The 122,167-nt window shown below is 31.4% G+C and overlaps 12 protein-coding genes and 1 non-coding gene across 19 annotated transcripts; 7 read left to right on the top strand and 6 right to left on the bottom strand.

Annotated features, from left to right (window-relative positions):
* Positions 1-5,789: 5,789 nt before the first annotated feature.
* LOC125811170 (transcription factor MYB16-like) lies at positions 5,790-7,995 on the top strand. Its single transcript, XM_049490693.1, has 3 exons — positions 5,790-5,994; positions 6,069-6,198; positions 6,811-7,995. Exons 1-3 carry the CDS (start codon positions 5,862-5,864, stop codon positions 7,799-7,801), a joined length of 1,254 nt encoding a protein of 417 aa, XP_049346650.1. The 5' UTR covers positions 5,790-5,861; the 3' UTR covers positions 7,802-7,995.
* A 17,121-nt stretch (positions 7,996-25,116) lies between these two features.
* Positions 25,117-27,975, bottom strand: LOC125811188 (uncharacterized). Of its 2 annotated transcripts, none has more exons than XM_049490712.1 (8): positions 27,914-27,975; positions 27,522-27,637; positions 27,281-27,395; positions 27,114-27,179; positions 26,647-26,746; positions 26,462-26,529; positions 25,785-25,822; positions 25,117-25,659 (listed from the first exon to the last, which is right to left on the bottom strand). In XM_049490712.1, exons 1-8 carry the CDS (start codon positions 27,926-27,928, stop codon positions 25,425-25,427), a joined length of 753 nt encoding a protein of 250 aa, XP_049346669.1. In that variant the 5' UTR covers positions 27,929-27,975; the 3' UTR covers positions 25,117-25,424. The 2 variants fall into 2 exon arrangements, with proteins under 2 accessions (XP_049346669.1, XP_049346670.1); XM_049490713.1 differs by having other exon boundaries at positions 25,117-25,656.
* Positions 27,976-31,238: 3,263 nt separating this feature from the next.
* LOC125811186 (SPX domain-containing protein 4-like) lies at positions 31,239-38,123 on the top strand. Its single transcript, XM_049490709.1, has 3 exons — positions 31,239-31,590; positions 37,055-37,220; positions 37,409-38,123. Exons 1-3 carry the CDS (start codon positions 31,354-31,356, stop codon positions 37,888-37,890), a joined length of 885 nt encoding a protein of 294 aa, XP_049346666.1. The 5' UTR covers positions 31,239-31,353; the 3' UTR covers positions 37,891-38,123.
* Positions 38,124-38,729: 606 nt separating this feature from the next.
* On the bottom strand, positions 38,730-64,457 carry LOC125811159 (phosphate transporter PHO1 homolog 3-like). 3 transcript variants are annotated; one of them, XM_049490676.1, is made up of 14 exons: positions 64,032-64,450; positions 41,759-41,957; positions 41,376-41,688; positions 41,247-41,295; positions 41,086-41,157; positions 40,879-41,008; positions 40,531-40,651; positions 40,158-40,416; positions 39,952-40,056; positions 39,822-39,866; positions 39,543-39,692; positions 39,161-39,439; positions 38,944-39,083; positions 38,730-38,870 (listed from the first exon to the last, which is right to left on the bottom strand). In XM_049490676.1, exons 1-14 carry the CDS (start codon positions 64,425-64,427, stop codon positions 38,777-38,779), a joined length of 2,352 nt encoding a protein of 783 aa, XP_049346633.1. In that variant the 5' UTR covers positions 64,428-64,450; the 3' UTR covers positions 38,730-38,776. The 3 variants fall into 3 exon arrangements, with proteins under 3 accessions (XP_049346633.1, XP_049346634.1, XP_049346635.1); XM_049490677.1 differs by lacking the exon at positions 64,032-64,450 and having other exon boundaries at positions 41,759-42,378; XM_049490678.1 differs by lacking the exons at positions 38,730-38,870; positions 38,944-39,083; positions 39,161-39,439; ... (8 more) ...; positions 41,376-41,688; positions 41,759-41,957 and adding exons at positions 60,384-60,591; positions 60,785-60,924; positions 61,002-61,280; ... (7 more) ...; positions 63,041-63,089; positions 63,183-63,495 and having other exon boundaries at positions 63,854-64,457.
* On the bottom strand, positions 52,037-55,771 carry LOC125811157 (phosphate transporter PHO1 homolog 3-like). The gene is made up of 13 exons (XM_049490675.1): positions 55,178-55,771; positions 54,605-54,962; positions 54,466-54,514; positions 54,312-54,383; positions 54,086-54,215; positions 53,896-54,016; positions 53,524-53,782; positions 53,306-53,410; positions 53,168-53,212; positions 52,891-53,040; positions 52,512-52,790; positions 52,292-52,431; positions 52,037-52,147 (listed from the first exon to the last, which is right to left on the bottom strand). The coding sequence occupies exons 1-13, from the start codon at positions 55,761-55,763 to the stop codon at positions 52,054-52,056; spliced, it is 2,388 nt and encodes a 795-aa protein (XP_049346632.1). The 5' UTR covers positions 55,764-55,771; the 3' UTR covers positions 52,037-52,053.
* Positions 64,458-70,930: 6,473 nt separating the features above from the next.
* LOC125811181 (uncharacterized protein At5g39570) lies at positions 70,931-77,011 on the bottom strand. Of its 2 annotated transcripts, XM_049490705.1 has the most exons (3): positions 76,509-77,011; positions 75,948-76,466; positions 70,931-71,274 (listed from the first exon to the last, which is right to left on the bottom strand). In XM_049490705.1, the coding sequence occupies exons 1-3, from the start codon at positions 76,875-76,877 to the stop codon at positions 71,197-71,199; spliced, it is 966 nt and encodes a 321-aa protein (XP_049346662.1). In that variant the 5' UTR covers positions 76,878-77,011; the 3' UTR covers positions 70,931-71,196. The 2 variants fall into 2 exon arrangements, with proteins under 2 accessions (XP_049346662.1, XP_049346661.1); XM_049490704.1 differs by having other exon boundaries at positions 75,948-77,011.
* Positions 77,012-78,141: 1,130 nt separating this feature from the next.
* Positions 78,142-79,414, top strand: LOC125811187 (uncharacterized). The gene is made up of 5 exons (XM_049490711.1): positions 78,142-78,438; positions 78,515-78,601; positions 78,666-78,815; positions 78,908-79,111; positions 79,199-79,414. Exons 1-5 carry the CDS (start codon positions 78,211-78,213, stop codon positions 79,295-79,297), a joined length of 768 nt encoding a protein of 255 aa, XP_049346668.1. The 5' UTR covers positions 78,142-78,210; the 3' UTR covers positions 79,298-79,414.
* Positions 79,415-86,146: 6,732 nt separating this feature from the next.
* LOC125810977 (uncharacterized) lies at positions 86,147-88,860 on the top strand. Its single transcript, XM_049490473.1, has 5 exons — positions 86,147-86,425; positions 86,502-86,588; positions 86,651-86,800; positions 86,876-87,070; positions 88,762-88,860. Exons 1-5 carry the CDS (start codon positions 86,198-86,200, stop codon positions 88,858-88,860), a joined length of 759 nt encoding a protein of 252 aa, XP_049346430.1. The 5' UTR covers positions 86,147-86,197.
* Positions 88,861-89,897: 1,037 nt separating this feature from the next.
* Positions 89,898-89,970, bottom strand: TRNAA-UGC (transfer RNA alanine (anticodon UGC)). Its single transcript has one exon. It is a non-coding gene; the product is annotated as a tRNA-Ala (tRNA).
* A 3,903-nt stretch (positions 89,971-93,873) lies between these two features.
* LOC125810927 (uncharacterized) lies at positions 93,874-97,327 on the top strand. Its single transcript, XM_049490429.1, has 6 exons — positions 93,874-94,037; positions 95,833-95,956; positions 96,499-96,664; positions 96,799-96,861; positions 96,957-97,034; positions 97,136-97,327. Exons 2-6 carry the CDS (start codon positions 95,838-95,840, stop codon positions 97,244-97,246), a joined length of 537 nt encoding a protein of 178 aa, XP_049346386.1. The 5' UTR covers positions 93,874-94,037; positions 95,833-95,837; the 3' UTR covers positions 97,247-97,327.
* A 901-nt stretch (positions 97,328-98,228) lies between these two features.
* LOC125810642 (ARF guanine-nucleotide exchange factor GNOM-like) lies at positions 98,229-105,058 on the bottom strand. Of its 2 annotated transcripts, none has more exons than XM_049490108.1 (3): positions 104,926-105,058; positions 102,943-103,741; positions 98,229-102,201 (listed from the first exon to the last, which is right to left on the bottom strand). In XM_049490108.1, the coding sequence occupies exons 2-3, from the start codon at positions 103,651-103,653 to the stop codon at positions 98,647-98,649; spliced, it is 4,266 nt and encodes a 1,421-aa protein (XP_049346065.1). In that variant the 5' UTR covers positions 103,654-103,741; positions 104,926-105,058; the 3' UTR covers positions 98,229-98,646. The 2 variants fall into 2 exon arrangements, with proteins under 2 accessions (XP_049346065.1, XP_049346066.1); XM_049490109.1 differs by lacking the exon at positions 104,926-105,058 and adding an exon at positions 104,255-104,275 and having other exon boundaries at positions 102,943-103,739.
* A 1,320-nt stretch (positions 105,059-106,378) lies between these two features.
* On the top strand, positions 106,379-114,876 carry LOC125810651 (CSC1-like protein HYP1). Of its 2 annotated transcripts, XM_049490117.1 has the most exons (10): positions 106,379-106,760; positions 108,379-108,531; positions 109,442-109,505; positions 109,592-109,801; positions 110,534-110,722; positions 110,964-111,262; positions 111,359-111,635; positions 112,654-112,929; positions 113,384-113,617; positions 114,431-114,876. In XM_049490117.1, the coding sequence occupies exons 1-10, from the start codon at positions 106,480-106,482 to the stop codon at positions 114,596-114,598; spliced, it is 2,151 nt and encodes a 716-aa protein (XP_049346074.1). In that variant the 5' UTR covers positions 106,379-106,479; the 3' UTR covers positions 114,599-114,876. The 2 variants fall into 2 exon arrangements, with proteins under 2 accessions (XP_049346074.1, XP_049346075.1); XM_049490118.1 differs by lacking the exon at positions 109,442-109,505 and having other exon boundaries at positions 106,408-106,760; positions 109,570-109,801.
* A 2,648-nt stretch (positions 114,877-117,524) lies between these two features.
* On the top strand, positions 117,525-118,808 carry LOC125810974 (ethylene-responsive transcription factor ERN2-like). The gene has a single exon (XM_049490471.1). It carries the CDS (start codon positions 117,525-117,527, stop codon positions 118,806-118,808), a length of 1,284 nt encoding a protein of 427 aa, XP_049346428.1.
* Positions 118,809-122,167: the final 3,359 nt, after the last annotated feature.

Below are 122,167 nucleotides of genomic sequence, written 5' to 3'. Positions count from 1 at the left end.
CTCAAAGACATTTTCTTCTTCAATTATATTTCATATTAGTATTATTTTTTCTAACACTATTAAGCAGAGCAAGTCATTTTCGATATTTGCTAAGCTTGTGAAAATGTTCAAAATAATGTCATTTTACAGACGGTGAAAGTGTTACCACCATAGATAGATAGATATATATAAAGGACTCCAACCAAGAAGAATAATTGGAAAGTTTTTCTTTTGGTTACCAAAAAAGTGGAAAAATAAATGTTTGACACTAAATTTTTGAAAGAAAAAAAAACTAGCAGCCATTTAATGATCAAGGTTATATATGGTTTGTTTCTCTGTCTAAAAAAACAAAACAAATCTTATTAATGGTAAAGTATAAGTTATTTTATAAGTATAAAGTTTTGAAACTATCACATTAAATTAAGCTACAATAACAAATAATTTAGTCATAGCAAGCTAAGACGATTATGATGATTCAAAAAATAGAATAATATCTATGACTTATTTGAAGTATCACATTTTTCAAAAGTTTTTTTTCTTCCTACCAAGCCAAACACTTTCACATAAATTAGGACGAAGAAATACTCATTTATGATAATCTTTGAAGACCACGTACGATGGAGTTTTAAGTTTATTGTTAGCTTCCCCTACCCCATGTGGAAGTTAAACGGCATGACAATTAAAGAGAGACACTGTTTATGTCGTAAATATGTAAGAAGGTATATATTTCTATGTACACCAATTAATTATTTACTCCAAGAATTAAATTGCATGTATCCTTATATAAATAATATATTTAGTGCATGGTTTTCACAAGTTGATGCAGACCAGTCGATCAACCAGTACCCCATGACTTCCCTACCGTAAACCTTTTTTTACCCTTCACTAGCATAACATTCGTCATTGGGCAAATAAAAATACTTCTTTTTGGTAGAAAAAAATGTCAACTTATATGTACTTACAATCGATTTACTTATAAATTGGGTTGATCAAAACTTATAATATGCTTATTATACGCGATGAATGTTAATGAAAGAGTAAGGAACATATGAAAGTAATGAAATAAATTAAACATGTCATTCAGTGAGAGATTGTCCAAATTTTTCATCAATAAAGAAAGAAGCAATTATATTTAAGAGCTTGAGAGATGTTGGTATAGAGTAATAGAGGTATAATAGCTTTTCAATTAGTAATAAAAAGTTCGGATGACTACAAAGGTAAGGATATATTTAAAGTTAAACTCTAGATATCGCCTTCAGTGAATTTCGCTCTCATAATTATTTATATTTGCATGGTTTCTCCTGTTACGTGCTAAGTTGAATAATTGATAGAGAGGATTCTAGATTCTTTAAAAATCGAAGCTAGTTAGATATTGTTGACATACTTTGTTTTTTGAGTATTTATTTGATTTCAAAACTATTGTGAACGAAAATATAACAACTCATCGGGACCGAAGGAAAATATATGTATACCGCCACCTCGATTGTGTATACTTTAACCCATTTTCTAAATCTTATTTCCTCGTATTCATATATTTCTCGTTCTTCATTATTAACGTAGTGAAAGTAACAAACATATAAAGAAATTTATACTTTTCTACTATTTTCGTACTTTTATTTTGGGTCAAAAAGAGCCAAAAGGCTATTTTCGTACTACAGTGTTCTCTTTTATCAAAATAAATAAATAATAATAATAGGCAGGTAGAATAAATTAATAATGGATAAAATCTTGAAAGGGACATATTTGCAAATCACTAGATGATTTTGCAGGACATCATTCCTAGGACGAGAATTGCATTCATATTTCTCTTGGTTTTGGAGTTGCAATTTATTTTCACCTCATCAAAATAAAATACTTTTCTAAGAAATAAGTTATAAAAATAAGAAAAGTAAATTACATAAGTGATATATTGCAAGTTCATCATTTCTTCTCAGCTATCCTTCTTGTTGAGATAATATTTTTTACTTACACAACAAAAATTGTAAACTGAATAAAAAATCCATTTATTTTTTAATAAAGTATTTTCCTTTGTAAACATAGACTCTATAAAAAAATAAATAAGGAGTTTCAAAAAAAAATAAAAAATTAATTGGACCACGGTGAAGCAGAAGAAGCTGGGCCGGGCAGCAGTAAAGGAGAATTAAAGGCGTTATGACCCACACCTCACAGTAATAACCTTTGGGTCTGGGCTATTACATCTAGGTCCTCGTGGGCCCACTTTTTGTCTTTTCTTCTATTAATAAGCCCTTTTCATCGTTCTACAAGTGTCCAGGCCCATCACCACCAATAATACTTTGCCACTTCTCTCCCAACATACGATATGAAAATCATGATTTAAGATCAAATAATAATTTTAGTATCGTGTATGTACTTAAGTTTATTTAAAGTATTTCAATAGTGTAACGTCATCAACTTCTTAGGAAAAAAAAAGATATATAATTTGAGATTTCAAATTATGATCTGATAAAATTTAAAACTGAACTATAAATTTTAAAAAAGAATTATTTTTAATTTTGAATAGAAAAAAAACTCATGCTTAACATGAAAGAAACTATTTGACGTCATCCATTTGGATCATCTCTAGAAAGTGCAAATAAAATAACTACACTAAAACCTCTCAAAATTAATGAAGGCGAAACCATAAAATATTATTATTTTATAAAAGTATTATTTAATCGATAAATTAATATTTATTAATTTATAGAGTGTTTCGACACCAAAAAAAATGTTTAGGGATGAAATCTCAAAGAATTTGAACTCACTTGTGAAAATATCATTCATGAACTTGAGGTCATGATTAATGATCTCGGTTACCGCAATAAAATAGAAATTAATAACCTCTATTGGACGAGTGAAAATGATACATGTTCAGAGGTCTAAAGCTTAGAACAAATTGTGGATATCATTGGAGAAACAATGTTGATGAAGATGATACAATATATTTGGAACCAGTTACGCGTAAGGAAACACTTGCATCTAGAACTCTTTACAGTTTTATGGTGCAATTAGAAAAGACAACACCGAAACTCTTGAATGCAATAGGAAAAGTTAGAGATGAGCTTCAACTAGATTTAAATTTTAACAAAAAACTTAACATAATAGAATCATTTTTCAATAAATTTTCTTAGATATATTTGTACTTTTAAAGATTTATTAATTTAGAATATTAATGGAATCATATATTTATATAGGGATCTTTTGAAAATATATTATCTTATTATCTTATTGAAATGACTGATTTTTTCCATTGGCCCAAGTCGGAATCGAAAGAAATTATTATGTTAGAGAAATTATTAGTTAACCAAATATTAATTTAGTAAGGTTTTACTCTAATTATCAAAAGTTAAATAACCAATACTACGAGCTTTGATGGTAATAATAATTAAAGGAAACTTCCTAAAATACAATGTTGAACTTGCTCTATATTTTCTTCCTTTTGGTTACAATAATGATTACATATTAAATGAGAAGCGTTGGCAAAAAAATGAAAAAGTAAAAAAATAAAATGCAGCGATTGGCGGCACGAAGGCCTGCACTGTCAGTCTATTATATATGCTGCTCTTTCTATTATTTTTTCAAGCATATAATTACTCCACTTCAATTTTTTGTAGGTAATAAATACGAGTACTTCACATTATTGAATTTCTTTTATTAAAGCTTCCAAAATAAGTAAACAAGGTATTCTATTGCCTATAATATTTGCCTTTTTAATTTTCCTGTACAAAAGATAGATTTAACACTACTAATGAATCGATCATATAAATGTATCTCTTTTTTAATCGTTTCACTTTATAATTATTATACTAGATGAATATTTACATTTACAACTTTAATAGATTGCTTAGTGGCAAAATAAATAAATTCAGCACTAAAGTGTTTGATCCGTGAGTTATAATTACACACTGGTTCAATGATGAGTGTTTATAATTAGGGAAGGTCTATGATAATATAAATAAATGACTTCTTAAAAAAATAAATTAAAACGTCAAATATTTTAAAACAAATTGAATTTATCAAAACATCAAATATTTTGTTCTAGAGGGTGTATATGTATGTAATAGTTTAAAGTATTTTAATGATATTTTAATTTCTCCTACCTGAATTCTGGTTACATTAAATAGTATTTTATCATATTCACATGAGATTTTAAAGGATTTCTGAAGGAAATTTTAATCTATACTATATATATTATATATTCCAAACTAAATAAAAATATTTGTATTTACAACATGTCGAAATATTTAACAACGATCACCTAGCTCTAGTACCATGTTTTATTTTATAATTGCACAAGCCTTAAGTACTCAATTTTTTTTAATTAATTTAATTTAAATATTGAAGTGATATTTTAACATGTATTTATATGATATGTTGAATAAAATAATTTCAACATAAAATTGAATAGGTAGATGGACTAAGGTTAGCTAATGTTGTTTGTTAGGTTAACATTCGGTAAGACCCTACTTTATAAATGGCTATTAATTATTTAGCACGTTGTTGTTGTTAAGGCTCTTAGTGCCAAGCTTATGTATGTAATTCAAAAAAGATCCTAACAGTTTCTTTAAGTGAGAGACTACATTAAATAGAAGAGGAAAAAAGTGTTAAAAAACGAATTAAATAAAGCTACAATAGAAAATAGAAATCATTGGTAATAAGTTCATAAAATTGCCCAAAAAAAAAGGTAATGTATTATATTAAAATAAAAAAGAGGAAGTTAGCTAAGGGAAACGGCAAAAGGAAATCCTAAAGGGACCACCAAATATTGTGAAAGGATGATAAAGCATCCTTTCATTTTTTATTAATCATATATTCTGAGTTTTGAAGTTTAAAAATAGAGTAAAAAACGTTTTATCCTAAAGTAGGACTTCCTAATCGTAACAATAATATAATTTATGTAATTTTAGAAAAGTGGACGAGTTCAAGCATATTATTTGTTATAATTTAGTCGATTTTTACATATAAATTTATAATTTGCATTGAAAATATTGGTTTCAATCTGAACACTCCATATGTACTGGTCGTGGAGTATCAGGTGGGTAGTGTAGACGACGTAACACATAATCTTACCACTATCTTGTGAAGGTAGAAAAATTGTGTCTGATAAAACTTTGGCTCAAGTAAAACATATCAAAATCAAGTATTCAAAGAAAATGAAAAGAGAATTGCAAAAAAACAAATAATACGATAACAGAAGTAAATAATACGATAATAAAAGTAAATGAAACAACAAATAATAATAAGATTGAAAAATATGATAGTAGAAGGATAATAATAACAATAGTGATAAGGGAAGCAGCCATTGAATATGTACTAGCTTTCTTCCTTAATTCTCGACTTCATATCCTCTTATCTAGGATTTTGTCCTCTGTAGTCATATTGTGCTCTCTAATCGCTTCTTTCCGAAATTTCTTCGACTTATCTTTACCTCTCTCCATATCCACCATATTCAACCCCTCACATCTTCTTAATGCATATTAAATCTCCTCTTTACATGTCTAAATTATCTCAACCTTTACTCATAAATCTGAATTAGGCGAACCCAAAGTAGTTACAAGGTACATGGAGTGTAAAATTTAAAAGGAAAAAAAAGGATCCTATTGGGTACTAGTAGATTTGCACATGATTTCATACTATATGATGTGCTGTGATGAAATTAATATCTTTATCCCGTCCCTGTCGCTGACCTTTCTATCCTTGCTATCTCTCTCCTTATTTACTCCTTCTTCTTCTTTCTCTCATTATTATTATTTCGGTACTATCAACTATTACTACTCTCCAATCTCCTTTAGTTGAAGCACCATCATAATATAAGGTACCACAACTCCTACAAATTAAATTACTTGTTCATTATTTTCTTCTCTAGACTAGTCGTCATTTCTTCGATGGGTCGATCTCCGTGTTGTGATAAAGTTGGCCTGAAAAAAGGACCTTGGACACCTGAAGAAGATCAAAAACTCTTAGCTTATATCGAAGAACATGGTCATGGTAGCTGGCGCGCATTACCTGCCAAAGCTGGTACGCGTTCACTTGATAGTGTAAAAATTCTTTAATACACAAATTTTATCTTATTAATTTCGGTTAATTTACAGGACTTCAAAGATGTGGTAAGAGTTGCAGGCTCAGGTGGACTAATTACCTTAGGCCTGATATCAAGAGAGGAAAATTCACTTTACAAGAAGAACAAACCATCATTCAACTTCATGCTCTCTTAGGGAATAGGTATTTTCAATTTTCTTCTCTCTTAGTCAATTCAACTGAATGAAATGTATACGTATAATAAGATAAAGAATTCATTTCATTTTGAACTCACTGAATCTAGATCTTAAATTTGCCTTTGTGTTAATCGGAATTCTTTTAGTTTAGTAGAGAACTAATGGGAAATTAGACCATGAAATTATAAATAAATGTTTATGCTTATTATTGTACCCTCTTCTTCTAATAATAACTACAAAATATTGGCAGAACCACTTGTTTTAGCATGATTTGTTTTCACTAGCTGACAGTCAGTTACGTCCAATTAAATTTGACATTTTTATAATCAGATCTGCACAAATACCATTGCACGTTGATATACCTGGCCTTGTATTTTTCTTCAGTGAAAGTGAGGGGTAGTTTTGTACTCTTCTCTCTGGGAAAATGATATTGTCCTTTTGTCTCAAATAGCTAAAATCAATTGAACTTTTTTATTTATTTCCAAATTCAAAAAAATAAATCACTAATAATCCATGGATGAAAACAAAGTTTTCCTTTTTTGTTTGGTAGTTGTAAAGTGGCCTTGTCTTTACATACTCTTTTAAAATTTAACATATTCTTTTGTTGTCTTGTTCTTAGGTGGTCGGCCATAGCCACTCATTTACCTAAACGAACAGATAACGAAATCAAGAATTATTGGAATACTCATCTTAAGAAACGGCTAGTGAAAATGGGGATCGACCCGGTAACCCACAAGCCAAAGAACGATGCCTTGTTGTCCAATGACGGTCAGTCTAAGAACGCGGCTAACCTTAGCCACATGGCTCAGTGGGAAAGTGCCCGGCTTGAAGCCGAAGCTAGACTCGCTAGACAATCTAAACTCCGTTCCAATAGTTTCCAAAATTCACTCGCTTCTCAAGAATTTACCGCTCCTTCACCTTCTAGTCCTCTTAGCAAACCCGTTATGGGCCCAGCACGTTGTCTCAACGTGTTGAAAGCCTGGAACGGTGTTTGGACCAAACCAATAAATGAAGGTTCCATCGCGAGTGCTAGTGCTGGTATTTCAGTCACTGGAGCACTCGCGAGGGATTTGGAATCTCCTACGTCTACACTAGGCTATTTTGAAAATGCGCAACATATTTCATCATCAGGAATTGGAGCAAGTTCGAATACAGTTTTATATGAATTTGTTGGAAATTCATCAGGTTCTAGTGAAGGTGGAATTATGAATAATGAGGAAAGTGAAGAAGATTGGAAGGAATTTGGAAACTCATCAACTGGACATTTGCCTCAATACAATAAAGATGTTATTAATGAAAATTCAATTTCATTCACATCAGGACTACAAGATTTAACTCTACCAATGGACACAACATGGACAGCAGAGTCGTTAAGGTCAAATACAGAGCAAATTTCCCCTGCCAATTTTGTGGAGACATTTACAGATCTATTGCTTAGCAATTCCGGCGATGGCGATTTATCGGAAGGCGGTGGCACGGAATCCGATAACGGAGGGGAAGGTAGTGGCAGTGGAAATGCAAGTGAGAACTGTGAAGATAACAAGAATTACTGGAATAGTATTTTTAACTTAGTGAATAATCCTTCTCCGTCTGATTCAGCTATGTTCTAATTAGATTAGTTTTTTTAAATTTTACTAGTGATTTTGAGTTAATAATTTCTTAATTATTGTGTTCATGTGTGTGTGTGTGTGTGTGTGTTACAGCAAATGACTAGTGTGGTGTGAAATTTACAAGTGTGGAGAAAAAAACACCATGTGTAGATTTGACTATTTATCTTCTTTGACCTCATGTTCATTGTCTTCATGTCCATAGTCTATGATCAAATGTGTTGGTTCAATTAATTCAACACCCAACTGTTCCAATTTGTCTTTCCCATTTTCAACTCTATCATTGACTCAGTGAAAATTTACATATTTCTTGTGTAATTTATCTCTTCTTATTTGAACCAAAAAAAATAATCGGAAAAATAGGTAGGGAGACCAAGGAAAAAGGGTAATGAATAAAACATTACTAATAGAAAAACAATGCAGAGCATTCAACAAAGAAACAGTAACATAGCAAAATAGTGGGATCATCAAAACATAATAAATAATAGACGGTAACAAATAATAAAAGCAAAATATTACATTAATAAGAATGACTACAACAAACAGAGTGCTCTAGACACCACATCGTGGAAAAGCAAGGCAACACTCCACTAGCTACTAACCTTCTATCTCAACTAATCTACAATCTTTACACCCTCTTATAGAAAATCACGTCCTCAATAAATTAAAATTATATCATATGTTATCTAATTACCTCTCATCAATACTTGTTTGATTCGTGTCCTTGTACCCATTATATCAAACTTTCAAACCTCCTGCCTAGCCCCTAGGGCAACTGCACATCTTATCTTTTGAATATACTGCATCAATTTATTCATGATTAAATAAATAGAAACGGTCAAAACAAATCAATCAGTACCACCGCACATTTCAATTCCCAATTTTCTTGTTTTATACACACTAAATTAAATCAGGACTTTAGTGCTGTTCGTTTCACGTCACATTCTTGCTAACATATTACATGCAAGAATATCTACAATCTGCTCCTCACGTCAAATTTAATCAATTTAACCTTCATAGGACTAGTGTAAGATTAAAAATCATCTGTTATGATTGTAGCATACAATTCTACTGTTTCTTTTTATTTTTTCCATCTAAAAGTTTCCTTAAAAAAAAATATATACATGTATAATATTGCTATCAGCTTTCTAAAAGTCACATTACAATTTTCGTATTCGTTTTATAGCTACAACTTTGTAGGCCTTATATATGCACCTATAAGGTAGGGATTCCGATGTAGATAAAGACTTGCTTAATTCCTGCAGTCTATTCGTCACCTAAATGTCACTTTAAAATTTTATATCATCTCAAGACTAATGCATATACTATACAAAAACAATATCGTTAGTGAGCAATTAATTAACGGTAATAACTTAATTGCTGTTAAATATATTTTTGTAGAAATAATTACCACACTTTGTAAATGTTTCTAAAACGTATAGCGACAACGAATCTAATGTATAAAAACTATTTTTTTTTAATGTAGTGCTAACTTTATCTTTAACGGAAAGCTAGTTTGTATCAAGTGCTAGCAGTACATTTATATCATCTTTTAAATAGCAACTCAGTATATTAGTCTTTGATAATTAAAGAACACCTAAATATCCGGCTACATATGTTTATGCTTCTTTAATTTGAGTTGAACATTTCAAAGATCAATTAATACGCACTTCATTACTATTTAACGCAGCATGCTTTATATTATACAATTAATATAAACAAATAATGCCAGTAAAGCAATCCGTACCATATTAATTTCAAAATGAACAAGAGTATGTCATGTCACATTTAAAATTGTACTATAGTACATACTGCACTAAAATAAAAACAACATTTAACGACAATAAATATATACATTAATAAAGAGTGATAAAAATTTTATCGGCATTAAATAATTGTCATTGAATCAAGTGTCGCTATAGACTTTAGGGACATTTACAAAGAGTGTTAAATGCCGCTAAAAATATATTTTTATTGGCAATTAAGTTATTGCCGTTAATTAATTGCCGCTAAAGATCATTTTTTATGTAGGTTGTGTTTGGTATGAAGGAAAATGTTTTTCTGGAAAACAAGTAGATTTTTGACTTATTTTCTCATGTTTGGTTGGTGAGTAGAAAATATTTTCCGGAAAAAATTATTTAGTGTTTGATTTATGAATGAAAATTATTTTTGAGAAAATATCCTTTTTTTTACTAGAGAGCAGAAAATAATTTTTGAATTGAAATTGAAAATATTTTTTAAAAATAAACTTAATTTTTTTGGGGGGAGGGGGGTGTAGGGGTGAGGGGGAAAAATAAAAATTAGAAATTAGAAATATTTTTTAAAAACAAACTTTAATTATTTTTTTTTGGGGGTGGGACGGGTAGTGGGGCTGGCCGGGGGGGGGGGGGGGGGTCGGGGGAAAAATAAAAATTTGAAAATGAAAATATTTTTTAAAAACAAACTTTAATTTTTTTTTCGGGGCGGGTGGGGTAGTGGGGCTGGCCGGGGTAGGGGGTGAAAAAATAAAAATTTGAAATTGAAATATTTTTTAAAAATAAACTTTAATTATTTTTTTTGGGGGGGGAGGGTGGGGCATGTAGTGGGGCTGGCTGGGGGGGGGGGGTCAGTGTTGGGATAGGGTGGGGTGAAAAATAAAAAATTGAAATTGAAAGTATTTTTTATAAAACAAACTTTGAATTTATTATTATTTTGGGATGTGGGGGTGGGGGAGGGGGGATCGAGGGTAGGTGTAGGGTGAAAATAAAATTTTGAAATTGAAAATATTTTTTAAAAACAAACATTAAATTATTTTATTTTTTTTGGGGAGGGAGGGTGGCGGGAGGAGGGGTCGGAGTGAGGGTGGGTAAAAAAAATAAAAAAAATTGAAGTTGAAAAATGTTTTTTTTTAAATTAGCTTTAAATTGATTTTTTCAACAAAAAAATTGTAATTTGAAGTTGGAGGGAAGTTTTGGAAAATGTTTTCCTTAAGTTTTGAAGGGAAGTCATTTTACTTGAATTTGAGAAAAATGAGTTAATTTGGAAAACATTTTACCCAACCAAACATGAGAAAATTGGAAAATATTTTCCTTCATACCAAACACACCCGTAGTGTATGATAAACTATACATATATATATAGTTGTTGTTTTTTCTTTTATTTTTCTCCACCAATAATAGAAAATTATTACACTCACTTTCAAAGTTAAATCAGCTGTAAAATCAAGGCAAACAAAAACATGAAGATGGAAAAGTTTTTGTTGTTTTTTCTACCCTCAGTTCCCATCTTTTTTGTTTTTATGGAAAATAATGGAATTCCAGGGAATATTTTCAGTATTAAAAAGGTATGTGATAAATTTGAAAGAGACCCTCGTCATGGGTAGCATCATATAAATTATATTAATTTTTAGGACCATTATATAAAGGTCACTTTAAATTTTGCCATAGCGAGTTGTGACCAATATATATAACACGATGTGAGACAATAACTTTAAATATTTGTCAATCTTGACATGGTATGGTCCCTTTTTTAATTAGTATGTTGACTTGTAGAAAATGTTTTCTCAATAAATAATAGTACTCTCTCCGTATTATAATAGTTGATCATTTTTTTTTTTACATGTATATTAAGAAATAATAATAATAAATAAGAAGATCATTTATTAATTCATTTTTTAAAAAACTTTTTGAAATTAATACTTTTTTTTATTTAATAAGGTACATAATTATAATTATAATTATAATTAGGTAATCAACTAATATGAAACGAATAAGGTATTATAAACTACTATGAATGTATCATAATTAAGATGAAGGACATAGACAATGAAACAAAAAAAGTGACGTGGAAGACAGAATATCTTGCACTTTGTCTGGTTATCGATTGGATTTTGGATTAGCCGATCAGCGACAGAAATCTTGTAAAAGTCATTTTTTCTCCAACTCTAGAAAAATATGCGGTCTCTATTGGGTCTCTTTCGAATTGATTTAATACTACTAATTGAGTTGCTTATCAATGTAATTAATGTCGAAAACCAAATAGCGACATGAAAAGATACTAATCAAAGTATTTAATACAACTTCTTTCTAATCATGAGTAATATTGTTTGAGGTAAACATTGGATGGGCATTTTTACTTCACCTCGAATTATATACCCCTCCATTTCTATTTATATATCATCATTTTAAATTTCACGTCTCTTCAGAAATTAGGTGAGTCCTTGTTGGTGATCTCTTGAAATTAATTTTTTAATTAATGAACATAAATTAATCTATTTTGATTAACTAACTTGACCAATGAACATGCATTAGTCATTTAGTTGTTCTAGGTTGGTCAAAAACTTTCAGGGGTCGTTTGGTACAAAAATAAATAATGCATGGATTAGTAACGCATGGATTAACAATGCATGGATTAGTAGCGCAAGAATTAGTAATGTAGGGTATATTTTTATCAAGTGTTTGGTTCATTACTTCCCACCTTATCTTGTGTTTGGATTAAATCACTACAAGAAGTTTCTTTCCAATTATACTCTTTAATTATAATAAGATTTCTATTTCATGTAATTGGGTCAAGGTAAATAATTGTCGGACAATATTATTTTTTATGACATTCTAACTAGCTAGGAGAAAAAAAAAATTGTTGTCATGTTTTCTATTTGCTCACAGGGTAAATAATTGTCATGTCAATAAATTAGTCACACACAAAACGTCCGTTTTCAATTAAAAAAGACCATCTATTTTTAAAGTCAAAAAGATGATAAACAATAGTAAAAAAAATGAATAAATCATCTACATTTACACATAAAAAATGCAAGTTGTAGTTTTAATATGTATGCAATTTTATAAATCGTTCAAAATACAAATAATTAGAAACTATGTATATATATCAACTAATAATATATTCAACTAAAATCACAAACATCATATATATATATATATATATATAAATAGGAACAGAAGGAGCAGTAAATAGAAATAAGATTCATCAAATTATCACCATTCCTATATTATTATCGTTCCAAACTCTATAAGAAGATTATTTTTTTCAGAAAAGAAAATTAAAAGGAATTATAGAATTAAATCCTGCCTCAAAGATTCTCTTATTATTGAAAAAAAAAAGGATCTCAGCTACATAAAACCTTTAAAATATAGAAAGCAATAAGGTATGAATTAAATAATTGTGACATGGAGTGGTGTCCCATGCCCAACGTTATAACCAAAAATCATGTTTAACGTGCTTTAGTTCTACTTCCTAATTTAGGTAGAAAATTAACAATATCTAAAATATGATCTTATATAAAGCTAGTAGTGCTCATCTTCAACAATTCCATTTCCTCTAGTTTAATTATTTCTCTACATTAAAAGAAAAAATGCAACTATCATAAGTAATGGCAATTTTATTTTTTTTTGCAATGCAACATAATATCAATTTTATTTTATTTTCAAAAATTCATGTAGAAAAAGAACCCACACCTTAATAATGTACGTGTGTTATACAATTTACTTCTTTTAACTAGGTACATGGGTGAATCTAGTGAACGAGATATGAGTCATTCGAACTCAATTATTATGGCTTAATTAGCTGTATGTATATTTTTAAGAAACTTCACTGAAAGTGATAGATTTTAATTAGTAAATTAAACAAGATATTAAAAAAAATTACGAATGCAAATTTATAAAGTTCAAATTTTAAATTTATCTATGATAAGGTATACTATGTTCAATAATGAATATCTTTACTACATATATAATGGAAGAGCAGAAGGCTTTGAATACACTAGAAGGTTGGAAGAGAAACAACAGCGTCAAAATAATCAAATAGATTTTTTTGTTTGTTTTTATATTATTTTTGTTATATTTGTATTAGGATTCAATTAAATCTGAATTCGTGTATCATAATCCATTTATGAAGATAACGTTCTCAATAGAATTTTTTTCATTCCTAGGAGCTTGAATTTATCCCGATACCTCTAATAGAAAATACTGAAAAAATTTCAACCATCACACCATAATCAAAATTCATAAAATTAAATAGATGCAACAACACAGGCACTGCAGCATTGATCTGTGGTAGAATATAACTACACGAATGTAGGAGTTGAAGGACATGATGAGTCCCCATCTTCATCTATTATTATATTAGAAATATGCATGGCCTTCCAAATCACATGCATTTATTATACATCATCAATGTATACTCAATTATTTTTATTTTTATTTGTTATTTTTTAATATATTAAAAACTAGTTATAATTTTGTCCTAAATATTAAATAGTTATTCTCTAAATCTTTTTATAAATCTAAAATTATATTTCAATTAATATAAATATTATGATAAATATGGAAAAAAATATAAAATTCAAAGATGACGAGTAAAAGTAATATTTATATTAATGATTGTTTTTGAAGAAAACTACAAAATTCAAAGTAGACGAGTAAAAATGCACGAAGAGTAATTAATATGCTAGTAGCATTCTTTCCGCACATGCACCTCATTCATAGTATTTTTGTGTGTGTATATATATATAATATCACTATTCATAAAAATGTTTTTCAAAATTATTATTTGTCATCCTTTAAATATATCATCATTGGACTATCGTTCCATTAATTGAAGTTGTAAGAGTGTGAAATATAGTAATAGTATTAATAATGATAAAAAAAATGCTTCAAAATTGTAGAACATCAAATAATTTGAAATAATTTTTTTAAAATCAAAATATATAATTTTGGATCGGATAAAGTAGTTAAGTTACAACAAAATTTAATGACCCGTACACCATACATGAAACACGAAAATTGTATTATTATAAATTCTTCTGATATCCATAACTTCCAACCATAAAAACATACTAGCCAGTAAAATGATTTGATTATATACCATTGAAATATGATAAATTTTTATTTACACTCAATGTTAACGATAAATTATTGAATATAAATAAGTCATGTCTTCATATACATTTTTTAATTACCACTTAACAATGTAAGAAAAAATCACTTTAATGTTTAACCGCTAATTTATAGTTTATACTTTATATATATACAAACATCTAACAAGAATAAATATATTTTGTTTATTGTTTGGTCGTGAGCGAATAAATATTTGTTGAAAACACATAGTATCGCTTAAATTCCTCGACAAAAGAAGATATATCAATGAGAAAAGGATATCAATGAATTAGCCCCAAAAATATTTTGTGTAATACTTTAATTTTTCTATTTATTTTTATTTGTCACATTTATTTTATGAAAGTCAATTTGGTTAATTTTTGAAATTAAATTATAAGAAAATACTATAAATTGCAAGTTTTCTCATATTAAAATGATGAAAATATATATCTTAAAATATTGATCAAAATTCATACAATTAAACTTTCGAGAAGCAAAATATGACTAATAAAAATAAACGAGGCAAATAATTACACGAATTAAAAGAGCCAGGCTGTTAGGAAAGAAGATTGTGGGGGGAGTATTGAACAAGAGTCCAACATTGTATTTATTAACGATGTTACATTTGATTGTACAAATCGCATTTATTTCTTCTATAATTAATTATATCACATGGCCCTCTTTTATTCATCCCTTCCTGGTCCGCCTCCTCTTATATATCCTTTTATAAATTTATATTGAAAGCTGATTAATTTAAATTTGTATTGTGTTGTTTCATTCGGGAAGAAGTGTTTTCTATCAAGTATTTTTTACAAACTTAGGATTCAAATTCGAAACTTCTGATTAAGAAAAGAGCACCCCATATGATGCACTAGGTGGTATAAGCAATATCTTTAGTATTTTATTTATCACACATGCATTTCTCGTTTAATTTCGCAATTTGGTAAACCTAATTAATATCAATGAGTCGATGGAACAAACTTCCCAAACAATCATATTTCGTATAGTTTTACAACACATATTTATACTCAATTGGAATAAAATTTAGGGAACCTAACCTCTCCAAAATGCAACTTGAATTTCATAATATTATTTGACATTTAATTATTACTCCTGTCCGATCCAAAATAATTGATCTTTTACAAGAGCATGATAAGATATTTAATTCTCTTCAGAATTTTCCCTTGTCCCATTTCAATTAAATTTAATGATAATTATATCAACCTAAAAAGAAAAGAAAATATAATAATTTACTTCCTCTGTCCACTTTTAATTGTCATGTTGCATTTTTCGAAAGTCAATTTGATTAATTTTTAAAGTTAAATTAGATTACATTAATTTAATATGTTAAACCAAAATTAATATATTCAAAAACTATACGAAAAGTACTATAAATTGCAATTTTTTGCATATTATTATGATAAAAAAATTTATATCATAAAATGTTAATCAAAATTCTTATAGTTTGAATCTAAAAAAGGAAACCACGACAATTAAAAGTGGACAGAGGAAGTATTATTTTAGGAGTAAGCGAATTCCTAAACTCATATATCCATGCATAAAACATTATGGATTGGGGTGATTGGTATTAAATATGACATGTTTTCACATAACTTAATAATTTATGATTATATTGAGTACACATGAGTATTTTTAGAGCAACTTACAAAAATGACTATATTTATAGGGTTATTGAAGTTCAATAGCTATAAGTATGTTATTTACAATAAATGACTACATTTTATATCATTTTTTTGCTGTATTTTTGTATACATTTTTTATTTTTCTATTTATACACTAATACATCTTTAAGTACAATAAACTAAATAAGGAATTGACTCTAAATATAACCCACTGTCCTTATTTACGTCCATACAATGAGCAACTTTCCACTATTAACATTAGAACTAATAATTACTTATTTAAAGACATACCCGATCATATTCTTATCAGTTTAAATACTCCATTCTCTTGTTGTCTCAAAAGATGTGGTATTGATATGTCGTAATAACGATTGAATAAAACTTAGAAAAAACGTTAATTAAAAATTCAATGAAGGTAAAAACTAAAATACATTTAACTAAAAATACACAGGAATACATACCCATATATTTAGGATATACCCTTTGAGTAAATATACAATTATTGAATAAAAGTGATTTTATTTGCATACAACTATTTTTTATTGGATTTAACTTTAAACATGAACATGTTATAACCAATGTGTGTATTTTAGGAGCCACAATAAATCCTATTATAAATTCATCCCGAACAAAATTATGTTACTGATATTCCTTGATAAAAATGGCTAAAGAAGACGAAATCGTGTGAGCAATTACTATTTAGCAATACTAATATACATAAATATAGTTAAATAAGATACAATGAATATGCATACAAAAATATAGTTAAATAAGATACAACGAATATTCATACAAAAATATAGTTAAATACTAATATACATAAATACAGTTAAATAACATAACACAAATATGCATACAAAAATATAGTTAAATACTAATATACATAAATACAGTTAAATAAGATACAAAGAATATGCATACAAAAATGAAGCCTATCAACGATTCTTAATTGCCCAGAAAGAAATTCACTTATTCATTAATTAAAATACTTTAAGCCAAATTATTTAGACATGAAAGAGAAAAGGTTGATGATGGTAAACATTGGGAAAAGATCAGTAAAACATGCCTGCAATAATTAATTAGGCATTCAATAATAACTTTCCTATTTTGTATTTATTTATATTAATGTATATAAAAACTTATTTATTTGTATATAATTAACTTTGCTATTTATTGTATAGTTATATCCATATATTATGAAAAAAATAATATATAGCTATTTTTCTTGAATATATAGGTATGTTTGCCATATTCTGTAATTTTTCCTATTTTTTAACTCTAGATTGTATTTCAAAGATAGTATATAAAGTTATTGTAACTTTCGGCAAGTGCGTAAAAATAGTAAAAAATAATAAATATATTTCTTCCCCTAGTCCCCTACTCACTTATCTCCTAGAAAAAGAAATGGAAAAATTGTTAGTTTCATAGGCACTTCACAATCAAAATCATGTCATAAACGAGACATTAATTATTGATACTAGAAAATTTGAAATGATGGTACGTAAAAAAGGTATTAATTGAATTGCTTATCCCACCACCCACAGGACTATTATGAAATTACACTATTAAATACTATATTTCACTTGTTGTATCATATTATTTGTCTTAATTTTTATTTACTTATTTGTTCATTGATTTTTACTTGTTTATTTTGAATTTTGCACACCCCTTAAAAAATAATGATTAATATGTATTTTACATAATACCAATATATAGTCTTATACTTTGAGAAATGATTTGAAAAATAAGTAAATATTAGTGATGGTAAAATATAAAATTATTAATTTTGATATGTTAAAAGCGAAAAGGAAAAGAAAAAGAGAACAAAGAAATCAGCTTTTAAGTGATTATGTAATCTAATTGAGGAAAACTCTTTTACATCAGCAATGTATAGAGTCAAAACTCTAAAGAAAGAGTATAATTAATATTTATATTAAAACGCCGTTTTTACGGATGAAATACTTATTAAGATGGTCTAATAGGGGAATTTAAAGAGAAGCTACATATATCCTACCACTATTTATATTATGTAGGCAAATAAATGAGTATCTAATGTGAAATGACACTGAAAACAGTGAACAAAGAATAGACCTTCCTTTTGAATAATATTAATTCTCGTACCTTAAATTAAATGTGTGTATATATAGTGTATCTAAATCACACTTCAATTCTCTTGGACCTAAATGTGTGTATAATATACTTTTATCATGTTATTTCTACAAGAGAATGTTATTCTCTCTGTTTTTGATTTATTTATCAAATTTTTCTCTAACTTGAAATTTAAGTTTTATTTTGAGTAAATTTTAGGTTTAGCAAACATAAAAATCATATTTGTATGTTATAACTATAGTTTGTAAATTGTATAATCTGAGTTTGTATAAAGCGAGAAAGAGAGAAAGACAAAAGAGAACTGGACAGGGAAAGATCTATATTTGTATAATTATAAGTGTATAAGATGAAAATATATGTATTGTATTTGTATATGCATTTTTCTCTCCCTTTATACAAACACAAACACATTTTATACATTTGTGTTTGTATAAAGTGAGAGAGGCGAGGGAGAGACTGGCAAGAGTGGCATGAGAAATCTAAGGAGAGAGGCGAATGACAACTGTTTGCTACGGGTTATAATTAAATCAAATTGTGGTTATATTATTTAATTTGAATTAATAGTTTACTTATTTACACAATTTTCCCTTTTATTTTCCACACGTAACATTTTTGGACTAGTTCGATAAAAGGGCCATTGGGCTTCTAGTTTTGGAGACAAAAGGGCCCAACAAGCCCACAGACCCGTTTCTTGGAAACCTTTTATTTGCCATCTCATCCGATGAGAGGTACTGAGATAGGAATACGGTGAGGCGAGTATGGTATAGTCTGATTTATATTAGAATATTTTGAAAAATTGAAATTTTTGACAACAAGATTTTGGGACTGATTTTCGTTTTTTGTATTGTTTTTTTTTATAAATATGGGTGAATTTTATAAACTCTACAAATGATTTTATAATTTTATTTTTTTAAAAAGAAGAAGAAATTAATGATATTACCGAAATTTGAAATGATATTGTGAAAAATTGAAAATGTTGAAATTTCAGAGTTGTTTACGTTCTTCAGGATGAAAAAGAGAAGCAAAATAAGTATATCTCATCCAACATTTCAATTAAAAAGTGTTAAAAGTTGTGGGGTGTAAAAAAAAATGATTTTGCATATCTAGAGTTTAAAAAAATAGTATGAATGAGCTTTTTTAAAAATAGCAAATGATATAATTGAGCCAAACTTTTAAAAAATGACATGAATGAACCTTTTCTTAAAATTCAATAACATATTTGAGCTTCTTCGCATCAATTTAAAATACCTACTAAATATAAAAAAGAACTTTAAAATACCAAATCTTATGAATTGATTTGAAATGATAATTTTTTAAAATTTAAAACTAAAAATGATCAAATTAAAGTTTCCAATACTGCAACCTAAATTTTGGCACCACATTGAAAGTTGTGTTGTATAGAAGAGACCAAATGCTATCACCATATTCACTTACAAAAAAAGAATACATACATCTAGTCTAGACAGTTGATGCGGTCAATGAAACACCATATATCCATCTTCTTTTTAGTTTAAGATATTTCATTGCTAATCTTTTCATCGATACTGTTCATTAATTTGTTTAGGAGTAGCAATATTTTATATACCAATTTAAATGTATCCTAGTCGTTATAATCTTCCAATCCATCTAACATTTGGCTATTTGGGTAAACTTGGTCAAACCACCCATTTAAACAGATGTCACTTCAACAAATTAAAAACCAAGCAAATCTATACAAGACTGAACAGCAAATTAGGTTTATGAAAATAATTAAAAGAAAAAAAAAATATGATAAGAGAAAGGATCGATGGAATTAATATCTACAGAGGCATTTTGTTCAACAATATTAGGACCAAAAATAAAGAATAAAAATTGATGGAATGTAAGGGCGATACAGGCAGCATAGACCTGAGATAATTCCTAGCTGCAAAGCGGTACCCTATAAAAATCAGTATATGCACTTTTTATACATTAGGAGTCTGGGCATATGCGTGCTTTAGCAGCCACAGATCCTATTTCCTAGTGCAATTCAAATACAAACCAACAATCAAATTTACAAATAATGCAAAAAAAAAAAATCATCCTATGTTGAAACCTGCAAGCTCTCTCGTTAACATGGTGATAGGGAACCCTAACTCCCAAAATGTTGCTATTTATGGAGTACAAAGTTATCTTAGATGGGCCAATTCCATTTACCCAGAAATAAAATGGGCCCAAAAACGGGATTTAGGACCATTGGGCTTCCAGCTCTTGGCCCAATATTGTTGAGAAGCAAAAAAATTTAGGGAAAATTTTCAAAACAACAATATTTTAGCTTTTAATGGGACTCCTTAGCAATAGTTTCACTATTTATTTAAAATGTCAATATTTTAGTTTGTTAAGGATTGAGTTATGTATTTATTTTATTTTGATTGATTTGAAATAATACAAATAATTAATAACTGAATAGAGAAAATCATGGAACAAAAAATTTCAAAAAAGGTATTTTTTTTAAAAAATTTAACATCAGTTACGTTTTTGAAAGAGCATATGTTGCCATTTTTCTTTCTAGCGTTTTTTTCTTTGTTCTTAAGAATCTCATTTTTTTTTTGAAAACAGTAGTTTGTATTTTATATCTTATATGAGTGGAAGTGTTGGAAAATTTCTAATGCCCTCTGTTTTGGATATTTAAATGTTTGAACTTCTTTGAATATGTGTTCATCCGAAATGTATTCGAATACCTAATGATATGCATAACTAATTTAAAATACAAAAAATGTTGGTATTGATTTATTATGAATACAACTCTTTGGCATTCTAGTTCAAGTACAAAAATAAAGGCAGTTGTGTAGTATATACCAAAATATAAATACAAATTAGTTGTAGATCAAAATGATATTGAAAAATACAGTTGCGATGAATACATATATAATACATAGAATAAGTTTATTCAAAATAAATTGTATTTATGTTTCAATATCCAATTTTGTTATATTATTATTTCACTTTAAATTTGCAGAAAGTATTTTCTAGCTTAGTTTTTATTTCAAATATAATGTTATATTTCAATATCATTTTGTATATCAAAAGCAAAATGAATACCAATAATTTTGTATTCCCCTTCTTGTGATGTATTCGTCGCACAGTTTTATATATTATGTATTCATAAAATTATATTGCTTTAGCCAAATAAAATACAAAATATGTCTTACTAAGTTTGTATTTCAGATATCAGGTTGTATTTCAGTATGATTTTGTATTTCAAACGAAAAAATGAATACCAATAAGTTTCCATTTCCCTTCTTATAATGTAGTCGTCACAATTTTATAAATTATGTATTCAATCATGAGATATAGAATTGTGACGAATACATTATATACCTATTTAAATTACTACAAACTAAAAAAGAAATACAATGTTTTAAAATAAAAATACAAATGATGAGTAAAAGAAAAACAATTGACAAACAAAAATTAATAGGAATACAATTGTGGTATGAATACAATTTTGTAACCTTCTTCTTTGACTTTGTCTTTCTTCTTCTTCTTCTTCTTCATCTACTATGTTCTTTTTTCCGATTTTTTTTTCTTCAAAATCGAATCTGAATCCGTATTCACTTGTGCATTAGTAACCCTATAAGCAAAATTCGAAATTATTAAATATGAATGTATAAAAAAATAAAACAATATATGATGTATGTGTGCTAATGTAGTTACTACAATCTACTAAATCTCAAATATGAAGACAAATTTTTTGATAATTTGAATTTCGAAATTATCAAAAATTAGAATGTATTAAATATCAAACAAAATAAACATACATATGAATTTCTAGATTCTCCAAAATCTGAAAAATTAAAAGAAAATCACAAAAAAAAAATTGAAAAAATTGAAAATCATAACTATTTGATGAATAACTAAACAAAATCACATAAAAATTGAAAAATTCGACTGAAAATCCGTAATATATAAAATCGGTGACTTAAACATCAAATCAAAATGGATAATGAAAATTACCTTGCCAATCGATAAATCTGCTTGAATTAATAAATAGATTTCATTTAACAATAAAACAGATTTCTTGATGAACAACAATTTAGCACCTTGAAGAAAGATAAACTTGAAACGTGAAAGGTGGGGAAGAAACGTGAAAAGTGGGGAAGAAATGTGAATGGAGTTGAAAAAAGGTTAATGTATATAATTTGGTCCAATATAGGACTCTTTTCATAAATAAAATTAATTTTAAATACTAAAATCTGAATACATATTATTTTATAAAAATATTGTCATTCTGTCATTTTAAATAAATATTTTAAAGTGTTGTTATTTTGACTAATTATATTAGGTATTATGACTTAATTGCTAATTTTCCCAAAAATTTACACCTTCAGATTTAGAATAGAATTAAGATTTTTTTATGTATAAAATATAAATCTCTCGTAAAAATGACTTAAAATGATCTGTTCTTTTTAATAAAAAGCTAAAAAAACTATTTCTCTTGAAACCTTCAAAAATCAAAAGTAAAGAAAATTTTGCCCAATGGAACAAAAATTATTAAATTTAAGAGTTCCTCCCATGGGACAAGCGGATGAAAAGTTCAAAATTACGTATTCCAAAATGATTCTTGCAAATTGCTTGTCGAGAAAATAGTGAACTATAGATTTAAACAAGTATCTCTTAACATCTTGAAATTTGAATGATGATGCACAAAGTGGTAACTCAACCCGATAATAATACACGATTCAAATTTGTTATAACATACTATTAGAATCGACATAATATTAAGCTAAATTCAATATTAAATTGTTCCATCAAATTTTATAAATCTGAAAGTTCCTTACAACTATTTGGATGGTTGTTACTTGAGTATTATTCTGTGGACGGAATGCTTGAATTTTATTTCTAGATGCAAAATTTGAATAGATAATATCATTTTCAATAACATTTATATTCTTTACTCTCTGTGTATCATATTATAGAATTACTAATAAGTTTACTTTAAAAACCTTAGTTGTTGCAAGTATTAGATATAAAAGTAATTACAAAAATAATTGGAGACATTCATTTTCCTATTCTTTTCACAAATTATGCCTAATAAAATTTTAAGGTATCGTTGCATAAAAGGGAAAAAAGAGATACAGAATGACAAAAAGAAAGAGTAATTTCCTTAGATAGTCATTCATGTTTGAGAAATTACATAATAATATCACTTTTGTTTGTTTTAGGACTACAATATCATCTAAGCATATTTTCTTCAAAATATACTTGACACAAAAAAATATTTTTCTCTCTCTCCTATGTCACATTATTCCTCTTTTACTAATAATTAAAAAGATTAACTTTTTAAATCAACCTATATAATATACTCGGTAAAAATAATAATTACATAACACAAAGTGAACATTTTTAAACAACTCATATTTGTTTTATGTTATTACGATTAACACTAATTATTTATTCTAAATCATTTTTTAAATCATTCATTCTTTAAGTTCTTATAAAATGTACAAGGTGAACATTAAAAACAAGTAAAAGTGAACAAAAGAAAAAGGAAATGTTTGACGTTAGAGAACAATTTTCACGTACTCATAAAAAATCAAGAGTATTATATCAACTAATTCTTTTTACGGATTTTTTTGTAGCAACTATTCCCTCTGTCCATTTTTTATTTATTCATTACGTTATAAATAATTATTCATTTGTTACTTGCTTTCTTTAGAAAATCAAGTGATAATTTATCACTTAATTCCTAATCCACTCTTATTATTAATTATAGTCATTTGCCAATGCATTTTTTAAAATATAAAATTTATTATTTTAAAAGATTGATATAGTAAAATTATCTTTATTATTTTTCAAGAGATATGTCAAATTAATACTAAACAAGTAAAGATGTAAAGATGGACGGAAGAAGTAGAAACTAAATTTTCCAGTTTAAAAAAATCAAAAAATATTATTAATAAAAAGAATAATATGACATGAAATCTCATTAAAAGTGTGCACTTTGCATATTTTTTAAGAAATTAAAGAAGGAATGATTTAAGAAATAATTTAGAAAAATAATTAATGTTAAATGTAATAATAGAAAAAAAATGTCTATCTCTTAATATGCTAAAGTAAAAAACTAAAAATGATAAATAATTAAGACTTTTTTTTAATGAATATAACATATGAGTTATTTTAAAAAGTTAAATTTTTTAAGAAAAAATGAAAAATGTGACATCACTACATCAAAAATGATCTTTAGCGGCAGTTAATTAACGGCAATAGCTCAATTGCCACTAAATATATATTTTTAGCGGCAATTAACACTATTTATATATGTCCCTAAAACCTTTAGCAACATTGAATCTAATAACACTTAACTAATGCCGGTAAAGGTTTTAACACTCTTTATTAATGTGTTTATTTATTGCTGCTAAAAGTTTTTTCGATTGTAGTGCATGGCATCCCAATAGGAGAGAACAATTATTTTTTTGTGTCAAGTATATTTTGAGGAAAATATGTAAAGTTGGGTGATATTGTGGTCCTAAAACAAACATAAGTGATATTACTAGGTAATTTCTCAAACATGGGTGACTATCTAGGGAAATTACTCCAAAAATAAATAGAAACAAAAAGATAGACAAACTAGAAATCCGAGGGGTTGGTGTCCAATACAGTATAGATCGAGTAAGAGTTCAGTAGCAAGACAAGAGTAAAAGAAACAAATAGGACTATGAAATAATTAGTAATGACATGATGGAAAAGAGTAACATATAACAATTGAATCGAACAACATCATACTACTTGTTGCATCAAATGAGTCTTTTAGTTGTTACATAACAAATTTAATCATGCAATACAATATACTTATGTTGTATTTAAGCTAGTACAACAGAATACATGGGTAACAAGTAATAACCATCCGAAAAGCTGTAGATAGCGTCCAAATAAGTACTAACTAATTAAGAAACTGTATATAATGTCATCGACCCATCAAACAATTTATTATAATAGCATATATGAACTACAATTTACACACACCAGAAAATGTGAGAGAATCACTTATTTTGCCGTAGAAAACATTTTCTGAAAAGAGTTTTTCATCATAGGAAACGCACCCTGCTTTTCTTCAGGAAATGGGATGGAAGCACAGCAATGGAAATAACCATTGCCATCGTAGACAAACCTTTGTGAAAGATGAGCTTCACGGATATAACACTCTCCCCACTCTTCTGAGCCATATTGAGCAAAAATTGTTCGTGCATCAAAGGGCTCAGTTTTTCCTGATGTTTTACTGCTACAATTTACAAAATAGTAAGTCAGTGCAACCTTAGCAACAAAGATAGTTATGCAACTGGTAGAAACATAATAGACTTTAAGCCGAGAATAAACTAGACACAATGAAAGAATAAAAAACGTCACCTTTTACTATTTCCCGCATTCATTAGTGTGGCATGCAACTGTATTAGAAGACAAATTTAGGAATTTCCACCAGGAGAGTTTCATGGTAAGAGGAAAAAAAAAAAAACCACCAGAGACGATAAAATATATACTTGAATAAGCTGAGGCATAATGTTCAAGTATTTAATGTTTGATACCAGAACAAAAACAAATGACACCACAAGAAAGTTACAGCATGCAAAATGCAACTGAAGAAATAAGTCCATGCATATAGTTGGAAGGCAGGAGGTGAGAATCGAAAAAGCCAAATTCCAAAGGTATCAAAAATAAAATGGTTGCAGCCATATTGATTCTTGGTAGTGAGTAAATCTACTTCCCTTTTCAAAACAGGCTCGAACCATTTCTGGCTGTAGTTATTTTATAGCCAAGAAATCCCCGAGGGAACTTGGTGGATTACAGGCCCTCCTGTTTACCCCTCTCCACTTAAATAACAGGCTTTTGTACCATAGACCCAAAGCCCGGGGGAGCATTATAGACCCTTGATTGTGACAAATAAGTTGCTTTTACATGGTAAATGAAAAGCAAGGACGCAGCAGCACTAGATTGAATGGTCAAAGAGATAGCCTTAATGGACAAACAATAAAGAAATTGCCAACAAAATTAACCAGAATAAAGAATTAACACATTGAGAGCTATACCAGTAACCCACGGTTTGCATCCTTTTCAAGAACAAGACCAGCTTCAATGAACGCATCTATTATCACCCCTAGAAAAGCTAAGGTATAACAAATACAATTAAACAGGTACTAAATTCCTTTAAAATAGCAGAGAAATTAAAATAGTGGCAAGAGTAAGGGAAGAACATGCCAGATATTGTGGATACGACAAGCACGTTTAAGTCTGTCTATACCACCACCAATTACTTCCAGAGGAGCATGTACAACATAAGCTTTTGGTGGAGTACCTCTATCTGGCATGCATTCCTGCAGAATAAGAACAAATCTGAGTTCCAGCCAAGAAAAGTTATGCCTTTGTCAAATCTCATTATAAGCAACAACCTCGAAACATCTACATGATAGCAGTCTCTCTTCCTAATACACACAGGGAACAACCAATCGAAGAAGCATTCACAAAAAGAGATTGGAGTCACATGAAAAGGCAAATAAAATCACTATTTAGATTCTTTTTGCAGTACTAATTCATTTTGTTCAATTGCATTGCGTAATTCCAAATTTGTCAACATTGCTACTAATGGCATGGTTGAAGACTCTAATACATAATTCCCTTTGTTTGTTTCAGAGTTGAAAATTTACAGAAGCCTATAATTGCATAACTTGGATAAAGACTTACCAATCCCTTCAGTCTTATATATACAGGTCGTCGCTCCAAAGCATCCATTACTTTTGGTGAGACCCTCTGGATGGACAATGAAAAGCAATTTAACTATTACGAAAAGTTAGAGAACGAAAAATATATTACAAAAGGAATAAAATGGCCATCTAAGTATAAACTTTTACCCGCAAAACGTCAGCAGCAGCTTCAATTCGATCAGTATTCCAAAGCTTCAGCATTTGCACAGTCAAGTGTAATGTATTTGGCTTAATAAAAATGGACTTGTCAATTCCCAAACCTGTTGAATCGAAAAACATTTGTCAATTTTGTCAGAAATTATGACATAATGAAGAAAGCAATGAGCCCCTAGGTTAAATTGAACATAAGAAGAAAATGCAGAAATAAGAATTTTCATCTGAATTAACTTTATTAGTTTGAAGAGCTGAATTCTTAAAGTTGTTGAGCTTGGTGACCATTTCATCCGGCAAGGTCAATGGAAGTGATACAAAATGAGTGTACCCAACGTTTTTGCTTTTAATTGCCTACAGGAGAAAGAGGAGCACATAAAACCTTTAGGAATAACTCAATCAGTCAAACAAGTGGAAGTAACTCTACTAACAATAAATTTGTGTTCATGATTTTATCAGTAGTTTTAGAATTTATCACAGAGAACGTAACATCCATAGTAAAGAGTCTAGTGATAGTGATAAAAGCATCCTGAGTTCAAACAGTTATAAATCTTCGATCCATAACACCAAATTTTACACAAAAATAGTATGAAACAACCAGATAACCAAATTCAGCTGAAAAAAACTCACTTGAGAAGTCGACATAGTATGAAAGCTGCAAGTCTCTCGTTGCTATGGAGGAGAAAATTTGTGCTTCTATTTTTCTTCAGTGCTTGCACTTGTTAATTTTGACCCTTCTCTTGGTTGGGATGAATGGGTCAATCCACGTGATGTTTACCAATTTTTTCCAGTCGGACCCACCCAAGTTCCAACTAAATAATAAGAACGAGAATTATCATATACTACTTTAATTCGATAAGTGGGGTCTGGAAGAGTAATGTGTATTCAGGCTTATCATACTATTGTGAAAGTAGAAAGACAATTTTGTATTGATCCTCGCCTCAAGTAAATCATATCAATATCAAGTATTGTAAGGAAATACAACACTGAAGAAATCTATTTAACTTCATGTCTTCAGTATATTGCAAGTATGTCATGTTCTATCTAATCAATTTTTTACTTTTCGCCTATTTCTATACCTCTTCTCATACTATCCATAGTTAACCTCTCACGTCTCCCTAAAGTATTTGTGCATTACCTCTTTATATGTTTGAACTAGCTCAATCCCGTCTTTGTCATTTTGTCCATTGTGAAGGTCATTTTCACTTTATCTCAAATATCTTCGTTCCTAATTCTATCTCTAATAGCATACTCATACATCCATCTCAACATCCTCATTTTCACTATTTTTATATAAAAAAAAATTGAATGTGTGAGCTCTTGAGCAACCAACACTATGCCCTTACAATATAATTGTTCTGACAACCAATTTATAAAACTTAGTTTTATGTCTTGATGACACACTCTCATACATACCAAATAGGGGCCTTTATTTTATTCATCCCACACCATCAATATGATATGTGTCATTATCTTTAGCTAGCGTTTGACTCCTAGTTTTCAAATATTTTTGACAAATTATATTTGGGTGAAGTTTTTGATGAAGTTTCAATATGTGTTTGGCCTCAATTTTTTTCAAAAATATTTGACTATTTCAAAAATATAATTTATACACGTAAGTTCTAAAAATTATTAAATATACCCATAAATTTATATTATCATTTTATAATAAATATATTTCGTTAAAAAAAATAACCTTATAATATATTTGATAACAATCAACAATAACAAAATAACAATATAGGTAAGACAATACGTTAATCGTATACTCAAACTTGTCACTGATTCAATTATAATTATAACTCATTAAATACAAATTGTTCTTTTTTCTCAATTTTATCACTCAAATTAGAACTCAAACTTTTATGGAGAAGGTAGTAACAAATATTAGTTGAAATTAATAAATAATGAGTATTTCTTTTTATAAAATATAAAAGTTTTGGGTAATTTTTAATTTTAATTTTTTTTTCAAATATTAGAACTTGACCCAAATACTAGTTTTTTCTAGTATTTCGGAATAAGTCTATTTAAGGCCATGTCTTTAGTATGTTGGAGATGTGTCATGTTCTATTTAATCACCTTTCTCTAGTACTTTTTTTTCTCCTACTTGTACCTCTTCTCATACTATCCATAATTAACCTCTCACGTCTCTCTAGAGCATTTGTATATTTCCTCTTCATATGATTGAATTAACTTAGTCCCACTTCTATCATCTTATCTAACATGAAGGTCATTCCCATTTTATCTCAAATATCTTCGTTTCTAATTCCATCTCGAATAGTATATCTACACATCTATCTCAACATCTTTTATTTCTTTATTTTCATCAATTTTTAATGTGTGAGTTCTTGATTAACCAACGCTATGCAACATACAATATAGTTGGCCTATCAACCAATTTATAAAACTAAGCTTTATGTCTTGATGACACACTCTCATTACACAATAAATCGAATGTGGGCCTTCATTTCATCCATCGATCTCACATCAATATGATATGTGGCATCATTGTTAATCTCTCAATTTAATCAAATTATTGATCTAAGATACTTGAAACTTCTTTTCTTGTAGATAACTTCTATATCAATCCTTACTTTCATATCCGACACATAGTTATACAAAATTGAATTATTTACCTTGAAGGTATACAAAAATTTGTGAGAATTTTGAAAAATTATTTCTTTAAATGTAATAATTGTCGAAAAGGATATTTTTGTGTATTTATTTTAGTGTTTGGGCTTACCACGTAAATATCCCAACAAACTAAGCTCTAACCTTTGAGTTTGATGCAGTAGCCCAAGAGGAAAAGACATGTTAGATAGTAAAAAAAAATAAAAAATCGTATTGAATATTCACACCAATTTATTTTTTTTTTGGTGGAAACACCAAATTAATTCAAGTTACTATGATTAAATAAATAAATTATTCATGATTAAATGATAATTATATTTATTCAAATGCATATTATATATTCATTGATTTAGTATAAAATATAAAAGATTTTTTAGCTTTTAAATACGAGGCTTAGCAACACTAGATAACCATTAAACTGATTGTTGGAAACTTGCTATTAATTAATTTCTCAAATAAATGAGGGAAAAACCCCACTTGTAATATTAAATTAAAAGATAAATGAAATTGGGAAAAAATATTTTAAGGTAGAGGAGTTTTTTTTTTTCTCCAGGTAGAGGAGTTGACTGTGTGTCACCGTTCAAACTAATTTGATCTGAAAAAAAAACATATAGTAATTAGATAATAACTTATTCATTAATTTAATTCATTCTATTTTATGAAATGATAAAAATATATCATATATTTTTGAATTACTATAAATATTCTAATGTATTAATACATGCATCAAACTAAATATAGAGTAATCTTAGTCCTTTATTTGGAATCTTAATAATTCAGTTGGTTGATTGTCTAAATTAGATTGCTACCTTGAAATCCATCCCTTTGAAAATCTTAGTAATTCAATTGATTGACTATCTAAATTTAATTTCTACCATGAAATTCACTCCCCCATTAAAATTTCAATAAGTAACTATATTGATTGATGGTCTAAATTCAATTTTACACCTGATTCATTTCTCCTGAGTAGCTAAAGTTGGCAAGAGAATGCTTGAATTGAATCTCCATATATATTCCATTGATGCACATAAAAAGCCATTATGAAATGCCCAAGTTGACTTTCCGCTACTGCAAAGCGTTTGCAATTCTGCTTTTTGATACCTTTACAAACTTTTAAAAAAAAAATACCTGTACAAACTTACAAATAAGAGAAACACAATATTATTCTGTAAACAAAAGATTCCCAACTCCATCGCAAGCCTGCAACTTTCCTACTATTTCTCGCATATGCGTAGCATTCATAGTTATCTTCATTGGACTATATATATTCTTAGAAATAAAAAATAAAAAATTATATTATAATCTCTGCGTTTACCATTACTGATATCCCCTGATCTTATAATAAAAAAATATACTTTATTTTGTTCTTTCATCACATGATAACATCCAGAGACCCAAAAGGGAAATTATCAGTGAAATTGATTTGATTAATTCTTGTTATGAAATTCGGGAAAGAGTTTACAACGCATTTAGAAGAAACCCTACCCGAATGGAGGGACAAGTATTTGTGTTACAAACCCCTCAAGAAGCTTCTCAAGAACCTTCCACCTACCGACGGCGGTGACAATCCTCCGCCGCACTTGCAGGACTGGTTCGTCAGAATTCTCAATGAGGAACTTGACAAATTCAACGATTTCTATGTCGATAAAGAGGAGGAATTTATTATTCGATTACAGGTTTCTTTTCTTTCTTCGCTACTCTATACGTAGGTCAATCAATCAATCAAAACTGATTGCGGCCGGCTATACGCCCAATATCTTGGAATTTTATCTGAATTCTTGATTGATGCATATTCCTTTTTATCACATTAATCTTGTATATTCCACAAGTATTATCTGTGATGTGATCTGTACTGCTGATTATTCCAACTTACAATTTAATTTCCACAAATTGTTTATTAATTTAAACTTTTGACGGATCATGAAAGCTGTGAAGCATTTACAAAGTTACCAATTTCAAAAAAGGAAAGTTGTGAAGCAGGGGTTTACTTGTACTGCTTGTTAGACTGATGTTGGAGAGTATGATGAATTGAATGGAGAGACTTTATATTCTTGACAAATGTGGTGGTCCAACTTGTGCCATCACGACTAATTTCACGGTATCTACTATATTCCAACAACATAATTGGTGGATAACTCTATCCACCAAGACTTGGTAGATGGAAGAAATCACTCGATGAAGAGATTTTTAAAGTTTCATCTGGTGCTACACATAAAAGTTTAAATGTAGCATTTGGCTGGAATTTTGTGAAAGTATAAAGCAGGGCAATTGCAATTATGGAAATCAATGACGGTATTTGAAGTACAAAAGGAGGGAAGTATATGTAAATGAGTTTATGAGGAATTTGAGAGGGGTGACACGATCTTAATAGCTGCAGCAAGCTGAGAGGAAACATATAAATGCAAAAACAAATAAATAAGTCGTTAGGGAGAAGGTATCATAGGAGCTACCTGGAGAATATTCTTAGTTAAGCTGAAGCATAAGAGTATATTGATGGTATATTCCACCTTAGTGCCTTCCCAACATATTGAACTATTTTAAGAAATGACCCTACATATCTTAAATTATGATACTTCTGTCATAATCAATACGACCTTCGTTATTTTTAATCTTATAACGGTGGTCCCGAGCCGATTTATGGCCACTTTGATTTTACCGAGTTCCTGCTACCTCCCATCAATATAGGTATAGGTAACTCTTAACTGCCAATGATTTTGCAGATTACAAATGGGAAAAATCACCTAGTTTTTTTTACTGGGATTTAAACTCTAGTCTCCAAGGTGTTCACCCACTTCTTTGATTACTTGGCCAACTCCTAGGTGCTTAATCAACAAAACATCGTACCTTGATTTATGTAGTTAAATAGCGTACAAACAGCCAATCTATCTATCCATCAATCAAACAACTATTTCTTTATCTCAGATCAGGTGTATGAATCCTCTTATACCATTCTACTCTATTCAGGTCCTTTTTATTGTAATACTTAATATAACATGTTTGAACAAACTGTTATGTTGATTTTGGCCAAAGAGTGGTTAAAATATTTTCCTTCCATTTATTTGATAATATGGAAGGATTAGCAGTAAGATGCACGTTAAGTTTGCCTTCAGCATCTACAGATGCAATTCTAATGAAATTCCACCTTATCTGATTTTTAAAAAAAGGGGAGATGCACATTAAGTTTGAAGTATTATAATGTAGTAATAATTTATATTAATTTGAGTTCTGGAGACAACTTTCACTTACAAAAACATAAACCATTATTTTAGTCAAAGGAGAAAAAAATTTTAGGTCACTTCATTGACACAGGTTTAGTATCAATTACCACTAGAACTCTAGAAGTCTGGTATTGGGGCCGGCCATATGACTCTGCTACACCCAATTTCTTGGAATTTTATTTGAATTCTTGATTGATGCATATTTTTTACCACATTAATCTTGTACATTGCACAAGGATTATCTGTGATCTGTACTGCTGATTATTTCAACTTTTAATTTAATTTCCATTAATTGTTTATTAATTTAAACTTTTGGCGGATCATGAAAGTTGTGAAGCAGGGGTTTACTTGTACTGCTTGTTACAATGTTGTTCTAGAGTATGATGAGTAGAATGGAGAGACTTTATATTCTTGACAAATGTGGTGGTCCAACTTGTGCCATCACGACTAATTTCACGGTATTTGCTATAGATTTTTAAGGTTTCATCTGGTGCTACATATAATAGTTTGAATGCAGCATTTGGCTGGAATTTTGTGAAAGTATAAAAGCAGGGCAATTGCAATTATGGAAATTGATGACGGTAGTTGAAGTACAAAAGGAGGGAAGTAAATCTAAATGAGATTATGAGGAATTTGAGAGGGTTGACAAGAACTTAATAGCTGCAGCAAGCTGAGAGGAGACAGATATTTGCAAAAACAAATAAATAAGTGATTAAGGAGAAGGTATCACAGGAGCTACCTGGAGAATATTCTTAGTTAAGCTGAAGCATAAGAGTATATTGATGGTATACTCCACCTTAGTGTCTTTCCAACTTGTTAAACTATTTTAAGAAAATGACCCTACATATCTTAAATTATAATACTCCTGTCATAATGAACATGAACTACGTTATTTTCAATCTTATAATGGTGGTCCCGAGCCGATTTATGACCACCTTGATTCTACCGAGTTCCTACTACCTCCCACCAATATAGGTATAGCTAACTCTAACCATCAATGCTTTTGCAGATCACAAATGGGAAAAATCACCTAGTTTTTTTTAACTGGGATTTAAACTCTAGTCTCTCCAAGGTGTTCATCCACTTCTTTGATTACTTGGCCAACTCTTAGGTGCTTAATCAACAGAATAACCCACCTTGATTTATGTAGTTAAATAGCGTACAAACAGCCAGTCAATTCATCGATCAAAAAATCTCAAATCAGGTTTAGAACATTTGCCTGCCATTTGATAATATGGAAGGATTAGCAGTAAGATGCACATTAAGGTTGCCTTCAGCATCTACAGATGCAACTTTAATGAAATTCCACCTTACCTGACAAAAAAAAAATGGTGAGATGTGCATTAAGTTTGAATTAGTATAACGTAGTAATTAATTATATTAATTTGACTTCGGTAGACAAAACTTTCACTTAGGAAGTATAAACATTATTTTGGTCGAAGGAGAAAAAAACTAGGTCACTTCATTGACATGGGTTTAGTATCAATTACCACTAGAAGTCGGGAATTGCGAACTTGCATGATCAGATTCTTCAGAAAATGACTGTTGTCCCAAATGTTAAGTATTTTTCAGCACCAAAGACAGAAAATTGTAAGAGTGAACCAGTGCATCACTGACTTGTTTGATGAAGCCACTCATATGGTTCCCTCATCCCCCTCCCAGAAAAAGAAATAGAGAAAGGACTTGGAAGGAGGAACTTCCATGTCATCATCATGTGTTGCATATAGGTACTACAACAGGGCATCCCTAAACGTAGATTGCCTAAGAAAAGTTCCTCCAAATTTGATAGTGCTGCCAGTTAGTTTCATCGTTGTTGTATGATTACTGCCCAGTTTGACAAGGGTTTGACGGTTTATTTCTCTTGTCCCACAACTACCGGTTCATTGTGCTATTTTCAACTGCAAGTTTTGTCTGTTAATTAGCATGCATCTCCTGTGGGCACAACCAGTTTATTAAGTAAGATAGACACCTAAATATTGAATATAGGGTTGACCTTGCATATGACTTCAGTCACAATGGTTGTAGCTAGTGCACACCTAAACTGTCTATATTGTACAGTTTGCTTCTTTGGTTGTAGCTAGTGCACAAGTAAAAGATATGAAATTTAAACCCTTGCTTTCGTTGTGGTGAAGTTCAATATACTTAAGACAATTAACACATGAACATACTAGCAACCCTAAAAATCATCATTCTTAATTAATAGCTGAGCGGATCGATGGTCTGATGGCTTAAGTTATACTCTATTTGTTTAAACTACACATAGTAGGAGTTAGCAATGAGTCTAACAGTTGATGCTAGTGGTAGTCTAGCAGATTATTTTTTTTGATTCACTACTACTAGTTAGTTGATCCTTGGATACTTTGTACTGGCAAATTAAATGCACAAGTTTGCTGCCATACATTAAAGTTGAGCAAAAAATGGTTGAGTTAAAAACTGCAACTATCAACTTTTTTGATAAGGTAAATACTTTATTTAATTATGGGAAAAGGCTGCATCTATCAACTTTTATGCTTTGTATAGAACTATTCTAGGGTGACAGATTAGCATTTAAAATTTAAATTGAAGCATTCTTCGTGGAGATAAAAAGCACTCAAGGTGAAAAATATGTGCTATTTGCGAGATTATTTCTACTTATAGCCTGTCTTTTATCATTTGCATGAGCATCAAATTGGAATGAATATTTTACTAGTTGAAGTTATAGAGAACATTTAATACTCTTTTTTTATTTATTTTTTATTCTGCTAAGGTTGACTTGATATGAATTCCAATGGAGAAGGAGAATCATTGCTAGAGGATTTATATAGTCGACCCCAACTTGTTTGGGAACGAGTTATTAGTTATTTTATCACTTTTCTCGTTTGCAGTCTCCTATAGCTAATGACTGTCAATTTCTTACTTTTCCCTCTTAATTTGATTAAGCTGGGTCTCTTAGTCTCCATAATGCTACCTTTGTATAAGTTGTCATATTTTAATGAATGATGAACACTTTATCTGAATCATGCATAGGCTGAGATTTGGTCTTGACAACGGCATGTGGGATATCATAAGGAGCATTCCCCCCTATTTTATTTGTACTAATCAGAATTCGATGAAATTTGGAAGGGAGGGAGTTGGACTTTGCTTTTATCTGTTTCATGCCTTGGGTGGAAGATTGACAACTATCTTAGTCTTGTATTAGGATTGTATGGTGGTGAAATGAGTTATGCAATATACGATATTTAGAAGTTCATTCTTTTTTGAATTTGTTGTTATGCCGTGGAGGATGACATTCCCTTGTGGCGTCCATTTAAAAAAAAATTGTGGTGGTAGATGGGGAATAAGGAAAAATATTTTGGTTTGAATTTAGGGATAAGGCACAAGTACCCCCTAGACTATGACCTAAATCCCAGAGACACACCTTTACTAAATTAAGGTCCTATTACCCCGAACTTGTTTTTTTTTGTAATTTTGTACACCTTTTGTCTTACGTGGCACACTCCGTAACTCCACGCAATTGAGGCGCGTGGGAGATATTTGGATGCCACGTAAGCCAAAAAGGTGCACAAAATTAAAAAAAAAAAGGGTTTGGGGGGGTAATAGGACCTTAGCTTAGTTAAGGTGTGTCTCTGGGATTTCGGTCATATTCTAGGGGGGTACTTGTCCATTTTCCCTTGGATTTATCAAGGGAACTTTTTTTCATTTGGAGTTGGACCGATTTCTTTGATGGAGTTCCAGAAGGGGACTGAAAGTAGGAAATTTTTAATTCTCTTTCTCTTTTTCTTAGTCTTGGAGAGGTAGGATTGGGAAGGACGGGTTCAAGAAAATATGCCCTAGAGTAAGCAAGTAGAAATTAGACGTGGAAAAATAAATAAATATTCAAATATGTGGGTATCAATTGTCTTTGGTATGTGAATTAATCCTATCTCATCTATTTCTATACCAGGAATTGAAGGAACGGATTGAAAGAGTGAAGGAGAAGAGTGGCAAAGACGGAGTTCTCACAAAAGACAGTGAATTTAGTGATGAAGTGATGGGTATACGTAAAGACTTTGTTGCTATACACGGGGAGATGGTTCTTCTTAAAAATTACAGCTCTCTAAATTTTGCAGGTACCACAGCATTTACACTCTATTTTAAGCATATATTGTGATATCAGTTAGCCAGTTACAATTGCTCAAGCATTTGTGTTTCAAGTGTCGTATTGCTCTTGTTTTAGCTGAATAACAACTTCAAGTAGAGTCTTGCTTAAATTTTGTGCAACATCAACTTTCTATAACAAATTGTTTTATTCCCTTAGGTCTTGTTAAGATTTTGAAGAAGTTTGATAAACGAACTGGGAGATTGTTGCGTCTTCCTTTCACACAACTTGCTCTTGATCAGCCCTTCTTTACAACTGAGCCTTTAAATAGATTAGTCTGTGAGTGTGAGGAAAATCTCGAGCTCCTATTTCCTTTGGAAGCAGAAGTTGTAGAATCAGATGCTACTGCAGAAGAGCCGAAGAGAGGAACTACTTCTTATGCTACAAATGTTTCTCCAGCATTGCCACTTGGGGAAGAAAATGTGGATATATATCGAAGTACACTTGCGGCAATCAAAGCTATTCAGGGACTGAAGAAGGCAAGCTCCACGTATAATCCACTATCATTTTCCTATATCTTTGGTAACCAAGATAATGATAGCACAGGCGCTATAACTGCAGAAAACTCTGATTCAGACCAGTCGGTTGCCTCTCAGAGTGATAAAGAGACAGATCAAGAGGATTCCCATCCACCGGAATAGGGAACACCTTTCTAGTTTGCTTCGTTGGTCTTTGCTCAGTGGTTTGTTGTTGACTAAGGGAGGTAAAATGGTTAGCTTCTTCATTGTATTCTACTGTTCTGGAATAAATTGTTCTCTGTCGACAACTTTTAGTTCTTGGATTACTTCTCATTTGTTTGAAACTTTTAGAGGGCAAAAACTTTTAAGATGTACATTCTGCGGAAGATGTATAACATTTAAGTTAGTCTTATCAAAACTTGAACACTCTAGTTATAGATGCTACCATTTCTATTAATGGTGTGTTTATTATGTGTCCAATTTTTTGTCAATCTGACTATTTTGATGAACAGATTTTTCATATAGAAAAGGGGTATTATGTTGTCCGTCTTATTTGTCAAATAAACTCTCCAACTTTGAGAGTGCACATCTAGACACCTCAAATTGGAGTGTTTGGTTGTCAATTGAGGTGTTTAGGCACTTACTTTCAACTGAGGCCAAAGTTGCGTGTTTGTTTATGTATTATGCCTCATCTATATGATTTTCATTCGTTCTTCTATGATGTCCACTTATGTCGATTGGACGTTTATCCTTGGTAAGAATTAGAGAATGGCCTTCAACAAGTTACAAGTCATTTTCATATGAAACTTTGGAAAGCTATAGGACCTCAAGCATTGATTGCTTTGTTTAAATATTTTGGGAGTCTTTTGACGAAGAAAGCTGGATATATTAGCTGTATTTCATACATCAATCATTTTCCTAAGCACCATTTCATGAAAACAACTCCATACACATCAATCAGCTTTCTTTTCATCCTATACCTTCACTGTCTAATTTCATGAACAAAACAATAAGAACCAAGGAAAAAGAAAATCATTTTTGAGTCTCGACTACTCTGGTGATTTTCCTTTTACATACTCTTGTCTTCGTCGTAGTTGAAAGGCAGGGGTACGGACTTGGAGGCACGATATTTCCCAACGTTGTTTAAGTGCTCATTTTCCAACCTGAACAGCAGAAAAACTACTACTGTTAGAGAAAAGCACGATATTTACATTGTTGATGTCTAATGCTTCATACCTGAAAAAGTTCCATATGCCTCGACGAAGGATTTCCAAACAGGCAACAACTGCAAGGAATGCTTTCTCGTGCAGAAATGAGAGATCTTTAATATCTAGAACCAATTGCATCCATACTAGTCTCAGAATAATGTCAAGAACCTGCCATTTGGAGTTCGAATCATCAATAACGTAATTTCAATGCAAGAGTTTTGTTAATCCTATTCAAAGAGGCTTACAATGGCAACAAAGTAGACAATCTTGTGTGGCACAAGTAGCTTGTCTCTCAACCAGGGGTTTTTGGAATTCCTTTGCAACAGACCCCAATCAATGACAAGGTCCCAATAAGTGTTTGCAATTGTAGTAATTCCTGAAGTTGATGCTGCCATTACTTTCCAAAAGGTTCCTCTCTTCTGATCATATAGTGTCCTCGTTACAAGAGCAACAATAGTTGAGAAATATTTGAGGCTATTAAGCCCTTGCATCGAATCTTTTTCTTCAAATAAGCGACGAAGACACTGTATATAGCATGAAATCATACGAAGCACCATATTACATAATTGTCAAGATATCTGTAGTGGGAAATGGGAGTGATGATTTGCGGTGTAAAAATTCTCAAACCTGAATAAACCGAGACCAAAAGGGAATAATTGCAACAACTATGTATAAGATCTTATAAACTTCGCTATCTTGACATGTGTTTGATCTTGTTTTGAAGTTGCCCCATACATAGTAGCAGACATAGAATTGCAAACTCCTAATTGCTTGAACCTGAAATAAAGAGCACAGTGTGGTTTTTTGCGATAAGCACAGGACAATTTGCACATTATACTGACTGAATCATCAACATTTTGGTATAATGTAGATGTTACCCATATAGAAAAAGGCTGAGTGTCAAACCTGGCTGGTAAGTTGATCTGCCAAGATGAAATCTGGTAGAGTAACCTGTAAATTGATGTGCAACTAGTTAGTCCTGTGATACTAACTAAAGTATGTGAATCTGTATATCTCTTAAACAAACTGCTGGTACCTTATAGAGGGGAGCGCATAGGCAGTGCCAGGAAGTTCTTAGAAAGAAGAAACGACTTGAACGATATAAAATGTTCAGAGGACAAAAAGTTATTAGAAGAATAACCTGAAAAAAGAAGAAGATTTAAGATCATTAAGGGGTTTAATTTTTTGTATAGATCAGTTGTAGAATGATAGTAGAAGGAAAACTAATGTTTCTAAACTTACAAACAGCAACACAAGTGGGATCAGCTCTTTCACTGTCTCATAGCTTCCTGTTTTAGGGTCCATATCCATATCCAGGTGGAAGAGTGAAGCAGCCAATGCAAGAACTGAAAGACCAGAAGCAAGGAGGAAAACTTGTTTGTAACCTAACTCTGTTCCCTGCTTGAAGCCAAATATGAAGGGATAATTGACCCGAAAACGCTTCCAGTAGTATACATTTGCCCCATACATGAGCATATGGAGGACAATGTATCCAAATAGGCTGCAAAGTTAGAGCTTCATTACTCATATGTATTGCTTAAAACATGGTTTCTCTTGTAGACCAACATTAGGAAGGAATCAATATGAATTTGTAAAAGTCAGATGTTTAGTTCACCTATACAGTGGAAATATGTTATTCATATACTTATCACGATCCTTATGCTCTAGAAGGTGCTGTGCACGTATCGCTACAACAATAGCTGCCACTAATGCTATTGAGCAGCCAGAGAACAAACCTGTAGGTGAAAAGTCTATCAGTTACTAAAACGAACATATGGTTATGATGCAGTATACAAACTTTTGTTAAGCACTTATCCTGGATGAAGATGATTCATTTAAAATTTAATTTTGCATTACTTAGTTCAAACTGAATGCAATAGCTTCAGTTGAACCAGCAGAATCTGTCCTCGGCCTTTGATTACATAGAAAGAGAGTGTTGATGCTAATAAAGATGTATGCTTACCCATGAAAAATGTTACTCGGTGGGTTTCTCTTTTAGCTTGTGGTCTTAAATGTTTCATTCCTTTCCTTCGATTGCCATTGACAAAATGTTTTACGAATGTGACCTCCACTCTTTCTATGAGCTTGTTAGCCTAAGGAAAAGCAAAGATTGATGAGAAGTTCAAACTTCAAATTATAGTTGCAAGTGGAATAATCGAAGGAAATATACCTCATCTGAGTTACCAAGATCAGATTTATCAAGCATATCTGAGTATGATTTAGAAGCTTTCCTTGAAGTAGTCTGTATCAGTAAATTACAGTGTTAAAAGGCAAAACTAAAAATTTCTACTTTCTATTGCCAAATAGTTATCGATAACTTCAGTGTAGTACCTTATCATACTTCTTCATGATCTTAGAGAACGCCAACACATTTAATAAACTAATACAATAAATAGCAAAGTGTTAGTAAAATTGAACACCAAAACAACTACAAGTGGGAGAAAAAAATTGCACCATTACCGGTAGCTTTTCAGAAGTCTAAGCTTTTTATAGAACTCAACTAAAGCCGTTTTCATTTGTTCTTCAGCTTTTTTGAGCTCATCTTTGCTGAATTTTAAGTTTGCTTTTGAAGTCCTGATAACATTTTTCAAAGTCGAGATAGGTGTTGCAGGATCAATATTGATTTTTACATTGTCCAAAATCTCTATTGGAGCAGGCCTAAAACGCATGAGATTCCTCTTTTCTTTTTCTCTATTCCCTGATGTTGATTCCTCTTCCAGTATTTCTTCACCAGTCATCTCAACTTCTTGAATTGCCTCCATATGTGACCCACCTGTATTGAGGTTAAACACAAATCCAAACTAATTACATAATGGAATCAGTATTTGAGAAATTGGACTAACCTGGACTTCTTATATGAGTAGGAACTACTGATCCTGGAGACAAAGTACTATCATCATCCATCATCACTTGGTCACTAGGCATTCCAATTGAAGGTTTGTCAACCATAATTCTTAGAGCAATAAGTGCATCCATTTGTTTACTCAACTCATCAGCTTCATCCTTCACTTCCTCTACTTTTTTCTTGTAAAAAGTTATCACCTTGTTGAATTCATCATCAAGTCTTCTAAAGAAAACCATCTCATATTCTCCACCTTGTTCAGATGACATAAGAAACATAGTTTGATGGTGTCCTTGTGACCCTTCTTGTTGCAGTGAACTTACTAAAATAACTTCTTCATCTTCATTGTCAGTTTTACCAGGTGAACCTTTGAAACTGAATCTACTTTGTAAACCACTAAAAGCTCTGTACATAGATATCCTTCTCTTTAATGAGCCTTTTGGTGTGGCTGCAACTTCAGGTAATGGTGCATTTTTCTTCTTGAAACAAGATATGTCTTTCAACACACCTTTTAGATAATTATAATCCATATAGGCTTCTTGCCATTCAGGTATCATTTGGGATGTAAACTCTTTCCCAAATTTCATCTTTATCAAAACTGTTTGGTTTTTCTTTAAGATAAAAAAAAAAAGAAGTGGGGGTTTTCTCTGTTTTTACCAAGAATGAAAAAGATTGGAGTATATATAAAAATGTTGGGTTTGGGGTTGTAGCCGTCAGTGAAGAAAAGGTCAAGAATCAAGTTGGTCTCCAAACCTAGTAAGGTTCCTAGAATGTCGTGGAAAAAGGTCAAGAATCAACCGCTTTTCTTTTTTGTTTTCTAAATTAGTTTAGGGATTTCGGAGCCTGAAATATTGTTTAACAATGGCAGCAGCAGCAACCCAGAAAGTCACTGAACTGTGGGGGCTGTGTCAGAGGTGGCCTCGCCTCTTCTTCACAACAATGGGCAGAACCACACTTTACAATGGTTGCCAATTTTGAACTATTCACTAATTGACTTCCCCATTAACAATTAAATCACATATCAGATTTCTAACTTTACCATTTCTATCGTACCTCATTTATTTTCGTACTCTCATCGTCTCAATATGATTTGACATGAAATTTAATAAAGTAAAAAATATTTTAGAATATACTAAAATATTATTTGATATTATGCTACATGACATGAAAAATTAAAATTTATAAGGGAGAGAAATCAAGTAATTTTTTTAATGCACGTACAAAATCTTAATTAAAGGTGGTTGGCCAGTCTGTGTCCTAGCTGCTCTACTTAGATAGAAAAGGAAAATATATTATAGTACTTGATATTTTTTGCCTTCGTTGAAATGTCAACTTAATTTTTCATTATTTTCATTCATTTTATTGTACACGAGATCATTTCATGTTTACTGGATCACACCAATTTCAACAACCTTTACTTTACTTCCTCCCCTATATATTAATGAGTACTTTTAACTTCGATTTAACAAGAGTTTTCCTTTTAATTAATAAAAATAATACTAATAGTTTTTTAGCTACGTAAAAAAAGAACTCAAATATGAGTAATAAATTTAGAAGAAAACAAATAATGCCTTGTTGTTGATGATTAAAAAATGTCATTTACTTTGGATTAAAATAAAAAATTAGTACGTGAAGTAGTAGTTTTCAAATTATATAAATGATGACTAAAACTATCCAAATAGAAAAGAAAATCAGGGAGAAGACAAGTTTGTAGATATTGTATAATATTGAAGCAGCGTGTCATCAAATCTCTGTCAAAAGATCCAATTGGATAAGAATGTACCATTTACCAAACTTTCTTCTTTCTTTCACCATTACCCAAAGTTGTTGACATTTTTTTATTAATTCCATAATAATTGCTATATCGCTGTAACCTTTATTTTTTTGGCGAGAACAACTTCACTCTGTAATAGTGTACAAATCACGAGGGATGCATTTGTTATTCTAATTTTAATAATCTCAACCGGTCCTTGATTATCAAATCAAAAGAGTTATTTTTTCAATTACCCTTTTTGTTAATTGATATTCAATTGTGATTTTCTTTCCTAGAATTAATTAAAAATTAGTCTCGGCTTCCCATAGGCCGTATGCTTGAGCAATGTCCGATTTCTAGATATGTATGGATGATAGTGTATTCATTGTAAAATACTCGTTTTATGTGATAAAGTAAATTCAGACAAAATATTAGTATATAAAATAATCTTTCATTTTATGTGAAGATTATTTTATGTTTTAGGGCATCTCCAACCCAATCTTCTATTTTACTCTTTAAATATAAAGTTTTCTATTTTTTCAGACAACCAAATCCAACTCAATTCTCTATTTTACTCTCTAAAAATAATCTTTTTCTCTCTCCTCAATATTATATTATTATTTCTATTTCATTCTTATTTTCTTATTTCATAATATAAATCCTTTATTTTTTTTCCCCAAATAATTACTTTATATAATTTTTAATGTGATATAACATTATTTTTTATTCTAAATTTTTAAAGAACATAAATTGCAAGAAAATATAATATAATACATAAATTAGGGAACAAATTCAAATAAAAGTGACATACAATTACATAAACACTCAATTTTCAAAATTATTACGTTGCTCGCATAAATGCTCTATTAATGCATTACGGAGTTCAAAATGAGCATTTTTGTCCTTAATTTTTTTTATGTCTAGCTAAAAATTGTTCAAATCGGAGATTTTCATCTATCACCATTTCTATAGTTGGAGTTGGAGCCTCTACGGCATCTTGAATTGGTGCATTGAGATCACGTTCATCCTCAATTATCATGTTGTGCAGTATAATACATGTAGTCATTATATCATGTAGCACTTCCTTTCTCCAAAAACGTGACAGTCTTGCAATAATTGCAAAACTTTGAATACACGTTCAACATCTTTTCGGCACGATTCCTGTTTCATCGCGAAATATTTCTTTTGTTGGGAATGAGGATCACGATTAGTTTGAACAATTGTAGACCATTTAGGATATATACCATCAACTAAATAATAACTCATATCATATACCATCACAACCACAATCACAACCACAATCGCAACAATTCTCGGAATCATATCCTAATTTTTTTTCCGAATAGTGCTAAATCTGGAAACGACCTACCGGATTTCTAAATTATTGTTGTGATCAATTAATTATTATGTTATGTATTGTACTTTATTTTGTATTTAAATTATTATGTTATGTATTATATTGTATTGTTATCTTGTATTTAAATTATTATGTTATGTATTGTATTATTATCTTGTATTTAAATTATCATATCATGTATTGTATTTATAAATTAAATTTTTTCATCTTGCCATTTTAATTTTGCGTATTCTTTATAATGAAAATTAATAATAAAATAAAATTTTATTATTCACGAAAATTAGAAAAAAAATTAAAATACTATTAATTTGAAATTAAAATAGTATATATTAAATAATATTTAAAAATATTATATTACATTTAAAAAATAATTATGAATATTAGATATTTAATTAATAGAACTATATGTAAAATAATATGTTAATTAGAAAGTAATAGAAATAATTATAAAATAATGAAAAAGTGAAATAGAGAGTGTGAATAGTAGTTCTCCAAATTTGGAGAACTACTATTCAACTCTCTAAATTTGAAGAATAGAGGGTGATTTGGAGGTGGGTTGGAGTGCCCATTCTCTATTTTAGTCTCCAAATATAGAGTATGGAGAGTAAAATAGAGGTGACTTGGAGATAGTCTTACTCCAACCAGATGTCACCTAGAAATGCTGGAACTTGGAAGTCTTAACAGTGAAAGAAGAAGGTTGATGAACAAACATGACCCTTTTCCTATATATATTCTAATGACTTTTTTTAGACGTTTTCTAAAAAGTCCTCACAAAAATGTATTTAAAAAATAGGTACGTAAAATGAAATACATGATGTAACGTTTCACAATCCATGTCATGATTTGAATTTTTAATTCTTTTATTTGTTATATGCATATACAATTCAAGTAAAAAACAAATAAACCTAACTAAACCAAAAGATTAACTTTATATCCACATCGACTCTAACAGTGACAGCATATTGATTGATACATTTACCATAAGGTCAAAGTAAATGATGTAGTATTCAGTTAATTTTTTTAGACTTTTATTCTCCAAAAGTTCTTTCAAAGATATCGATTGAGAGTGATAGATGTGTGTATATAAAATAATTCCACAATATGACATAGTATGACTCGTATATAAATAGATTTAGCTATAAGCTACAAAGTAGAATTAATTTCATGAGATTGAAAGGTCCCCTACACATCAATTATGCTCTTAAATTATATATTGTATTTATTTGTTGTATCACTATCACTATACTAGGTCGTCCTGGCAAATGTTAATGTTAAAATGATTTCATGTGACAATAAATAGAAAAAAGGAAAAATTACAGAAATCCCACATTTTAGTTTACTTATTACCATTATCCCCTATAAATTTTACAAATCTCCAAAATCCCTCATTTTCGCGCATCAAATTAATGTATCAGCGCTTATATTATTGTATCTCGCACATTAGATTAATGTATCAACGCTTATATTATTGTATCTCACGCATCAGATTAATGTATCAGAGTTATATAAGTGTTGATACATGCGCAAAATACAATAATATAAGCGTTGATACATTAATCTGATGCGCGAGATACAATAATATAAACGCTGATACATTAATCTGATGCGCGAGATACAATAATATAAGCGTTGATATACTAATCTGATGCACAAAAATGAGGAATTTCTGTAATTATAAACTTTTAAGGGATAAATTGTAGTTTTGCTTTAAAAGTATGTGAAATCTGTAATTTGCCCTAAAAAAAATGACTTTTATGTGATAAACTTAAATATGATGACTTTTATATGGTATTTACGAATTACAAATTTTTTTATTTTTTTTTATAATTCTGACTTTTATGTAACAAAATATATTACATAAAAATAACGTTTGCATGATAAATAAAGCTGAATAACCATCGATTAAGATATACTCAATTTTACAAGATGTGTACTTTTTTTTTGACATATGTACATTCATTTTTGGTCTTCTTCTGACGATAGGGAGTTGCTTGGATGGTAAGCACCCCTCACTTCCAACCCAAAGATTGCGAGTTCGAGTCACCAAGGGAGCAAAAGGGGTGGGAGCTCCTAGGGAGTTTAAAAAAACAAACAAAAAAAAAACTTTTGGTCTTCTTCTTGATCAAAGGTTAATAATTCTTCATCTAACTTTTATCATCATTATTGTATTTCTTCTATTATTTCATTCGAATAATCAAAGTGATATTTTATTTGTGGACCAAGTTGTAATTGGAATATATATAACATGAGAGAATCAAACAATATGACAAAGACCACACAAATAAAATGAACAGTCAAATTCACAAGAAAATCAAAACAACGTGTTATAGACCAATACTCCTAGGAGTTTAAAAAAACAAATAAAAAAAAAACTTTTGGTCTTCTTCTTGATCAAAGGTTAATAATTCTTCATCTAACTTTTATCATCATTATTGTGTTTCTTCTAATATTTCATTTGAATAATCAAAGTGATATTTTATTTGTGGACCAAGTTGTAATTGGGTGAAGAATTGGTCTTCTTCTTGATCAAAGGTTAATAATTCTTCATCTAACTTTTATCATCATTATTGTGTTTCTTCTATTATTTCATTCGAATAATCAAAGTGATATTTTATTTGTGGACCAAGTTGTAATTGGAATATATATTGTTGACACCCAATTTTGACCGACCTTTAACCCTTTTTGGGAATGCTATCTGATTAAATACGCATTTTAAAACATATTTTGAATTCTGAAATTTTAGTCGATTTTGTCTAAAAATTGTAATTTTAGTATGCATACTTTATAAAAATTATTGTAAATACTATTAAAATAATTTTAAATTATTAGTAAAACTCGAAATAATTCAAATGTTTTAAAAATTTATGTAATTTTAACTATAATATTTTATGGTATTGTAATTGGATAGTATTTCTTTAAATTTCCTCAAAATCATTTAACTTTTAGCCTATTCTATTCTAATTCATTTCAATTCTAGCCACTTCAATTAAAAATCTCATTTCAATTTTAGCCTTTGATGATTTCAATTTTGGCCCATTCTTACTTCAATTTCAGATTTCAAGTGATTTAATCCCGTCCGTCCATCTCTAAATTAAATCCTAGATCAAATCCTAGCCCCTCATCTATTAGTTTTATTATAGTTGTTTTGCTTCAATTTTATTTTGGTATTGTAATAGTTGTATAACACTAACTCTCTCCTATATATGAAATAATTTGGGGATCGTCTAAGGGGGGGGGGGGGGGGGGAGGGATTTATATGCTACTTGTTTATTTTTATTTTTATCGTAACTTATTTGTGTTTGAAAGCATGCTTATAGGATTGTGATTTGTTTGATAGGCCGTATTTTAACAACTCCATTTTAATCTAACTAAAATAAAGCAAAGTATGTTATTGTCATTAATCATTTATTTAATCCTTTAATTAGTTTAAAAGTGGACTGTGTTTTAATTGCTTATTATAGTGTGTTATGGGATTAGCATTAACCACCTTCATACTCCTTGTTTCATGTAATTCAACTAAAGCTCCCTTTATATAATAAATGAATAATTTTTTGTAATAATATGTTTTTATATTATTTTGTCATCTTAGATACCATGCCTATAGGATCCAAATAATTTTCAATATGTTTTGGGTTTACAAATTATGCATATAGGTTTAAACTTGTTACATATTAGATAAATAGCATGCCCATAGGATTAATAATTTGTTTAAATGAATTAGATATCATGCCTATAGGTTTGATAATATTTTCAGCGTATTTGCATTTAGAAATCATGCCTATAAGTACTATATAGTATTTGGACTGTTCGACCACCTAGATATCATGTTCCTAGGTATTATTAATTAATTTCCAGCATGCTAATGACTGAAATAATATAACATAAATTTGCCATTGGTTTCAGCATGTTAAACAGTTAAATAATATTCAGTTATAATTATTTCTTTTAATACTGCAACATTACTATTTCTGCTACCTAACATAAATTTAACGAATCTGCAACAACATGTTTTAATCTTGAAATCTGCTACTGTTTTAAAAAGTATTTTTCTGCATTTGCTATGTGTTTATCCCAATTAAAATCGGGTACTAATTATTTTCTGCATTTAAACACCGACTGTCACTTAAAATAACTTCGCATAATAGTCTAATCTGCTACTTCATTAATATGCTATTTTCTGCATAATCTGTCACTTTAAATTTGCTGTCCTAATAAAATTCTGCTCGAAATATTTTAGTTTCTGCATTATGAATAATTGTCTTGCCACTTTTAATCAACTAAATAAGTAATTCATGCATGCTCTATTAATAAAATAAATAAATTTTGCATTGTGTCATAACCCTTCGTCCTTGTTAAATTATTTATCACATTATTATGAATCCTGCTTATGTGTTTGTATGCCACACACTTAGCATGAGACCTTTTCACTCTATCTGTGTTTGCCAGCATGTGAATTAAAATCTAGAGGCCAATGTGAGACTTATGTGCTAAATGCTCGTCCTAAATTGTTTGACTTGGTGTCTAGGTGGGCCTATTAGGAGTTTATTTCAGTCTAAACCCTTCCTAATAGTAGTTTAATGCCTCTTGGACCTTAAGCGGGTACGCTAGGCACCCTTTTGGAGACGAAAAGCATGCGGTGGTGGGGTAGGGGTAGTTTAGACCCTATGGAGATGATGACACTGACTCAGGCTTAAAAGACAAACATTGGTTTTGTCTGTCCCTACATGGAAGCCGATAAAAAAAATAAAAAGAAAGTCGAGTGTTGATTCGTAAAGTCCTTCAGAGTCTCCCTTTCCTTCTCCCTTTTATATGTTTATAATAATTATATTTATTTGGGGTAGTTTAATAAAAAAAAAAATGATTATCCTATTCGATTGTGTAAGTTCTGTCTTCTCACTTATCTTCTATAAATTGTTTCATGTTTTATATATATATTTAATGTTATGTCATGTCATCACTTAGTTTTGCATGCTTAATTAAATAATAAATAAATAAATTGATCTTAATTGTTTAATATTAGTTATCACTTAGCAAGCATGTTTAAATAACTAATAAATGAAGTGACCTTAAATGCTACTTGTAACCCCCACATAAATTGCATGAAACACGGCCGGGGCCCACATTTGTGGACCTCGAGGGATGCCTAACACCTTTCCCTTGAGGTAATTTGAACCCTTACCCGATCTCTGGTTCGTTGACCTTAGTTAGATTTAGTTTAGGTTAGATAGGTGCCCTAACGCGCCTTAATTCGTTAGGTGGCGACTTTTCATTCTTCAAAACCCAAAAGAGTTATTAGGTCGTGCACCAAAACCCGTTTTGAGAAAAACGGGGTGCGACATATCTAACATGAGAGAATCAAACAATATGACAAAGACCACACAATACAATGGACAGTCAAATTCACGAGAAAATCAAAACAACGTGTTATAGACCAATATTCCATATTAGCTACTTCATGCTTTTCCATCGTTATATATAGAACTAATTCCTTCTAATTTTTTGTCCATCTAAAAGCTTATAAATGATCTTTGACGATATCAAATTAATCAAAAAGTTATTTACAAACAACTTATTTCATAAAAAATGGAATTTATAATTTGAAAATAATACAGGTTACATACTATGACAAATAAAAACGATGTGATAATACTATAATATTTTATTACAATATCGATATACTGTATGTATAAAATTCATATGGCTTTATTAGACAAATAATTTCCTTTGCCTCGGTCTATGTTTTTGGTGGGCTGCTCTATGTACTTAAGAAAAGAACAAAGCAAGAAAATAAGCGTGTAATTGTCGTTTGATTTGACTTTAGACGTATTATTCTAAACTGTATTGTATTGGAGGACTAATTCCATTCAAATATTCATATGTTCTAATAAAGAAAAGTGATTAATATAAGGTCAACGTTGGAGCTAAAGGTTCAGATATCGATTTGGTCAAATCCAATATCATTTATTCAAACAATGTGTTTATGTTAATAAAACTCATTGAACTTTCAATTATTAATGATTGAAGTCATCGTTCTAAAATCTTGTACTTTTCTTGGGCCGTTCGTTCAACATTTCAAAATGCATATCGATTGTCGTACCCAACAAAAAAGAAACAAAGAAATTAGGTGTACTGATGATCCTCTTTGGTATACACAAAGATTTTCCCACCATCTTTTCATCTTTAATTTTAAATTTAGAAGAAACCATTTACAAAATTCTAGTATTTTATTAATTAAAATATTGTATGTATATTCTCTGAGTTAAATGAGCAAGTTGAAATAAACATAAGAGAGTCAAAATTGATAAATGGACGGGCCATTACTTCATTTAGAATATATATAATTAAATAATAAAGATGTGCTCTTTCTAAAAACTTAAGTTTTTAGATGAGATGGTCACATATTTCAATATGATAACATAGGTTCTGAGATCGATTCTCTCCGCCATCAATATCAAAAGAATTTTCACGTGCTTGGCCCATGAAAAAAGAACCAGCCGGGAGTGTTGAAATTGAAGAATATAATTATGAAAAATTACCTATTAATTATTATAATATCAAAAGAATTTTCACGCAAAGGGGCGTGTTGAGATTCGAGAATATAATTAGGAAAAATGACCTATTATAACTTCACCCGCCTAATTCTTAACTTTTTTAAAAATAATCTAGAAAACAATTATTTAAAGAAAAAGTGGTGAAAATTTATTTCCTGTTAACAAGGATTAGCAATTTCTTATTAGATGTTAAGTGTAGATTTTCTGGTCTGTTCTCATATTCAACTAGAAAATGAGTATATAGTCTTTACTGATTAATATGTATTAATTATTTCCTTCACTCTTCATTTGTCATATACGACGACGTATTCACTTACGGTTTATTGTACATGATAATAATAAGAATTTTGAAACTCTTTTGATATGGATGAAGAAAGGTGAGCGGATATTGATTTGGCGTTGAATCAAAGATTTTTTGCGAAAAGCTGCAATTGTAGTATAGTCAAGCACGAACGATGAATTTATTTTCATGAGCACATATAATTACATTAAGGATTAGACTGTAGCAGTAGATCTTCACTGTTGTCATTTTCTTTTTGTCCTATACCTTAATTCACTTTATAATTTCATTAACAAAACTATATTATATGAATGAATCAAACAACTACTCCTTGCTGATTCTTTTGATTTTCATTTTACAGACTCTTGTCTTCGTCGTAGTTGAAAGGCAGGGGTACAGACTTGGAGGCACGATATTTCCCAACGTTATTTAAGTGTTCATTTTCCAACCTGAACAGCACAAAAACTACTACTACATGTTAGAGAAAAGGAGTAGTTTGTTGTCAAATAAAACAAATGTTAATTCCAGTTTTAGGTGATATATATATATAGAAAGAAATTAAACTCAATAGATAATGAATGCATCCATCTGACCTGAAAAAGTTCCACATGCCTCGGCGAAGGATTTCCAAACAGGCAACAATTGCAATAAATGCTCTCCTATGCAAAAAAGGCAGTTGTTCAAAATCTAGAACCAACTGCATCCATACTAGTCTCAGAATAATGTTAAGAACCTGCAATGTTTACACTCAAATAATCAAAAACATCCGCTGCAAGTTATTTATATAGTTGTTGATTTTTGAAACCTACTTACAATGGCAACAAAGTAGACAATCTTGTATGGCACAAGTAGCTTGTCTCTCAACCAGGGGTTTTTGGAGTTCCTTTGCAATAAACCCCAATCTACGACAAGGTCCCAATAAGTGTTTGCAACTGTAGTAATTCCTGAAGTTGATGCTGCCATTACTCTCCAAAAGGTTCCTCTCTTCTGATCATATAGTGTCCTCATTACAAGAGCAACAATTGTTGATAAATATTTGAGGCTATTAAACCCATGCATCAAATCTTTCTCTTCAAATAAGCGACGAAGACACTGTATATCATGAAGTCATACAAAGCATCATATTAAATATATATTTGTCAAGATAAATATTGTTAGAAGGATCATTTTTCTTGTGTAAAACTTCTTAAACCTGAATAAACCGAGACCAAAAGGGAATAATTGCGATGAATATGTATAAGATTGGGTAAATTCTGCCATCTTGACATGTATTTGATCTTTCTCTGAAGTTGCCCCACCCATAGTAGCAGACATAGAATTGTAAACTCCTAATTGCCTGAACCTGAAATGCAAGACCTCAATATTATACTTCTATCTGATAAGTAATTCAAAATTTGCACATTACACTGACTGAATTGTCAACTTCTTGGATCCTCTTTTTGTATAACATAGAAGTTCAAGTGTCAAACCTGGCTAGTAAGTTGATCTGCCAAGAAAAAATCTGGTAGAGTAACCTGCAAAATGATGTGAGACATTTTACTATCTATGTAAGTTCTGTTATATTAATGTGTGTGAATCTGTATATCTCTTAAACAAACTGCTGGTACCTTATAAAGGGGAGCCAACAGACAGCGCCAGACACATCTTATAAAGAAGAAACGACTTGAACGATATATGATGTTCAGAGGAAAAAAAGTTATTAGAAGCAGAACCTGAAAAAAGATTTAAGATCATTAGGAGGTTCAAAATTTGAAACATGTTGTATAGTCTATAGATTAATTGTTGAATGTAAGTAAAAGAAGAAGTAATGTTTTTCTAGACTTACAATCACCAGGGCAAGTGGGGTCAGCTCAGTCACTGTCTGGAAACTCTGTGTTTTCGGATCAATATCCATATCCAGATGATAGAGTGCAGCAGCCAATGCAAGTAACGAAAGACCAGAAGCAAGGAGGAGAACTTGTCTGTAACCTAACTCTGTTCCCTGCTTGAAGCCAAATATGAAGGGATAATTGACTCGAAAACGCCTCCAGTAGTATATATTTGCCCCGTACATGACCATATGCAGGACAACGAATCCAAATAGGCTGCAAAGACACACCTTCATTACTCATATATAGTGCTGAAAACATAGGTTTTTCTTGTATATAGACAAACGGAAAGAATCAATATGACTACAAACGAAAGATGATTAGTTCACCTGTACAGTGGAAATATGTTTTCCATAAACTGTCCTCGACTCTCGTTCTCTAGAAGGTTTCCTGCACGTATCGATACAGCAATTGCTGCTACTAATGCTAATGAGCAGCCAGAGAACAAACCTGTAGGTGAAAAGTATATCAGTTACTGAAATGAACATATGACTGATGCTAATAAGGATGCATGCTTACCAAGGAGAAATGTTACTCTATGTGTTTCTTGTTGTGCTTGTGGTCTTAAATATTTCATTCCTTTCTTTCGATTTCCATCGACAAAATGCTTTATGAAAGTGGCTTCGACTCCTTCCATGAGCTTAGAAACCTAAAACAAAAAAAGATTGATGATCAGTTCAAACTATAGTCACAAGTGGAATAATGCTGAGAGGAAAACAATTTTTGAAATTGAAGGAAAATGTACCTCATCCGAGCTACGAAGATAAGATTTTTCAATCACCTCTAAGTATGATTTAGAAGCTTTCCTTGAACTGATCTGTATCAATAAATTGCAAGGTTACTTGGCAAAACTTCGAAACTTTCTATGTCAAATAGTGGTAACTTCGTGAGTATAGTACCTTATCATACTTCTTCATGATCTTGGAAAATGCCAACACATTTAAGGAACTGGTAAAAAATTAAAGTGGCAAAGTATGAGCTGATTTGAGCACAAAAACAGCAGTAACTCCTCTTTTGAGGGTAAAAATGCAACATCACCTGTATCTTTTTAGAAGTCTCAGCTTTTGGTAGAACTCAACAAAAGCCTTTTTCATTTGTTCTTCGACTTTTCTGAGCTCTTCTTTGCTGAATGATAGGTTTGGTTTTGAAGTCATGATACATCTTAAAGTTAAGATAGGTGTTTCGGGTTCAATATTGATTTTCACATAGTCAAGAACCTCTAGTGGAGCAGGCTTAAAATCGCTGGGATTCATCTTTGTAGTATCTCTTTTCCCTATTGTTGCTTCCTCTTCCAGAATTTCTTCACTTGTCATCTCAACTTCTTGAATTGCCTCCTCTTCCAGTATTTCTTCGTTGTTCATCTCAACTTCTTGAATTGCCTCCATATGTGGTCTACCTATCTTGGGGTTAAACAAGAATTCGAACAAATTAAAGAGCAATCAAGCAAGTTTCAATAGCTAAAACATCTTTTATGATGGTTTTGAGTCACTCTACATTACTGTCAAAAGCAAATTACTGAGGGCATGAATGACCCAAAATGGTAACTTATTTTCCCACCAAAAGATGGAACAGTAACATAATAGCCATAGTATCAGCAGAGATTGGACTTACCTGAGCTACTAAAATGCATAGGATCCACTGATGCTGGAGACAAAACACTATCATCATTGCTAAAAGGATCGATGACTTGGTCACTTTGCGCTCCGGTTGAAATCTTATCAACTTTGATTCTTAGAGCAATAAGTGCATCCATTTGTTTACTCAACTGATCAGCCTCAAACTTAACTTCCCCTACTTTTTTCTTGTAAAAAGTTAACACCTTGTTGAATTCATCATCCAGTGTCCTAAAGAAAATCAGCTCACATTCTCCGCCTTCTTCACAAGACACGAGGAAGGTGGTTTCATAGTGACATTCAGATCCCTCTTGCTGCACTGAATTCACTGCTATCACTTCATCTTCATGATTATTTTTCCCTTTGAAACTGTTGTATCTAATTTGTAATCCATTAAATGCTCTGTACATAGATAGCCTTCTCTTTAAGGACCCTCTTGGAGTGGCTGCAACTTCAGGTAATGGTGCATTTTTCTTGTTGAAATTCAAGATTTCCATCAAAAGACTTTTGAGATAATTATAATCCATATAGGCTTCTTGCCATTCATGGACCATTTGGGATGCATATTCTTTCCCAAATTTCATCTTTTATCAGTTTTTTTTTTTTGGTTTAAGAAAAAAACTGAACTTCCTCTGTTTTATATTGTAGCCATGATTGGAGGAATGGTCAACAATCAAGTTGTTACATAGATGAGTAAAAAATAGGAGGTTTCAAAGAATGTATTAGAAAAATAACAAACATATGAATTAAAATTAATCTCTTCTCATTCTCTTGTTAGTTGAGGAGTTTAGAAGTTTTCACTGTCTCAATCAATATTTTAGCTAAATCTCTCTCTTTAATAATTCATTTCCTTTAAAATGAGTGGAGCTGTAAGTTAGATATGCACATATTAAAGGCACCCATGGCCCATGAATATTAGTGATTGTTTTATGATGGTGGTGTTTGGTCCATCTTTTATGCGCTTGATTGTCCAGTTAGTACATTCTACTTTATCTGTCTCTAATTACTTATTCACTTTTGAATTCATATACCTATTAAGAAAAACAATAATTGACATAGTGAATTTATTATTTTACCCCTATTAATTATGAAGTGGATGAATTAAAAAACTTAAAAATTTCAAGAAGTTCTACCTTTTTCAAAATAATTAATTGAGGATATAATACATAAAAACAAATTTTCTTTTTTGATTTGTCAAAATGGACAAGTAATTAGGAATAACTAAAAAAAAAAAGTGGACAAATAATTAAGGATAGAGAGTACTCCAAGTTTATCATATAAAAAATCACTTTGTCAAAGAAAAATCATCCAACTTTGTCGGTCATGTTAACTAAAAAGTAAGGTAAATGTTACCTGAATTTTCATATTTTGTACTCCTAATTAGCTTAATAAAACATATTAAATGTAATAGATTAATTTAAAAGACTTTTCCTCGGATCTCTCTTTGTAATATAATGCGATTACTTGTATGATTTAGTCGAAGGCGGACCCACGTGTGATATATCTATATACTTTGAGATAGACATATTTTATTAGGCATTCAAAGATATTAAAGTTGATTTAGCTCGCATGAAGCTTAAAAATATCAAATAAGATAAGGGGATGACTAGTTCATTATACAAAGTAAAATTTAAAATTAAACCATTACTCCATTTAAGTAAACTTTATTTAAATGAGTCATTTAGTTTATATATATATATATATGGTAATACAATAATTTTATATTTTTATGTTTAATAAGATTATCATATGAATCGATATTAGGTACATGCTTTAACCAACGTGTATTAGCCGTTGACAATGTATCCATCGTCTTCAAATCCTGAATTCGTCCTGAATTTTGTGCGACATTCATCCTTATCTCCTTGTTTTATGAGAGTTCCAAAGGGAAGTTTGCTAGCCGTCTTTACTGACTAATCAATCGTATACACATTCTTTTCCTTGGGTCTTGTAATTGTGGTGTTAGCTTACATAAAAACTGATGGACGACCTTCACTTGTTAAGTCATTTCATGTAAAATGTTGGAAATATATGGGACCTCAACATTCATTGTTTTGTTAAATACCAACTCTTTTGATATAGAAAGGTGGACCCATGTATATTAATTACTATTTGCTGTATTCTTAGCCAATTATTTTCACGTGGTTATGCTAATTCCATGCATAATAGATGCTGCTTCCTCCACCAAGGCTAGGATTAAGAATTTGGGGTTCTAAATTTTAAAATAAAAGAAAAAAATATTACAACCCCACAACACTAGATGTGAAAAGCATTTTCACAACCTTTACCTACAACTAAGCTATAAATGAATTTTATTAGGGGGTTCACATATTAATATACATATATATTTATTTAATTTTTTAATATAAATACATGATCTACAGAAAAGTTAGTTGGTTCGTCCAAACTCATGAACCTCCACTTAGCTCCGCCTCCGCCTCATTTTATATGAGTTAGAACTAATTTGGATTGACTTAATAACATTAGCTTTTAAGTCAATGTCAAACTTAAATTATTTTTAAGTCAAAAAATTAAAAAGTATGGGGAGATCTACTTTTGGTTTTTAACTTATTTTAAGTTATTTATAATTAGCTTGTCGAACACTTTCTAACTTATTTTAAGTTATTTTTATACTCCCTCTGTCCAACAATAGTTGTTCACTATTAACTTGGCACACCCCTAAAGAAACTATAAATAGAAAGGTAATTTTACTATATCACCTTTTGAATATAATAAATACAATGTCTTGAAAAATGTAATAAGAAAATGACTATAATTAATGATAAAGGTAATTAGGAACTAAGTGTAAAATCATCCATTGATTTCATAAAGTGGACAAGTATTGTTGGACATCCCAAAATAGTATAGTGAACAACTATTGTTGGATGGAAGGAGTATTTATCAAACACTTTTAGAAATAAAAAACTGACTTAAAAATGGGTTTGACCAACTTATAAGTCAATCCAAACACCCTCTTAGTTTGACTTGGCATAGAACTTAAGAAATAAAAAAAAACTTTTGAAACTTGTGGAGAAAAGGCCCAAAATAGTCCTCCATCTTTGGGTTAAGACTCAAAGTCATCCTTGAATTTTCACATGCAGCATTAATAGTCCCCATGTTTGCAATATTAGTGCACTTTTGGTCCTCCTTCAAAATTTTGTCTATTTTTTAACATTGATTTTATTCATAATTTATGTGTGGAATGTTTAATTGTCATTTTGTATATTTAGTAGAAATAATAACTCTATGTGAGAGATTGTGAGAAGAAAAACACCTTATTTTGTTTAGTAGAAATCGTATTGCAGGTAAAGTCGAGAGGTGTATCACGACGATTTCACGTACAATAATACAATTTTTTCTTTTCTTGCAATGTCATATGTTAAAATGTTCTTAGTTTAACTGCAGTAATATTTTTACTGAACAGAACAAAGTATTTTTCTTCTCACCTTCTCTCACATAGAGTTATTATTTCTACTAAATATATAAAAATACGATGGGACATTCCTTACATAAAATTATGAACAAAATTAATGTTAAAAAAAGGCAAAAACTTAGGGGAGGATCAAAAGTGCACCAATATTGCAAACATGAGGGACTATTAGTGCTCCATGTGAAAACTCAAGGATGACTTTGAGTCTTAACCCAAAGATGAGAGACTATTTTGGGCCTTCTCTCGAAACTTGTGATCTTGTTTAAGAATAACAAAAGTTCTACATTTGTGATTAATGAGATAGTGTGAACTCCTTATAAGGCTTGAACAATCCTCTTCCATTTGAGTTAGCTTTTGGGGTGTGAGTTAGATTCAAGACTTAATTTTACATGACATCAGAGCAGGACTCATCTCACCCAATGTTGGGCCCCTTAAAAATAAAAAATTGTCCACGCAACAGATGCTAACTAGTGGGCGTGAGTTGGGGTGTTAAAGAATAACAAAAGTCTCACATAAGGGGTCAATGAGATTGGTGGACTAAAGTCTCAGGGAAGTCATGGTCCCTTTGAACTAACTTTTGGGGTGTGAGTTAGACCCAAACCCTAATTTCACATATATAAAATAATGATAGAGGTTGTATGGTTATAAATCATTACATTAATGGTAAAATTGATATTTTAAAGATAAATTGTTATTTAATATAGAATAAAAATGAAAGTGAACATATAAAGTGGGACAAATGGAGTAACAATTTTCGCGAAAAGGTGCATTGGTGTTTGAAAAAAAATAATACATATATTTAGATATTATTTATCTCACATTATAATATTTTTATTTTTATTTTAAAAGTATAAATTATATTAATTTATGTTTAATATTATAGTTTTACCGTGTAGATATAAACTGACATAAAGAAATTCGAAACAAAAATAAATTAAAATGAAAAGAAGAAACAAAAAAAGGAAAAGGGAAGGGGAACAAGTGGAGGACATAAGTCCAGTCCAAGAAAGGGAAAAGAAATTAAATTCGTTGAAGAATAGCAGCATGCCAAGCGACCAAACGTCACTGGAAATTTTCCTGTGCGCCTCCCGGTTGCGCTGTAATTCCGCATTTAATAAATTGGTTTGTATTCAGTTAATTTATTTGGAATTTTTTTTATATTTATAAATAGTCCATTTATAAATCAGAGGAATTTCGCCATTTTAGATTTCACGTTTAAGTTTACCATGGTAAGTAAACTTATTTAGTATTCTCTTTTGAGTCAAATTTTCATTAAAAAAACATAAATTAATTTATTTAATTAATTAAATTGACCAATGAAAATAAATTAATCATTTAGTTTTTTTGTTGGTCAAATTCATACTTTCAGGTTAATAACTCTTCTTAAAGGTAAAATAGGAATAATAATGTTATTTATGTATTGGTTTTGTGAAATGAGAAATATTAAGAAACATTTATTTTTTAGTAAATATGACATAAATAAGAACGGAGGATTAAATTCCTTAAAATTCTTTGCGTGCTCCGTAGTGTATGGTCGTGTTGTTTGGTATCCTTTATCAGATTTTTGAGTAATTTATAAAACATGATTATTATTTTTTTTGGTGAACAGATCATTGGGTTCTGGTTTGACCAATCTTAAGTATTTTTCTGAAGCAAGTGATAAAAAATGCTACCGAAGATAAATTCAAGCCAAACAATGGAAAATATGATGAGACTTTTCATGAGCAAGTGTTTTTAAGACAAGAGGCTGGATTCAGCTTCTTCTTTTTTTCCCGTGTAATTTCACAAACAAAACTCTACTACTATAAACAGCATTGACAAACTATACTATAAACCAGAAAATCATTTTGAGTCCTTTGATTTGCTGGTATCAATCAGTTAAACAAAGTTATTGACTCTTGTCCTCATCGTAGTTAAAAGGCAGAGGTACCGACTTGAAGGCACGGTATTTTCCAACGTTATTCAAGTGCTCATTTTCCAACCTGAACAATGATGAAAACAGCATAACTATTATTGTTAGATAGAGCGAGGGCTTAATCATGATCTTATTATGTGAACAAGTTAGCGGAAGCTAACTTTCATTTATAAAGTAGATACGATTTTAACTTATATATACGGAGTCTGAATCTGAATGTGTAAAAGTTATTTACATTGTTGATGTATAATGCTTCATACCTGAAAAAGTTCCATATGCCTCGACGAAGGATTTCCAAACAGGCAACAACTGCAAGGAATGCTTTCTCGTGCAGAAATGAGAGTTCTTTAATATCTAGAACCAATTGCATCCATACTAGTCTCAGAATAATGTCAAGAACCTGCCATTTGGAGTTCGAATCATCAATAACGTAATTTCAATGCAAGAGTTTTGTTAATCCTATTCAAAGAGGCTTACAATGGCAACAAAGTAGACAATCTTGTGTGGCACGAGTAGCTTGTCTCTCAACCAGGGGTTTTTAGAATTCCTTTGCAATAGACCCCAATCTATGACAAGGTCCCAATAAGTGTTTGCAACTGTAGTAACTCCTGAAGTTGATGCTGCCATTACTCTCCAAAAGGTTCCTCCCTTCTGAGAATAAAGTGTCCTCATCACAAGAGCAACAATAGTTGAGAAATATTTGAGGCCATTAAGCCCCTGCATTGAATCTTTCTCTTCAAATAAGCGGCGCAGGCACTGAGTCATACAAAGCATCATATTAAATATTTGTCAACAAATCTCTGGTCAGCATTATTTTTTTTTTGTCTGCGAAAATTCTCACACCTGAATAAACCGAGACCAAAAGGGAATAATTGCAACGACTATGTATAACATCTTGTAAACATTGCTGTCTTGACATTTGTTTGATCTTGTTTTGAAGTTCCCCCACACATAGTAGCAGACATAGAATTGCAAACTCCTAATTGCTTGAACCTGAAATACAAGAGCACATTATACTTCTTTCTGGTAAGTACTGCACATTATACTAACTGAATTGTAGACTTTTTGTATCCTATTTTGGTATAATGTAGAAGCTTCCCGTTTAGAAAACGGCTGAGTGTCAAACCTGGCTGGTAAGTTGATCTGCCAAGATGAAATCTGGTAGAGTAACCTGCAAAATGATGTGCGACATTTTAGTATCTATCTACTTTCTGTGATATTAATGCGCGTGAATCTGCATCTCTTAAAGAACCGCGGGTACCTTATAAAGAGGAGCGCATAGACAGTGCCAGGCAGTTCTTAGAAGGAAGAAACGACTTGAACGATATATGATGTTCAGAGGACAAAAAATTATTATAATCAGAACCTGAAATAAGACTTAGATCACTAGGGGATTTGAAATTCGAAACATTTTGTAAATAGATCAATTTGTAGAAACAAAAGTAAATAGAAGAACTAATGTTTTTCTAGACTTACAATCACCAGGGTAAGTGGGATCAGCTCAGTTAATGTCTCAAATTTTCGTGTTTTCGGATCCATATCCATATCCAGGTGGGAGAGGGCAGCAGCCAATGCAAGAAATGAAAGACCAGAAGCAAGGAGGAGAACTTGTCTGTAACCTAACGCCGTTCCCTGCTTGAAGCCAAATATGAAAGGATAATTGACCCGAAAACGCTTCCAGTAGTATACATTCCCTGCATACATGAGCATATGGAGGACAATGTATCCGAATAGGCTGCAAAGATAGAGCTTATTACTCGTAAGTATTGCTTAAGATATGGTCTGGCTTGCAGACCGACAAAGGGAAAGAATCAATATGACTTTGTAAAAGACAGATGGTTTAGTTCACCTGTAGAGTGGAAATATGTTATCCATATACTGTCCACGATCCTTATGCTCTAGAAGATTTCCTGCACGTATTGCTACAGTAATAGCTGCCACTAATGCTATTGAGCAGCCAGAGAACATACCTGTAGGTTAAAAGTATATCAGTTAGTAAAATGAACAAATGGTCTTTATGCAAGTGAGATGACAGGTCAATCCAGATGTCTCAAAAAGAATTGTTATACAATACATTTGACCTCCGATTACATAGGAAGAGGAAGTTGATACTATCAAGGATGTATGCTTACCCATGAAAAATGTTACTCTATGTGTGTCCCTTTTAGCTTGTGGCCTTAAAGACTTCATTCCTTTTCTTCGATTTCCATTGACAAAATGCTTTATGAATGTGACCTCCACTCTTTCAATGAGCTTAGCAACCTAAAAAAAGCAACGATCGATGAGAATTTCAAGATATAGCTGCGACTGCAATGATGCTGAGAGGAAAATAGTTTTTGAAAGTGAAAGAAAATGTACCTCATCTGAGCTACCAAGATAAGATTTATCAATCATCTCTAAGTATGATTTAGAAGCTTTCCTTGAGGTGATCTGTATCAATAAATTGAAAGGTTAGAAGGCCAAACTATATAGAAGTACTTTCTATTGCCGAATAGTGATCACTTTAGTAATAGTACCTTATCATACTTCTTCATGATCTTAGAAAATGCCAATACATTTAAGAAACTGCAGAATTAATTAGTAGCAAAGAGTTAGTTGAATTGAACACAAGAAACAACTATGATTCATCATTTGGGAGGAACAAGATTGCAACATTACCTGTAATTTTTTAGAAGTCGAAGCTTTTGATAAAACTCAACAAAAGCCATTCTTATTTGTTCTTCAGCTTTTCTAAGCTCTTGTCTGCTGAATGATAAGTCAGATTTCGAAGACTTAATCACATTTTTCAAAGTCGAGATAGGTGTTGCAGGTTCAATATTGATTTTTACATTGTCCAAAATTCCTACTGGAGCAGGCCTAAAACCCATAGGATTCATCTTTGTTGTATCTCTTTTCCCTGATGTTGATTCATCTTCCACAATTTCTTCACTACTCATCTCAACTTCTTGAATTACTTCCATATGTGACCTTACTGTAAAACAAGAATTCAAAACAAATTAAAGGGCAATCATGGGATGGAGTAAGTAAGCAAGTGCCAGCATCTAATTTATCAATTCCTTTGTTTCTCCCTCTCTACTTCAATGTCACCCATAAAAAAGACAAATAACTAAACGTGACGCCTATGATGGAGGGTGGATTAAGGAAAAGGACAGACAGAGAGCATATACTGTCTTAAGCAAATCCCACATGAAAAAAAGACCGAAGTAAAGTGTTATATAAGACAGAACACAAGTTCACATGATTCCTAAACTATTTGACACAAATTAAAAGGGGTAAAGTATTAGGAACACTAATTGATATCTTTATCACATTGGTTGGCCAATACTTACATTGACTTCTCAAATGAAGAGCAACCACTGATGCTGGATCCATCCCTTGTGCACTATGCATTTCAATTGAAGGCTTATCAACCATAATCCTTAGAGCAATAAGTGCATCCATTTGTTTACTCAATTCATCAGCCTCCGCCTTCACTTGCCCCACTTTTTTCTTGTAAAAAGTTAACACCTTGTTGAACTCATCATCAAGTCTTTTAAAGAAAATCATCTCATACTCTCCACCTTCTTCAGATGACATGAGAAACATAGTTTGATGATGTCCTTGTGACCCTTCTTGCTGCACTGTATTCACTAAAATAACTTCATCTTCATGGTTATTATTATTATTATTCCCAGAAGAACCTTTGAAACTTGTGTATCTACTTTGTAATCCACTAAATGCTCTGTACATAGATATTCTTCTCTTTAATGAGCCTTCTGGGGTGGCTGCAACTTCTGATAATGGTGCATTTTTTTTCTTGAAATCTAAGAGATCTTTCAAAAGATTCTTTAGATAATTATAATCCATATAAGCTTCTTGCCATTCATGGACCATTTGGGAAGTAAATTCTTTCCCAAATTTCATCTTTATCAAAAGCTCTTTTTTTTTTTTTTTTTGTTGAAATAAAAAAGTGAACTTTCTGTGTTTTATCAAATAGAAAGATTGAGCTTTAAATAAGAATGTTGGTTTTGGCTTGTAGCGCGTGATTGGAGAAATGGTCAGCAATCAAGGTGTTAAAGGGTCGCTAAATCTAGTACAATTTCCAAGAATGTCACACAAAAGTACAAATTTATTTTAGGACTTTGAAAGTTTTTTTGTTGTAATATGAAAAAAAATGGCAGGAGGACCAAAACCCAGAATATCACTATGTCTCAATCAATATTTCAACTACTGTCTCTTCTTATAAGATTTGGGGCTGTGTATGAGCTGGTTTGTGCCATTAACAACTTTTTTTATTATTTGTTTTATGACACTGGTGATTTGTCATTTTGGGCACTATTCTACTTGTTATGAGACAACAATCATGAAAGCAGTAGTAACGAAAAATAACACAATTTACGCGTGAATCTCTTAGGTCGTTTTGTAGAGGGCATAAAAATAATGCATAGAATAGAGTGTATTAATAATGTTTGCATTAGTAATGTTTGTATTAGTTATGCATAAATTATGTTTTATGTATTGTTTGGTTTGGTGTATTAAAAATAGAATACATTGTATAAAAATATTTATTTACAAAAATATCTTCCACAATTATGATGGAAAAGATGTAAAAGTGTTTTTGAGAGGTAATTGGGTCTTTAACCATGCTAATGCATGTATTAACTCTTTTTGCATTACTAATATCTAGTAATCCATGATATTAATAATACACTCCTCAATACACAATAACTAACGGCATGAAAAAATGTACTAAATAAGGGACTACTAATACATAAAGTGCATACATCATTATTTTTTTTTAGCTTAATCAAAGAAATAGACGGAAAAAAATGCTACTCATCAACTATCTACCATAGTTTAAATAGACGGAAAAAAAATTACTTAGCACAAACCTGATCTTTCATGATTTTCACCTATTTTATTGTTGAGATTTTGTGAGCTTTTAAAATTTATTTAGGAGATTTATCTTACGTTAAAAATATATTTCTTGTAACTTAAGTTTAAAAGTTTACCTTATATATAAGGTGTAGAATTTCTTACGTAGAACAATTTTTTTTTACCTAAAATAGAAGATTGTAGTCTTGTACTACTGACAATGAAAAACAATATTTTTCTTCTCCAATTTTCTCTAATTTCTTCATTTATTAAGCGTAAGGTCATTTCACTAAATACTAAACTAAATTGGGGAGAATCTAATGTGTTGGTTATCTATTCATATAAATTCAATAATTTTTACTTGGATCTTGTAGATATATACTAAAAAAATCATTAAATATACTATTGTAAATTAAATTATTATTATAATATTAAATTGAGATCAAATTATGAACTTCAAACCCTATATTTGTTCATTAAAAAAACACGTCTTGTTCAGGGCAAAAGTCTACCAAAGTGTTTAAATTAGTATTAATCATCGTGGAGTTTAGTGGTAACACTAATGCTGACCAAAACCGTCCAGATCGTAGGAAACAAAAGCATAACAACTGGAATATTGTATAGTAAAATTAAATATTATAAGCAAAATAATGCATCATCAAATCTCTGTCCAGATATTAAAATGGTTCTGCCCCAATAGTAATTGTAATAAAAAAACTGCGTATGATACTTTATTTTGTCACCTCACTTCGTTTGACTTTCCAACTATGCAAATAAATAGGCAAATTTATCACTTAGCTTCGTTTGGCTTTCCAACTAAGCAAATAAATAGGCAAATTTACCATAAGCTCAGATTCAGAATACCTAATATATTGCTATATTAAATATTTAGACTTCTAGTTCTTCAAAAGTTCTTTCAGAACTATATTTTAAAGTCCACGATGCGGCATGCTTCGTATAATCCTCATTATTATTTTTCTCCTCTAAAATCTTAGCATTGACTTACTGACTTTGTACATTAATTTCTTTTTTAGATATAGCATGTGTTCATATCCAATTTTGATTGGGTTAAATGTTTTGGAAAATATTTTCCAAATCAACTCATTTTTCTCAAATTTAAGGAAAACGACTTTCCTTCAAAACTTAAGGAAAACATTTTCCAAAACTCTCTTCCAACTTCAAATTACAATTTATTTATTTTTGATAAAATTAATTTATTTTGTCCCTACCCTCAAACCAGCCTCCCATCCACACACACCAAAAAAATTTATTTAAAGCTTATTTTTAAAAAACGTTTTAACTTCAATTGTTTTACCCCACCCCACCCTTACCCCTACCCTCAGCCCCCTACCACCACCACTATCCCCAAAAAAATATATTAAAAGTTGTTTCTAAAAGATATTTCTAATTTCATTTTTTTATTTTTTTACACCCCCCACCCCGTACCGTCGCCCCCCATCTTAAAAAAATAATTTAAGTTTATTTTTTAAAATTATTTTCTACTTCAAATTTTTATTTTTTCACCCCCTACCCTCCCCCGCCAGCCTCCCCCCCACCCCACCCACCCCAAAAAAAATTAAGTTTCTTTTTAAAAAATATTTTCAACTTCAAAATTTTATTTTTCACCCCACCCTCGACCCTCCCCCCCCCACCCCCCAAAAAAAATAAGTTTGTTTTTTAAAAATATTTTCAACTACTCTAGTAAAAATAAAAGATATTTCTCAAAAACATTTTTCATTCATAAATCAAATACTAAAAAAAATTTCCGAAAAATATTTTCTACTCACCAACCAAACATGAGAAAATAAGTCAAAAATCTACTTTGTTTTCTAGGAAATTTTTTTTCATGAAAAACATTTTCCTTTTATACCAAACACACCCAGTCTAGGACAAGTTGAATTGCATGAAATAGAAAGGCCCCCCCCTACTTTTTAGTTTGGTAGTCAGTGATGAAACAAGTTATTTATATATTAATTTTATATTAAATTATATCATGTTTAGTAGTAGTTGAAAAATAAATTATTTATAGATAAAAAATATATGTGACGTTTGATTTGCAATTGAGAAATCCTCATAACTGACGTATGTAATTTATGAGGGAAATATATGCATAACTAACACCTATAACTACAAATTGTACTTTTAATCAGCTAACAAATGACTTGTACTTAATTATGAACCAAAAAATTATTAATTTTGGACAAGGCTACTGGTCAAGTTTGTTCTTAAATGATGTATTTGTTGAACAGTCATATCATCAATTCATCACTTTACTTGCTACCGACTTGATTCCTTCTAGCCAATACATTGCATCTTTTTGCAAATTGACATACTATATTTTGTTAGTGGATATATATCTATACTTTTATTTTATTTTTTGCCGGTTTTAATAAAGAAAAGTTTTTTAAAAAAAATTCCACGGAATTGGTTTGTTTCATGTTTGGAAGTGCAAACTGATATCAAGGGAAGAAAATATGGATAATTGTAGGACAGTTTTTTTTTTTTCCATCTGATGACCGCATTAAAACTGCAGGCTTTCAATTAAAAAAAAATCATATTCAAAACTCGTTATTCAAAATCATAAAAGAAAATGTTTTTCTTTTTTGTGTATACGTGAGAAAATTGGATAAAAATTGATCTCAAAATTGGGAAAGTCATATATTAGCATTAATTTCTTTATAGGTTTGCATTTCTTCTTCATTATCCAATTGGTTACTCCATCTAATTAAGAAAAAATTGTACGTTTATTTTGGTTCTTCACTCTTCGCGTTTTTCTCTCCGTTCCCCTTAGTCAATTGATACTTAATTTCTTTTATGTATAATCGTTTTGATATTTGATATTTATAGATTTAAGTTATGCAATATTTATTGAAAGATAAATCATTTTCTATTAAAATTTCTTCGATGAATGGGTTTTATTTATCTCGTCATAAGCTATGAGACATGTATATTTACTTTTCTTGTGCACTTTCTTTCCATTACGTACACCCTTCAATTTCTTCTGAACTCCACTTATTTTCTTTAATTTCCATGCATTAACATCCATTTACTTTTTTATTTTTCTGTAATTTAGATTTAGACTAGAATATTTCTGTACATGGTGCCCCTTGACCTCTTACCCAACATTTTATTGAATGTATCTTTTGTTTTGTATATTTGTCATATATTAAGATCTATTCGTATTTTTCCTTCTTCTTTTTTTGACAATTTCAACTTCATCAAGTTAAATAATCAGCTGTATTAAATGAAACAATAGCCAGCCCTCGAGGACTTGTTCCTTCTAATTAATTTTTCGTCAACTTATATTTATATAAACGGATAATATAATGTGAATGAATTTTTATAGATATCATATCAGCCAAAAGAGATTTTCAAGTAACTATTCATAAAAAATGGAATATGAATTTTAAATATTAAGATATGTTAGCTATTTAAAATAAATAAAGATGACTTGATATCGTAACGATAAATAAATAATTCCCTGCGTCTAGGTCCATGGTATTGGTCGCCTACACTACAATAGAATGATGTATACTGGAGATAAGTACAAAGCAACAAACTAGTCAGGAGGTGTTTAATTAAGCTTTCAGAAGAAAATAAGTATTTTTAACCCAAATTATTTTCGAAATATAAAAAATATAATTTTCTCTAAGGGTATATTTTTGGGGAAAAAACACTTTTTAAAATAATACACTTACAAATATTTTTTGAAAGTTTGATCAAACACTAATTGTTATTCAAAAGTTCTTTTAAAAGAAATTGATTAGTCAAATACAAATTATTTCTCATCATAAAATATTTTTTGATTATTTTTTCTAATAAAAAATATTTTACAAAATAAACTAATTTCAGACCGTAAGCGCAAATTTGGCATTTGATTTGGCTTGACTTCGACATATTAGACATCCCACGAGGACTAATTCCATTCAAAATCTTGTGTTCATGAAGAGAAGTGATCATCAATATTTATATAATTGTAAAGAGCTTATATTGTTCATACTTTATTTTAATGTGCTTAGTAGAACTAACGCCATAAAAATATACTGTTACATCATACAACTTAAATAAATATACTAACTAATTAATAATCAGAAGTATTTTTGTTTTCTTTTTCTTAAATTTATTTACGGTAACTATTTTAAAATTGTATGCCGTACCTAACAAAGATGAAAGTGAACGAAGAAATTAGGTGTACTGATCCTCTTTTGGTATAATAAAAGATTTTCCCACCCTCTTGTAGTCTTTTTTTAAATTTAGAAGAAACCATATACGAACTCTATTTTATAAATGAACTTTAATGGAATTCCAATTATTTATCATTTGAAAAATTAATACAAGAACACGCATCAATTAACCATTATCAGACTGTCAAAGTTTATTTAAAATACAGATTTCATGCAATTATTAGTTGCGTTCAAACACAAAATACTACTATTAAATAGAGACTAGCACATTTTCATGTACTTAATGAGGAACAAAACACGGTTAACTTAGAAAAACCTTTGTGCATGCATGCATCATTCCTCTATGCTTCTATTAATTTGATGTAAACATTCTTCGTAAACACAACTAAAATGAAATATAAGGATCAGTATCGACAAAATGAGCCCATATTTTGGTAACCCGTCCAACCGGTCCATATTTTAATAGGTTGGGTGAGTATTTTTTACATGGGTAAAATATGAATTAGTCAAATGGGTTAAGCTTCTAACTTTTATTCACTCAAAATTTAAGATATCACTAAAAGGAGTTGTAACTTCTCTTCCTTTTTATGTTCTTCTATAGAACTAATTATTTTTCTCTATAATCGAAAAAGTGAAGTCTTTGCCCTTCAAAAATATATATTTTAAATGTACATATCTTTTGTTAATTATAATTATATTTTTTTATTTGTTTAATTTTATATTGGATAATAAATAATAGTGTAAAATAAGCAAATCATGTATTAGTATTGACATTGCTTAAAGTGCATTAAGCATGTTTTAGTCCTAAGATGCAACTATTCATTTACTTTGAAATTAAACATATTTTCCCCTTGTTAATTTGTTATTACATAAATTTATTTTATATTGAAAAGTTGTGATTTTTTTCTTATTTTTATGATACAATAAAACTAAATGAAGCATTTTTAACATTTTTCATCTAAAAAAAGACTAAAATATTTTCTCCATATTGAATTCTCAAGTAGAGTACTATTTTACTCATGAAAATATGGGTAAACTAGTATTTTACCCAACCCATTTGTTACCAAATCCATTTTTACCCATTTTCAACCCGCCCAAATTTGACCCACAAAGCAGCAGCATCTCCTCGAAGGGATACAACTAAAGATAGTTTGGAACTGCTGGGCAATTTGCTAAAATTGACAAGAAAGGACCAACACAAGTAACAATTTCAACACATTGAAGAGTAATTTTTGTTGTTGAACAATGAGATGCTGGGATTTACCTATACCCAAAATCAATTACCAATGTTGAGTAGATTGAAGAACCATATTATCCATTTCAGTCAAATGAATTCGCATACTCACTTCCAGAATTAAAAGAGCACAATGAAAACTAGAAACATAGATCCAGGACATATAATATAACGATCAATCACAGAGTTTATGCATTCATGGCATATTTACCCTGACAAATGTCTGGAATATTGTTTTACAGTAAAGAGGAGCAAAATATACCTCACACAAATAACAAAAAAGTACATCCATAGCAAACACCCAAGAAAAACATTTGCACAAACATGCCAACTTTTATTTAGTAGTGATAGTTTTTTAGTATGGCATTAATCTGGTTCAGATGATCATAAAGCACTCTGCTCAATCATCGTAGTGTTTGCGGTGGTGGTGGTGGCGATGTTTCTTCTCCTCGTCATCGTCGTCGGAGTTGTCCTCACCCTGCCAATTAGATCACATGGATTGAAAAAGAGTTCAAATCTTAAAACAAAAACAAGTGGATAATGCATTTTCCTCACGCTTGACATTCCTGTAAATCTATGTTGTACGGATGGACCTAAAATGCTCACTAAATTTTAAACCACTAAACCATCACCCGGTTTTCTAAAACGCTACCTAAGGAATACAACCTTGCCCAATAAATAACTCTGTTCCATTCTTTATCCACTCCAATACTCTATTTCTTCCAACAATACTCTTGTTTCAATCTTTTTGTCTTTCATTGTTGTTTTCTTCATTTTCAACATCCGGCTATTTTCTCTCCCTCTTTCGTTCATAAATTTCATCTCATTGGTTAGTATGTTTATTTTGTTTTTAAGGAGAAAAAACAAGGTATATACTAAACTTGGCAAGAATGTGCAAAAATAAACATTGGAGTTAGTGGAAGCTTGTACTGAAAATATGACAGGTATGATGGAAGATTGAAATATTTGAATAAATAGAGTAAAATAATCCGCAAAATCATCTCGTAATGCAGTAATGGATGAAAAGAAATTAGAACGTAATGTGCATCACGTCTCTATGTTAGCAATATTTTTTGCTAAAGTTGTTTTTGGAAAATTATTGAAAGATTGATTTATCATGTAAATCATTTGGGTGATTTTTTGGAAGATAAATTGTATGTTCGTAAGGGCTTGGAAAGTCATCTGGTAATTGAAATTAGTGTAATTACTAGAACAAATAAAACTAAAAATATATAACATAAGTTCTAAATTAAAAACAAAAAAAATTAACATATACTCTTATGTCAAATTTCAACATAACATACATAAATATGATTTAAAAGAACAACAAAACGTAAGTCTATAATCTTAATCAACAATGAATTCTACTTTAATTTAAGTATTAGAATGCTAGCAAAATTATGTCTCAATGAAATAAATAAACATGGCATAAAAATATATAATACGAAAAATTGCATAGAATCACATGAAGTTAAGGTTGAGAATGAGAAATAAATAAAATACAAATAATATACAATAAAAATTAAACTTTTAGAATAATAATATAAAAAATAATAGAAATAGAAAATAAATTAAAACAAAATAATAGAAATAGAAATGAAAATAGAAAGAAAAAATTAAAAAGTAATTAGCTTGTAATTACCAACAATTCACAACCCTCCTTGGAAATTGGAGAGTTTAATTACTCATGTCAATTACACTAATTACCTGTTAATCAAGTAATTACATGGTCAAACAAACAAATCAGACACTGTAATTATACCCAGTTACACCAAATCTAATTACCAGGGTGGCTTTGCAAACACACCCCTATTTTGTTATGTTAATTTAGGGTTTTGATGTATCTAGATTAGATTGGATCATGTATTGAACCTGATTTTTTGGATTTTAGCCCTTGATCATTTTTTTTTTGGAGTAGTAAATTTATAAATAAAATAAATAAAGTCTCGGTACACAAAAATAAAAAATGAGACAATGAATTGAGTAATAGTCGGGGAACGAGGTAAGTCAATTCATTTTATTTTTTGTTTATTTTATTTATAATTTACTACTTCAAAAATGAAAGAATAACCCAGGCCCAATCAAAAACATCAGGCCCAATACATGACCCGATCCAATTCAAATTCAACAAAATCCTAAATTAACATAACAAAATAAAGAACATTCCATTTTTTAAAAAAAAAAATTGATAACCAAGAAATTTGTCAGGACCCATCCTTTGGACCAATCACAACCTTCTAAACTCGGTGGATAATGGGTCTACCCTTCTCCACTTGAATATAGGGTTTTACTTTGCACGGTGAGGAGCTTGAGCTTGCAACCTAAGCCACAAATTCTCCACCTTTTGCCACTCGAGCTAGGCATTGAGGGCTAAAGAACATTCCATTTACTTTTCGAAAAATCACCCAAATAATTTACTTGGCAAATTAATGTTTCAATAATTTTCCAAAAACTACTCCAGCCAAAATTATTGCAAACATAGACGTGTTGCTCATTAAATATTAGTTTCTTTTCATCCACTATTGAATTACGAGATGATTTCTCAGATAATTTCACTATATCTATGCAAACATTCTAACTTTCTAAAGCTTCAACTGCATCCTCATACCTACCATATTTTCGGTACAAGCTTCCACCAATTTCAATGGTTATTTTTGCACATTTTTGTCAAGTAAAGTATATACCTTATTTTTTTCCCCTTAAAAACAGCATAGGCATACTAGCTCGTGAGATGAAATTTATGAACAAAAAGGAGAGATGGAAAAAAAATAATCAGATGTTGAAAATGAAGAAGAATGGAATTAAGAAACAACACTAGAAGACAAAAAGATTGGAACAAGAATATTGCTGGCAGAAATATAGTGGATAAAATATTGGGGTGGATAAAAAATGGAAGACAACCGTTTGAATTTGACAGGGTTATTGGGTAAGATTATTTCTTGGGGTTGTATTCCTTGGCAGTGTTTTGGAAAACCGGATAGTGGTTTAAGAGTTGGTTCAGTGATATAAAATTTAGAGGGCATTTTAAATGCAAAAAAATGTGAATGTATCGATCCACCCTTGTCAGCCCCTTTAATTGCGAAAATAACTCCAAAAGGTACTAATTATGACAATTTGAGTTGTGACAAATATATTTATCCTATTTGCAGCATAAATTGTCACCAGCAATTTCACATATATAATGGATTCAATTGTAAGAACTTCAAAAACTTAACTCTAATCATAACAGACTTAACAATCAGAGACATGTCTTTAACACGGGTCATTTGGTAAAGTGTATTAGGAAATATAATGCATGCATTCAGTGGCGGATCCAGGATTTAGAGTCCGTGGGTGTCAAATAGACTTATCGATTAAATTAATTTTATATTTAATTAAATTATTTGTCTTTTCGATATATATCATAAATCAATCAATAAAATGTAAATAATAAGATATTACACTTTTATTGAGTATTTAATCAAATAAAAGAAAAGTCAAAGGAGTAATAATGTAATTAATTTAATTTAAGTCAATAACAATTATAAAAAAATAAAAATAAAAATTGTGCCAGTGCTTGGAGCCTTTTTTTTTCCTTAAAAAACGTCTGCATCAAATTTCTCAAAAAAATAGGTACAAATGGGATTCGAACCCGCAACATCAGCCTTCTAAAGTTGCCCTCCTACCATGGCACCACAAGACAATTTTGTTCTGTGGGTGGCACGCTTTATATTTATATAAATATTATATATATATACCTATGTATATATAGAGTTTCCGTCGAAATTCGGGGGTGGCGTGTCACCCCCAAACCTCTGCATAGATCCGCCACTGCATGCATTAGGTGTGTATTAGTAGTACCTTGTTTGGTACACTTTTTCATGCCATGTATAACTAATGTTATACACTCTATTGTGTATTAAGTTGTGTATTACTAGTACCAAGAAATTCTAAGTATTAGTAATACATAGCATTTTAACACTAGCATTAGATTAAATAATTATAAAACTACCCTTGAAGCATTTTTATTTTCTTTGTTGTCATAAGTTTTTGTTTTTATTTTGATTTGCTTTCCAGTGTCTTTTAATTTGTTCGTGTCTTAATAGGTTTTATGGCCTCTTAAGTATCTCTTTTTTTTAAAATCTAATTTCAATATAATTTAATCAAAAATTTTACTATTGTGACAATAAATTTTAAAAAATAAAATTGCCAACTTTTCACAAAAATATTTTGACGCAATAGTACAACTATTTAATATTATTTTTTTAAAAAAGAAGAAGAAGACTTAATGACGTTTTAGCAAAGATTTTTTTTTTTGATGTTTTAGCAAAGAACTTTGTTGCAAAGGAAGTGTACAAATAAATAAAATATGAAGGGTATTTTTGTAAACATATATTTTTTAATAGAAATTATGCAAGATTTGTTATTTCTAATACATCAAACCAAATAATGTACAAGAAATAATGTTTACATAACTAATGCAGGCACTACTAATGCAAGCATTACTAATGCACCCTATTTTACATTGTTCTTATACACTCTACCAAACGACCCTTAAGGTTTTCGTAGTTCACAATACGGCAATATGTGCCTGCCCCTAACCCCATTGTTGTTCTTCACTTTCTTTTGCGAGAAGTGTGGATTAAGACTTAAGCGCTTGTTTGGTACGAGGCATGACCAATCATTGGATTAATTTTAGGATGAGTTTATTCCATGTCTGGTTGGGATTAAATCGTAGGATAATTTATCACATGATTAGTTATTTTGGGATTATAATGTTATTTTGATCCCCACATTGAGGGTGGGATAAAAATCTCGGATAATTAATTTTGAAATAACTTGTTCCAAAACCAAACGAGCCTGAGAGTGAACACAAATTAATGAGCTAAGTGAAGAACTATTAATCTTACCAGCAGCATTTTCTATCAAAATCAAAAGGATCGCCTTATATGTTTGTTGCCACACTATCAAAGGTTTCCTTTGTTCATGTAATCGCATTTTTTTACTACTGAGCATCATCAAATGATCGTTCGGTTTAATCACTTGTAAATTGAAGTATTTCCATTAGGCAATAGATATCAAACATTTCAAGAATTAATAGGTAAACCTAAAAGGATCAAGATCAAGTGCTAAAAAATCAATTAATACAAAAAAGAGAGATTGAGTACTCACATATTTCTTGCGACCATAGCCCTCATCGTCATCACCACGCCTCTCGTAGCTGGGCTTCCTGTAGTCCTCCTCCTCGGACCTTCCATAGTGAGGCCTCTCGTACCCTTCGCCCTCCTGATCAGCCTGGTAGCTTGGACGCCCATAACTGGGCCTCTCACCTTCCTCTTGACCATAGCTAGGCTTCCTGCCATATCCGTATTCTTCGGATTCGTTCTTACGCCCATAACCCGACCCGTATTCCGAGCTTGGCTCCTCATATTCACTCTTCTTCCGGTACCCAGATCCATATTCGGAAGCGGGTTCTTCATACTCGTTTTTCCTTCCATACTGGGGAGTCGGTTCTTCATATTCACTCTTTCTCCCATACTCAGAACTTGGCTCTTGATACTCACTCTTCCGGCCATACCCAGATCCATATTGAGTGGGTTCTTCATACTCACTCTTCTTCCCATACCCAGATCCATACTCGGAACTTGGCTCTTTGTACTCACTCTTCCTTCCATACCCAGATCCATATTCTCGTGTGGGATCTTCTTCATACTCACTCTTCCGTCCATACTCACTTTCTCCGCCAGGGCGATTCACCCCAGGCTGAAACCCATAATCAGCTTGAGGCTGCTCATAAGTATGACTTTCCTCAGATGGACGATAGGAAGGAGTGGGGCGAGGCTTGGGCCTTGAATAACTCTGGTATTCATTATCAAGAGCCTCATCACCATAAGCAGAAGGTTCAGCATAGGAAGTGTACTGAGGACGATCATAGTCGAACTCATCAGAAGCTGAGGAAGGCTGATAACAGGTTTCCTCAGATGGCGGAAGTGGGCGACCGTAAGTCAAAGCAATGTCGTATCCACCACCATAAGGAGTTGGATCGTACTCATCAAATTCAGCGCCGTCGTCATCGTGGTGGCCTTTCGGGTAGTAAGACATTTTTGCAGGGATTCTAAAATTCTTGAATTCCGATTATTCAGATCTTGATCTGAACAAATCCTCCTATATCTTAGAGGAAACAAAACGGCGTCGTGCCACCTACTCCGTGTCCTTTTTTCTTCCGCAAACCAAGGCCAAATCCGCGTCCAATTTCTAAATATTACACAACTTCCTCTCTAGTTAAAATATTTAGCCAACAAGTCCAAACTTTTCAACTATTTCAAAATTTAGGCTCAAAATGACATATTTCGTGCATATAAAGTACTTCACATTTCTTGACAAAGTTGTGTAATAGGTTGTGTGATACATTTGATAAGGTTAATTGGTTCAGAATGTTTTTTGAGATTGATTTAATTTATGTTTGATTTGAGATTAGTTATCTCAAATGAAATATATTATCCACGTGACAATCATTGTACGAAACTACTCATATGTTCATTATATTAGAACTCATTATCTTTCAAGTCTCAGTCCTTTTAAGGTTCTAATCAATTTGAATATGAAAGAATTAAGTAAAAGACATTAAAAATCCTCTCTTTTTTTTAAAATCTACTTTTGGCATATGTATACAAGTGATATGTTCTACAGTAACTTTTTTCTAACCAGATAATTAGTGTAGAGGTATTAGAAAAAAGTAATTTCAGGGGTATTAGTAGGGGATAAGCCAAGTAGAGATGTTGGCCTTCGTCAAAAAAATACACCATTTATAAATGATAAAAAATAGTTTATATATATATATATATATATATAGTAAATATTGAATTATCTTTAACTTTTTTGTGTTTACTTTTTCATATTTTGAATTCCCTACGAAAAATATTGGCTCAAACACTTGGTAGTAGCTTAGGTAAGATTCTGGAATTTTAAGTTTTTACCGAATAGAGTAAACAAAAAGAAAACTACCACTGGTATAAGTTATAACATTATAGGAAATATATTTTAGTAATTCATTCAGTTTAAAAGTTAGAAGTTGTCATTTGTCAATGATATTTTAAAAGGAAAATACATAAATTGCCTTTGCGGAAAATAATCTTCTGTATAGAAAAATCAGAGTATCTAACAATTATACAGGTGGAATAACATGGAAATGTTTAGTTGTAAAAGAAGATGGGTAGGTCAATTACACAATCAAGTAGTGAAGTAGATGGCGTCTAAACAACAAATACCTAAAGAGGGACGACAACGAACCCAACACAGTGCATATACGCTTGCCGTTTCTCAAAATGCACGCAAAGAATTTCCCTTTTCATAAAAGAAGAAGAAGAAAGAAGAGTGTATTTAGCTCTACAAAATTGAAAGAGGTTTTAAAACTCAAATTATCAACTAGTCGATCATGAATATAAGTGTTGTGGCAGTGACAGTTCCCTCTATTTGTGCGACGTTGCAGCCTGGCAGAATCAGAAGCAGAGGCTTTCAATTTTTCGAGAGAAATAGAGTACTAGTGTTGAGTCCATCAAAGCAGAAATTCCGTACAAAATACCATCCCATTAAGGCTCATCAACAGAGTTATGATTCACAAATCACCATTGTAGCTGACATGCCCCTCTTTGAATCCCCTCATGTACGTTCACAATTCACATATACACCCTCTGTTTTTATATATATGTTGTTGATCAATTACGCATTTATGTACACAGGCATCTTTCGATAGGTACATGGAGGACAAACCAAGAGTCTTCAAAGCTATTTCCCCAGATAACAGAGGAACCCAACGTCTTAACGAGGTAATTAACTACTCCTATTTTAGTACAATTGAAATGACACATTAATATATGTATGTTGGTGCAGGAAGAATGGAGAATTCAAATGGAACCGATAGGCTTCTTGTTCCTCACAGCGTGGCCAGTTGTTAACATGAGACTTAGATGCAAAACTAAAGGAAATGAATACCCTTCTGGCGTTCCAAACCATACTTCTATGGTTCTTGAGTTCAAAATTGTATGTACATATACTTCAAATTAATTAAGGATCAGATTGGAGTACTCGATGTGTACAACATAAATTATTAATTAAATTGTATTATTATGCAGACAAAATGGGATCTAGAAGGAGTAACAGAGGGGAAAAACAAGCCATCAGAATTCCGTCTTAGCATGGAAGGTGTACTTTACCCAGATAGAAGAAAAGGAGGAAGAAGCAGGATCAAAGGTCATTTCCATATGAGCATTAGCTTCGCTCCACCTCCCATGCTTGCTTTGGTCCCTCCACATGTTCACAGAGATGTCACACAAGCGGTTAGTTAGTTTCTCAATTTACTTGACACACTTTCTTATTATAGTTCGTCCCAAAAAGACTTTTTATATATGTGTGGTAATTAACAGGTTATGAAGAATATGGCGGAGAGTATGCAGCATAAAGTAAGAAACAATTTGCTCGCTGATTATGCTAAATTCAAAAAGGAAACCCCCAAAAATCCATAACTGTAACACTGACTTATCATTTAATCAAAAACCAGAAGAACTCTTCCTTTTTCTTTTTCCATACTGGAAAACTATGGTTCACTAGTGTGAATTTTCTTTGTGTGTAATTAATTGCGTGGCCTTTTGTATTTGTTCAACTAATCAAAATCAGGACAAATACTCCTCTGTTAATAATAGTGATCTCGTGCACGCAACAGCCAAATAAGATTACTACTTATAATTCTCCCCCTTTTTTTTATTTTTATGTTTCTTTTTCAGGAATCTCTTTGCTGAATTAATTTTCAAGGGGAAGGGGATATACAAAACAAACAAAGAAAAAACAAAGGGAAAGCCCTACTACTAATTAAATGTCTATCGAATTGAGAGGATTTTTGGATTGACTTAAAAAATAATCAAATAAGCTTAAAACTTATTTTGGTGTTAAGCAAATATAAAAATGTTTGCAAGTTAAATGTTTTAAAATTAAAATTACTCAAAATAAATCAAAAGTCATTTTCTAGAAAACGCATAAGTTTGCTAATTTTAAAACATAGTTTGATGGTTTAAAAATAGTTTCGTAGGGTAATAGGACCCCCACAAATTTAAGGTGTCTATTTCAAAAAAGCGTATAAGTTTGATAGGGTAATTATGTATTTTCTCATTTTTAAGCTTCACGCAAGCCAAATTGACTTTAGTATCTTTTGGTACTTAATAAAATATATGTCTATCTCAAGGTATATATATACCTATATATACGTAATTTTCCAAAGTTAATGGGTACATGTGCACCCTCAACACCACACGTGGGTCCGCCTTTGAATTTAATACACAGCTTCCTCTCTAGTTCAAATATTTAGACAAAAAAATCCAAACTATTCAACTATTTTGAAAATTAGGCTCAAAATGATCATATTTCGTGCACATAGAGTACTTCATATTTCTTGATTTGTTTGATACATTTGATAAGGTTAATAATAATTTTGAAATGTTATTTGAGATTAACTTTATTTTATGTTAGATTTGAGATATTACTTATTTTTAGAATTATTTTTACATTAAATTGTGAGATTAAGAGCCTATTTGGCATTGTTGTTGGGAGGCTTCTTCTTTTTTTCGATAAAAGTACTTTTTTTGAAAAAATAATGTTTGGCAAATTCTCAAAACTGTTTTTAAATGGAAGCAGAAGCAATTTTCTGCGGTTGGAAAGAAGTTAAAAATTTCTGCTTCTTAAAAAAAGCAGAAGCAAAACCAGAAAATTATTTTCTTGAAGACTAAATATCTCTCCCATATATATTTAACAATATATCCCTTATTAATTAATTAACATATATCATAAATTTGGTTTGTTTCATACAAGAATTTTAATTTTTTTTTTTATTTTTATTTTATATAATATTTTTTTATTTTATGTTTATATAATATTTTTTTATTTTATGTTTATATACTATTATTATTTTATATTTTATATATTATTGTACGGCTTATTTTACAGAATCAAAAATAAATGTAACAACAACATTTTTGTAGGGTTAAAAATATGAAGGATTTTATTTATTTTTGTGGTGAATTTTTTGTATATAGCGGTTTAATTTGTGGAATAGTTTTTAAATTTATTTTTCTTGATATTTTGAATTATATTTAATTCATCATGTTAATATTACATTAATATTTTATTTATTTATTTATGTATAATATTGATTGAAAATTTGAATATGCATATTTTCATTAAAAAATTCTAATAGATATTTAAAATAGTTTCTCTCTATAAAATAATCTTAGTATTAAAAGTACATTGATACTTACCATTTTTCGTAATTTGACTCCCAAAAGCTTTTTTCTAAAAAAGATTTAGTCAAACACGATTTGCTTAAAAAAAGCACTTTTCAAATGAATTAGCCAAACACAAATTACTTTTTTTCAAAAACACTTTTTTAAAAAGTCATTTTTAAAAAAATGCTTCTAAAAATAAGCAATTTTAAGCAATAATGTCAAACATGCTCTAACTTATCTCATTTAAAGAGTGGGATAGCTAAATCACATTGGTTCTCTTATCCCATGGCAATCATTGTACCAAAATATTCATACGTTTATTCCGTGGCGGAGATAAGAATTTTAGTAAAAAAATTCAAAATATAAAGAAATAACACTTGAAATCGTGAAAATTGCAAAGATAACGAGACGGAACAGAGTGTAACGGAAACGATTAATCTTAACCAACTAGTACAATTTAGCTCGCCTTCTCTCTTATTTAAAAACTAGTAAATTTGTTCGCGCTTCGCGCGATTATGAAAGTTATTAGTAAATTTTTTAAAGAAAATTTTATAAATTTAGATAATCAAGTATATAAAATTTTCATATGTACACATATACATTTTAATTTTGTAAAGTAAATAAACCACTTATACAACTATTTCAGATTATAGAATGTTTTTTCTTTTATAGAAAAATTGAAATATTGTATATGATGACCCTTTATGGTCTATTATAATCTTTAATTTTCTTCTTTTATTAAAGCAATAAATAATTAAATATTACTTCTAAAAAACTGGGGGAAAAAATCAATGTAACACCTCTTTATGTTTCCACAACTTTAACATAGGCACATTTATTATATACTTAAGAGAGTTAAGGAAGTGAGTTTTGAGTTTTTATAATATTATAGCATATACATGAAAAAATTAAGAAAAATATCACAAAAATGAGAAAAATTATAAAGAAACTTCTTGAATTATAAGATGTGTCATATCATTTTTATTTGAGATCATATAAAAATTCATAATGAGAAAATTATGATAAGTGTCAAAATTTATAAGTAAAATATTATTGAGGGTTATAAACTTGAAAAAACATATGAGTAATGGAGAATATTAAGAGCATGAGTGATGAAACCGTGAGTTAATGCCACAAAATTAATGATATTATAATAGAAGATGTTTTAAAAAGGTGATATGAGTTATGAAGATGATTTTTTAATTAAAATAATATTAAATAGTGATTATTATTATTATTATTATTATTATTATTATTACATAATGAAATGGGAGAAGAAAATGCCAAGAAGAAGAGAAAACAAATAATGCAATTGGAGGTTAATGTGAGTTAAAGTCAAAAAATTAATAAATATTATTATAATATAATATTTTATTAAAAAAATGACATGAGTTATGAAGATGATTTTTTAATTAAAATAATTAAGAAAAATAATATTAAGTAGAGATTATTGTATTATTATATAATGAAATGGGAGAATAAATGCTAAGAAGAAGAGAAAACAAATAATGCAACTGGAAGTTATAAAGAGTTGGCACGTTACTTCTCTATATTTAGCTTTATAATATTTATAGATTTCATGTATTTAATTGAAAAATAATAATAGGAAAAAAAAGCATATCACTTGTTTGTTAGATTCATATCCAGTGTATTTATGTGGAACAAAAATAAAGAAGATAAAATTCAAATAATTATCACACATAAAATTAACAATCATTTTTTATAAATTTACAATCCAAAATATATCAAAATCTAAAGTACTACAACTCATGGGAGCGATATTTACCTCTCAATTAACAAAATTAAAAGAAAAAATACAAAATTATCGAGATTTAGAGTAACATCGAGGCAATAAAATTATTATCACAAAATGACTATTTAGAAATAAAAATATTATTCTTATAGTTAAGCATTCAATTTTACCGAAAGTTTTGAATTAATATATTTTTCATTTCCTTGCTCTTAATCTTAAATCAATTGTTTCACCTTTCCATTTTCTTCACCTCGTATATCAGGGTATCTATACCTATAAAATGATGAAACAATATTATTTTTACAGTTATGAATTGTAATTTCAATTGAATTTATTTAAGTTCAGAATTAAATTTTATCATAAAATTTCACTCCCCCCCCTCCCCCCTCTTCACTTTTCCAAATACTGCAAAATACATAAATTCTTTATTAAAAAAAAAAGAAACTTAGAACAATAAAGTAAGAGAATAATTGAATACCTCATATGTTTATCACTTAGCAAAATTTATGATCAATTGGGTATAACCACTATAGTCAAACATACTAAGAAAAGGGGATATAAATATAAAAGAAAAATTGAGAAGAATTGCTTACAATTTTTATCTTTGACCCATCTGATAAAATTTCACTTTTCTATCTCCCCTCCCCCTCCATTCTCCAAATGGTGCAACATAAAGAAATTCTTTAAAAAAAAATAATTAACAGTATAATTAAATACCTCATATATTTGTTACTTAGCAAAACTTATGATCAATGAGTATAACTTCTTTAGTCAAACACACAAAAAAAAAAAAAAAGAAATATAAAAGAGAGTTTGAGAAGAATTGTTTACAATTTCTTATCATCAGCCCATCTGTTTTCTTTGTATTTTCTGTAGATATCTACCTATAATCAAATCAAATAAATACCAAACTCAAAATAGTATTATGATGATCGAAAAGAAGAAGAAAAAAGTATAGAATATTTGTGCCTTTCTTTTAGCTTAATCATCTTAAATCACCTTTAACACAAATTTGAGAGCTTTACACACATATATATACTTTACAGATTTGATCGTTTATTTTGTAAGAAAAATTTATAATGCCTCTATTTATAGGATAACAATAGGGAATATCAAATGAAATCATGAACATGACTATTAGTAATAAAATTTAGGAGTTATGATCATGAAAAGTCATGGGAGTAATGAAAATAACGACAATTAAAGTTTATATTAAAGAATATGAATAAATGAAAGGAATAGTAATTGCCACATTCATATTTGTAAAATAATAATAAACAATAAATAAATAAAATGTCAAAAAATGAGAAAAAAATAAATAAACAGGATTCTTGGCCAAAGAGATCTTTTATCTAGCTTTATATTATATATAGATATAGATATAGATTTCTTTCTACTTTAGTCATGCTCCATTGAACCCTTCTTTAATATTTTTGTGTTTTATTTCTTTTCATTTCATAGTATTCTATTTTGTTTGAGATTATTATTTTTTTGTTTCGAATTTCAGCAAGAAGGTTTAAAATATTTTTGTTTCTTTTCATTAAAATATATGTTGTATTTTAATGAAAATTATCAATGTCGACAACAACTATTATTTTTTATGATAAAATAGCTAAAGTGATAACAAATTATTTGTAAAGAAATATGAGGCGAGATACGACATACAATAACATATTTGAGATATAATATTTATTTATATTATTTAAATAAATATAACATTTATTTTAAAGTCAATTACTATTTTTTAATAATTTTATTTTTATATAGTCTTATTGATTAACACCAAACACGTGCCGTACAAATTACAATGCGGATGATGACACACGATGAAGACAGTTTTCAAAGATATTTTAAAAGAAAAATACATAAATTACCATTTTAAATTTATCTGGAAAAAAAATGTATATAAAGAATAAAGTATCTAACAATTATGGCTTAACATAAGCAGACTCTTGAACTTGTACACTTTTTCCATTTAGACACCTCAATAAGACCATCTTCCTATTGAACACCTAATGTATACTCAAAGTGTGTCTATCAGACACTTCATGGGCATTGCCCGAAAAATACAAGTTGCGTGTCTTTCAAACGCCTATAACATGAATAAAGAGTGAATCATAATGCGACATGTGACAAATTAAGAAAAATATCTTTTACAATTTTTTTTTTGTCAAACCCAGCAACCCCCTCCGCATCATCTTCTTTGAAGCCCCTCCCCACTGCCAACTTAAATTCCACCATTAATACTTTTATGAACTCTCTATTTGTTCTTTTTATTTTGATTATATAAATATTTCATAATCTCTCCTCCCCTTTCCTCCCAAACAATATTCACTAACTTGCATAGCTCAATCCTTTCTTTTCCTCAAAAGTTATCGATTGTTTCCATAATTCTACCACTAACAACATCTTCTCTTCTTCTTCCTCTCTATTTTATCATTAACAAATATGATCAAAACTTGAAATTACCAAGAAATCAAATAGTACAACTCCGTATTTAGTTATTTTTTGCAACTTTGTCCATGGATTTTGCTTAATCATGTACTTTTTTAAAAATTCAACCATGGGGATTAATGCTGCTTTAATTATACCATTTTAATTTAACTTATTTTTTACTGGATTTAACAAAGAAAGTGAAGGAAGAGGACATTTTCAAGAGGTGAATGAGAGGTGATTATGACAGTGTTGGGGGCAATGGAGAAGAAGCGTTAAGAGGAGAAAAAATATGGATGAAGAGAGATATTAGAGACCACTCACGCGCTTTTAATGAGTGCACTACATTCACTATGCCAGATCAGCAATGTGTGTCTAATAGACACACTTTGAATATACATTAAGTGTTTAATAGGAAAAAGGCCTTTCTAAGGTGTCTAAACGAAAAAAGCGCGCAAGTTCATGGGGCTGCTTATGTGTTAAGCCAACAATTATTGATGGAATAACATGGAAATGTATACTCCAAAAGAAACATGGTAGATCAGTTACTCCAAGTACTGAAGTCAGTACATGAAATGAAAATGATTTGGGTTTTGAATATGAAATATTAAAATTTACTATTATCCTAATTTATGTGACCTACTTTCATTTTTAGTCAATTAAAAAAAAAAAGACACATTTCTATATTAAGTGATAATTTAATTTTAAAATGTTCATTTTATACTTAATTAAATGATTTATAGTCACACAAATTTCTATCATTCATTTTGGATCACAAGTTTTTAAAGTTTATTTTTTTTCTTAAACTCCAGAATCAAATTATGTCATACAAAATGGACAGAGTAAGAATATAAGGGGTAATGTCCCAACTTTCAGGCAGAGAATTAATTCCATTGCAAAAAAGAAAGAAAAAAGAGTAGTGAATTAGCTCTAAAAACTTGAAAGAGGTAAAGAAATAGTCAATCATGAACCCAAGTGCTGTGGCAGTGACAGTTCCTTCTGTTTGTGCGATGTTGCATCAGGGCAGAAGCAGAAGCAGAGGCTTTCAATTCTTCGAGAGAAATATAGTACTAGTGTTGAGTCCATCAAAGCAGAAATTCCGTACAAAATACCATCCCATTAAGGCTCATCAACAGAGTTATGATTCACAAATCACCATTGTAGCTGACATGCCCCTCTTTGAATCCCCTCATGTACGTTCACAATTCACATATACCCTCTGTTTTTATATATATATGTTGTTAATCAATTACGCATTTATGTACACAGGCATCTTTCGATAGGTACATGGAGGACAAACCAAGAGTCTTCAAAGCTATTTCCCCAGATAACAGAGGAACCCAACGTCTTAACGAGGTAATTAATTAACTATTTTAGTACAATTGAAATGACACATTAATATATGTATGTTGGTGCAGGAAGAATGGAGAATTCAAATGGAACCGATAGGCTTCTTGTTCCTCACAGCGTGGCCAGTTGTTAACTTGAGACTTAGATGCAAAACTAAAGGAAATGAATACCCTTCTGGCGTTCCAAACCATACCTCTATGGTTCTTGAGTTCAAAATTGTATGATGTGCACATACTTAAAAATTAATTAAGGATATATATAGTATTGATTAAGTTGAAGTATATATGATGCAGACAAAATGGGATCTTGAAGGAGTAACAGAGCCACCAGAATTCCGGCTTAGCATGGAAGGTGTACTTTACCCAGATAGAAGAAAAGGAGGAAGAAGCAGCAGGATCAAAGGTCATTTCCATATGAGCATTAGCTTCGTTCCACCTCCCATGCTTGCTTTCGTCCCTCCATATGTTCACCGAGATGTCACACAACTGGTTAGACACTCATTAATTATTTATTCTCCAAATCATTTTTCAATATCTAAAAAAAAAGAAAAAAAAAAGAGTAAGTTACTGTATCAATTATTATTTTTAAAACGGCATGCCACGAGTAAAATGTGAGTAAAACTTTTCCTTATGAGGATCAAGATTTTTTCATTTATTTAGAGAATAATAACAAATGCTAGAAACTTTGTATTTTAAACATTTAAGTAGCATTTGGCCAACGAAAAAAAATACTTTCATTATTTGAAATTTTTGAAGTTAGAGTTGTGTTTAATCATATTTTTTACAAAAAATTATCTAAAATTTAAGTGTACTATTTTTAAAAGAGATAAGTGTCAAAAATACACATAACTTATTAATTTTTTTTAATTTCATATCTAAACTATCGAGAGTATGAGCTTCATACCTAAATTATTATTTATATGCCCTCTCTCTTTTATTTGAAAAAAAACTTGACACGTGACTTTCCACATGGAGAAAATATCTCACCTTGACAAAAATTAAATAATAAACTATTAATATTAATTAAAATTAAAGATTAAAGTATTACTATTCCAAAAAAATATTTTTTTAAAAATAAAATTTATATTATTTTAATTACCCCACTCCACCACCTCCTCCCCTCCCCTTCCCCACAACAGTTCCCATACCCTCCAATTTTTTTTTCTTTTATAATATATTTTTAAAAATTTCATACTTCACCCTCCCCAATCACCCACTCATTCCCCCAAAAATTGATTTTTTTTTTGTAAAAATAAAATAAAATGTAAAATATTTTTCTTACCCTACTCCATCACTTTCTCTCACCGTACCCCTCCCCCCATTTTTTATTTTTTTTTAGTTTGAATTTCTCTTATAAAAGTATATAATTTTTTTTTAATTCATCCCCCCCCCCCCCCCCCCCCCCCCCCCCCTTTCCTTCAAATACTAATTTAGATATTATTTTATTTTTCTAAAAAAAAAAATTACCCACTCCACCTAACCCTCCGCTTCTAATTTTTTTTCTCATTTTGTGTTAGATATGTACATATCAAAAAATGTTCCACTTGCCCCCGCAAGATTTTTTTTTTAAATAAATTTTTTATTTATGTTATATTCGGTACACAAATAAAATTCTTAAAAATATATGTACATATCTAACACAAACGAAAAAAATATAAAAAATATAAATAAATTAGGAGAGGAGTGTTAAAATAGGATGGGGTTGTATTTTTTCTTTTAATTTTGTTAATTGAGAGGTAAATATCGCTCCCATGAGTTGTAGTACTTTAGATTTTGATATATTTTGGATTGTAAATTTATGAAAAATGATTGTTAATTTTATGTGTGTTAATTATTTGAATTTTATCTTCTTTATTTTTGTTCCACATAAATACACTGGATATGAATCTAACAAACAAGTGATATGCTTTTTTTTCCTAGTATTATTTTTTTAAGTAAAAGAGAGAGTGTATACAAGCATATCATGATGAGAGTGTTATAAAAGAGAGAAGTGTGTTTCTCAAATTAAATAGTTTAGATATGAAACTCACACTCTCAATAGTTTAAGTATGAAACTCAAACAAAGAATATAATTTAAGTGTGTTTTGACACTTATCTCTTTTAAAAAAAAACATGAAATATAATTTAACTGAGATTATTTTATAAAAATACATTGTGTTATATACATTGGCAATTAACAGATCATGAAGAATGTGGCGGAGAGTATGCAGCATAAAGTAAGAAATAATTTGCTGGCGGATTATGCTAAATTCACGAAGGAAACTCCCAAAAATCCATAGCTTATGACTGACAACTTCTGTTTTTTCCTACTGAATAGCTTTAGTACACAAGGTGTGAATTTTCCTTGTGCGTAATTGCGTAATTTTTTGTATTTGTTCAACTATATCAAACCAACTATATTAACTTTTCCGTTAATATAATCGTTTCGCTTGACTATGAGAATTATTCATCTTTTTTTGAATTAATTTTAAATTGAAATGTCAAGCGCCTACTTAAATCTAGCTAATCCAAATAGGTTCAAATTGATAATCATATATATATATATATATATAAAAGAGAATTTTAGTCCCGCCTACGTGGCGCCACCACATATAAGAATTCTTTTTTAATTTATTTATTTACAAAACTAGTTTTCCCCTTTCATGAAAAGTTGTGAAATTTATGAAAAATTGTGACTTTTATGAAAAGTTGTGACTTTAATGAAGAGTTGCGACTTTTATGAAAAGTTGCGACTTTTATGAAGAGTTGCAACTTTATGAAAAGTTGTGACTTTTATGAAAAGTTGCGACTTTAATGAAGAGTTACGACTTTTATAAAGAGTTGTGACTTTTATAAAGAGTTACGACTTTTATGAAAAATTGCAATTTTTATGAAATGTTGTGACCTTTTCGATGGATTGCAACTTTTTCAAATAGTTGTAACATTTTCGATAAAGCACAATAAACATTTGTTCACACTATCCTTTATTGTCTATAAATAGAGGGATTTCCTCTCATTTTAAAACAACAAAAATTCTAAACCTTTTTTTATTCTTCTTCGTCACAATTAATTATTTGTGTACTTTGCTCTACGTAATCTTGTATGTAAGATAATATAGTGTTTTAGTTTTAATGACCGATAGGTTTTAAGTATATTTTATAAATTTCATGATATTAAATACCCGCACGAAGCGCGGATAATTTTACTAGTTGGTAAATAATCATTTGGCACTAATTACGTTTCGGTTCTCATTATGTATTCAAACTAAATACTTTCTCTAGTTTTTAAGCATAAAAATACTTTACTAAAGTATCCTTTCAATTGTCGAAAAAACAAATGGAGATGCGGGGGATCGAACCCCGTGCCTCTCGCATGCAAAGCGAGCGCTCTACCATTTGAGCTACATCCCCTCTTGTTTATCTTGACCAAACAAATATTACTACTTATTAATATTATATACTAGACACAAGTGCCCGTGCTAGCATGGACCCAATATCTGTTCATAGATAGAATTTAGAGAGTCAATTAAATTTTAATATGATTTAAAAAAAAATTTAAGTTAATGATTGTAATTTATAGTACTTTTAACGTAATTTTTAACTAATACATGTTACTTCTCTTGTTCCAATGTATGTAGCACATATAAAATTTCAAGAGTCAATCAAATATTGTTAATTGTTGAGATTTACATTACTTTTATGTAGTTTCCAAAATAAATAATACATGTTACTTATTTTGTCTCATTTTATGTGAGACATATTGATAAATTTTATGAATCAATCAAATTTTTTATAAGCAAACGAATTATTTATAAAGTTATCAATTATCATGATTTATAATATTTTTATGTAATTTTTAAATATATAAAAACTAAAAAATAAAACAAACAAATTAAAATGGAAAAAAAAAAATTGAATATAGGGGAAGCTGCCAAGCAGGCATGTCGACCATGACCTGCTTGGTTATCCCCTCTTATATATTAGTAGGGATATAGAGAAAATATATAAAAGCCCCCATGAACTTAGCATCACAACTTACTTTAGCACTTAAACTACACGGGCGTTTAAATACCCCCTTAACATTTTTTAATTTAATTTTTTTCAACCATAACACTACAATACTAGTCTCACAATACAATATACATGCGCCATGTTATTGCCACATCAACGTCACATTGAAAATTATTTAAATCAATATAGAAGTACAAAATTACTAATTTATTATAATTATTATTGCGACAAGTATCATGATTAAACTAAGCTATTAATAATTACGTTAATTACTAATTTACTCCTTACAAGAATTTTAACATTTTAAAAACACAGTAATTACACAACTCAACAAAAATAAAAATTCAGGCTAGATTTAAATTGAGTCTGATCAACCCAATTGATCAAATTTTACTTTATTAATTCTAAAAAAAAATCACTTTTACTTGTCTATTATTTTAGAAATTTTTTATTTTTTATTTTACTTCATTTTTACCATATTAAGAAAAACAATTTCGTATAAAACATTTGAGGCTTCCATTATCACATAAGAAGTGGAACATAGTTGATTGCAAGATTTTGATTGATAAGATTACCAGTAGAATCAGTACTGGGCATTCGAAGCAGTTGTCCTATGCTGGAAGATTACAAATTCTAAATGTTGTTTTATTTTCGATTCATAATTTTGGGGTGTCAGAAGTTCATATGGGGAGGCAAAGAGGATCAGAGGAAGATTCTGCAATGCTGTCTGTGTAACTCTATTGGCGAGGAAACAACTAAACATCTATTTGATGAATGCACATGGTTTCGATCTATCATGGAAGATATGATGCAATGGACTGGAATTAGACTACAACAAGAAAGTTCGAAACAAGTGTTACTGAAAATCAGGAGGAAACACTGGCAAGCCATTCAAAAGGAGATTATAGCAGCCATATGGGGGCAATGATTTACCACATATATATAGAGGGCTCATAATTGAAAATTGTTTAAGGGACGAACTGTACATACAGATAGTGTTGCCAAGCAGATAAAAGAGGAGATGTAACGATACCTTACCTATATAAAAAGTTACAAAGATCAAGAGATTTAAGGGTAGTTTGATAGAGTGTATAAGAACAATGCAAAATAAGGTGCATTAGTAATGCTTGCATTAGTAGTGCTTGCATTAGTAATGCTTGTATTAGTTATGTTATTTCTAATACATCAAACCAAACAATGTATTAGAAATAACAAATCTTGCATAATTTCTATTAAAAAATAAATGTTTACAAAAATACCCTTCACACTTTATTTATTTGTACACTTCCTTTGCAACAAAGTTTTTTGCTAAAACATCATTAACTCTTCTTCTCCTTCTTTTTTCAAAAATACTATTACATAATTGTACTATTGCGTCAAAATTTTTTTGTGAAAAGTTGGCAAAGAATTTTTTTTATCAAATTTATCGTCACAATAGTAAATTTTTTGATTAAATTATATTGAAATTAGATTTTTAAAAAAAAGATACTTAAGAGGCCATAAAGCCTATTAAGACACCAAAAATTAAAAGACACTTGAAAGCAAATCAAAATACAAACAAAAACTTATGACAACAAAGAAAATGAAAAGGCTTTAAGGGTAGTTTTGTAATTATTTAATCTAATGCAAGTGTTAAAATGCTATGTATTGCTAATACCTAGAATTCCTTGGTATTAGTAATACACAACTTAATACATAATTGAGTGCTTGCATTAGTTATACATGACATGAAAAAGTGTACCAAACAAGGTACTACTAATACAAACACCTAATGCTTGCATTATATTTTCTAGGCTTAAGTCATCTACGACCCCTTAAAGTTGTCCGCATAATTCACTTGGACACCTTAACTAGGACTCGTATCTATTGAACACCTAAATTGTTCAAAACATATACCTATTAAACACAAAACGCTGATGTGGCGAAATAAGTGTAACTCACTGCTGCTGAGCGCGTGAATGATTTTTTTTTAAAAAAAATTTAAAAATAAATTACTGCTTATTTTCTTGACACTTGGCATGTATTAATTAAATAACTAAAAACTCATTTAATTAAACATTTATCTCGTTATTTATAAAAGAAAATAACTCCACACCATGTACAAGTCCTCTTCTTCTTCAACCCACCATTTTAAAGACTTCAAATTCTCTGCCTTTTGTTTTGTTCTTCTTATTTATTTTTTTCATTTTTCATTATAAACAAACTAATTGAATTTGCAAGAAGAAGAAAAAAAAATTGGACCATTGGAGTTAAAGTTAGCCAACATTCATGCATCTCTATTTTCAATAACTCCGATCAAGCAACCATTACCATTCATTAAACTAATTAAAAATGATATTCTTTTGATTTCTCTTCATCGTCGATTTTGAAATAATTTATCGACATCGATTATTTTCACAAAAATCTCAATAATCACAGGAAGAATAGAATACAACGGGTGACATGGGAAGAAAAAAAAACAAAAGATTAGGTGGGTGTATTAGGGCTGGGGTGGGAGATATTTTTTTTTTGTCATCGTTGAGGAATTGATGGTAGAGTGACAGGGAAGAAGATGAAGAAGAAAGGGCAATGGGTTAGGTGGGGGGAGAAATTTTCTTTTTTATTCTTTTTTCATTTAATTTTTATAGATTATTAAAGGCTGAAAATATTTTTCATTTTTCAAAATTAAAAATTTGGACCCATGTGCCACGTGTCGTAATTCTATCCGTGATTTTTTCAAGAAAATGTGTGTGAATTACACGCTCAATATTTTTAAAGCTAGTTGTCATTTTATGTTCAATAAAAAAATATTTGTTAATATTAAGTGTCTAATAGGTAAGAGTTCTAGTTGAGGCGTCTAAGTGAATTATGCGGACAACTTTAAAAAAATGTGGATGACTTAAGCCTATTTCTAATACACTCTATCAAACGAAGCATAAATTACACATGTATTAGATTTAAGGTTCTTTTGAGGCCTGCGACCATCCCGTCATAAGAATGTCGAGCTGCTCCTTAGTTTGTATTTTGTTGCTTCTATTTGTCAAAGGTTATATTAACAATGTTAAAAAAAAAAAACAATTATTTTTTCTTATTTTATCCTTAACAGTGATTACATATTTCTAAAATTATCTCCTAAAACCTAAAACTATACATTAATTAATATGAATATTCTTATAATATTAATCATCACTGCAGTAAAGAGGATAAGTAAAGTGAATGGGGAAGTATTTATATGTTTAAATTTTTATTTATAATAATAAATATAAAGTAAAAAACAATTAATTATTCAGATCGGTTTTAAACTTATATACTCCATTTTGAAAAAAAACCTATTTATCGTCTCATTTTAGAAGTAGAACAGAAAGTGAAAAGTCTCAGAGAGCAGTGTGTCATAGTTTGACACTGTCGTCATCGTATCATTTCCGCCGTTTGTCTCCGCCATCCACCGCCGTTTGTCTCCGCCATTCACCGTCGACACAGGTATCCAGGTTCTTTACCTTTTCATCTTCCTCTATTGGTATCGCAAATTCTTGACTGTGATTCTTTACCCATTACGATTTTGTAACGTTAAGCGGTTTGAATAAATTACTTTTGCGTTTTCTTGGCATCTTTTCTCTTCTTCTCTATGCTTAGAACTCCAATTTGGTTGATTTCTCAATTGGGGTTTTTGTATTAATCGATTTCGGCAATAGAGGTGTTAAAAAAAGACGATTTTTCTTTACTGGGTATGAACTGGGTATATCCTATAGTTTAAGATTAGGTTTCTGGTTGCATTATTTTATCTTTCTTGACTAAAGTTTTCTTCTTCTTGTTTATATATAAATTGGGGTTTCAGTTTTGGGTTTCTTGCTCCTCCCCTTCGCCCCTGTAGGGGCTGGGGTGGGGCTTTTCTGTTGATTTGGAAGTTTCTCTAACATGGAATGTGGATTATGCATTGCTTCGGAACAATTACACCTCCTAAACTAGTTCAACAGTTGCCTATTTGAATCTTTTATATCAATTGTACTCTATTTGAATGTTGTCTCCAATTCCACCTCTATTTGTCTCCGCCATTCACGTTCAACATAGGTATCTGGGTTCTTTACTTTTCATCTTCCTGAGATTCTTTATCCATTTCGATTTGTAATGGTACGCGGTTTGAATCGATTACTTTTGCTGCACGTGTTTTCTTGGCATCTTTATCTTCTTCTCTATGCTTAGTACTCCAATTTGGTTGAATTTTCAATTGTTTTTTTCGTATTAATCGATTTCTCCGTGTGTTATATGGGTGTTAAAAAGACGATTTTCTTTAATGGAATAAAGTATAAATTGGGTATATCCTATAGCTCGTGTTGCATTATGTTATCTTTCTTGATTAGCCTGAAAGTTTTTTTTTTTTTAGTTATATAAATTGGGTTTTCATTTTTGGGTTTCTTGCCCCTCCCCTCCACCCCGTAGGGGCTGGGGTGGTGGGCTTTTCTGTTGATTTGTAAGTTTCTCCAACATGGAATGTGGAATATGCATTGCTTCCCAACAATTACGGGCTATTTGAATCTTTTACATCAATTCTACTTTATTTGGATTTGGACTATGCTGTTACATTTTTCTTAGTTTCGAAATTAGGCCGAAGATTGTGAAACTTCAATTGTGTAACTTACAATATGATGAGAGAGGCTAGGTCTTGAAAACTAGGATGTCAACATCAACAGACTGAGTGTAATCCCACAATTAAGGTATAGGAAGGGTAATGTATTCACAAACCTTATCCCTACCTTGAAAAGGTAGAGCTATTGTTTTTAATGGGCCCTCAGCTCAAAACAGATGAAAAAGACGACAATAGCAATAAGCAGGAACAATCTCAACCTCATTTCATAAATTGGCCTTTCTCCTTCATAATTTTTTTTGTCTTTCTCCATCTTGATTCTACATTCTTGTAAGCCAGCTGATGCGAATGTTGACTGATCTTGTTCAGATTATCCCTTTTAACAAGTTCCTTTTTCAATCTTCATTTATTCCCAAGCTCGTTAAGCTATTCATTAGCGAGCTTTAATATTCTTTATTTTTATATGATACTTGGATGCTGGTTATGGTGTGAAGTGATGCTTACATAAGTGAAGCAGCTTTGCAGTTTTCTAAAACATGGTTCACTTATCTTATTTTGCTCTACATTATCTTGCAATTCACATTATGGGCTTGTAGATTTAAACCGAGCCTTTTGGTTTCCTTCTGCTATTCTCTTCCAATAAAATGAATCAAAAGAGGTTAAGCAATGATGCCTCATTGACTCTCTTGAATTTATTTCAGCAATTATGAAGCGGAAGAGGCAATCTAAAATAACAGATTTGAACTTTGATGTGTTGAAACACGTTATGTATCATGTTGCTGTGTCACCTGATGGAGCTGGAAATCTTGCCCGAACTTTAGCAGTGTAAGTATCATTCCCGAAATCTTTCTCTTGTTCTTAATTCTAGATTACTGTTGACCTTATTTACCTTGATTTCTATGTCCTTTCCTATTCTTTTGATGTGATTAAGTGCCCGTTTGGATTGACTTATTTTAGGTGCTTTTAAGCCAAAATAGCTTTTAAGCAGTTTTGAAGTGTTTGGGTAAAGTTAAAAAGTGCTTATAAGCACTTATTTTAAAGCCAAAATAACAAAAATAAGCCAAAAGCCATAAGTTAGAAATCCTAACTTATGGCTTTTGGCTTATAAGTCATAAGTCAAAAGCCAATCCAAACAGGCCCGTTAACTACTCTTTCTGTGATTAACTTTGAAATTGAGTTCCTGTTGAAGCTGACGTATCACCTATGTGTATCAACTTCTGCCTAGTATATGACCCAACATATGTCCTATGGGTGTTTACGATTTCCCCTTCTACAAAATCGAAAGGGGTCCAGTAAAAGGTGTCTGCATATCTCTTGTGGTTATCTTGCAGATTATGTTGCTTCTGATCCTGATTTCCTCATCACAGCTGCAGACTGTTCAAGGAACTTGCTGATGATTCTGACATCTTAAAAGCCGCGGCATTTGATCAGGTTAAGCTTTCTGGTATTCATGAATCATTCTGGCGACCTGCTGGGATGTTATGTAGGTGCTTACCGACAGGAAATCCATCAGCTTTCAACACCATAAGAAAGGTACAGAATTCCTGTTTTGGGCATATCAGCAAGTTCTATCAGTGTTGTGCAATGCCTTTAGTAGCTTCAGGTCACTTCGCTTTTACATGGTTGCATTTCTGCTCGGATTATTGCTAAAAATGCCAGTATTGCAGAATGCAGAGATATTGAATGTTTCTTATCGGATTCTCAAGAGGGACTTGTTCCGTGGAAAGATGGTATTAATATTAAATTCTGCTTGTTGACGACATTTACACCAGTCACCCATTTAATTTCTTCTTTGATTTAGGCTGACAATAATGTTGACCTGCAGATTCTTTTTGCAAGAAGCACAGCTCTTGAAATTGCAAATACCAGAGCAAGGAAGAAGGCTCTTGCAGATGCCATAGATGTTGGTATTTTAACTTAAATATTGTTAAATTGAATTTATAAAGTGACATCAACTTCTAATTGCCCTGCATGAAACTTGTGGTATAATGCATGTACAACCAGGACTGCTCAAGTACTTGTGATGCCGTTGATGCTCAAATCAAAACTATTGAGCAGTTTTTAGAGATGTTGAAGGCTGTATTGAAAGTAATGAGAAGTCAGATTGCTCAATGAGGTTGAGCTGATGCCGCATGAGTAAAGGTAAAACATCTACAAAAGACGAGGACTCGACAAAATTCAAATTCAGCATTTGGGGCTTTAAATATGGGTGACGCAGCTTGCTGAGTGGTTAAAATCCTCTTGGACGTCATTGTCAGTGAGATGGCAACAGTTATATCAAACATAATTGTCACTTCAAACTTGCCAATTTTTGGTGCGCTGTGTGTATCTTTGTCTTCTACCATTTTTCTTTTAACATAATTGTCAGACTGAAATATCTCAAGTTCAGAGAGGATGTAAATCTATTTGCAATCCATACACTTCCATTTTTACTTAGATGTGCTCGATGGATGATAAAGCCATATAGTGTGGTGACAAGAATTGGCCTATACTTTTTTTAACTTGGTTAGAAAACGGGTACGCATACATCCTTCTCCTTCTTTTGGTCCTTTGTGTTGGGCATCGAATCCGTCTTTAGGTGCTTAATGGTGTCCCTAACACCCTGTATAAGGTTTGGTTACGTGCAGATTTCTTTTAGATTTCAATGCAGATACATTGGGCCAAGAAAGTTTTCAAAAGCAAAAGATATTATGAAGCAAAACAGTGTGGAAAGGAAATAAAACTCAATTATTGTACCAAAAAAGTTGCTTCTCAAATCTCAGTTGCTTATGTAATCAGATTGATATACTTCTGAAAAAACAACAAAAATAAGAAGGTAATTTGCCAAAATTCACATGCATAGTGTTTAAATCCTTGCTAGTTCAGTAAATTAGACGGTGAAAGAACTTCACAAAACTAGCACCAAGCAATTTTGTACTATATTAACGAAAGATGAGGGAAGATCCACTCTTTTGTAGTATTACAATTAGACTAGTCTTGATATTACTGTATATGCTGTATTTTATATCCATGTTTTCAGAATGGTCTTGCATTAAACAGTCTAAGAGCAATCTATATCTTATATGTAATCGGAACATATAACTTCTAAGAAACCAAATGTATCAACTAACCGTAACCTTTCATACTATCATATATCAATCACTAATTTGTAGTAAAGTCAATATTGTACAGCCAAAATGGTAACAACCAAGTTATCAAACTTAAAGTGCAGTAACCGCTACAGAAGCACAAAATTGCACGAGGCAAACCCTCTCCCTAATCTTCCCTCGAAAGCCAACAAGGCTCTTTTAACAGTAAAACACCATATAGCATTCAGAATGGAGATATCACTTGTAAATCAGAAACCATCTTTGCTCCAGCAGGTTGTAGCTTGTGCTTCAATGAACATATTTCGCCTAACGCCTGACACGTTCTCAGCTGCACAATGTATCCTCTCACCATGCTAATGATGGATTAAGAATGTCAGTTTCACCAAATAAAAGTGTCGTCAACAGCATGAATCTTCAGTATGTGTTTCAACTAGGTGAGACTAGAACAGTTCCCTCTGAGAGAGGGCTACATCCAGCTTGAATGTGCTGCTTTTGCAACTGCTCCAATTCACTAGAAGGGAAAACTTCTGATTGAAGGGCTGGACATATTTTGTGCACATGCAACCACGTTAGCTGCCAGAAACTGTCCCCTCCTACAGGATCACTTGGTATGAGAATTCCACTAGTTTTCATGATAAGTAGAGTGTTCTTTAGGAGCTCAGGGACAAGTTCTGGAATCTTCTCACTCCGTCTACCTTTAAATTTCATCTTCATGCATCTTTCAGTATGATCCAGTAACCCTAACCATAGTTTGCAGAAGGATGGCAACTGTGAGAGATGCTGCAGTGATTGTAGAAACACTTTGAACATGAGCTTCAGAGACAGAAAAATTGCTCCTTCAATGCTCCTGTAATCCTTCAAGGAACCTTGTGGTGCAAGTTCCAGCAATTCATCCAGCATTGTAAAGATCATCTGATCAAAACACTGCAACCACAGATCAGTTGAAATGTGAATCCCCTCAACTACTGTCAAGCACCTCTGCAACATCAAGATGGCATGACCTCGCACCTCTTCTCTCCAATCCAAACAAAACTTTCTGAGTCCCTGTACCAGCCTCAACCACATCTCAGTTATATCCTGAGACATTTTTATAGCAGCCTCTTCCCCCAGAGCATCCTTTGTCTTGTGAGACCATCTAACAAGACAAACAATTGACCCAGCCATCAGGTCTAAGGATCTCACAGCTTGATCAACACTTCCAACACGGGAGTCAGCAAAGTGGCTGGCCGCATTTAAACAAAGGATGTAATTAGCAGGCAGTAGGTGGGCCCCATCAGCCATGACGAATGATAGTGTTTCAAATCCTGCTTCAGAAGCTTCTGGATGCCGAGCTGTAATAGAAAGCAGAGATATAATTGTCCTCCAGCCCATATTAGATCGTATCTGCATAGCGTTTGCTTTGACAAGGTGCATCACCTCCTGGGTTATCTGTTCAAGAAAAGCATCGGCGACCCTTGCATCGAGCTTTAAGATGAGTTGCAGTGACTTGAGGAGCTCATCTGTGAGGTTTTCCTTGTAAGGAAGCAACCTTTGGCATATACGAAGCAGACCAAAAACAACCTTCTCTACCAAAGTACAAGGCATTGTTGTTGATTGGACAACACTTGCTATGTGCTCATAAACAACCTGCCAAAGAAGCATTATCCTATCCCGGTTGTTTATCGTGATTGCAATCAGCAACTCTAGACAGAATACTGCAGTCTCTTCATCTTCTAGAGAGATGTTGCCCTTATGAGGCCGGCCCGCAGCCATCGCAAGGGCTCGGACAAGCTGTGAAAGGGATTCTGCTTGCAAAAACTTACTCTCAGCAAAGATGGTATCAATGTGACAATTCTGAATAGTCTGAAGAGTCTGCTGACGGGCGGCAAGCTGCTTTTCATTTGGCTGAGGAGCAGGTTCTTCTGCATCAAGATATAACAGTTGGCTAAATCGGCCCATTAAGCCAGATGACTTCCTTGATGGAGCCAATGAAGGCACATGAGGTGCTGATGGGGAAGCTGCAGCAGGTTTGCTTTTGTCAGCATCAGAAGTAGACTCCACGTCATCAGCAGCATCACTAAAATGACGGGTAGGAAGAAGGCCAAAGTTATGCAAGCTCAAAATGCAGTCCAGGATGTTTTTCCAACCAGAACGAATATGGTCCCCATACTTGTTTGCTATTGTGAAGACAGCTAAAGTGGACAATCTAGCTTTATTATCTTGGGCAAATGTAACAATAAATTCATCAGTATATGATGGAAGCAAAAGAGTTGTGAACTTGCAAAGAGATACTACTAAATCATCCAATACATCATCAAAGCTGTAGGAGGCTGAAATTTTGGCAATGGCAAGAAATCCATCAATGCATGTTTGCCAGACATCTTCCTGCTCCACATGATCTAAAACCACTGAGATGGAAGCAATTGTCTGACCAGACAGCATAGCGAACATATCATAATCAAGATAAGGTCCATGATCACAGACAATAAACGGGGAAGTTTGCCTCGATTTGTGGACCAGACCAATCCAATGACTTGGTGCCAGCAATGGGGTATCAGCACCTCGATCTGAGGAAATCCGGATCTCATTCTCACAGATGGAGTGGTAAAGCTCAGACAAAAATTCTCGAGGGAGGTCATTTCCTCCATTTATTCTCCGGTTGTTGCGGATGAAATCTTCCTCCGTCATCTTCTTCTTGACCTGTGTATTGTGTTGATCCGTGTTCAGCATGATAAGTGAATATGATAACACAAGTGCAGCATCTTTGTTAACCAGAACATCTGGTGATTGCTCATAATATCGTTCAGAGAACGCTTCAAGCACCCTGTGTATTTTCTGTGATTCTCCAGGCAATCTGAACGTCTCCAAGAATATACGCAAGGCAGTGTCTAGGTTCATATCCTGAAAATCAAATGACCTTGAAAATTCATGAAGTACTTGAATATAGAATTCTTCATGACTTCCCAAGAAATCCCCAACAAGATTCTTATCCAAGCCATTTGAAAATCTAAAGAAACATGCTACACTTTTTGGATCAAGCTTATCAGGTAACAGATGCACTGCTTGGAGATATTCCATACCCTTCTTTGGATCACGGTTAAAGTGATCAACTCCAACCAACAACTTTTTCTTTATTTGCTTCATCTTATGGACAAAAGGAACCCAATGAATAGGATCATCATAGTCCTTGCATATTTCTACCCAAAATGGTCTATATTCATCGAGATTAAATGAACCTTCATCTGAAACTAATGAATCCTGGCCTATTCTCTCAGCCATACCCTGAATAATGGCAATTAGACCCTCCAGGGCAAGAGTATTTAGAGCTGAAAGTGGACTGTTAACTGGAAAAGTGCTTTTTGATAACAGGTTGGCAAGTTCTTCAAAAATATTGCTGCAGGATATATCACAATCATAATTTGCATACATTTCTGCCACGAACATATGCTGTCTGCAGAAGTCAACAAGTGTTTCCATGGCAACCTCCTGAAGTTGATAAGATGCTCCATGCTTGCTCTGGGCAATCTTCAGTAAAACACCAGAGAAAAAGGCTTCAAGCTGTAGCTTTAACTTAAAACGCAGATGATGATACAAATTTAAAACAATGCTACAAACTGTCGAAAGAATTAAAGGACTCATTGACAACCCAAAACGCATCAGATTGTGGAACAATTCCTCCTGTATCAGAGCCAACAACTTGGGATGATTTCCAAAAGAAGCACCACCTAGTTCTATGGCTGAATTAATTAAACCCAGCGCAAATAATGGGACATCTTCTTCATACGCTATAGGGTTGGATCTTGAACCAATTTCAATGGACTCCATCACATTCAGAAGAGAACATAGGAAATGAAATATCTCCACCATGCAGGGGACCCCATGAGGATCCATCATTGGATTTTCTCCATTACAAGCAATATCCCTTTTTCTAGTTTTCTCATCTGTTGGATCATCCCCTACGGACACATTAACACATCCATTGTCTTCTTGTTTCTTGCCAGTCTGCAAGAAAATGGCTTTATGAATCACAATATACAAGAAGGTGATACTAGTATTCAAGTGTCAAGAACTTAAGAGATGAAATATCTAAATCTCAATCAACCCCTCACTGATATAATTTAGAGCTCAGGAAAACTATCAATAGACAGAAAACACTCGAGTCCCCAATACGGTTAGTAAACTGCTCTGTGTCTAAAATGCATCACACGAGATCCAGTTCAAAGCAGCTAAATTTATCAGTTTGGGCTTAGGCCTAAATTAGTGTACAGGCTGAATTCTAAGCCGTAAGTGTGCAAGCTCCATACTTAGGAGAGTGAGCTAATATACAGGAAATTCACAAGACTCAAAAGTGTAAGCCATTCTAGGGTCAAGTTAGAGAGCGTGATTTGTATCAATTGCATTGGATTTCAAAGAGTAAACTTTATTCCTTAGCATCTCCGTGTTTGGATTCTGCAACTGCTTATTTAGATAAGGCTTGTATGATAATTTATCAACATTTAATAATTCTGTTTACATAATAGTTGGTCTTTTTCTAGAAAGTGTTTACCCTGTACGGTAACCTCTGATTAAGAAACTAATGTAGCAAAAAGTTGTAAGTTCACAACAAAATATAAACAAAACAAGCCCTCACACGTGAAACAGTGCTTTGTGTAATTGTCTGTTGAAAATTACATGTACATAAAAGTGAATGTCCTAACTCCAAGCAACAATACAGGGGACAAAAAGAAAGAGAATCTCAATTACCTCTGGATCAGCGCACACTCTGCTTTCAATGTCAGGCAGGTGAACAAAGATACATCTAACCAATTCATGCATCGTGTGGCGTGCAATTCTCTGCAGAAGTTCACTTTTAGCACTTGCTTGATGAACCAATCGGAAGCAAGTGTTTACTATGTTGCATACATGATGGTTGGTCAAATTCTTTGATGCTTTACTTTTCATACAGGCCAAAAGAACTTGAAGTATCTTCATCAGCACCACTTCCTCAGAGGCAGGATCAGTCACTTCAAAACGGCAGCTTGTCACAGCATCAACTATCTGATGCAAAGCTTTGTCCACGTTCATGTCAGCTGATTCGATTATTCCTAGAGTCAAGAACTTGTATACAGATGACAATGCAACACCAGTTATTGGTGCACCAGTCTCATCAGATTGGATCACATCCAAGAATGGCTTAAGGTATAGAAGTGGATCAACATTGTTCCACTCATGTCTCCATGAGAATATCTTTTTCCTTAATTCCTTGAAAGATTGGATGAGAGAATACTCCAGTTGATCATCTTCAGCAGCATAACGAAATCCCCACCTAACATTTCTCCTCATCACGGCTAAAACAGCACCAATTTCTGAATTCACCATACATTCTAAGGCACCTCTGGAAGGCTTTATAGTATGAACCTTGGGTTCTGAAATTGGAGTATTGACTCCACTCTGCTGATTAGGGCACCCCATCATAATTTTAACTTATGATTCAGTTCACTTCAATTGGAAATGTATGAAAAAAACAATGAATCAGGCAGCTGCTTGGCCGAACCGTTACCCTGAGCAGCAATAAGTTGTTTGATATGAGATAAGTAAAGCAATGAAGTGAGAAACCAAAGAATGAAGACACTTCCTGTATCTCGTCCATGCTGATAAATGTGGATATGAAACTAAGAGTTAAAAGGTCAACAAACCTGACAGGTTCATAGCAGAACTATATGAAAACCAACATCAAGAAAGAAACTTCAGAAAAAATGGTTTACTTGTTCATAACAAAGATAGTCACTTTGTCATAGAAGATGGAGAATGTAACAGGACCATATACACATATATCCAGTAAAGATAGATGCATTTCTTACTGTGTAATAACACCATGCAGTTGGATGCTTAAACAGTAATTTAATCCAAGTCGGTTGTGACAACTATGGAATTCTATGCAAACAAAAAAAATTAATCCTGCGTCCCATGCCATAAGAAGTTCCTTATCTTTCTAAAGCGCAGCACTTCCAAACACATGCAGAGCAGCCCTGTAAGCCATGGGTTAAAGAAAATTTTGAATCCGACAAATATTTACCTCTATTACCATGCTAACACATACTATTCCAAGTATCATAGCTAGTGCACTAGTACATAGTCGTCAAGTAATTCATATTTCTCCACTTGCGACTGTTCAAAATCAAGCCTTTTTTCTTTGTCTCTTTCAATATTTTAATAAACCAACCTAAAAGCTTTAGGTCACTTTTACTTGATCATTCTGCCAGGCAATCACATTAGAATTTTTCGAGCAAGATTCACAAGCCATTGTCCTAACTCTACAACATGGTAAGATTTGCCTTACGTATTTTGGGAATCAATAGAACAACAACAACTATAAATTTCACCCCGAATCCCCCTTGAAACAAAAAAAAGGGAAAAACAGAAAACATATTCAACACCATCATGTTTAAAATTTTCAATTACGCCACCAGAATTACCATCCAAAAAGAAAATATGACGGCAGGGTGGGGGCATAGAAAGGATCTCAAAAACGATCCAAGATCATCCCTTTAGTGAATTCCAAAGCACAGGCAATGCGCCATAGTGTTATTCAAAATGAGAATTCGGCGGATATAACTAAAGGATCAAATCTTAAAATTGGAATTGTCAGATCTAAATCAATTTCCAATCAGATCAGCAAAATTGAGTGATTAAAAAAGGGAATTTGAAAGAGTAAAAGAGTGGATCGAATGGAAAAATTAGGATACCTTATAGACGATTCCAGCCCCGAATTGAGAGCTGTTCGTCTGAGGGTCGTCGGAGTCCGGCAGACGGCCACACTTTTGCTATACTTATTTTGATTTTGAAAAGTCTTGTTTGTCAAATCTCTATGGAACGGGTCGGATCTTTTTGTTTCTCAAGGGCTTAGAGAAGACGAATAACACGTGCTCTCTTCTTACATGTTCTTTTTCTAATTTGGAAAATAAAATCGTACTGCTTTCTTCTCATTTTCCTTGATTACTTTGGCATGACTTCAAATGTTTGATACGTGGCATTGGGGAGTTATTTAATTTTTAATTTGATTGATGAGATAAACAGTTGCCAAATTATAATTTAATTTTTTACTTTATAATCATCAAACAAACTTGGATCTTTCTCTTATCTTGAGCCAAATTCATTATTTTTAATTACAATCATTTCAACTCTTAATTTCATTGCACTATTTCAATTCGTACTTAATTTTATTATTATAAAAACACTATTTGGTAGTATTACTCCCTCAATTTCATATTATTACTTAATTTTTGGTTCTTTTTCATTATTTAAAATAATTGAAAGTTTAAAATGGATGTTTGAATTTTTTTTATAATTGCTCTTATATTTTTAATAAAGTTTGATATTTTTTAGAAGTATTTACAAAATAAAGGTTACTTATTGTTAAACACAGGGAGAAGAAGCGAGAGAAATTTCCAGTAAGGTAAAGGTTTACTTAAACTCCACTGCAACTCTTTTCGTCCCTCTTCTTCATAGTAAGTAATGTAAAGGTTTGACCTTGGATCTCTCATCTCTATCTATCTATCTTCTTCATTAGGATTAGGGCTACGGACCTTGCTTGCTCGTATCTTCTGTTTAAGGTAATTTATCATCCATCATTCATCACCTACTACTTCTTTTGTTTTCAAATTAAAGTGTTCCAACTCCATATCTACTCTCAATTAACAAACTTAATAAGCAAGTGGAAGATTTCTTCGTATGAATAAGATGGAAAATTGTAACTCCTCTCTAAGTAATTAACTGCACACTCGATGCAAAATTTGCAATAATTCGATTATGTTCAATTTACGAAAGAAACAAGAATTGACAGAGGAGAAATGATTTCCAGACTAATGTGTGTATTACGTGCAAGGAAGGAGAAACCTTTTTTTGTCTGTTGACTTACTCTAGCTTCCTTCCTTATGTTCTGTGCCCTCCGATGACTGAGAAAGTACCACTATATCCCAGCCAAATCCATATTAGCCTCTAAAAACTAATTTTACAGCTAATGAAAACTTTAACTACAAATTAGTTACCTTTTTTATTTAGTTGTTGGACTTTTAACCAGCTTTATTCAGGTCATTACATCTATAAGTTATATTCCAGTTGCTGCCTTGTCGTACTGATCTGTTAAGACACTTTTGAATTGAAATCTTGATTGTTCATAATTTTGCAGCCTATCTAGAAGCTGCGATAAACTGCATTCACGAGTGTGCTATTCGTATTCCGGTGCTGTTGATTTGAAGAGCTCATGTTGTAAGCAGACTGTTCAGTGAAAGGATTTAAGGAATGATCCTCTCAGCACTTTTGACTTCTGTTGGAATCAATCTTGGACTTTGTTTTCTGTTCTTCACATTGTATTCTATATTGAGAAAGCAGCCAGGAAATGCGGAAGTTTATGCACCACGCTTGGTTGCTGAGGGGAAATCTCAGCAAACCAGTAATTTCAATTTGGAGAGACTTTTGCCGTCCGCTGGTTGGGTGACAAGAGCATGGCGACCCTCAGAAGCAGAGCTCTTATCCACCTCGGGCTTGGATGCTGTTGTTTTCATGCGCATTTTTATATTCAGGTTACTTAAGCACTGTTATGCGATGAAGGCTTGACGAGAATAATTTGTTTATTATAGCTTCTGTGCCGAACTTCACACCTTACGTTTATTTCCAGTGAGTGGCATTTACATTTTATATCCAGGATTTGCCTATACTAGATTAATTGTTCAATAATTAACCTGCCAGTTGTAAGAATAGGAAAGAAAACATATGAATGGTGCAATACACCGCTGATTTTGCTAACTGGAAATGTTTGGTGTATTACTCTGAAGTTGACATTTGGGTCTAAGATAACTGGCCATGTTATTCTTCCACCTCCACCAAACATGTTGAGGATGTCAAAGTGATCTTTTATCCTTACCATTGTAGTTCTATGGTGCAGTATATGTTATAGCAACAATTCTGCTGAGTTATTGACAACTTATACTTGTTACTGAAAAGACTAGGTGTTGACTAATATTGCTTGTGTCGTAGAGACTAGGTATTGGCTAGTGTGAGAAATAACTGAAGAGATTAGGAAAATGCTTTACTTGATTACTTTATGATTAATATGGAGTTGAAGATACACCTATTTATCGGTGTGAAATATACAATATATGTTCACCATGAGATGATATATAATATACCAACTTAGCACTTCTAACACTACCACTGGAAATTTTAACACGCCCTTCAAACTTGGGGTGGGATAACCAACTTGAGTTTGCTTACTGTGGAAACATGGGAGCAAGTAGTCAACAGAAAGTGGCCTGATTACTATTTTCGAAAAAATCGCCAGAAAAGTAGCTGAAAAAGTAGTTTGTTGGAATCTGGCCAAAAAAAAAGCAGTAACCATGAAGAGAATTTTTTTTTGCTGTCTGGCGACAACCTTTCCGATTATGGGAGCATAGCTGCTGGAGAGGTTAACTAAAATGAATGCAGTAAACTTTGAAAAGAAAGAATATATATGGCTGGTAGGCGGTCCCGGTCTAAAGCCTCCCTCTGGTAAGCCAGAACACTATTTAAATTTCCACCAAGTTCATAAATGCTTTTATTGCCCTGTGAGAAATAAGAGGTAATCAGCAGAATGTGGTGCCTGATTAGTTTGGTAAGAAGATGCATCTATCTAAAGCAGAGGCGAATCTAGGATTTTCGAACATGGGTGCACCAAGTAGAATGTATTGAAGTGAGAATTGATCCTTCATCCTCAAGGTCAAAAGCTCAACATTTAACCATGTGGACCATTTAGACTTCTTGTAGTACGGGTGCAAGAATATAATATTATACAAAATCTTAAAAAATATACATATAAAATATCTAGTTTTACGAAAAGACCACGGGTGCGGATGCCCTTTTTTTTGGCTCTAGATTCGCCACTGATCTAAAGGTGATATTGTTTTTCAATATCAGAGCTATCGAACTTGATTACTTAACACTTCTAACTCCTTATTTTGAAGATAAGAAAAAAATAACCATACACCTCTAACATTGTATAACTAACATTAAACTATAAGTTCAAAAGGGAGTTAGCGTTGAGGAAGTTTTCAGTATTCATTCAAAATCAGAACTCTGAATTTTGTACCTTAATCTGGATCCTTACTAATTTTTACTGTTCATGTTCATTGTCTTGAGCTAATCTGGTTTCCCATATCTCAACAGTGCTAGAGTTTTTACCTTTGCTGTCATCGTGGGGATTTTCATTCTTCTGCCTATCAATTACATGGGGAAACAACTAAGTCTTGATTTGTTTGACTTGCCCAACAAGTCTCTGGAATCATTCACTATCTCAAATGTTGACGACGGATCAAACAGGTAAACTGAAGACCTTCCACTTCAAAATTTATTCAACTATGATGTCAATAGAGTTTTTTTCACTACAAGAATCTATACATGGTGAAAGTAAAATTGCCCTGTGGCAATAAAATTGGATCACATTCTTGTTTCTCCATGAAACTGAAATCGACTACCAGTCTTAGTCTTTCTCAGTTTGTACTGGTCTTCTCTTTTTTGGTGAAGCCATAGATTCTTTTGGTAACAAAGTGTCTATATCGGGATTTCAGATTAAAAAGATTTTCTTTGATATTATGCTGCTCAAATAGTGGTGTGACGGAATCTAGTCTGTGGGATCCTTGATGTATAAGTTTTCAACAAGAAGCACTTTGTTATCATTCAGAAAATCGAGATTAAATGGAGAACAACTATGCAAAAGCCTCATATACCTTTTCTTTGACATGTGCGTATAATTCAATGTATCTTTGACTAGAATTTATGGTAGCCTTGATACTTGTGCATATATTTTTATTTTTCAATTTGGATGTCTTCTACGACTTATGTATTGTCTTGTTAAATTGTATTTTATCTTTCTCTTTCAGCTCTGCTCATGATAGTAGATTGCATGCAATAAATCACATGCATCCTAAAGTTTCTCAGCCAGTCACTAGTTATCCCAGACACTAGAAACTATATGATATTTATCTGCAGAATGTCAAACTGGGTCCCTTAAAGAAGAACATTATTATTAAAGTTTTCAGTAACAGCTCCACACCTAAGATTCTGCATCTTATACATCAACGCGTTATGGATTCAATGTCTTGAACTAGTTGTATCTATAAATCATTTACCAATGAAACTTGAGAACGGATCATGTAATGCATTGGCAAAATATGTTGATATCGGTAGTTGGCACTAAAATCTGAGAGAGTTATTTGTTTTGTCTTTCAAGGTTATGGATCCATTTCTCAGCTGTGTATATCCTCACGGCAGTTGTTTGCTATCTTCTTTACTTTGTAAGTGATTTGACATATCTTTTGTTTTGTTTCTTGTTCATCCTTGCTAAACTTCAACTTACAGTGAGATACCACCTTATTTCCAGGAGTATGATTATATTTCATCAAAGAGAATTTCTTACTTTTATTCATCAAAACCTCATCCACATCAGTTTACCATTTTAGTTCGAAGTATTCCAGCTTCATCAGGAAGAAGTTACAGTGAAACAGTTGAAAGTTTTTTTTCAGAGTATTATCCTGCTACATATCTTTCACACTGGGTTGTCCGGCGAGCAAGCAAACTCCAAGATCTCATTGTAAGAATGATAGCCACATTAACTTCAGTTATGATAGAATGTTTCTTGTTTACCATTTTTCATCACTTGTTAGTTATGTTTTTCTGTTTTTGAGTGGACATAATACTTTTATTATTCTACTTTGTTAAGTAGAAGTTGGTGTGTGCTTGTACCCTCTTATTCTTTTTACCTGTTAATATTTTTCAATAAAGATTTCCCAGCCAATGCTCTTCTTTCAATTGCTGAAGTTGTTTCGAAATTTTTTTTTCCAGATAAGGAGCTTTCACTGTACATTTTATCTAAATAAAACATGGTAGAATGTGGTTCATTATACAGTGGAAACACATTGGTGAATGGCATGTTCCCATCTATTATCAAGCCCTAAATTCCTCAAAATAAAGTTCGTCCCAGTTCCCGGATTTAATATCTTCATGTTGCCCACCACATTCTGTTGCATTTCACAGCTCCATATTGTTATGCTTATGCATTATCTGATATTGCCCTACACGAAATCTTTCAACATGCAAGAAAATGAAGTAATGTAAATGTAGATTAAAATATTGAAAGTGAAGGTACTACAAGAACAATAATTTAAATTCTCTGACATTTTGATCTGTCGTTGTTGTATAATAAGTTTGCTGTGAAGGCGAGTCTTTCACTATAGTGGTGCAAGCAGAGTTATAATTTGGATGCCAGAACGTATTGACCAGTTTATTGTTTTGCTGTGGCGGTCTGTGCCATTTGTTTGTGCAGAAAAATTCTAAAAGGTTGTACAGAAGGCTTGTGAACTTGAAATCAGCCAACCATGATCGAGAAAGGTTCGGGCGTGCTGGTTTCATGGGCCTTTTTGGACAGAGAGTTGATCTACTTGATCACTATGAAAAGAAGCTCGAAGTTATCGAAGACAATGTAAGGGCCGAACAATCTTCATGTCTGGGAAAGGTAATCATGAGGGTTTACATGTTCTGATTGTGTATGTGTGATGCTTGTTTCTTACCTCATATGTATATGTTGCAATAAAGATCCCTAGGTAAAGTGTAGAAGAAAATTAGTTTCTAAGATGCTATTTTCCATTTTATTGGTCACTAAAATGTTACATGCTCATCTATTTCCTATCTTTCTTAAGGTAGGCTTCATAAATGTCTGATTGTCTTCAATTAATTATGCATATCCTATATAACAGGAGGTAGGAGCTGCCTTTGTATCTTTCAGGACACGTTTTGCCGCAGCTTCAGCTATACACATGCAGCAAGGTGTAAATCCTACACAATGGGTCACTGAGACAGCTCCTGATCCAGAGGATGTGTATTGGCCTTTCTTTTCAGCATCATTTCTAAAGAGATGGATTAGCAACCTGGTGGTTGTTGTGGCATGCGTCCTCCTTACGGTGCTATTTCTTATACCCGTTTTAATAGTCCAAGGGCTTACACATCTTGAGCAGTTGGAAATCTGGTTTCCCTTTTTGAAAGGCTTGCTTAGAATGTAAGTGGTAACTGAAAACTTTGGAGCTCAATGAGCATGTTACTATACTTTCTGATGTCTTTGCATGGTGGTAAAATAAGTTAATGTGCCTTGCAGAGCATTTGTTAGCCAAGTGATTACCGGATATCTTCCTAGTCTTGTACTTCAACTGTTTCTCTATGTTGTGCCATCCATAATGATTATGTTCTCATCCATACAAGGATACATTGCTATGAGCCAGATAGAGAAAAGTGCATGCATCAAAGTTCTTTGGTTTACTATATGGAACATTTTCTTTGCAAATGTGCTCTCTGGATCGGCTCTCTATCGAGTTGAAATTTTTCTTGAGCCCAAAAATATTCCTGCCATATTAGCTGTAGCAGTTCCAGGACAGGTGAGTGTGGTTCAGTTATCATTATGGTAATCATCTTCTTGAAATAGAAGAAGTTTGATCCTTAAATATGTTTTAGAAGTTTTGTACAATATCAACTGTAGCTCAATCTATTGTTTTTGGATAAATTGTTATCAATGTTTGACTGATAAATAAAAAGGAGAAGTTTGGGACACAACAAACTACATTGTCCAAGCAAACATGATGAAGAAGTGATTTCATCACTTATTTTCTCAATTAAGACTACCACGTAATTGCTTTTTGCAAATATCTTTTCAGCACAGACTAGGGTACATTGGCCACCACATATATTTTCCTGCAATATATAACGTTAAAGTCTAGTTTTGATTAGGATGCTAAGTAAGAGGGTAGGGTTAACCATTTAATTTTTGGACAATAACTGAAATAATCATGAACGCATGTTTACAGAACACTTGGAGATAGTGGTGATCTCTGCAGCTGATGTTACAGAAGGATAATTTAGCTAAGACCAGAAATGGTAAAATGATATTTGAAGACTAAAGTGAATAGGTGCTCCACTCGTGTGGAATATTCTGGCAAAAATCTCTCTTAACAACAAAGTGAACTTTTATTTTAAGCATTTTCCTACCGAACTCATGAGGAAGTTCATTTTTTTGGGAGAGATGGTTACATAGGAACTGAACATGTTGGTAGGATAGCTTAATGTTACCTCTTTTAGCATTTTGCATGGATATATCTATGGCTTTGACTTTGTAAAAAATAATAAAAAATAAAAGATCGACGGCTTTATGTGATTAGTTGAGTCACTAGAATCATATGAAGTTTTGAAATGAAATGTTGTAGAATGCAATCGGAAGCAGAAATCTCTGACATCTAACTTTTATGTGGAATATGGATCTGATATGCCTGTTTTAGTACTGTTTGTTATACTAAATAACACTAATGAGAAAGATGACAAAGTTCCAATCTTTGATTGATACGTACTTATTGCATAATCAACAGTTACTACTAGAGAACTGAGTTCCTATTCGTCTTGCAGGCAACTTTCTTTATTGCCTATGTGGTTACATCAGGATGGACCAGCACTTCCTCAGAACTTTTTCAGCTGTCAACACTCGTTTCCAATTTTATAAAGAGAAATATTTGTAGGAAATATGATGATGAGTTTGAGGTCCCTTCAGTTCCTTACCACAGTGAGATTCCCAGGATTCTTTTGTTTGGCCTCCTTGGTATAACATACTTCTTCCTTGCTCCCCTAATTCTGCCATTCCTCTTGGTTTACTACTGTCTGGGGTATCTCATCTACCGGAACCAGGTTGGTTGCACATTTTTCTTCTGCTTCCTTGGGATACATAAAAATGATGAATTCTATTTTGTGGGACCCTGCTAACGGGGGATGCTTTGTGCATGGGCTTCCCTTTTTCTTTTCTATTTTCTGGGAACTGGGAAGTATTAAAAAGAGAAAATGAAATGCCGTTGAATTGATCAGTTAGGTTAAAGTGGGACCCTCCTTGCTTTTTAATTTTTTTTGATATGATGATGACATGAATGAGGTTGAAGTGGAGAAATATGAGTGAGGATTCATATAGCTGAATGTATTTGCTTGGGACTGAAGCATATTTGTTGACTTCTTGTTGGTGTTGTCTTCTGACTCTTTCAAATTCGATAAATATTGGTTGTTATTTTTGGCTGTTGGAGAGATCTTGGTGAAATATCAAAATTCTCTTGGCTTGCTCTGGTTGATCATGTTTTATTAATTTTTTGAGCAGCTGCTGAATGTATATGCACCCAAGTATGAGACTGGTGGAAAGTTGTGGCCTATAGTACATGATTCTATGATTTTCTCCTTGATACTGATGCATGTTATAGCCATTGGAATATTTGGGCTAAAGAAACTTCCTCTCGCTTCAAGCTTAACAGTTCCTCTTCCAATCCTTACTCTTGTGTTCAACAGCTATTGTAGGAGACGCTTCCTACCTATGTTCAAGTCTTATTCAGTCGAGGTACATCTGCCTTGTTCTTTACTTGTTTTGTAGCTCGTGGTTTATATAGCTGCATTCTTAGTTTTCTCCTCTGCAGATCTTATTAGTTATTAATAAGCAACTAGTGCAGAAGTTGTTTCTTTTCTTTTAGCCATTGTTGATATGATAGTCCTTTTGGGGTTCTTGGAGAATTCAATTGACTTGGCAAACTTTTTGATGACAATTGCCCTATTTGGTAACTTTGTGAATCCAAGCATAGCTCCCATGCAATTCTTGCGGAATTTTGAGAAGCATTTAAGCATACTATAAATAGAACTGCTAACCATCTGTGGTCTGGTCTCAGCAACATATATGCAGCAATTTAGAACACAGTTGCTGATTGCTGCACTTACTTAATAAAGGGCGGTATCTCTTGCATCTGGTGACTCTACATTGATGCTGCATACTAGTAAACAATCTAATGTACATTATTTAATGAATGTCTAAGTGACTTGATTGCTTATTTTAATGTAAGCCAATGGATAAGCCTGCAAGTCAAGGAGGATTAGTTGGGGTTACTGTGATTGGCTAGCAAGTCATTATAACTGTAACAGTCAGAGAGGTGACATTTTTGCATAGAGCGAATTGCATAATCTAGATATGAATATTATCACGTATTTTAAGTTCCATATACGTTGCTATAGAACCTGAGATATTTATGAAAATGAAAATGATTACTTGCTCTTTTCATTGAGCAGTCTTGTCAATTCTTAAAGTTCGATAGGCTCCTTATTTGAGTTGTCGTTTCCTAACATGTATAGTTATTGTTTTTCTGCCTTTCCATGAGCGCTACAGAGTTTGCTAAAAAAGGATAAAGAGGAGCAAAATGATCCGACAATAGCAAGTTTTCATGAGAGACTTGCCACAGCTTATCAAGATCCAGCACTGCTACATGGCGGATATTCTGGAAATAGTGCAAGTATCATCGCCCCCCTTCTTAGTACTACTGAAGTTGATGCTTAGGATGTAATCGAGCTATTGCTTGCTGTAATCATTTAACACTTTTAGTTGGCAAACATGTGGGTATGTAGTTTGAGTTCAATCTGCTACACTGTTTCTGTATAACACCAACTTTTTAGTTCAGTACTTTGGATAACACCACTTTCTCGTTGACACTGTCTTGGATAGGCAAAGGTATATATTTTACTGTCAAGAGACTTGATCAAGAATCTGCATACCAGAAAGTCCACAACTAACTATGAAGACCTGATCCTTCAGAAATATTCATGCCTATTTTTATTTATTCTTATATGGACGAACTAGAAAAGGTCAAATGTGCATCACCCCAAAAGCTTCACTTGAGATACTTGGATTGGTCAATTATTTGCAATGATCATGAAGTGCAAATAATTGCATTAAAGATATTCATATTTGTGCCTGACGTCTCTATTTGTGCGTTATAACTTTTGGGCTCTCAGTTTTTGATGCCCTCTCGTTGGAATCTTATCAGTCCCTTTCTGAACGAATGATAGATAATTAATGAACTACTATTATACATCAAGTTACATCACAAGTACTAGAAGAATTGTTAATCATTTTGGAACTTCCATGTGGAGGGATTTGGAGTGGCCGTTGACATTTCTTTTCTTGATTTTCAGTTTTTTTTCCTTCTGGAAATTTTCCCTTTGAAGAATGAAGCCTGACCAATTCATGGATCATTTGCACAGTTAATTGAATGGACTAATTTTTACATTTAAAAATAATTGGATCACGACAACAGTGTATTTTTACTAGGAAACTAGCATTGACACACAAATAAATTGAGCGAGAACCCTTCCGTGATTAGTGGCAACTCTAGATTATAAGTATAGAACTGACTTATAAAAATCTTGAGATGTATCGTTTAGGATATAAATATACCTTATCTAAAGATTCTTTTTATGTATTTGAGCTTAAATTCAAAATCTCTAGTTAAATGTGATAGACCATAACCATCCCACGACATTTTTCGGTGTTAAGAAAATCAAATTCCACTTGGCATGCAACTACTAGTGGGTGTTCTACGGCTAATTTAGCAAGGAACGAAATAAATAAAACCAGCACAACGGACGTAATTGGCATTTTGTGCCTATTATAACTGTTTTTTGTTTTTCCTTCTGTTGTTTGTTTATAGACGTTAGACGCCAAAAGAACAGGGGTGAAAAAGAAATGAAAAAAACCCCATTTGCAAGTGACAAGCTTCTCTCTAAAGTACTACTCAGTACTCCATCTGTTTCAATTTATGTGATATATTTTATTTTTTGAGAGTCAACTAATTTAAGTTTGCTCATAAAATTTCTTAAAATGAAATTTATATATTTGTAAACTACATAAAAAATAAAGTCACAATAATTGATAATTCAAAATATTTATAAGATATATGAAAAATTCACGATCAAAGATAGACTTGTTTGAATCTAGAAATGTGAAATATATCACATATATTGAGACAGAGACAGAGGAAATATATTTTTTAACTGTTCGGTTAATCATACAAAGTTATGTTATCAACATTTTTCTATTTGTATGGTTCCACATTAAAAAGTGACATAAAAACCTAGTAATATTGTAACTGACACCAGCTACCCAAATTATCTCTAATATAGTGCATGTCAGTTTACATACTTTGATGTTTGAAACAAATATTATATTTTATTTAGTGATACTTAGGAGTAATTTACAAAATAGTTTCTAAATATGTAAAATTTAAATTGAAAAAAGAAATAGAAATCAATATGCAAATCGAAAATATGAAAATTTAGCTACACTGATTCTTGTTAGGAGCCTCACCATATATGTTTTTTTTTTTTTAAAATATTGAACAGATGGGCTAATAAAGTACGTGCGGTGGAGATCGCAAATTCTTGTTAAGTGCATATGAACACAATTCCACATTGATATTAAAAACTCTTAATGTTGCAGTGCGAGTTTGGCCCAAATCAGACAATATGAGTTATGTTAGGCCAACAATAAGTTTCAACGTTAATCACTTGTGGGAGTATCGTGGGTATGTTGTTGTTATAATAAGATTTAACGTTAGGCAGATGCTTTGAGTTCCTTTTTATAATGAAGGATCGTTCTGCAATCTGCATCATGGTTTCCTGTGTGTTTCATGCACGGAACAATGATGCACGATGTCTCTTTCATAATTGATAATTTCAATGTCCATCGCCTTGAAGATCAGAAAAGGAATTTATTATAATTAATAAATTCATTGATAAGTGACTTATAAACTGAATTAAATATCTTCATCATGTTGTACTTATATAATAAGAAGACAAGTGAGATTTATTGTAGTGACCAAACGTATGCCATATACTTTATCCCAGAAAACAAGTTGTATCTCTTAAAATATATGATATCAAGAAACTGCACTCTTTGGCTGGGTCAAACTGCTTATTCCTCTGATCTCAATTTATGTGACACGCTTTTCTTTTTAATTACTTTTAAAAAAGAATGATATATTTTTATATTTAGTACTAATTTAACTTTAAAATATATTTTATAGTCACACAAACATCTATAACTTGTTTTAGACTACAAATTTCAAAAAATCTTTCTTTATTACTTAAACTTTGTATCAATTCAAACAACATCACATAGCGGACTAAGGGAGCATTAAAAATCTCATTATTTACAACTCCCTCTTCTCTGTATTAATTAATAAAATAATAAAATTAAATCCTTTTGTTTCTTGTTTTCTATAGTTTATCAATCAGCCTTCCATTTGTTATCACAAGAAGCACAAACAATTTAAAAATCTTAACAAGGTGAAAGAAACTTCATATAAATACCACTTCATACCAATCTAAGTTCTGCATAAGAGCATTCACAAATCCATGACTTAAATTCACAATTTATCATTTTTTGTGATTGTACTTATATATATACTAACACTAACGCTCATGCGATGACTAGGAAAAGAAGGGCGAGTGAGGCACTTGGTGAAAATATCCGCGATAATGATCAAGGGAATGTGGCCTGGGACGAAATGGTAAAGGAAACTGCTGTTGCAGCTGCGCTTGGTGGAGCACGGCGAGCACGGAAGAGATTCGTGGGTGTTAGACAGAGGCCATCAGGTAGATGGGTAGCTGAAATTAAAGATACTATACAAAAAATAAGAGTGTGGTTAGGTACCTTTGACACAGCTGAAGAAGCAGCAAGGGCATATGATGAAGCTGCTTGTTTACTTCGTGGAGCCAATACTCGCACGAATTTCTGGCCCTGTTCTTCATCTTCTTCTTCTACTCCGGCTCTTCCTTCGAAAATCACTAATCTTCTTATTAATAGGCTCAAAGCTAGAAATAATTCCTTAGCCGCCGCTGCTGCTGCTGCTGCGGCTGCTTCTTCTTCTTCTTCTTCTTCTTATTCTTCTGAGCCTGTGGAAATTCATGATCAGGACAAACAGGGAGAAGAATTCAAAGAAGAAGAAGCTTATTTTTCGGATTTGCAGTATATGGAGTATCTCAAGGATCCCGAAGATCTGATTACTGAAAACAACATGATCAGTAATATGAGTGCAATTAACGTAAGCAATTTCACAAACACGTCGGAGGCATGCTTGGCTGTAAACGATTATAGTGTAATTCAGCCTGTGAAAAGCGATGAAAACTCGATTGCTGGAGAGATTAATAATAGTGTGAAAGTAGACTCAGAAGAAGAGATTGAAGAGGAAAACAATACTGATATAGGAGAGGTAGAGCCAATTGACTTTCAATTTGTTGACGAAATTGGATCATCATGTTACTATTCACCATTTGAAGAGATTAATTCATCAGAGATAATGGAAGAGGGGATGATTTATGGAGACGAGTCATCGATGCTAAGTGAAGCTATGAGGAGGATGAATTACGAGCGGAAGTTCTCAGCATCACTTTATGCTTTCAACGGAATAACAGAATGCTTAAAATTGAAGTTGAAATCCGGAAGAGGAGTTATGCAGAGAGAAAGATCTGAACAATTAAGCAGATTGATAAATGCATGCAAAAGGAACCGCAACAACGAGGAGGAAGAGGAAAAGAAAATTAAGGATGGTGAATACAGTTCAGAAAGTTCATCAGAAACTGGACCATCTTCTAGTTCACCGGAAACTGGATCATCTTCATCAACGATTTCGGAAGAAACAACTTACGATAGTGAATTGTCCCTCTGGAACTCAATTGATCTACCACCAATCTGCGCCTTTTTTACTTAGAAAAAAAAATGTTTTTTTGTTTCTGTTATTTTCAGTATGTTATTGTTGGATCACGCAACTTTTGTTTTCACAGGGTGAAGATGAAGATTACTCTGTGTTCTCCTTCATTTTTTTTTCCAAGATCAGTAGATCTTGATCTAAAACAATGCAATCTAGAAGCTAAATCTAGATTTTTTATTAACTTAGAAATATGAGTTTGGACGGTGGAATGACTACTTGTTGTCCAACTTTTGATCTCTTCAAAATTGATTATGCTTTTGAATCGACTTGTACTTGGAAATAAGAAAGAAGGCCAAAAAGCTGGTAGTGAAGTTGAAGTGTAGAGAAATTCGGCCCATGTTCATTTTTATTAGGAAAAATTACTTAACTACACTCCTTTACTTACCTTAATATCCATTTATCTCTACTTATTTCAAAAATTTCAAAAATTCCTTATTTTACCTATGTATCCCGTGTACACGCTATGTATCCCGTTATGTGGAATGTATCAAACGCTATGTATTCCGTGCACAGCGCTATGTATCCCGTGCACAATGCTATGTATCCCGCTATATATGTGGAATGTATCAAACCTAATGTATCCCGTGCACAATGCTATGTATCCCGCTATGTGCAATGTATCAAATCTAATGTATCCCATGCACAACGCTATGTATCCCGCAAACATCATTTTTAAGGGATTTTTGGTAAATAATAAACTAGAAGGATAAGATGTTATTTAGTACTTATAATATAGAGCAACTTACAAAAATGACTATATTTATAGGGTTATTAAAGTTCAATAGCTATAAGTATGTTATTTACAATAAATGACTACATTTTATATCTTTTTTTCGCTGTATTTTTGTATACATTTTTTATTTTTCTATTTATACACTAATACATCTTTAAGTACAATAAACTAAATAAGGAATTGACTCTAAATATAACCCACTGTCCTTATTTACGTCCATACAATGAGCAATTTTCCATTATTAACATTAGAACTAATAATTACTTATTTGAAGACATACCCGATCATATTCCTATCAATTTAAATACTCCATTCTCTTGTTGTCTCAAAAGATGTGGTATTCATATGTCATAATAATGATTGAATAAAACTTAGAAAAACGTTAATTAAAAATTCAATGAAGGTAAAAACTAAAATACATTTAACTAAAAATACACAGGAATACATACCCATATATTTAGGATATACCTCTTGAGTAAATATACAATTATTGAATAAAAGTGATTTTATTTACATACAACTATTTTTTATTGGATTTAACTTTAAACATGAACATGTTATAACCAATGTGTGTATTTTAGGAGCCACAATAAATCCTATTATAAATTCATCCCGAACAAAGTTATGTTACTGATATTCCTTGATAAAAATGGCTAAAGAAGACGAAACCGTGTGAGCAATTACTATTTAGCAATACTAATATACATAAATATAGTTAATTAAGATACAACGAATATGCATACAAAAATATAGTTAAATATTAATATACATAAATATAGTTAAATAAGATACAACAAATATTCATACAAAAATATAGTTAAATACTAATATACATAAATACAGTTAAATAACATACCACAAATATGCATACAAAAATATAGTCAAATACTAATATACAAAAATATAGTTAAATAAGATACAAAGAATATGCATACAAAAATAAAGCCTATCAACGATTCTTAATTGCCTAGAAAGAAATTCACTTATTCGTTAATTAAAATACTTTAAGCCAAATTAATTAGGCATGAAAGAGAAAAAGTTGATGATGGTAAACATTGGGAAAAGATCAGTAAAACGTGCCTGCAATAATTAATTAGGCATTCAATAATCACTTTCATATTCTGTATTTATTTATATTAATGTATATAAAAACTTATTTATTTGTATATAATTAACTTTGCTATTTATTGTATAGTTATATCCATATATTATGAAAAAAATAAAATGTAGCTATTTTTCTTGAATATATAGGTATGTTTGCCATATTCTGTAGTTTTTCCTATATATGGTTCCTATAATTTATACTTTTTATTAGAAATTAGATCCATGTGCGGAGGCCCATGTTTCAAGTAGTGGGCTTATTCTCTACGACTAACTTCTATCCCTGGTGCATCACTTCTTTAGAAATAATTAAGAGCTCGTTATAATTAGGGAAACTAAGAAAATATCTTCATGAAAGCAAAATAATTATAAATATATACCCTTTTATATTTATATCCCACTAAATAAATTACACGGTATATCCTCCAACTAATTTCACTTAACTGATATTAAATCAATATCATATTATATAATCTTATAGTATTATTGACTAATGAGTAATTTCTGAACAAGAAAAAAAAATACCATAATGAATGGGGGTATGAGTTGTAATTTGTTTTAGAGAATGATTATTTCTTGAATTACTTTTGATTGAAGTATGAACATGTAATTATTTTGAATTTTATTTCCCATTTGTGTAGTTTTTCCTTAATTAAGTGCATTATTAAATCTTTTTTTGGAGTATGAGTGCCAATAAATAATTAATAATAGCTTAATTCTAACACATATGTACATAAAATATCTAATTTAACGAAATGATTATAAAAATTAATGTGCACCACAATTTTTATATGAAATTTGCCCCTGCATCAAACCATATCCTTGAATCCAATAATTATATTTCCTCCTTCTCAAACTATCTATCGTAATTTCTGAAAATAGTTGTCTCAAATTTTAGAAGTTTAAGACAAAACTAATTATTACTATTATATTTTGTTCTTAGTTCATAGTAATTATTCTTGAAGCCTACGAACACCTAAATGGAGAGTTTATATCTAGACATAAATGGAGGCAAAATAATAATCCATAAACAAACAAAAAAAATCTCATAACTAAAATTTTTAATAAGCATATAACATAAAAGCACGATAAATAATTTGAGACAAAATGTAACATAACTACGAAACTCATTTATGATCGAACGCCTCAAATCTTAATGACGGTGGAAACTCATTGGATGACGAGTTTGCTAATGCATTTTTATTTAACTATGTTCAAGATCTTCCAACAGAGACACTAAATAGTACATCCCCTGTTTTAGCATAATCACTGCCTTATTTTTAATTGTAATTATTTTTCTCTTCTGATTAAAGAGTTTTGATTATTAGTTATATATAAAGCGAAGAATATATTGATGATAACTTTACAAAAAGTTGAAGGGCGCCAACTGGTATAGCTACTAGATGTAGCGTTATGTATGAAATTAGTTAGACATAAGGGCCATAAAACAAATAATTTTAATTGTTTAAAGGAAATTCCAAAAGTACAAGTGATTATTTATTATTAGTATAAGGGAAATCATAGT

Source organism: Solanum verrucosum, unplaced genomic scaffold (assembly GCF_900185275.1).
Source record: "Solanum verrucosum unplaced genomic scaffold, falcon-dt-bn FXZP01000032.1, whole genome shotgun sequence".
Lineage (NCBI taxonomy): Eukaryota > Viridiplantae > Streptophyta > Magnoliopsida > Solanales > Solanaceae > Solanum > Solanum verrucosum.
This window is presented reverse-complemented; position numbering and strand designations above follow the sequence as displayed.

What these genes read in the sequence shown, in the direction of transcription:
- LOC125811186 (XM_049490709.1), top strand. Translation starts at nt 31,354, where the DNA reads ATGAAATTCGGGAAAGAGTTTACAACGCATTTAGAAGAAACCCTACCC. An exon ending in AATTTATTATTCGATTACAG is followed by an intron (nt 31,591 to 37,054) that starts GTTTCTTTTCTT and finishes TTTCTATACCAG; the next exon opens with GAATTGAAGGAACGGATTGA. An exon ending in CAGCTCTCTAAATTTTGCAG is followed by an intron (nt 37,221 to 37,408) that starts GTACCACAGCAT and finishes TTATTCCCTTAG; the next exon opens with GTCTTGTTAAGATTTTGAAG.
- LOC125811159 (XM_049490676.1), bottom strand. Translation starts at nt 64,427, where the DNA reads ATGAAATTTGGGAAAGAATTTACTTCCCAAATGGTCCATGAATGGCAA. An exon ending in TACTCATATAAGAAGTCCAG is followed by an intron (nt 41,689 to 41,758) that starts GTTAGTCCAATT and finishes ACCTCAATACAG; the next exon opens with GTGGGTCACATATGGAGGCA. An exon ending in CAGATCAACTTACCAGCCAG is followed by an intron (nt 39,693 to 39,821) that starts GTTTGACACTCA and finishes TCTTTATTTCAG; the next exon opens with GTTCAAGCAATTAGGAGTTT.
- LOC125810642 (XM_049490108.1), bottom strand. Translation starts at nt 103,653, where the DNA reads ATGATGGGGTGCCCTAATCAGCAGAGTGGAGTCAATACTCCAATTTCA. An exon ending in GAGTGTGCGCTGATCCAGAG is followed by an intron (nt 102,202 to 102,942) that starts GTAATTGAGATT and finishes ATTTTCTTGCAG; the next exon opens with ACTGGCAAGAAACAAGAAGA.
- LOC125811157 (XM_049490675.1), bottom strand. Translation starts at nt 55,763, where the DNA reads ATGAAATTTGGGAAAGAATATGCATCCCAAATGGTCCATGAATGGCAA. An exon ending in ATCTTCGTAGCTCGGATGAG is followed by an intron (nt 54,216 to 54,311) that starts GTACATTTTCCT and finishes TTTTTGTTTTAG; the next exon opens with GTTTCTAAGCTCATGGAAGG. An exon ending in TTGTCTACTTTGTTGCCATT is followed by an intron (nt 52,432 to 52,511) that starts GTAAGTAGGTTT and finishes TAAACATTGCAG; the next exon opens with GTTCTTAACATTATTCTGAG.
- LOC125811187 (XM_049490711.1), top strand. Translation starts at nt 78,211, where the DNA reads ATGAATATAAGTGTTGTGGCAGTGACAGTTCCCTCTATTTGTGCGACG. An exon ending in CCCTCTTTGAATCCCCTCAT is followed by an intron (nt 78,439 to 78,514) that starts GTACGTTCACAA and finishes TTATGTACACAG; the next exon opens with GCATCTTTCGATAGGTACAT. An exon ending in ACAGAGATGTCACACAAGCG is followed by an intron (nt 79,112 to 79,198) that starts GTTAGTTAGTTT and finishes GGTAATTAACAG; the next exon opens with GTTATGAAGAATATGGCGGA.
- LOC125810974 (XM_049490471.1), top strand. Translation starts at nt 117,525, where the DNA reads ATGACTAGGAAAAGAAGGGCGAGTGAGGCACTTGGTGAAAATATCCGC.
- LOC125811188 (XM_049490712.1), bottom strand. An exon ending in CTGCTGCTGACGTTTTGCGG is followed by an intron (nt 27,180 to 27,280) that starts GTAAAAGTTTAT and finishes TTGTCCATCCAG; the next exon opens with AGGGTCTCACCAAAAGTAAT. An exon ending in CAGACTTAAACGTGCTTGTC is followed by an intron (nt 26,530 to 26,646) that starts GTATCCACAATA and finishes TAGCTTTTCTAG; the next exon opens with GGGTGATAATAGATGCGTTC.
- LOC125810927 (XM_049490429.1), top strand. Translation starts at nt 95,838, where the DNA reads ATGAAGCGGAAGAGGCAATCTAAAATAACAGATTTGAACTTTGATGTG. An exon ending in CTTTCAACACCATAAGAAAG is followed by an intron (nt 96,665 to 96,798) that starts GTACAGAATTCC and finishes CCAGTATTGCAG; the next exon opens with AATGCAGAGATATTGAATGT. An exon ending in CTCTTGCAGATGCCATAGAT is followed by an intron (nt 97,035 to 97,135) that starts GTTGGTATTTTA and finishes ATGTACAACCAG; the next exon opens with GACTGCTCAAGTACTTGTGA.
- LOC125810977 (XM_049490473.1), top strand. Translation starts at nt 86,198, where the DNA reads ATGAACCCAAGTGCTGTGGCAGTGACAGTTCCTTCTGTTTGTGCGATG. An exon ending in GAACCCAACGTCTTAACGAG is followed by an intron (nt 86,589 to 86,650) that starts GTAATTAATTAA and finishes ATGTTGGTGCAG; the next exon opens with GAAGAATGGAGAATTCAAAT. An exon ending in TGGTTCTTGAGTTCAAAATT is followed by an intron (nt 86,801 to 86,875) that starts GTATGATGTGCA and finishes TATATGATGCAG; the next exon opens with ACAAAATGGGATCTTGAAGG.
- LOC125810651 (XM_049490117.1), top strand. Translation starts at nt 106,480, where the DNA reads ATGATCCTCTCAGCACTTTTGACTTCTGTTGGAATCAATCTTGGACTT. An exon ending in ATGCGCATTTTTATATTCAG is followed by an intron (nt 106,761 to 108,378) that starts GTTACTTAAGCA and finishes ATATCTCAACAG; the next exon opens with TGCTAGAGTTTTTACCTTTG. An exon ending in CTGTAGCAGTTCCAGGACAG is followed by an intron (nt 111,636 to 112,653) that starts GTGAGTGTGGTT and finishes TTCGTCTTGCAG; the next exon opens with GCAACTTTCTTTATTGCCTA.
- LOC125811170 (XM_049490693.1), top strand. Translation starts at nt 5,862, where the DNA reads ATGGGTCGATCTCCGTGTTGTGATAAAGTTGGCCTGAAAAAAGGACCT. An exon ending in CGCATTACCTGCCAAAGCTG is followed by an intron (nt 5,995 to 6,068) that starts GTACGCGTTCAC and finishes GTTAATTTACAG; the next exon opens with GACTTCAAAGATGTGGTAAG. An exon ending in CATGCTCTCTTAGGGAATAG is followed by an intron (nt 6,199 to 6,810) that starts GTATTTTCAATT and finishes TCTTGTTCTTAG; the next exon opens with GTGGTCGGCCATAGCCACTC.
- LOC125811181 (XM_049490704.1), bottom strand. Translation starts at nt 76,877, where the DNA reads ATGTCTTACTACCCGAAAGGCCACCACGATGACGACGGCGCTGAATTT. An exon ending in GCTATGGTCGCAAGAAATAT is followed by an intron (nt 71,275 to 75,947) that starts GTGAGTACTCAA and finishes TCTAATTGGCAG; the next exon opens with GGTGAGGACAACTCCGACGA.